At 55.4% G+C, this 107259-nt stretch overlaps 3 protein-coding genes across 5 annotated transcripts; 1 reads left to right on the top strand and 2 right to left on the bottom strand.

Moving 5' to 3' along the window:
• Positions 1-14353: 14353 nt before the first annotated feature.
• On the bottom strand, positions 14354-26432 carry TMEM39B (transmembrane protein 39B). Of its 2 annotated transcripts, none has more exons than XM_071576873.1 (9): positions 26355-26432; positions 24278-24465; positions 20965-21184; positions 20600-20683; positions 19824-19978; positions 17811-18147; positions 16558-16745; positions 16075-16195; positions 14354-14732 (listed from the first exon to the last, which is right to left on the bottom strand). In XM_071576873.1, exons 2-9 carry the CDS (start codon positions 24403-24405, stop codon positions 14496-14498), a joined length of 1470 nt encoding a protein of 489 aa, XP_071432974.1. In that variant the 5' UTR covers positions 24406-24465; positions 26355-26432; the 3' UTR covers positions 14354-14495. The 2 variants fall into 2 exon arrangements, with proteins under 2 accessions (XP_071432974.1, XP_071432975.1); XM_071576874.1 differs by lacking the exon at positions 26355-26432 and adding an exon at positions 25462-25696.
• A 2052-nt stretch (positions 26433-28484) lies between these two features.
• On the bottom strand, positions 28485-52856 carry KHDRBS1 (KH RNA binding domain containing, signal transduction associated 1). Of its 2 annotated transcripts, none has more exons than XM_071576692.1 (11): positions 52479-52856; positions 45454-45581; positions 44039-44155; positions 42118-42264; positions 40490-40626; positions 39495-39714; positions 37295-37362; positions 36999-37057; positions 31626-33981; positions 31011-31075; positions 28485-29518 (listed from the first exon to the last, which is right to left on the bottom strand). In XM_071576692.1, the coding sequence occupies exons 1-9, from the start codon at positions 52741-52743 to the stop codon at positions 33884-33886; spliced, it is 1239 nt and encodes a 412-aa protein (XP_071432793.1). In that variant the 5' UTR covers positions 52744-52856; the 3' UTR covers positions 28485-29518; positions 31011-31075; positions 31626-33883. The 2 variants fall into 2 exon arrangements, with proteins under 2 accessions (XP_071432793.1, XP_071432794.1); XM_071576693.1 differs by having other exon boundaries at positions 33783-33981.
• Positions 52857-54860: 2004 nt separating this feature from the next.
• PTP4A2 (protein tyrosine phosphatase 4A2) lies at positions 54861-87266 on the top strand. The gene is made up of 6 exons (XM_071576764.1): positions 54861-55005; positions 68859-69564; positions 71874-71966; positions 78734-78864; positions 82926-83000; positions 85044-87266. Exons 2-6 carry the CDS (start codon positions 69469-69471, stop codon positions 85150-85152), a joined length of 504 nt encoding a protein of 167 aa, XP_071432865.1. The 5' UTR covers positions 54861-55005; positions 68859-69468; the 3' UTR covers positions 85153-87266.
• The last annotated feature ends 19993 nt before the right edge of the window (positions 87267-107259 follow it).

Below are 107259 nucleotides of genomic sequence, written 5' to 3'. Positions count from 1 at the left end.
CAGGCTCCTCCATCCCCCGGGGCAGGAGCAGGAGCGGGGCAGGGGATGCTCCGGTTCCATCGCGGGCTCCGCTGGCTTGGGCTGCCCGGGAAGGGCCGCTCAGACAGACAGACGGACAGATTACGGTCTGTCTGCTCCTCTGGCAGATGGACAGGCAGACAAATCTCTGCTGCTCCTGCCTGCGGGGCCGGGGGACGCCGGATCTTTGCGGATGTTGTTTTCCACTTTCCAGACCTACTTAAACTGCGGCTGATTATTAATTTATTGGGTGTTAAGCGCCGGGAGGCTGCGGGGCAGAGCCGGGAGCTCCGCGGGGCTGGAGGAGGACAGGAGGGACCAGCCCAGCCCCCTGTCCTGCCCCTGCCACCCCCCACATCCCCCCAGCCCTTAACGAAGAATTAAGGCAATTATTTATTCGTGTCCCCAAATCATCTGCTGGAGGATTTTAAGAGTTAGGGGGACCCAGGAGGGCAACAACAGCGCTGGGAATGAAGCAGAGGGATTTCCATATTGATTCATAAATAGCAAAGGAATTAACTAATTAGATCTCTCCAGAGAGAGAATTCCAGCAGGGAGAGTGTTTGGCTGGGCTGGGTGGTCGTGGCTTCTGCCACCACAGCAGTGACAGCTCGGGAACATCCCTGGGGAACATCCCTGGGGAACAGCCCTTGGGAACAGCCCTGGGGAACATCCCTGGGGAACAGCCCTTGGGAACAGCCCTTGGGAACAGCCCTGGGGAACAGCCCTTGGGAACAGCCCTTGGGAACAGCCCTGGGGAACAGCCCTTGGGAACATCCCTGGGGAACATCCCTGGGGAACAGCCCTTGGGAACAGCCCTGGGGAACATCCCTGGGGAACAGCCTTTGGGAACAGCCCTGGGGAACAGCCCTGGGGAACAGCCCTTGGGAACAGCCCTTGGGAACATCCCTGGGGAACATCCCTGGGGAACAGCCCTTGGGAACAGCCCTGGGGAACAGCCCTTGGGAACATCCCTGGGGAACATCCCTGGGGAACAGCCCTTGGGAAAGGCCTTTGGGAATGGCCTTTGGCTACACCAGGAGCTGCACTGAGGGTCTGGGGGCTGCCTGTGCTGTCACATCCACCAGCCCTGCCTGTTGTTTGGTTTTCCCAGGACGTGGGCACTGCCTGGTCCCCAGGATGATGCACATTCCAGGAGGATCCAGAGGATGGAGGGACTGGGGGGTTGCAGGTGCCCAGCAAGGCTGAGCTTCCTCGGCTGCAGGAGGAAAATCTGCTGAGCTCCATGGCAGGAGATTCCTGAGGGGGACAAGGAAGAGCTGGGAATGTCCATCCTCTTCCTAAGCAGAAGTTGGGAAGTGTCAAACCTGCCTGTGGAGTCACTGACAAGTGACCCTCTGACATCAGGACCAGGAAGAACCTTCCTGGAGCCCAGCAAGGGTCTCCAGGGACTTTACCAGGGCTCTCCCTGTCACCACAACCAGTGTCCCCAAATCCCTCCTGCCCTGGGAAAGGCTCCAGCCCGGGAGGCTGCAGAGAGGCACTGACTTCCCATAGAAACACATGAAAGGGCCTGTTCTTGTATCTGCCAGAGCCCCGTCAGTTTGGGCTGTGAAGATCCCATGGCAACCAGAGCCTTCTGCCGCTGCACTTGCTATTTCTGGGCTTGCTTTTCCCTCCAGAAACATCCTCCTGCATCCCACCCTGCAGGGTCAGCCCTGCTCTCCCACCCCTGGGCCTTTCCCACCCCATCCCTGCTGGGGGAGAGGTTGAGTGTTGGGAGTTGAGGAGGGAAGGGAGAGCAGCCTCCTCCATACCTTGGAGACCACCTGCCCTTCTTCTGAGCCTTGGGCTGGAATATTTGCCATCAAAGCCAAGCCCCAGCCTTGCTCTGCCCCAGGGTGACGATGGGGATGGTGGTGGGGGGTGAGGGGTCCCAGATGCCTCTCCACAGACAGTTTATGGGGAGTTTTGGCACAGTGGGGATCAACCCCCTACAGGGAATCCCCACCCCACCTTTCCCAGCCTGTTGATGCCTCCTGGCTCCTCCTGGAAGGGCAGGAACTCACCACAAAGCCCTGGCTCAGGAATCCCACTCATCCCACGCACCTTATCGGCCCTATCCCGGCCTCGGGGCTGGTAAAGGTCTCACTGACCCCGGGCAGGGCAGGTGGGGGGCACTGCAGGGGCAGGGGGGGCACTGCAGGGGCAGGGGGCCACTGCAGGGGCAGGGCAGGTGGGGGGCACTGCAGGGGCAGGGGGGGCACTGCAGGGGCAGGGCAGGTGGGGGGCACTGCAGGGGCAGGGGGCCACTGCAGGGGCAGGGCAGGTGGGGGGCACTGCAGGGGCAGGGGGGGCACTGCAGGGGCAGGTGGGGGGCATTGCAGGGGCAGGGCAGGTGGGGGGCACTACAGGGGCAGGTGGGGGGCACTGCAGGGGCAGGTGGGGGGCATTGCAGGGGCAGGGCAGGTGGGGGGCACTACAGGGGCAGGTGGGGGGCATTGCAGGGGCAGGTGGGGGGCACTTCAGGGGCAGGTGGGGGGCATTGCAGGGGCAGGGCAGGTGGGGGGCATTGCAGGGGCAGAGCAGCTGCCAGGGCTGTGCAGGGAGAAAATGGGATGCGGGATCCAGGTGGATGCAGCGGTGGGAGGACAGAGGGTGGCACCACACCGGGCGCTGTTCCCTGGCCTGGGCAGGGTCCCCCTGCCAGGGCTGAGCTGGGGAAGGTTTCAGAGCCTCCTTCCTCCTGAAAAGGGAAGTTTATAAAGGAAACAAAAGCGATGCTCAGTCCAAGAGGAGCTTTTCCCACCCCGTTTCCTGCGGAGGTGCGACGGGAACGTCCCCGCACGCCACGGCGGGGGCGGCCGGGTGGGAGGGGAGTTTGGGGCAGTGCTCACTGAGCCAGGATTCCTTCCCAATATCCCACCCATCCCTGCCCTCTGGCCGTGGGAAGTCATTCCCTGTGTCCTGTCCCTCCATGCCTTGTCCCCAGTCCCTCTCCAGCCCTCCTGGAGCCCCTTCAGGCACTGACTGGAAAGGACTCTCAGGTCTCCCTGGAGCCTTCTCTGCTCCAGATGACCACCCCAGCTCCCCCAGCCTGGCTCCAGAGCAGAGGGATCCAGCCCTGGAGCACCTCCATGGCATCCCCTGAACTCCTCCAGCAGCTCCACATCCTTCTGCTCTTGGGCCCAGAGCTGGAGTCAGCTCTGCAGGTGAAGCCTCACCTGAGCAGGAGAATCCCCCCCTCCCTCCCTGCTGCCCACGCTGTGGAGATGCTGATCCCAAACCATCCCTTGGCTCAGGGACACAACCTCCCACCACCCCCAGCGCCGTGACCCCTTTTGCCCGAGCCCCCGGGGCCGGTGGCATCGAGCCGACCCCGGCCCGGCCCCGGGGCAGGGAATTGGGGCTGGGATGCTCCGGGGCCGCGGTCCCTCCCCCGGGAGCAGCCGCATCTATGGGCCTCTTTCTCCCGGCAAGTCAATGTGGCTTTTTGTTGCGCTGCCGGGGTTGATGCCGCCGAGCGGGGACAGACAATACGTCGCATTGTTCCCTTTCAGCAACATCTGACGGGCCCAGGCGCAGAGAAGAGGCCAGTGTGTGCCCGGGCTGGGGGAAGGGACGGGACGGACGGACAGGCAGCAGGAAGGACGCGGGGACACCCAGGCCGGGGCTGGAGGGCGATGTGGGACATCACAGATCTTCTGGGAGGGATCTGAGAGATCGTTTAGATGAGGGGTGTTAGTTCTGGAACTCAAACAGCCTGGAAAACCAGCTCTGAGGGCCACGAACTTCCCACCCCACTCATCCTAATGGAATATTAGTTATAAAGCCTCAGTAGGAACCTCAGTGTGTCGATACTGTTCACCTTCCCATCACTGATCCCTCTCCCTGAATTCCTGGCTTCAAAAATATAAATTTTTTTAGGTTTTTCACTTGCTGCAGCCATACTTAGAATCAAAGCAGTTCATTAGTCTGGACTTTCAGGAGGGACTGAGTGACATCACTTTGTGCAGCTGGGGGTACCTCTCATTCCTGTAAATCCAGGGAAATCCTCTCCCTGAAACCCCGGGCAGGTGGGAAGGGGCAGGGGCTGGGCGGGGCTGGGCATTGAGGGGGGTCCCGGGAGCAGAGCTTGGAGGGGGAATCACGACAGTGCCAGGACTGTCTGCAACTTTCCAGCAGAAATCCCCTCCTTCCCTTCTCCCGGGCTGTCCCTGGCCGGGATTGCTTCACTGCCAGGCGCAGAATTCCCCTCTGCCTCAGAGCACAACCGAAAGTGTCCCCCGGGCCATCGCAGCCCCAGCTCAGGGACCCCGGGGTGGGCTCCGGGGGCTGCTCCGTGTCCCACCTGCTGCTGGGGAGTTTGGGGAGCACTTTGCTTTCCAGGAGTCCCAGCCCAGCCTTTCCAGCGCACACCCTCCCAGGAGATGGTGGGATGCGCTGGGAAGGGGCGCGTGGGGGTTTTGTCCCCCCTGGTGGCAGATGCCACTCTCTGACCCCCTCCCAGACCTCTCGCACAGCTCTCAGGGCCGGGGGAGGGCGGTGTGTCCCCGCTGGGCCGTCCCCATCGCGCTGCAAAGGGGGGTCTGCAGCCCCCCCACCCCACCGGCCCCGGGGGAGGTCCCGGGGAGGGGACGGCGGCCGGTTTGGGGGACTGGGGGGGCGGGGTGGCCCCGTTTGGTGGCAGCGGTGCCCTCCCCGCCCCCACGGCTCGCTGGGATGCAGCGGAGGATGCAGCTCGCCCAGACGTGCATGGCCGTAGCCATGGCAACGGCTGCGCGGGGCGGGATGCGGGGGCATGCGGGGGGATGCGGGGGATGTGAGGGATGCGGGGGATGCGGGGGATGCGGGGGATGCGGGGGGATGCGGGGGATGCGGGGGATGCGGGGGATGCGGGGGATTTGAGGGATGCGGGGGATGTGGGGGATGTGAGGGATGTGAGGGATGCGGGGGATGCGGGGGATGCGGGGGATGTGAGGGATGCGGGGGATGCGGGGGATGCGGGGGATGCGGGGGATGTGAGGGATGTGGGGGATGCGGGGGATGCGGGGGATGCGGGGGATGTGAGGGATGTGGGGGATGCGGGGGATGCGGGGGATGCGGGGGATGCGGGGGATGTGAGGGATGTGAGGGATGTGGGGGATGCGGGGGATGCGGGGGATGCGGGGGATGCGGGGGATGTGAGGGATGCGGGGGATGTGAGGGATGCGGGGGATATGAGGGATGCGGGGGATGTGAGGGATGCGGGGGATGCGGGGAGATGCGGGAGATGCCATCGCTGCCATCGCTGCCATCGCTGCCATCGCACCCAGCTCTGGCTTCTCCCAGGGCTCGGTTCGCCCCACGTCTGGATTCACCCAGGTCTGGGTTGGCCTCACATCTGTATTCACTGCACATCTGGCTCCTCCCAGGTCTGGGTTCACTCCGTATTTGGGTTCAGAGCGGTCTGAGTTCATCCCACATCTGGATTCGCCCCACATCTGGTTTCTCCCGGGTCGGGCTTCTCCCCACACCCCAATTCACCCCTGTCTGAGTTCACCCAGGACTTGTTCCCCCCACCCGCGGCTTCCCCCACTGTGGGTACCCCCACTGCCAGCAGCGATGCTCAGGGACACAGGGAGCGGTGCCAGGGCGGGGGTGCAGCCCTCGGGCAGTGCCCGGGCAGGGCGTGGATGGAGCGATCTCCGCGTTATCGGCGCTGGGCCATAAACCCGCCGCTGTTTGCTTTGGTGCGGCCGCGCTTTGTCTCCGCATTAACTTTTAACCGCGCCGGCTTTTCCTCTCCGCTGCTCCCTCTCACCCCACCGGGCTCGGGGTGCGGGATCCCAGCGCCTGGCAGTGCCCTGGGGGGTTGATCCCGCTGCCCGAGCCTGCCCGGGGCAGGGTGGGCACCGCTCCGGCCGCATCCCGCTCCTTCCCAGCGCTCGGTTCCTCCGCAGGGGAGTGACTGGTGGGGACACAAGGGATGTCGCAGCTCTGGGCAGCTGCAGCTCGATGCCACGATGCCTGTGGTGCCCACCTGCCCACCCCAGCGCCCGCCGCAGCCCCCTCGCCGCCAGCCCGGCCGGGTTTGGCAGCAAAGCAGCTCAGCTGGAGAAAAGCCTCGGGCGCTGGAGTGACCCACTAACCTTCTTCTTCTTAAAAATGCATGAAATGCAGGCGGGACTCGCACATGCAGCGGGCGGGGGCGCGGGGGGGGGCACGGTTTGGCACCGGGCCTGGCACGGCGTGGGGGAACCTCGGGGAGCCCCCCCGGGGGTACCCGCTGCACTCCCTGCCCAGATTTGGGGCTGTTTGATGCCCGGTGCATCCCCAGCCCTGGGAGGGGAGGGGCGGCCCGGGCAGGGATCGCGGGAGGTGCTCGGGCACCATCGGGCATCATCGGGCACCATCTGTGCCGGTGTCACCAGGAGGGGGGAACGCCGTGGCGGAGCAAAGTCCACCTGGAATGTCACCCCGCTGTGCCAGGAGCCAGCTGCCACTGCCAGGGCTCGCTCCAGGCTCCCGCTGGAGGCCAAGGACATCCCAAAGATTCCTCCCCGCTCCGCCCGTGCCACGGCGCTGTCCCACTGCGGGCACCGGGCAGGTGGCACCGTCCCGCGGGCACAGGCTCACCCCGGCACTGCCACCACAGCCCTGACCTCGTTTCTCTGCAGCTCCTCCACGCCTTTAATACCCCCGGAGCAGATGGCAGCGAGCAGGGGGGGCTGGGGATGGCGGGGGGCGGCTCTGCCCACCGCGGGCACACAGACCCCGCACCCCGAGCACCCCCCGGCCCCGCGGGAGCCCCCGTGCCCTGTCACCGTGCCCTGTCACCGCAGCGGGGCCGGTGACACGGGGGGACACGTCCCCGCCGCCCTGCAAGGGGTTAACGGCGCCTGTCGCATGCGGCTGATTTAATTTCGGGCTCCTTTGCACGGCTGAGCGCGGCTGCGACACCTCCGTGAAGACACGGCACTATTTTTAGCTGCTCTGGGCCTGAGCTGAGCGGCCCCCGGGCAGCCCCGGGGCACTGTCTGACCCCAGAGCCCCGCACAGGGGGCACAGGCACCCCTGGCCGTCGGCGGGAGCGGCAGAGGATTGGCAGGATTAAGGGTTTGCCTTTGTTTTTGTGTCACAATCCTGCTGGAGGAAGAAGAAACAACCCCCAGGATCCAACAGCAGCCCGAGCCGCGGTGCCGTTTGTGGATGAGGATCCCGTGGAGCTGCTCCATCCCTGCTCAGCTGCACAGCCTGGAGAGGGGCTCCTTCCCTGCCTGCATCCCTGTTTCCCATCCCCTCCCCTCCTCCCAGCCCTGCTCCAGTCGCTGGGAGCTTCCCTGCCTCGCTGCTGCCCACGTGGCTCCCTCACCCCAGACAGCTCGTTCCGCCTCAGAAGGAGGGAGGAAATCACAACAGGGAGTTTTTCCAGGGCCTTTGGAAATCCCTGCGGCCTCCCCGGGCTCTCGGCCCTGACTCACAGGGCAGGGAAGGCGAGGAAGAGTGTGGTCAAACACAGGAAGCTTCACATGCTCCTTCCAGTGCTGCCCATGGCTGAGCCCCTGCTGCCACCCCGGGGCACTGGGATGGTGTGCCCGGTCCTGCCCTGGGCCCTGCACACACAGCCAGGCACATCCCTGACCCTGCACACACAGACACACAGACAGACACACAGACACAGATACACACACAGAGTCACATCCCTGGCCCTGCACACGCAGACAAACACACAGACAGACACACAGACACAGATACACACACAGAGTCACATCTCTGTCCCTGCACACGCAGACACACAGACACTGTCACATCCCTGTCCCTGCACACACAGACACACAGACACAGATACACACACAGAGTCACATCCCTGTCCCTGCACACACAGACACACAGACACAGATACACACACAGAGTCACATCCCTGGCCCTGCACACAGACAAACACACAGACAGACAGACACAGATACACACACAGAGTCACATCCCTGGCCCTGCACACGCAGACACACACACGGAGTCACACACACACACAGACAGACACACAGACAGACACACAGATAGACACAGACACAGACACACACACACACAGAGACACTGTCACATCCCTGGCCCTGCACACAGACAGACACACAGACACAGATACACACACAGAGTCACATCTCTGTCCCTGCACACACAGAGACACAGACACAGTCACACACAGACACTGTCACACACAGACTGTCACACACAGTCACACACACACACACACAGACACACACACACACACACACACACACACAGACACTGTCACACACACAGACACTGTCACACACAGACACAGTCACACACAGTCACACACACACACAGACACTGTCACACACAGTCACACACAGACACTGTCACACACACACACAGACACTGTCACACACAGTCACACACACACACAGACACTGTCACACACAGACACTGTCACACACACAGACACTGTCACACACAGACACTGTCACACACACACACAGACACTGTCACACACACACACAGACACTGTCACACCACTGTCCCTGCACACCCACATTCACCTCCACACGTGCCCCCCCAGCTGGGCCCTTCGCACCCCAGTGCCAACCAGGTGGCAGAGCAATCAGTCTCTCTGCTGCTCCGACTAATTAACATAAATTGACACTGACTAATTAACCGTCCCGCCTCATTAGAGCCCGGATGCCACATCCCTGGGAACAGCAGGCAGCCGGGCCCTGGCTGTTGATGCATCGATGTCCCACCCCGCTCTGGGCACTGCCCACCCCTGATCCCACACCGGGAGTGTCCCCATCCCTGTCCCCTTCCCACAGCCCTTGTGAGGCTGCCAGCAGCGATAATGAGATTGGTTCCTAATCCACTTATTCCTGGCTGGAGCAGAGGACTGGCAGCCTCCTTCCCACACCCGGGGGGCACGGACCCCCCCGGGAACAGAGGGGAAAGCCCTGGTGGTCTCAGCTGTGGGGCAGGGGCTGAAACACATGGAGAGACCACGGAGGGCTGAACCCTCAAGGGAAGGTGGCCCCAGCAGCAGCAGCGTGGCCTTGGGGAGCAGCAGGATGAGCAAACCTTGCATCAGCCGGGAAGGGAGATAAGGAGCCCTTCCCAGCGCTCCCTGGGAGGGGCAGGGATGGCGGCTGCTCTAAGGAGAGGGGTGCAGGGCTGGGTCACCCCAACACGGCGACACCCAGCGCTGCAGGAGGAAGGAAAAGGACATTTTTCACTTCCCTGTTTGCTCAGGGCTGCCTGGGAAGCGGCGGCCCCGCGCAGGCCCCATCCTGCCGCTGCCTGCGGGCCCCGGGGCTGAGTCACCGCACGTCCGACCGGTTTGGGGGAACCCTCGGGCTCAGCGTGGGAATGTCCTGCCCTCGGCGGTGGCAGCAGGAGCAGCACCACGGGCCGGCCCAGCCCTGCCCAGCTGCCTGCGGGACCCTCAGCCCCCCAAACCTGAGCGGGGGGGTTTGCACGGGGGGTGTCGGTGCTCCCGGAAAGCTCCCGGTGCTCCTGGAGAGCTCCCGGTGCTCTTGGAGAGCTCCCGCTCCTCCCCAGTGCCCTGCGTGCCGTCCCTGCCGCCCTGAGTGAGGGATTATAAACTGGGTCAGTGGTAGATCCCCAAAAGTGATTGGAATCGGGGAATTGCCGCTCCCCGGGGGGAGCCCCGCGCTGGGATTCGCTCCGTTCGATGTCCCTGTCGCTGAGCTGGAAGGAAAGGGCTGGTGGAACAGGGACCCCCTGCAGACCCTCCGACAGCAGCACTGGGAGCAGATCCCACATGGATCCCGGGGAAAGGAGCCACAGGGAGGGCACAGGGGCTTGGGGACAGTGCCCCGAGGCCGGGTCACCCTGTCCGGGGAGGGCGGATGGCGCTGGGAGAGCTGGGGCCGCTCCGCAGGGGGAGGCAGCGCCGTCGGGCAGGAAACGGCACTGCCAGGGGAGAGGGGCAGGAAGGCGGACACGGCCCCGGGGCCCGCGAGGAGCGGCGGGAAGGCGGGACCGGCCAGGAGCTGTCCCGGGGCACGGGTGGGCTGTGGGGGCAGCGGCGGGACCGAAACGCGGCGGGTTCCGGGAGCGCCCCCGGAGCTGCCACCGCCTCTCGTCCCCCGAGGGGTTGCAGGTCCCGGAGTGTCCCATGGGTGGGATATCCAAAAATCAGGGTACAGGACCCCCTTTTGGTGGCAACAGAGGCGGTGCTGCCACTCACGGGGCTCCTGGCTGGGGTCTGACCGAGGATCCAGGACCCCCCAGGGGTGGGTCTGGGGGGCTTTGTGTTCTTTTGGAGCTCCGTGAGGGTTTGGGGGCCTCAGCCCACACAGTGCCCATGATGGGGACAGGGCAGAGCCCGACACCCACCGGGGAGATGGGCGACATTCCCAGCTCCTGGGGGATGCCCCAACACCCTCCAAGGTCTCCGTTCACCACCTTTGAGTCTTCAACCATCTCCAGCCCAGCTCACCGGGAATATTCAGCTCCAGCCCAGGGCGATGCTGCAGGAGGGGCTGTGCCCTTGCAGTGCCCACATGCCGGGGGTGTCTCATCCCAGTGTGTCCCAGTGTGTCCCAGTGTCTCCCAGTGCAGGGCGGGGGCGCGGGGAGCTGCCGGCTCAGCGGCGGAGCAGGGGATGGAGCTGTTAAATATTCATCGCGGCTGTTGGAGCTGCTGGGTAAGATGGCAGCGGAGCGGGGACGGCGGGAGGGTCCATCTGGCCCCCGCACTTGGAATTCCATCTGCTCCCCGCGGGAGCCGCTCCCGCCTCTGCCCCCCTGCTCTGGGGCAGTGAGTTGGGCGGTCTCAGGGGGTGGGAGAGGGCGGGTGGGCAGCTCAGGGTCCGACCCACCCACCCCGTGTTTGCTCCGGCTCGTGGGTTCCCATCATGGACTTGTTTGGATGAGAAAATGAGGGCATGTGTGTAATTGCTAATGAAGATGCGCATATGCTAATTTAGGGCTCCCAAATATGGCAGGACAGGGCCTCGTGGGCCTTGTTCTGTCCCGGTTTTGGCCAGGTGAGCCCTGGGCAAGGTCAGGCAGTGGTGGCCAGCTCGGCTCAGCTCAGCTCAGCTCGGCTCAGCTAAACTCAGCTCAGCATCTCCTGGATTTGGGTGCCCCGTGGAGGCCCCACAGCTCTGGGTATAGAGGAGAGCAGGGCCTGGGGGGCTGCTCAGGGGTCCCCAGCCCCGGGGGAACAGGGATGGCAGTGGGATGGGCATTGGAAGCAACTCCCACCACCCCTCTTGATGTTTTCCCCCTCTCGATCTCACTCAGAACCTGCCACAGTGTGAGGTGACGATGAGCAAACAAATCCTTAATTAGCCACTTTGGGGATTTGGCTTTATTAATGTCAAAAATATTTATTAAGGAAGAATTAAAGCCACCAGTCCCTTTGTAGAGGATGGCACAGCCCAGGAGGGATCACCTTTGGTTGGTTGGGATGCTCCTGTCCCAACCTCCCCAGTCCCAATTCCCACCCCGGCAGCTGCTGGATGTTGGATTTGGCAACGAACCAGCCAATCATCGGCTGGGATTTCTGGGGGGATGGGGAGATGCTGGGGGTGTCTGTCACGTCCTCGGGGAGGGGATGGGCTGCAGGACCCCCAGAAATCCAGGACTGTCCGTGCTCCATCCCTGCCGAGCTGGGCTGGGACCAGCCGGGAACTGACTGACTGCAGGTCCCAGGAACAGGGTCGGGGTGGGAGACGTGGCCTCCTAGGAATGTTGGGAAGGGCTTTGCGGGGAAAACAGCCACTTCCCATCAGCTGCATCCGCTGGGAAGTGCTGGGAAGCGGGGAGGGGATTCCCGGCGGGCAGCAGGAGGCCGAAGCTCATCCCCATTGCGGCTCAGCCACCCACGGAGGGCATTTCTGCCTGGATTTTGGCTCCAACACGGCCCTGATCCTGGGGTCCCAAACCTGGGGCACCCCGGGGTGTGACCCCAGCAGACACGGGGCCCCCTGTCCCTCCTGGCTCGGGGACCCTGTGGCGATGCCAGGCCTGGCGGGGGCACACTCGGGAGGAATTAGCAGTAATTGCCTGCACTTTGATGTCCGTCACCTCCTCCCGAGGGAACCTCGGTACATCCTCGTTACCTGCGGCAAACCTGCGCCTGGCATCTGGCTGCTAATCCCGGGATTAGCGGGCTGGGGAGGCGGCAGATGGAGGGAGCCCCGGGGTGCTGCCCATGGGCCCGCACGGGTTGGGTTCTCAGGGTCCCCCTGGGACCACCTGGGCGACTGAGACCCCAAAGGGTGCCCTTGGAGAGCCCGGCTGCTCCCAGGGGAATTATCCCCACCCCGGGATGTCCCCTGGGATATCAGCCCGTCCAGGGGCCATGGGAAAGCCCCGCTCAGGGGAAGTGAAACGTGTCGCTGCTCCCGCTGACCGCCCTTTCCAGCTGCAGGAAGAGCCTTTCTGGGAATGCAGCAATCTCCGTGTCCAGCTTCTCCTGGCCCCCAAAACATCCGCAGTGCACTCAGGCTGGGAAAAAGGGAAGGAGAGGAGGAAATGGCTGCACGTTTCCATCCTGTGCCCACCCAAATCCACGTCCTTCATCTCTGGGGTGCTGGTCGGGCGGGGGGAGGAACAGGCGGGCCCGAGGGCGCTGCTCGCGGGGCTGGGTCGGGGGGGTCTCTGCCCATCAATTCCCGGCCAGATCCCCCCATCCTGTGGCCGAGCGCCCCACGGCTGCGTGCTAACCCCAGGGGCCCTGCTCAATGGGAGGAAGGAAATCCTCATCCTCGGGAAAGGCTGGACACGGCCGCTTCCTCCCGCCGTGCTGAGGAGGGGGCCGGGGCAGCGGCACAGCTGCCCGGGGGTCCCGACATGCCATGCCATGCCATGCCATGCCATCCCATGCCATGCCATCCCATCCCTATGGGAACCCCGTCCGGAGCCTGGGCTTGGTCCCGATGGGGTCACACGGGAGTCAGAGACACGCGGGGGGGTTCTCTGTGCCCCCCACGGGGCCTCGCCAGCCCTCGGTGTTGCCGCTGCTCCTTCCTCTCCCTCGCCCTTCGCCCGCTGACGGCAGCGCTCGGAAACGGCGGCGGCTTCGCTCGGGGCGCCCTTTGCCCCTCCGCGTCCCCTCCCTGTCCCCTCCGGGTCCCCTCCGGGTCCCCGCCGTGTCCCCGCTGCCCCTCGGGGCTCTGCCCGGCACAGACTCTCCTTCCACCGCCGGTGCCACGGGCGATGCTGGGCTGGTCCCTGTTCTTGTGCTGCTCCCGATCCCGCTCCAGCTCCCGCTCCCGATTCCCCCCGACCCCGCTCCGGGACTGGATCTCCGCTTCCAGTCGCGATAATTGCCCCGGGGCGGCGGGACTGGACCGGGAGCGAGACTGGGACAGCGACTGAAAGCGCGATCAGAACCGGGATTGGCATCGGGACTGGGATGAGGGTCGGGAGAGGGATTGAGATCTGGAGCGATATTGGGATCGGGATCGGAAGCGGGACCGGGACCGAGGTTGTGAGTGGGATCAGGACCGAGACCGGCACCGGGATCAGCATCGGGACCAGGATCGGGTTCGGGACCAGGACTGGGATTGGGACCAGGATCGAGATCGGGATCGGGATCGGGATCAGGAGCGCGCTCCGGGCGCCCCCTGGCGGCAGCGGGACCCCTCGAACAAAGGCCGGGCCCGGGACGGCCGGGGGCGACTGCGCCCCTTCCTCCTCCTCCTCCTCCTCCTCCTCCTCCTCCTCCTCCTCCTCCTCTTCCTCCAGTCCGGGGGTCCCACCGGCCCCGCGCAGCCCCGGTGGGCAGGTTGGGCAGTGGGCGGTGAAGGAGGGGGAACACCCGACCCACCGGTAACACGGCAAAGGGGGGCGGCTGGAGCCCCCCTAAATTCCCCCAGTTACCCCCCTGTCCCTCCCTGCTCCCCTCGTGTCCCCCCCTGTCCCTCCCTGCTCCCTCCGTGTCCCTCCCTGCTCCCTCCGTGTCCCTCCCTGCTCCCCCCGTGTCCCTCCCTGCTCCCCTCGTGTCCCCCCCGTCCCTCCCTGCTCCCCCCGTGTCCCCTCCTCACACACAGGACCCCTCACACCCCCCCAGACCTCGGACTGGGGTTTTGCAGCAAATAAACCCCACATTTTAGGGCGCCACCACCCCCTTTCCAACAGCCACAGAACATCAGGGGGCACAGGAGCTCCTTGGGGGTCCCCAAAAGGATGGGATGAGGGCTCAGCCCTCCTAAAGGAACCCAGATGGAACCGTGGGAGTTTTAACACACCTGAATTCCCACCTTCCCACTCCCAATCCATCACTGCACCTCTCAAAGCTCAGCACCATTAACAAACAACACACACACAACCACCACCAGCCCTTCCTGGAGAGCAGGGGCCTCTGGGAGGGATTTAACCAACCAAACAAACACACAAACAACTTGTTGTGAGTAAAAAAATATGTTTTTTCCTTTTAATTACATCAGTTATCAAAGAAAAAAAAAAGCAGTGGTAACAAAAATACAAAGCTCTGAGGGTTCCTTGTTCTTTTGTTTGTTCTGTAATAAGCTGAGCATCAGTGCAATTGTTTTAATTTAACTTCTGCTCTGAGTCCCTGCTGGCAGCATAGGAGTAGGCTTTGCCCAGCACCAGACGGTCACGCAGCAGCTTGAAGAAGGCGTAGTAGTTGCTGAAGAGGATCAGAGCCAGGGAGATGGTCTGGTGCCACTTCTCCGAGGAAATCAGCGAGTAAAGCTGGTAGAAGATGACGGCTCCTTCCAGCAGGATCAGGATGTTGAGGATTCTCAGTGGTTTGCTGAAAAAGAACTGTGGGAGAACATGGGGAGGCACTGGGTAAGAGGCAGAACCTTTGGGATGGGTTTTGGGTGGGATTCCCCTCTGGAGACACATTTACCCATGACTGCCTCTGATTGGAGTCACCCCTCTGGCAGCAGGGCTGAGAGATGCTGCCCTGAACCCAGGGATCCCCCACCCTGGGCACTGATCCCCACCCTGGGCACTGATCCCCACTCTGGGCACTGATCCCCCACCCTGGGCACTGATCCCCACCCTGGGCACTGATCCCCCCACCCTGGGCACTGATCCCCCCACCCTGGGCACTGATCCCCCACCCTGGGCACTGATCCCCACCCTGGGCACTGATCCCCCATCCTGGGCACTGATCCCCCCACCCTGGGCACTGATCACCCCACCCTGAGCACTGATTCCCCACCCTGGGCACTGATCCCCCACCCTGGGCACTGATCCCCCCACTCTGGGCACTGATCCCCACTCTGGGCACTGATCCCCCCACCCTGGGCACTGATCCCCCACCCTGGGCACTGATTCCCACACTCTGGGCACTGATCCCCCACCCTGGGCACTGATCCCCCCACCCTGGGCACTGATCCCCACCCTGGGCACTGATCCCCCATCCTGGGCACTGATCCCCCACCCTGGGCACTGATCCCCCACCCTGGGCACTGATCCCCCCACTCTGGACACTGATCCCCCACCCTGGGCACTGATTCCCCACTCTGGGCACTGATTCCCACTCTGGGCACTGATCCCCACCCTGGGCACTGATCCCCCACTCTGGGCACTGATCCCCACTCTGGGCACTGATCCCCACCCTGGGCACTGATCCCCCCACCCTGGGCACTGATCCCCCCACCCTGAGCACTGATTCCCCACTCTGGGCACTGATCCCCCATCCTGGGCACTGATTCCCCCACTCTGGGCACTGATCCCCACCCTGGGCACTGATCCCCCACTCTGGGCACTGATCCCCACTCTGGGCACTGATCCCCACCCTGGGCACTGATCCCCCCACCCTGGGCACTGATCCCCCCACCCTGAGCACTGATCCCCCACCCTGGGCACTGATCCCCCATCCTGGGCACTGATTCCCCCACTCTGGGCACTGATCCCCCATCCTGGGCACTGATCCCCCACCCTGGGCACTGATCCCCCATCCTGGGCACTGATTCCCCCATCCTGGGCACTGATTCCCCCACTCTGGGCACTGATCCCCCACCCTGGGCACTGATCCCCCACCCTGGGCACTGATCCTGCTTGGAAAGCCACCTCTGGCAGCCCCTGGGACACGAGGCCCACGTCCCTGCCCAGGTGCCATCCCTCCCTTCCCAGGAAGGAGACGGGGCCTTACGTGGAATCGGAAGTGCGAGACGTCGGAGGGCACGGCCACGTTGTAGTGCCCCACGGCCTTGTACACGTTCTTGCTGTGCTTCACCAGCACCCCCTGAGGCCACATGCACTCCTCAGTCCACCTGCAGGAACGCAGAGCCCTCAGTCCTGCCCACACAGGGCACAACCAGGGGCTGCTGCCCTCCCACTGCCAGAGCGGAGCATTCGGGGGCTGCTCCAGGAGGGCAGGTTGGCCCCTCACGGTGTGTCCCCAGGGCAGTGACAAGTGGCAGGTACCTGTGGCCAGGGGCAGCAGGAGCCTTGCCAAGAATCAGCTCTGGTGGCTGAGCTTGGCAGGGGAGACTGCACAGAGTGTCTGTGCTGTTGGAGGTGTCAGCCCACAGCTCCACTCAGTTTTCTCCCTCTATTTTTTCAGGTTGAGCCTCCTGCCCAGGCTCTGCCCACCCCACCAGCTGAGAGAGAACCCCAGGAGAGAATTCCTTACTGGTGCTGCAGCACGTTGGAGCAGAGGGCTGGATCCACCTTCTGCCAGCAGCCCAGGTGTGCTGCAGCCTTGTGGAGCAGGTCACAGTAGCGGGCAGGGAGCAGGTACTGCATCAGGATCACCGAGGTGCTGATGGAAACCAGCAGGAACAGCTCACAGGACCAGCGCTTGTCGTAGTACTGAGTGTTCTGTGGGGGGACAGGGAGGTGTGACACGTTTGGGAATTGTGTGACAACGTGTTTGGACAGCTCCACCTGCCAGAGCCATCAAAGCACAAAGCACTCAGGCAGGTAGAACAAGGGCTCTGTGTGGAGCTGGTAATCCTGCTTGGAAAGGAGCACCCACAGAGGCTGGAGAAGGGACTGGAGCACAAGTGCTGTGGGGAGAGGCTGAGGGAGCTGGGGGTGTTCAGCCTGGAGAAGAGGAGGCTCAGAGGTGACCTCAGCACTGTCTGGAACTGCCTGAAGGGAAGTTCTGGCCAGGTGGGGGTTGGTCTCTTCTCCCAGGCACTCAGCAATAGGACAAGGGGGCACGATGGGCTCAAGCTCTGCCAGGGGAAATTGAAGTTGGAGAGCAGGAAAAAATCCTTCCCAGAGAGAGTGCTCAGGCATTGGAATGGGCTGCCCAGAGAGGGGGTGGATTCCCCATCCCTGGAGGTTTTTCAGCTGAGCTTGGCCGTGGCACTGAGTGCCATGATCTGGTAAAGGGACTGGAGTTGGACCAAGGGTTGGACTTGATGATCTCAGAGGTCTTTTCCAACCCAATCCATTCTGTGATTCTGTGGATGTGGCACTGAGTGAGAATCCACCATGTCTTGATCCAACCCCACTGTGATCACCAGCCCAGGGCACTCAGTGCCCTGGGCTGGTGATCACAGTGGGGTTGGATCAAGGGTTGGACTTGCTGATCTCAGAGGTCTTTTCCAACCCAATCCATTCTGTGATTCTATCATGTAGAGTTCCTGTGCCATCATCACCCAGCACCCACATGGCATGGCTGATTTATAACTCCTGTGCCAGCATCACCCAGTACTGACATAGAATGGTTGATGCAGAACTCCTGTGCCACCATCACCCATCACCAAAAACATGCAGACAGTTCCAGATGCCCCCCATGCCCAGCTGGCAGCAGGTGGGAGCACCAGGGACAGACCCCCTATGAGACACCTTGTCTTGCTGTGCCACCCACCAGGAATGCCACCCTGTCCTGCCTCGAGCTGCCACCACAGGGCAGTGCCACCCGCCCTCGCTCACCTTCACGAACCAGACGGGCACGAAGGCCACGTAGTAGGCACTGAGCATGGAGCTGACCAGCACCTCCTTCATGCGCCAGTTGAAGTCCATCTTGAGGTACTCGACCTCGCTGCGGATGAGGTCGGGCGAGAGGCAGCAGGCGTGGGTGGGCATGGCCTCCAGCCCCTGCGGCTGCCGCGTGTGCTGCTTCCACGTCTCCTTCAGCACCGTCAGGTAGTCCCTGCCCCGGGCCCCCACCTCGCCCGCGTCCCTGGGCCCGATGGTGGCCACCTGGGCAAACAGCCCGGCCTTCCTGAAGTCACAGTTCAGCTGGAGGAAGGGAATGTACATCCCGAACCTGGGGTGGCACAGAGCAGAAGGGCTGTTAGTCCTGGGGAGCTCCCTCTGCTGCAGCACAGAGGGCTCTGGTCACAGCCCCTTCCTAAAGCCACTGGGAGGGGCCCTGGAGCCCTCTGGTTGTCCCATCCCTGCGAGTGTCCAAGGCCAGGTTGGAGCAACCAGGCACTCAGCAACAGGACAAGGGGGGGCTCAAGCTCTGCCAGGGGAAATTGAAGTTGGAGAGCAGAAAATACTCTTTGCAGAGAGAGTGCTCAGGGATTGGAATGGGCTGCCCAGAGAGGGGGTGGATTCCCCATCCCTGGAGGTGGACATGGCACTGAGTGCCATGATCTGGTAAAGGGACTGGAGTTGGACCAAGGGTTGGACTTGATGATCTCAGAGGTCTCTTCCAACCCAAGTGAGAAGAGCAACAAGGCTGGAGAAGGGACTGGAGTACAAGTGCTGTGGGGAGAGGCTGAGGGAGATGGGGGTGTTCAGCCTGGAGAAGAGGAGGCTCAGAGGTGACCTCAGCACTGTCTGGAACTCCCTGAAGGGAAGTTCTGGCCAGCTGGGGGTTGGTCTCTTCTCCCAGGCACTCAGCAATAGGACAAGGGGGCACGATGGGCTCAAGCTCTGCCAGGGGAAATTGAAGTTGGAGATGAGAAAAAATTTCTTTGCAGAGAGAGTGCTCAGGGATTGGAATGGGCTGCCCAGAGAGGGGGTGGATTCCCCATCCCTGGAGGTTTTTCAGCTGAGCTTGGCCGTGGCACTGAGTGCCATGATCTGGTAAAGGGACTGGAGTTGGACCAAGGGTTGGACTTGATGATCTCAGAGGTCTTTTCCAACCCAATCCATTCTGTGATTCTGTGGATGTGGCACTGAGTGAGAATCCACCATGTCTTGATCCAACCCTACTGTGAGAATCCACCATGTCTTGATCCAACCCCACTGGGAGAATCCACCATGTCTTGATCCAACCCTACTGTGATCACCAGCCCAGGGCACTCTGTGCCCTGGGCTGGTGATCACAGTGGGGTTGGATCAAGGGTTGGACTTGCTGATCTCAGAGCTCTTTTCCAACCCAATCCATTCTATGATTAACCTGGGATAGTGGAAGGTGTCCCTGCCTATGGCAGTCAGAGGGTGAGACTGGATGATCTTTAATGTCCCTTCCACCCCAAACCATTCCATGACTCTGTGATTCTGAATGGCCTTTAGTACCTTTAGGAACTCCTGGAAAGAGCTTCACCACTGAGCTCAAACACAAGCAGAAGCCTCAGATCTTTATGGATGCTTCCCCCTGCATCCATCAGGGAAAAGGGAGCCATTTCCACACATGACTGGAAACAAAACCAGCTGCCTTTTGTCAGTTAACACAAAGCAGGGAGGCTGTTTGATTCCTGCAGGGGCACCCAGGCACCAGGGGAAACCAAAGCCATGAGGGTTTTGAATACTATGGGAAAAGCACACAGCCCTTTCAGAGGACAAAAGGCAATCTAATAATCAGGGCTCACATCAAGCTGAAATGCAGGGAAATGCTGAAGATCTGCCCTGCCAGCAAGGAATGAGACACAGCAAGAGGGGAAGGTGCAGTGTAGACTCTGTGACCAGGTAGTTGAGCTCTTTTGGAGGTTCCATCCCAACCCTCCCTGCAGTGCCCATGAGATGCCCAAGCTGTGGCACAGGGACACTCACGGGTAGCACAGGAACAGGAGGTTGAGGAAGGAGTAGGTTCTGAAGAGGTGGATGATGGACCGGCACAGGCTCCAGCCCGTGCCCGTCAGGACAGCAAAGCGAGTGACCACCAGGAACACGGAGCGTGGCAGGGACACTTTGCCACTCTGGGAAGCCTGTGGGACAGAGGAGAGAGCTGGGCAGAGAGCAGGATCATTCCCTCTTCTACAGGGAGCAAACTCCATCTGTAAATCAACCCCACAGGCATGAAGGAAGCACCAGTGAAAGGCTGAGGGACACCAGGATGGGGAGGCCTTCTGTGGAATGTGGACTCTCCAAAATCTCTGGAATCCGGGCCTCCTTCCTCAGGCTGGAGTGAGGAGAGCTCTCCGAGTTCCTTGTTAAGGTCTGGTAGTTCAGGTGTGACCAGCCCACCCTCCTGGCCCTGCTCACCACAGGATGCTCCCACAGTGAGCAGACACTCACTGGCTCTTCCTTGGGGAGAGATGGAGAGAACAGGAAAAGAGCCAAATAGGAGGAGGGAAGTAGAATCACTATGGTCTAGTTGAGACAGTAATTCAGAGACAACCCCAGAAGGACAAGGGGGTCAGGAAAGGTGGTTTGGGGCTCTCAGTTCTGTTCTTTGCTCTTCCCGTTACAAACCATGCCTGGGATTCTGACTTGGGGGTATCACAGAGCTCTTCAGGAAAGGACAGAGGAGTCTGGAACTGCAGAAGGGACACAAAGCTTTGCAGTTCCCCTGCAAGAAGAGCTGTGGGATGTGCCTGGGGCTTTACCTCCTTCACAACAGCACCGATGAGGCGCCGCGCCAGCACGATGGTCGTCACCGTCAGCACGTTGAAGTCGATGAGGTGAAAGTTCTGTGGGGACAAAACCAAAATGACTCCATTTCCATGAGGCACCACAAACCCACATGCAACAGGGAAGCTCCCAAATCATTCCATTCTCATTGGACTCTCCTCCAAGATCAGAGAATGCCAAGCAGGCAGACAGTGCCCAAAATCTGGCAACATAAGAGTTGCAGGAGCAACTGAAGCATCAGGTGTAGCTTTCATCAAACATACACATATTTATAGATATAAAACTTTATGTCTAGTGATCCAAGGGGCAAACTGAGCATCATCTGCCCTCTGGTGCTTACCAGTGACGTGTGGGAGGGAGGATGGGAGGGTGGGTACCACCACACTGTCTTGTAGATGTTGATGTAGTGGACAAAGAGAGCGACGAGGTGGCAGAAGAAGAGCTGGAGCTCGAACAGGACACTCCTCTCCACAGGCAGCTCTGGGATCTTACAGTGCCTCAGGGGGACCACTGTCTGTGCTGCCAGAGGGGGGCTGGAAAGGCCTGTCCCTGAGCCACTCCTGCCAAGGGAAGCCAAGAGTCAGGAAGGAGCATGGCATTGTCCTCCTGCCCACCCACACAGTGGGCTAGTAGTGACTCAGAAACCCAAGAAAACGAGTGGCTGCCACACACCACAAGTGTCAGCACCCAGAGATGCCCAGGATGGCTCCTGCAGGCAGATGTGAGCAGGAGTTTGCCCAGAGAAAGCAATACCTGGAACCAGGCCAGCTGCAGCACCAGGTCATTTGATATTAAATCCCCTGTGCTGAGTCAGGTTCAAACGCAGGGCTGTGTTGTGCTCCTCGAGGGACAACCAGTGGCTCTCTTAATTAATTGGAAGCTTTTAGACCTCAGGTTGCTATTTACATATCTAAGAGTGCTTGAACATGAAAGACAGAGCAATTACACACAAGCCCTTGTTCATTCTTCACCTTCCATTCACCCGAGGAGGAAAAACGAGTTTAGCCAGAGGTGTGTTCCTGTGTGAGCACAGGATCCAGACAGATCCTTTAATCAGAGGGAATTAAGATACACCAGACACATCTCCCCTGATTTGCAATCTCTAAATAACAACAGGCAAAGGAATCTGGGTGTGGGTTTCAAAGAAACTACAGAGCACAGACTCCCATTGAAAAATCCCAGAATGAAACCACCCAAGTCCCAGATCTGGGGGGAACCAACTGGATCAGGGCCTGGTTTAAAATGGAAGATTGAAAGGCTAAAATAAGGGGGAAATCTTGGGAATCTGAGCTGTGTCTCTGAAATGCCCAGATTCCCAAACTGAAAGAGATTCAGCTTCTCAGCGTTGATAAATTGTGGAATCATGGAATGCTTTGGGTTGGAAGGGACCTTAAAGCTCATCCAGTCCCTCTGCCATGGGCAGGGACACCTCCCACTGTCCCAGGTTGCTCCAGCCTGGCCTTGGACACTCCCAGGGATGGGGCAGCCACAGCTGCTCTGCCCAAGCTGTGCCAGGGCCTGCCCACCCTCAGAGGGAGGAATTCCTTCCCAGTATCCCATCTCTCCCTGCCCTCTGGCAGTGGGCAGCCATTCCCCCTGGTTTTATCACCACATACCCTTGTGAAAAGCCCAGATTCCTTGGAGATGAGCTGGGTGGGGAGCTGTGCATTCCCTACCTGTGATAAGGAGCTGTGTGTGCTCTCCCAGCACTGGGGGGTTGCTCCACCTTTGGCCTTGCAGTGACTTGTCTTGGATCCCTACAAATTCCTGGCCCAGGGCCCTCAGCTGGGGGTGTGTTAAGACAGATTGCACATTTTCTTTGCAGAGTTCATAAGGCACGTCCTGGTGCTTGACTTCTCCTTGCTCCTCCACCTCAGCCACAGAAACCAGCTGGATGTGATCCTGACAAACCCCCTGCAGCCCAAACATCACCTGACCCAGCTGAACTCTGCCCCAAAATGCCTCACTCGACACAGACCTCGGGGCACAGGGAATGCAACAACCTGAATGCCAGAGCTGAGCTTTGGATAAAAACTTATTTCTGTTTTTACTTTTAATTCCATGGTCACTAAAGGGTTTGGACACTCCTGGGGGTCTGTCATGGGGTGGGAAAACTTCAAGAGTCTCAGGGAAATTACAAGAGGCAGAAAAGGAGGACACTGGGGGTTCACAACCTGCTGAGCCACAGGGGAAAAACCAGGGGGTCTGGATCCCTCCCAAGCTCCCCCAGGGCAGAAGTGGCTCTCAGGGAGGGGGTTTGGATCCCTCTGGTCCCTCCAGGGCAGAGGTGGCTCCCAGGGAGGGGGTTTGGATCCCTCTGGTCCCTCCAGGGCAGAGGTGGCTCCCAGGGAGGGGGTTTGGATCCCTCTGGTCCCTCCAGGGCAGAGGTGGCTCCCAGGGAGGGGGTTTGGATCCCTCTGGTCCCTCCAGGGCAGAGGTGGCTCCCAGGGAGGGGGTTTGGATCCCTCTGGTCCCTCCAGGGCAGAGGTGGCTCCCAGGGAGGGGGTTTGAATCCCCCCGAGGGCAGAGCTGGCCCTGGGGGGGCTGTGGGGGCCATAGGGAGGGGTCTGGATCCCCCCCAGGTCAGAGGTGGCTCCAGGGGATGTGGGTGCCACAGTAAGGAGGTTTGGGTGCCCCAGGGAGGGGGTGTGGGTGCCACAGTGAGGGGTCTGGATCCCCCCAGGGTAGCGTTGGCTCCAGGGGATGTCGGTGCCACAGTGAGGGGGGTTGGATCCCCCCCAGGGCAGAGGTGGCCCCGGGGAGGGGTGTGGGTGTCACAGTGAGGGGTGTGGATCCCCCCCAGGGCAGAGGTGGCCCCGGGGAGGGGTTTGGATCCCCCCCAGGGTAGAGGTGGCCCCGGGGAGGGGTGTGGGTGTCACAGTGAGGGGTGTGGATCCCCCCCAGGGCAGAGGTGGCCCCGGGGAGGGGTTTGGATCCCCCCAGGGCGGAGGTGGCCCCGGGGAGGGGTGTGGGTGTCACAGTGAGGGGTCTGGATGCCCCCTCAGGGCAGAGCTGGCCCCGGGGAGGGGTCTGGATCCCCCCAGGACAGAGTTGGCCCCGGGGAGGGGTCTGGATCCCCCCAGGACAGAGTTGGCCCCGGGGAGGGGTCTGGATCCCCCCAGGACAGAGTTGGCCCCGGGGAGGGGTCTGGATCCCCCCCAGGGCAGAGCTGCCCCCGGGGAGGGGTCTGGATCCCCCCAGGACAGAGTTGGCCCCGGGGAGGGGTCTGGATCCCCCCAGGGCAGAGCTGCCCCCGGGGAGGGGTCTGGATGCCCCCCAGGGCAGAGGTGGTCCCGGGGAGGGGTGTGGGTGCCACAGTGAGGGGTCTGGATCCCCCCAGGGCAGAGGTGGCCCCGGGGAGGGGTGTGGGTGTCACAGTGAGGGGTCTGGATGCCCCCTCAGGGCAGAGCTGGCCCCGGGGAGGGGTCTGGATACCCCCCAGGGCAGAGGTGGTCCCGGGGAGGGGTTTGGATCCCCCCAGGGCAGAGCTGCCCCCGGGGAGGGGTCTGGATGCCCCCCAGGGCAGAGGTGGTCCCGGGGAGGGGTGTGGGTTGTCACAGTGAGGGGTTTGGATGCTCCAGGGCAGAGCTGCCCCCGGGGAGGGGTTTGGATCCCCCCAGGGCGGAGCTCCCGGGGCCGGAGCAGGGCCGTACCTGGTGCGGGAGCGCACGCCCGTGACGGAGGAGCCCGCGGCGTGAGCGGCCCCGCCGGCGCTGCCGGGCTCGCACAGGGGGCTGCGGCAGTAGGACGTCCTGCTGGGGCCCCGCCGGCCCCCGGCCATGCCCGGGCCCTGGAGCTGCTCACTGCGGGAGCGGGAGCGGGATCGGCGCCGGCACCACCACTGCAAGCACAGAGATTGATCAGGGATCGCTGCTCACACAGAGCGGTCATTGATCAGGGATCGCTGCTCACTCCTGCGCTCCCATTGCCACGGATCCCAGTCTGGATCCCTCTGGAGCTCACCCAGGGCAGAGGTGGCTCCCAGGAAGGGGGTTTGGATCCTTCCCAAGCCCCCCCAGGGCAGAGGAGGCTCCCGGGGGGTGTGGGGGCTGCAATGAGGGGGTTTGAATCCCTCCCAAGCCCCCCCACTGCTTGCACAGATCAGTCATTGATCACGGATGCTGCTCACACAGATCAGTCATTGATCAGGGATCCCTCCTCTCACAGATGGATCATTGATCAGGGATGCTGCTCACACAGATTGATCATTGATCAGGGATCCCTCCTCACACAGATCAGTCACTGATCAGGAATTCCTGCTCCCTCCTCTGCTCCCACTCCCACTCCCACCCCCTCCCTGGCTCCTGCATTTCCCCAGGCTCTGGATCAGCACCCAGAGCCCTCCAAGCCCCCGGGACAGGCAGCACAGCTCGTTGAGGTGCTGAGAACTCATGGAGAGCCCAAGGCCTGAGGCGTGGGGGCTTCCAGGGAGCTTTTCCTGCCTCTCTCCCAAGCCAAGGCAGTTCCCAGGGAATTTAATCAGCAGAGACACCCAGAGATGCTCAAGAACTCCCCCAAAGGACTCAGGAAATTATTTCCCAGGTCCCCTTTGCCCAATTTTGTGCTGAAATTGGAGATTACAACTCTTTTTTTTCATTTCCCAGGGAATTACAGAGGCTTTTTCCCTTTTGGCTCCTTAAGACTGGGAAAAATAACACATTCTTAGTTGCTGTTCTATGTTTGCACAGCACAGAGGCCCAACTTTAGCCAAATCCAGTGATCTTTGCCTCACTGTAAACACCAACCCCAAGGTTTCCAACCTTCCCTGGATCCTTTTAAACCTCAGGAGAACCTGCCCAACTTTAGAGAAAGCACAAGGTGATCAAACCCCATTTACAAGTGAAATCTGAGCTGGGAGCAAACTCAGGTCAGACCAGTTGCTGAATTGTCCCTTTTCCTGGGGGAAAAGTTGCAGTTTGCACCACTCGGGGCAAAAAGTATTTGCTGAGGGTTTCGAGAGTGTTCTTGGAGGAGTTTCAAAGCTGCTGCTGAGCTCAGGGGTCCTGCAGCAAACCTGTCCTTGTGCTGGCCGGGGGGACACCCGGGAGCTCCTGGGGTGCGTTCTGGGGGTGCAGCAGCTCTGATGGAGCAGGGGAGGCTGAGAGGGGACAGACAGGGGGGTTGGGGTCTATAGAGGGGCAGGAAGGAGCCACGAGGGCTCCAGGGGGCAAAAGTGGGGCTGAAGAAGTACAGGGGGGGCCCAGGGGGTCTGTCAGAGGGGACTGTGGGGGGACAAGTGGGGTCTATGGAAGGGCTGAGGGGGCCGAAAGGGGTTTGGGGGCGCAAGGGGGGGCAATGAGGGGGAAATTCTGGGGTGCCAGTGGGGCTGCTGGAGAACGGGAGGGGGCACTGGGGGAGCAGCGAGAGGGAAACGTGGGGGCACAAGCGGGGGCTGTAGGAGAGCAGAGGGGCCCGGCCGGGACCCTCGGGGGAGCCCGTGGGGGCTCTGCAGCCCCTCCCCGGGGCACCCGCGACCTGCAGGGCGGCACTGCGGGCTCCGAGGGGTCTCCTGAGCGCCCACCGAGCCCGCGGCGGTGACGGCGCTCTGTGGGCTCGGGGCGAGGCCGCGCCGCCCTCAGCACGGCGGGGCGGGGCGGGGCGAGCCGTGGGGCTGTGCCGCGCCCCGCCCGCCGCACGGGCCGCTCCTGCGGCTGCCGGCGGGGCTCCCCCCGCCCGCTCCGCTCCCCGCCCGGCCCGGCCCGGCCCCGCCGCCCTCCCGGGCCCCCTCACCCATCGCCCGCCGCCGCTCCGACCGCGCCGGCCGCAATATGGCGGGCGGGCCGCGACGGCGGCCGGCGGGGGACAATCTCCGCCAGGGCGCGACGCGCTGGCCACGCACAATCCGCATAACCACGCCCCTGACCTACATGGCCACGCCCACTCAACAGGCAACTCAATTTGCATGGCCACGCCTCAAACACGATTTAACCACGCCCATTTTGCATAACAATTATTCAATTTGCATAAACACGCCCCACTAATAGGAGGCCACGCCCATTCTACATAGCCAGGTCCTAATTTGCATAACCACGCCCCCGCTTTGGTCACGCCCCCTCCCACCTGGCGCGCCGCAGGGTCCCAGTGCCCGCCGGTGTCTCTCCCCTCCCAAAGGGGACAGACCCGCACAAAGGCGACAGACACCCCCCCAAAGGGGTCAGACCCCGCACACACTCCTCCCTGTGGCCATGAACGCAGAGAAACAGCCGCTGGAAGCCAAAAGAAATGCATGGCCAGGCCTTTGTTGCACGGAATGGGCATCACATCCCACCCGGAGCTGCACAAGGGTGGCACACACAGGGCACTGCTCGAGGCAGGAGGTCACCAGGCTCTTCACACCAGTTATTTTGGAGCTGTGAGTCACTTTGGTCGGTTTGCAGCAGCTTCATCATCTGCTCGTGGTGTTTTTTCAGTGATTTCCTCAGTTTGTGGGGGTTGGTGCAGATGGAGCACTTGACGATGCTGAGAACCAGCTGGAGGCAAAGGCAACTCTGAAATTAATGACGATTTAATTCCTCAAGGGCTTCGGAAGGGGCTGCCCAGGGAGGTGGTGGAGTCCCCACCCCTGGAGGTGTCCAAAGAACTGGATGTGGCACTCAGTGCTCTGGGCTGGGGACAAGGTGGGCACAGGTTGGATTTGATGGTCTTGGAGGTCCTTCCCAACCCGAACGTGCAAAGCCATCAAATCCCAGGAGCATCCAGACACCTGTGGTTTAACAGAGTCAACTACAAAGGCAGCAGGATGTACCAACAGCAGGTTAAAAACGTTTTTCAGGTCAAAAAAATATCAGCTTTGCAACTGTAACAAGATGCATGAAGCTTTTTGGTCGCATCTAGTTCCAAATTCAGTGGTAAAAGTAACAGTTTCATCAGAAAACACTTTGTATTTCAGTGTTCCAACAGACAGCAGCTGCTCTGGTGGGATCCAAGGGTGTTCTCCAGCACTCCTCAGGAGCTGGCAGGTTCCTATTTCCCAGGGAAGTGTCTTAACTGTGCTCCTTGATCAGCTCTGAAAGCAGCTCCCTGGAGACTCATCCCTCTGGCAAACACTCCCATTCCAACAGATGGAAGGCTCAGCTGAGCAGCAACTGCAAAGGTTTGTGTTCTGTGCTCACAGAGTGGAGCTTCCCGAGGAGAAAGTGAGGAGTAACAACTCCACTGGGATGGGAGTCCCTGGATAACCTGCAGGAATTCCTCCCCCTCGTGGCTGACGAGCAGGGCACGTGTCCAAAGTCTCATCCAACGTGGTACAGGGTTATCAATTAAAGAGGAATTTCCCTCAGCCCTGTTTTCCTCCCCAAAAGCTCCATCTGGGCTCGTTCCCAGGGAAGCCTGTTCTCCTCTGCATCTCCAGCAGACACATCCCAGCTGGTCCCTCCTGCTCTGGGGCCACTGGGAGGGCCCATCCAGGCTGCAGGAATCCCCCTCAGCCCAAGTGAGATCCTTGGGAGAGCAGCAGGAGGGGGTCAGGAAGGGAAAATGCACATTTGAGCTGCTCTTCTTGGCTCTGTTGGTGACAGATGCTCTCATACAAGTTTTAAAACTCTCTCTGTAGCAAAAGAATCATCTGCCCAAAAGAGCTGGACAGGGAATGCAGCTGTGCTCTTAAACCCAGCTTAGCCAAGATGGAATTTTGGAGGGATGTGAAGAGTTAAAGGCTTGAACTGCTGAGCTTTCAGTGAGGCTGAGCTGGACATAAATCACCAGAGGTTGTGGAATCCCCATCCTGGGGGCCTTCCAGGCCAGGCTGGACTGGGCTTGGAGCAATCTGGGATAGTGGGAGGTGTCCCTGCCCCTGGCAGGGGTGGGACTGGATGAGCTTTAAGGTCCCTTCCAACCCAAACCACTCCATGAATCCATCACTCCATAGAACAAAGCTCAAAGCCATTTGCTTTATTTAACAATCCAACTTGAAACCAGGGGTGAGGAATGGGCAGGGGATGAGTCTCCTTCCAGTAAAGGTGCCAGGGATACCTCTGGAATTCCTGCTGGAGTGTTCTCCAAGCTCAGCTCACCCTCCCATGGCTGTCCAAGCCCCACAAAGCATCAGACAGACCTCAGGGAGGGGGTAAAATCTGGGTCTGTGCCAGCTCCAGGCAAGGCCAGGCTGAGTGTTTGTACCCCAGGGCTGGACCAGGGGCTGGAGGGGCTGTGACCACTCAGGGAAAGGGGCAGGGAAGGTGGGAATGCTGAGACATGGAGTGCTGTGCAGCAGGAGGATGTTCCCAGAGCCAAAATCTCCTGACAAGACCAGTTTTGTTGGGAAAAGCTTCCCCAGAGGGGCTGTCCCAGCTGCTGCACATCCCCCTGCACTGAGCCAGGCACAAAAAGGGCTTTATCTGCTCTGTGGCCTTCACCAAAACCCTCCAAATAATAAGATGTGGATCAGCCCTTTGGGAAAACTGGGAGATGAAAGATCCCTGGGAGTGGTGGGGTCACAGGCAGCTCATTCCCCCTCCAGGAGGAGGGGGAAGGTTATTCAGGTTATTTGGGTGACTCAGACTCAAAGGAATCTCCACCCCTCACAATTCCTGCCTCACCCCCAGAATGTCTGGCTAATTAGAGCATCTCTGAGAGACACATCCTCTGCTGCTGCTTATTTTGGGATCTCAAATTAGCTCCTGCAGACTCCAGGCTACAATCTGGCTGTGAGAGGGAGGGAATGTCTGATCCAGGGCATGTTTGCAAAATACTTGCAGCATATACAGCTATTTCAATCTATTAATATTTACAGTCTGCCATAACATCGAGGTCTGTCCCACAAACATGCAACAAAGGCAAGGCAGGAGCTGGATCACCCCAAGGGCAGAGTCACAAGATCCACTTCTACTGGTAACAAACTGCATCATAACAGATGATCTCTATCAGATCTTTCCCACTTGATACAAAAGCTGTGCCTATTAAGAAAGAAATGGGAGAGATTGGTACATGGCCAGAGAAATTGATGTTCCAATTACACTGTAAATGAAGATGAATTTGATAACCAGGCCACAAATCCAGACACGTTATTGTTCCCCCTGGCAGGATCCAATTTCCAAGTGAAAGAATTCAGGGTAATCTCCCTGTTGCAGCATTTCCACTATTACCTCCTCCTTGTTCCTAACACTCCTAAGATAAGAGGAGCTGTTTGGGAGCTTTACAGCTCCATGTAAAATTAGACTCGTGTCCTTTTCTGCCCCATGCCCAGGTTGCCTTTTGAAGCTGTTGGGCTTGTTCAGCACTGCAAGGGTTTATTTCTTGGTTCTTTTATTTATGGAGCCCAGACTTGCAGTGATCTCAGGATCTGAGAGGAGGCTTTGAGCTGTTCCCAGGAGCTTTGGGATGCTGCCTTGGGGGGGATGTGTCCTTGCTGCCTGAGCAGGTCAATGCACTGATGTGTGAGCATCTCCCACCCATTTGAAACCACTTGCAGCCATCTATAAAAGGAATTTATTAGAGGAGCACGGCCTATTTCCCATCCCTGGAATGTTCCAGGCCACACTGGACAGGGCTGGGAGCAACCTGGGATAGTGGAAGGACTCCCTGCCCATGGCAGGGGGTGGAATAAGATGATCTTTAAGGTCCCTTCCAACCCAAACCACTCTGGGATTCCAGGAACTGTGTCCCAGGATCACAGATGGAGATCTCAGACAGAAATCCATAAAACCCAGAGCAGCCAGACCCCATTTGATCCCACTGATGGGGGGCAGAGGGTGTGGAGCTGGCAGGGCCTGGCTGGGCAGCACTGGGTGTGAATCTGCAGCCTGTAATTCCAATGCCTGAGGGGCTCCTGCAGGAATTCCCACCCAGCCACTCCTGCAGCATCAGGTAACAAATCCCAGGGGATTGGCAACCAGATGATCCCAAAGGTCCCAGCCTGGGATTCAGTGAAATCCAACCCCACCCTGGTGCTGAGAGCACTCCCAAATCCCAGCCCCTCAGCCAGGAACCAGCTCGGGGAGGGGAGGGGAGGGGAGGGGAGTGAGGGGAGAGGAGGGGAGAGGAGGGGAGAGGAGAGGAGAGGGAGAGGAGAGGGAGAGGAGAGGGAGAGGAGAGGGAGAGGAGAGGGAGAGGAGAGGGAGAGGAGAGGGAGAGGAGAGGGAGAGGAGAGGGAGAGGAGAGGGAGAGGAGAGGGAGAGGAGAGGGAGAGGAGGGGGAGAGGAGAGATCCCACCACATTTCCCTCTCCCCAAACCCATCGAAACCTCCTTCCCTCTGGATCCTGGTGGGAGAGCTCAACACAGGTACATTCTGGAGCCTCCTCCTCCTCCTCCTCACTGTGCCCTGTGCAAATCCTTGCCATGGATTTGTGTGGATGTGAGGAATGGCTTTCATGTTGCAGCTCAGATGGTGCCACCCCCAGGGAACATTCTGGCAACTCCCAAGGGGTTGTGAAAACACCCAGACTTACCCTGTGGGTGCTGCCCCTGCTGCTCCTCCTGGCCCTGGGGAGTCCCAGCACTGAACTCTCCACTCCTGCAAATCAAAGACACTCGTCAGGCTCCTCAATGGAAGCAAAACCCCCCCAAAAGATAAAAAGAAAAAGAAACAGAGAAAAGTAAAGATTCCTGCATGCAATTACACATGAAGGAAAACATGCAACTTCAGCTGAGCTATGGACAGTTCACAGGGAACAGCAATTCTGGGGGCTGCAAAGTTTACATTTTTAAACAACTGAGCAGAATCTGGGGGGGTTGGCAGTAGCAGAACTAACTCCATTCATTTGCATTTAAATCCTTAGACATTTAAAGCTTTGCCCAATTCCTCTTTGCCCACATTCCACCAGAGAGTGCATTTCTCCCAGGGCACATTATTAAAGTTATCACTAATTTATGCAGAAAACACGTGGGTTGTTTTAAACCGTTTTATTTTAAACTCTTTGCGTTTTTTTTTTTTCTCTCTCTTTTTTTTTTTTTTTTTTTTAACATTAAAATTAAACATCTGAAGACTGGGCTGTATAAAAAAGTTTACATGACAAGTTTATGGAAAAGAGAAATGTGCTGTTAAAATCAGACATTTGGGTTACCTTTTGGGCGAGGCCTTTTATGCTTTACACATCCTGATTCTGCTGCGATAACTTTCCTTTAAAAGGGGGGTATGGGCTGATCTTTTCATCAAGCAACACATTATGCCCTGAAAGCTGACTCCAAACCAGTGTTGAAAATTCGGTTATTTGCACTTTAATAACAATCTACAAATACAACTTTGTGGTTTTGTTCCTTTTTTTTTTTTTTTTTAAGTGTTCCCCTCCTTCATGCGCTCCCTAAAATGGTCCATTTTTCACCCCCGAGCAGTTTGATCCTTCTCTCCCCTCAGGGTTCCAAATCCACTTTGGGGAACACAAACCATTTGTCACGTCTCTTTAAGCAGCATTTGCTTTTAAATATAAATATTCTCTATCTCCACACATCCACACCCTCCCAGAAGGATTTAAGGAGCAGCTTCACCACCGTTTTCCAACAAAAATACATTTTTTTAAGTGGTTTTTCCAAGTAAAAGCTCCCATGAAGTAGGAAGGGCATCATCTTAGCCAAGGGGAGTTCACAAATAGCAATTCCTTCTCCTCCTGGGGGGATTTGCAGCATTCCTTTTGTCACAGCTGCTCAAACCAGGGATTTCAGGCTCCAGCTGGAGTCTGGAATATCCTCTGAGCCACCTGAAACCTGAACCAGGAGCTCAGCAAAGAACCCCAGAACATTTTCCAAGCCACATTTCTGCCCCAGTCCAGCCTCAAACAGTTTTCAACAACTTCCAGGGGGTGAAAAACAAATTTTTCTTGTTTGTTTTTTTTTTTTCCCTTTATTTTTTTTTTAATTTAAGCTCATTCAACTCAAATAGTTTTTTGTGAGAATTCCAAAAACAACAAAAAAAACCCACATTTTTTTTTTTTAGAATCTCTCCAAGTTTTAAAAAGACAATTAACTTTAGCATTGATTTAAACTGATTTAAAAGAAAGAAATAAATCAAAACTCGCTACTTTTAGAGCTCAACCAAAACAAATGACAATTCAATCACATTTACTTTGATTAAAAAAGGACTAAACTTTATTGACAGATCCAGACAGACATTTTGACACGTTTTTGGCTACCTAGTTAGGCAGAATTACACATGTAGCATTTTCTCTTCAGGAACAGAGTGGGAGGACAGTTGTACAAATCCAATTAGGGCTTTATCTTATGTACAAAGTGAAATTTTTGATCATTTTTTTTTGTTTTTATTCTTGTTTTTCAGCTGCAGTGTCCCTTTTTATGCAAAGCTCGTGCTGAGATACACTTGAACAAGTCGATGGGACTGCTGATATTTGACATTTTCTTTGGAAACTTGCACTGGATTATCTGCCCCAAAATGAGAATTTTTACAGAGTTCACACCTACCCATGGAATATTCTTTCTATTATCAAACACTGGGCAATTAAGAGCCATGCTTTGTTTTTTTTTTTTTTTCTTTTTTTTCCCTTTAAACCAAACTAAGAACCCCTTTACACTGGAAAAATCTGCTTCCCAAGCATATCTCAACACTGCACGGGGGCTAGATTTCAAAATCCACACCAGAAAAGTCAATTTTAAACACCTAATTGTTCTTTTAGGTCAATTCTCTTTAGAAAAAATGCTATTTAATTTGTTGGAGGATCCTTTGTATTAAAATTTAAACTTCAAGATTCACCAGCAATCTCCTTTTAAGGAAGGTTTGGCATCTGAAGTTACTTTTTTGTTGTTTTTTTTTTTTTAATGGTGGCAGCTATTACTGTTACATTCTGATTTTAATTCTTAGAAACAGCCCTGAATTTTGAAATGTAGCCTATTTTGGGATTCTGCAACTACAACCTTTATGGGTTCCTTTAAAACAAACTTTAAAAAGTTTTAAACAAAACCTTAATTTCATAACTTCTAAGCAAAGCATTTCACCTTGAAAACTGACACTTTTAACTGTGGTTTGCTCTTGGTTTTTTTTTTGTTTCTGTTTTTTTTTTTTTTTTCCTTACAAAAGGTACAGTTGTTTATCCAAAGAAAGAAAAGCCATCTACACAGTGAAAAAAAAAATAAAAATAAAAATAAAAAGCAGCTTCCTCTAAAATCTATTTAACTCATCTTAAAAGTACTACATACAGAAGCCAAAATGCAGGGTGAGGATGGAGGGGAAGGGGGAGAAAAAGGGCCAGGAAGAAAAACAGTTAGACAATTACTTGTCTGGTGTGGGCAAAGCAAGAGGACTCCTGGGAGATACAAGAATCAGAAACAAGGGGATTGCTCAAAGGGGGCTTTGCTTTCCCCCCGAGGTGGCTCCTCAGTAACGCCCATAGGGATGTTCTCGATACCCTCCCTTGACCTGCCGGGCTGGAGGTGCCTTCAGGGAGGGGCGACTCCCATTCCAGTCATCCTGCCCTGTGGAGAGACAAGGAGGAGTCAGAGTGCACATAAAGGAGGGGAAAAAAAAAGGTTTTGGAGCTGAGGGTTACTAGAAGGGAATGAATTAGTTCTGAAAATAAAGTCAAAAAATGGGCTGCCCAGAGAGGGGGTGGATTCCCCATCCCTGGAGGGTTTGAAACTGAGCTTGGCCGTGGCACTGAGTGCCATGATCTGGTAAAGGGACTGGAGTTGAACCAAGGGTTGGACTTGATGATCTCAGAGGGCTTTTCCAGCCCCATCCATTCTGTGATTCTGTAAATGTGGCATTGAGTGAGAATCCACCATGTCTTGATCCAACCCCACTGTGAGAATCCACCATGTCTTGATCCAACCCCACTGGGAGAATCCACCATGTCTTGATCCAACCCTACTGTGATCACCAGCCCAGGGCACTCTGTGCCCTGGGCTGGTGATCACAGTGGGGTTGGATCAAGGGTTGATGATCTCAGAGGTCTCTTCCAACCCAAGTGAGAAGAGCAACGAGGCTGGAGAAGGGACTGGAGCACAAGTGCTGTGGGGAGAGGCTGAGGGAGCTGGGGGTGTTCAGCCTGGAGAAGAGGAGGCTCAGAGGTGACCTCAGCACTGTCTGGAACTCCCTGAAGGGAAGTTCTGGCCAGCTGGGGGTTGGTCTCTTCTCCCAGGCACTCAGCAATAGGACAAGGGGGCACGATGGGCTCAAGCTCTGCCAGGGGAAATTGAAGTTGGAGAGCAGGAAAAAATTCTTTGCAGAGAGAGTGCTCAGGGACTGGAATGGGCTGCCCAGAGAGGGGGTGGATTCCCCATCCCTGGAGGTTTTTCAGCTGAGCTTGGCCGTGGCACTGAGTGCCATGATCTGGTAAAGGGACTGGAGTTGGACCAAGGGTTGGACTTGCTGATCTCAGAGGGCTTTTCCAACCCAATCCATTCTGTGATTCTGTAGATGTGGCACTGAGTGAGAATCCACCATGTCTTGATCCCACTGTCATCACCAGCCCAGGGCCTCCAGGCTGGCTGAGTGATTTACTTCTCTAATTCTGTTTTCATGAAAGCAGAGACCAAAGGAAATTACTGTGGATAAACAGATTAGCTGTGGCAACTTCATGCCAAGTGTACAAGGAGCACTTTGGCCTCCCCGTCCCTGCCGACTCTGCCGCTCTCCCACCAAGCAGGAGGCACAAAAGGCTCTTTGTGCCTGTGACAAACACAGGCAACAAATCCAGGCATTGAAGGCAGCAAAGAGCCAACGTTCCTGGGAGCAGCTGTCTGCTCCAATGCAGCTTGGGCTGGAAAACAGCCCTGCTCAGGCACCTGAGCCTGAACCTCCCACAGCTGAAACCCGGAGCAGGGAACACGCTGAGGCTGGCACAGGGTGGGAGCTCTGCTTCCTTCCCTCTGGCATGACAGGCACAGGGATTCTCAGGGATTTCTAGTTCCAGGGATCCCAAAAAGCCCCTCCAGCTGGTCATTATACCCTGAGATCAGCTCAGTTGGTTAAAACTTGGTTGTAACAATGCCCAAGGTCAGGGTTCAATCCCCTGTGTGGGCCTTTGACTTAAGAGTTGGACTCGATGGTCCTTTTGGGTCCCTCCCAACTCAGAACAGTCTGGGATTCTGTGAATGGGTTGGGAGGAACCTTAAAGCTTATCCAGTGCCACCCCCTGCCACGGGCAGGGACACTTCAGTTGGTTAAAACTTGGTTGTAACAATGCCCAAGGTCATGGGTTCAATCCCCAGGGTGGGCCACTGACTTGAGAGTTGGACTCGATGATCCTTTTGGGTCCCTCCCAACTCAGACCAGTCTGGGATTCTGTGATTAATCACTGCCTGCATTCACTCAGGTGATGCCCTGGGAAAGGGACTGTTTCCAACCACATGGAATTCCTTGCCTTTAATCTACTGGAATTGGGAATTTATGATGTCATGTGGTCTAGAATATCCCTTTGGTCAGCTGGGGGCCGTTGGTACTGGCTGTGTCCCCTCCCAGTTCCCCCAGTCCCTGGCCAGTGTGGCAGCACAAGGAGCAGGAATGGCCTGGGCTGTGTCTGAGCTCTGCTCAGCCACAACAAAACATCTCTGTATCATCAGCCCTGTGTTCAGCACAAATCCCAAACAGCCCCAGAGCACCCACTGGGAGGGAAATTAACTCTGCCCCAGCCCAAAGCTTGTTCAGAGAGAGCAAAATGCTTCTTGCTCAGTGCCAGATGCAGCTGCCATTCCAAGCCTGGATATAGGAACTGGCTTAAAAAAGAAACAGGCACAGCTGATGGGAGGACTTTTGGAGTGATGGTGCTTGTCTTCCCAAGGGAGCAAGGAATTAATTCCTTGGTTTAGTTCACTTTTCCCATTGAACTGTCTTTATCTCAGCCCAACTGACTCACTTTTACCCTTCCAATTCCCTTCCCCATGCCAGGGGTGGGGAGTGAGGGGGTGGCTGGTGGGGCTTGGGGTGAAGCCACAACAGTTTGGTCCAGCCCAGCCTAAGTCAGTACTTTATATAATTAAAATTAACTAAACTCCATGGCCTCCTTGCAAGTCATACTGTGCAGAATTATTGCAAAGAGAGGTCTTTATGTGACACACAAATCCATTTTCCAAGCAAATGTACAGCACAGTCAGGATCAGGCAGTGGGTTTTTGAGGATAAGGAAGCAGATGGAACCACACCAAATACAGCCCAAGAAGACCAGACTGCAGCAGGAGTGCTGTGGGTGGAAATCCAGACCTCTTAAAATACCTTAAGGCTACAAGGAAATGAAGATACTCCCATAGTTAAAAATCGAATTTTTTTAAAGTATCATCTTTGAGACAATCAAGTTTGATAAGGAGCTAAACCCACAGAATGTCTTGGGTTGTGCAGACCTAGATATACATTTTTTATCATGAAAACTACTCGAGGTCCTCCTCAGTTTTTGTTCAGACCCTGGAGTGACACCAGAAAACTGCTGGTTGACCCCAGGCAATTCCCAACCACGTGCAGCCCCTTCCCTGTGAAAAGAACAATATTCCCAGACATACCATAAGCTTCATAGGTTTCCTGTGCCTCCCCATGTCCATAATCATAGTACTCTGTGTCCCTGGAAGAGCAACGAGGTGGTTACACACACTGAAATCACTGACACAACCTGCACAAACACTGCCCAAAATGCCCAGCACTGTTCCTGTCACTGCCCAGGCACTCCTGCATTCCAGCAGAACTGGGCACCTTCTCTGCAGCTCTGACCCAGAAATGAGTGTTTCCATTCCCTTAACATGGAAAACCAAAGGAATAAAGGCCATGCAATATTTCCTGAGGAGCAGAGAAGCCAACTCACCCTTGGCCCTGGCTGTAGTAGCCCTCATAGCCCTCGTAGCTCTGGTCTGCATAGGAGTCGTCGTAGCCCTGCAATGATCGTGACATAAACGTGTCATTGGAAGGACCAAAGTCATTCCCAGTCAACAGGGGTGGCAGGACTGAATCCAGGAGCTTCCAGAGGAGCCTGGAAACCCTTCCCTGCCACAGGGAAGTGGCTCAGCCATGACAGGCATAGCTGAGACCTGCAGTGTGCTGTGTTTTGGGAGGAATGAATCATACTAATATTTATAATTCATGGCCAAGGCTGCAGCTCTCTGAGGGACAAACCCCCATGCCAGGAGACCTGGAACTGTGCTATGAGGAAAAGGCTCTTCCCCCAGAGGGTGGTGGGCACTGACCAGGCTCCCCAGGGCAGTGGGCACAGCCCCAAGGCTGCCAGAGCTCCAGGAGGGTTTGGATGATCCTCTGGGGCACAGGGAGGGATTGTTGGGGTGTCTGTGCAGGGCACAGGATGGGATTGTTGGGGTGTCTGTGCAGGGTCAGGGTGGGATTGTTGGGGTGTCTGTGCAGGGTCAGGGTGGGATTGTTGGGGTGTCTGTGCAGGGCACAGGATGGGATTGTTGGGGTGTCTGTGCAGGGTCAGGGTGGGATTGTTGGGGTGTCTGTGCAGGGCACAGGATGGGATTGTTGGGGTGTCTCTGCAGGGTCAGGGTGGGATTGTTGGGGTGTCTGTGCAGGGTCAGGGTGGGATTGTTGGGGTGTCTGTGCAGGGCACAGGATGGGATTGTTGGGGTGTCTCTGCAGGGTCAGGGTGGGATTGTTGGGGTGTCTGTGCAGGGTCAGGGTGGGATTGTTGGGGTGTCTGTGCAGGGCCAGGGTGGGATTGTTGGGGTGTCTGTGCAGGGTCAGGGTGGGATTGTTGGGGTGTCTGTGCAGGGTCAGGGTGGGATTGTTGGGGTGTCTGTGCAGGGCACAGGATGGGATTGTTGGGGTGTCTGTGCAGGGCACAGGATGGGATTGTTGGGGTGTCTGTGCAGGGTCAGGGTGGGATTGTTGGGGTGTCTGTGCAGGGCCAGAGGTTGGACTGGATGGTCCTTGGGGGTCCCTTCCAGCTCAGGATGTTCTGTGAGTCTGTGTTATCTAAACCACAGATCTCCAGGCAGACAAACTCCAACCTCTGAACTTATGATTGGCTTCAGTGAAAATACATTTTACTGAGAAGAGAAAGTATCAATAATTGTGATGATTCCCCAAAATGCTGTCATGCATCAAAGCCAGCTGTCTTCCCTTTGGAACACCAAGAGCCAAGATAAGCTTGGCAGGAGGGGGATGCTGAGTTATATGACTGGAAACATCACCCTGTTCCTTCACAGATTTACTTTAAAAATTTTAGTGGATGGGAGAAGCCTTGGGTGCTCCTTTCTTAAAGAATTCTCTTAAAAACAGAATGTTGTGTGAACCACAACAATCTTTGATGTAATTTTTCATACCATGCACTGACAGTCATGGGAAACTTTAGTTCTTGGGGGCACATTTATAAAAAACAACCATTACTCTGGATTGAGGACACTTCAGTTCCCTTCTTTGAGGATTCAAGAGGCAGAGAAGGTCATGCAGGAACATCCCAGTGCTCAGTGGGGATCCCAGTAGTTATTGGTGATCCCAGCCCCATTCCAGTGCTCACTGGGGATCCCAGCCCCGTCCTAGTGCTCACTGGTGATCCCAGTCCCACCCCAGTGCTCACTGGGCATCCCAGCCCTGTCCCAGTGCTCACTGGGGATCCCAGTGCTCACTGGGGATCCCAGTCCCACCCCAGTGCTCACTGGGCATCCCAGCCCCGTCCCGGTGCTCACTGGGCATCCCAGTCCCACCCCAGTGCTCACTGGGGATCCCAGTCCCGTCCCAGCGCCCACTGGGGATCCCAGCCCCGTCCCAGTGCCCAATGGTGATCCCAATCCCACCCCAGTGCTCACTGGGCATCCCAGCCCCATTCCAGTGCTCACTGGGCATCCCAGCCCCGTCCCAGTGCTCACTGGGCATCCCAGCCCCGTCCCAGTGCTCACTGGGCATCCCAGCCCCACCCCAGTGCCCACTGGTGATCCCAGGCCCACCCCAGTGCCCATAGGTGGTCACTTCCCCACGGCAACCCCACATCAGTCACACTGAGCATCCCCCCCACACTCAGCTGGAACCCACCCCCCAGACAGGCAATTCCTTACGTATTCCTCGTAGGCTTCTGGCGCCGGGGGCGGAGGGAGGGGTATCCTCTGGATGCCAGCTGCCCGTGCCCGGGGGGCAGGAGCCCCCCTGACTGCCGGGGGCGGGGGCACCCCCCGGGCGATGGTGGCCCCCCGGGCAATGGCCCCCCGCACTGGGGCCCCTCGCACCAGGGCCCCCCGAGGAGGAGGAGGAGGAGGGGGAGGCCCAACCCCACGGCCCCTGCAAGGAGAGGAACAGGGTGTGAGCAGCTCCTGTGGTGCCTCTCCCAGCCCAGCAGCTCCTGAGCTCCCAACTGAGCCCTGAATTCCTCATCAGCACGAGAATTAAGGGTGTTGCCTGGCAGGAGTTACAAATCCTCCCCTGGGATGAGAATTCTGCTGCACTGGATGCACAGGCAAAGAAATAAATGTGGTCCAGGACTTTGGGCAGGGGATTTCTCAGAGTTCACTGACCTGGGCTGACCTCCAGACCCGTAAGAATCAGTGATGAGATGAGGAGGGACACGTTGGGGCTGAACAGGCAGAAGGACAGACACTACCCCATGAGACAGGGAGTGCAGCAAGAACTGTAGTAACAGTTTTATTGCCAATTTACCCCAAAGCCTTGATGGCACTGACAGAATGATGCCATCCTGGAGCTCACAAACGGTGCCAGTTTGAACTGAGAATGCTTGTTCTGCTGAAGGCTGCACAACATCTGCTTACTCTTGGGTTTCACAGGCCCATTTTTGAAAGGTAACTTTATAAAACTGTTGATTGCAGGCATGGAAAATAACACAGAAGGCACCCACTGTGTGGGATTACACCTCCAAACATGCAGAACATCAGATGCCAGAGTGCTCCAGGCGAGCCTGCAACACAAGGCTGGAAAGCCTTGGCCACAATCCAAGGTCAAGCCCCACAGCTGATTGCAAGAACAAGCAGTTTAACCTCCTCTGACAGGACAACTCTGAGCAAAATGCAGCATTGCCAGGTCTGTGCTTTGGGAGAGATACCTTGGAACGGGGGGAGGTGGTGGTGGAGCCGCTCCCCTTCCCCTCCCGGGGACTCCCCGGCCACGGTTTGGCTCTGGAACTCCGTTCAGGTAGGACAGCTCCAGGAATTGCTCCTGGCAGATATCATCCATCATGTCCTAAAAAGGGGAGAGTCAGACCCAGAGAACAGCCAACCAGCCACTCTGTGCTCCAGGATACCCCAGGCTGGAATAAAAATAACTGGAGAGTCCTCAAGTCTGCTGGTTGCATTTCCTGGGATTCGCTAAAGGGGCTAAAGAGGCAGCGATGGTCACCCAGCCCCATCCCAGTGGTCACTGGGGATCCCAGAACTCTCCCAGTGGTCACTGGTGATCCCAGAATGCTCCCAAAGCTCACTGGTGATCCCAGAATGCTCCCAGTGCTCACTGGGGATCCCAGAACGCTCCCAATGGTCACTGGGGATTCCACAACTCTCCCAGTGGTCACTGGGGATTCCACAACTCTCCCAGTGGTCATTGGGGATCCCAGAACTCTCCCAGTGCTCACTGGGGATCCCAGAACACTCCCAGTGCTCACTGGGGATCCCAGAACACTCCCAGTGCTCACTGGGGATCCCACAACGCTCCCAGTGCTCACTGGGGATCCCACAACGCTCCCAGTGCTCACTGGGGATCCCACAACGCTCCCAGTGCTCACTGGGGATCCCACAACTCTCCCAGTGCTCACTGGGGATCCCACAACTCTCCCAGTGCTCACTGGGGATCCCACAACGCTCCCAGTGCTCACTGGGGATCCCACAACGCTCCCAGTGCTCACTGGGGATTCCAGAACACTCCCAGTGGTCACTGGTGATCCCACAACTCTCCCAGTGCTCACTGGGGATCCCACAACTCTCCCAGTGCTCACTGGTGGTCACTTCTCCACAGCAATCTTATGTCAGTCATGTTGAGCCTCTAACACACATTTAGCTGGAATTAAAAACCAAAGAGCTGTAATTCCTTACATAGTCCTTGTTGGTTTCTGGTGTAGGAGGAGGATCTGAGGGGATCAGGAATGAGCACAGACCCCCAGTGAGCCTTGGAGACCAGGAGACATCCCACCTCTCAGCCTCACACCCAGGGGCTTCCCAATGCCATGGCAACACCACAAAGTGAGGAGTGTCTTCCCAGCCCTGTTGGCTTCCACAGTGACTTCCCTGCCAAGTCTCCCAAGTTTAACACATGGATTGAAGGCAGGGACACAGAAGACACTTTAAGTACACCCCAGGGACTCCTTGAGCACAACCTCTTTCCTTCAAAGACACTTCTCCTCCCAGTCTCTGCTCCTGCCTGTCAGGCTCAGGAAATCACACCCCATCCCTATGCCTGTCCACACTCCCCACCGCTATTGGGTTTCACCTGCCCCTGGTTCTTCAGGAAGCACTTCCAGGCTCACCTGTGGAGCAGTGACAGGACACACTGACCCCTCTGAGACCTGCCAGGTCTCTCAGTTCCACACTGAGCTGGCCAGAAGCACTGCAGGGGTTTTAATTACTTCCCCCCCCCCCAATTTAGTGACCAACACTAAGATTTACACTGTGCCAATCCCACCCACCCTGAGCCACATTCCCCAACTCCTTCCCAAACAGAAGAGTGTCAGAATGTACATACAGGAACCAGGAATTTCTTGACCTCCTCCATGGCATGAGCCATCAGGGCATAGGCCTCACAGGGGGGCCCAAACACCTCGATGAAGACATGCAGGTCCATGTTGAGATGGGCATATTTGGGGTCCCCTCCCTTGCGCAGCTCCTCCTCCTGCAAAGCACAGCAGAGGGACAAGGTGAGGGACACACAGAGGAGCTGCTTTGCTTTGCCCTGTTTGCTGAGCCTTGGCAGTTCAGGGAAGAGATTGAGGGGCTGGAGCGGGGCCAGAGAAGAGCAACGAGGCTGGAGAAGGGACTGGATGTGGCTCTGAGTGTCCTCTGAAACACCTCCAGAGACAGAGAATCCAACATGTCTTGATCCAACCCCACTGTGATCACCAGCCCAGGGCACTCTGTGCCCTGGGCTGGTGATCACAGTAGGGTTGGATCAAGTCGTGGTTGGATCAAGTCATGGTGATCACAGTAGGGTTGGATCAAGGGCTGGATCAAGGGCTGGATCAAGGGCTGGATCAAGGGCTGGATCAAGGGCTGGACTTGGTGATCTCAGAGGTCTCTTCCAACCCAACTGAGAAGAGCAACGAGGCTGGAGAAGGGACTGGAGCACAAGTGCTGTGGGGAGAGGCTGAGGGAGCTGGGGGGGTTCAGCCTGGAGAAGAGGAGGCTCAGAGGTGACCTCAGCACTGTCTGGAACTGCCTGAAGGGAAGTTCTGGCCAGCTGGGGGTTGGTCTCTTCTCCCAGGCACTCAGCAATAGGACAAGGGGGCACGATGGGCTCAAGCTCTGCCAGGGGAAATTGAAGTTGGAGAGCAGAAAGAAATTCTTTGCAGAGAGAGTGCTCAGGGATTGGAATGGGCTGCCCAGAGAGGGGGTGGATTCCCCATCCCTGGAGGGTTTTCAGCTGAGCTTGGCCGTGGCACTGAGTGCCATGATCTGGTGAAGGGACTGGAGTTGGACCAAGGGTTGGACTTGCTGATCTCAGAGGTCTTTTCCAACCCAATCCATTCTGTGATTCTATGAATGTCTGGAGCAGCACCTGGACACAGGTCATGCACACAGAGAGTGGTTTGGAACAGGGTGTTACACAATCCACACCTTCCACCTTTTCCCAGCTGCCTCCTCAGGCCATTTATCTTTGTTAATGGCAATATTTTTAATTGATCCCAGCCAATTTTTGACCCCAGCAGTGGATTTTTTACCCTCTATCCAATGTTCTTCCTCTCTGCCAAGGTGCTCTTTACCATCTCCCAAAGCTCTAATGCCTCAAACAAGATTCTCTAGCTCTGCTCTCAGAGCTCTCTGCTCTTCAGACTGTTATTCAGTCATTTAAGAAGCCACAAACAAGCTGGAAGTGTAAAAGCTTTTCAGGCTGCTTGAGTAAAACCTGAATTAAGTTACAGCTCTGTTGACTCTCAGCTCAGTTTTGGGAATAAGCAGGAAGGATAAAAAACATTCTTTTCATTTTTTCCCTGTTATAAAAACACCTCCTGGCACTTTGTGATTCACTAAAGATTACCAGGAACAAACTGCTCCAACATCTTCAATGAGCCAAGAGAATTCAAGGACTTCAGAGAGAACAGCCAGAAACAGGATTGCATTTATTTTTATGGAGGGGAAACAGATTCCTTTAGAGAATGACTCTTGTGGGAGCAGCTGGGATTAATTCTGATTTTATAAACCTTGTATTTCATCTTTCACATAACCCACCTCTGCAAGCAGAGGTAGAGAGTGGTTTAAAACAGGATGTGGTTTAAAAGTCCTGCTCACAAAGGAAACAAACCTCACACTTCAGCCCCAACCCAAGTGCTCCCAGTAATGCACAGAACAATTCTCTGGGGTTAGAATGGTTTAATCTTTCATAAAATGCTCTGAGAGCCACTGATTGTCACAGCAATGAGAAAGAAATTCTGTGTGTTCTCAAGCCTTACCTTGGCTTTGTCTCTCATTGAGCCTTTCCCCAGCACAGAAATCTTTGCTCCAGTTTCTTCCTGAAGTCTCTTAATGGTGTTGCCTTGAGGTCCCAAAATCTTCCCAACAAAGTTGAACTGGAAATTAATTAAAAAAAAAGAAATAAATTAGCTGCAGAGTCCAGGAGTTTTAACAAAAGCTTTTCTGAATGTCCTGTTGGCTGACCAAAAAAAAAAAATCAGTCACTCCATTTGCTCCTCACACCAAAAAATAGACCAAAAAATTTCAGTTTCAGAACATTCTTCTCATGAAAAAAATGCTCCAGCAGAAATTAACCCTCAATTAACTGCCCCAAAGTGTTTAATTTGACATCTCCTCTGCAGCAGTTTGAGAGTCTTAATGAGTTAAATGAGTTTTTAACTGCAAAACACAAAGTGTTTTACAAGGAATTGTCTAATCCAGCAACAAAATACCCCAGTTGTGCATCACCTTTTTGATTTATCCTGAGACATTCTAGAAATGCAACACATCAGAAACAAGACCCTGCAAACCTGCACAGAAAAACCCCCCAGTGAGGGTGGAGCTCTGAATTAGCTCCTTCTGAGCCTCTGACAGGCAGAAAATCCACAAAATCAGCAAATTCCAGAGATCCAGGAGCTCCTTCTGAGCCTCTGACAGCCAGAACATCCCCAGAAACAGCAAATCCTGGAGATCCAGGAGCTCCTTCTGAGCCTCTGACAGCCAGAACATCCCCAGAAACAGCAAATCCTGGAGATCCAGGAGCTCCTTCTGAGCCTCTGACAGCCAGAAAATCCACAAAATCAGCAAATCCTGGAGATCCAGGAGCTCCTTCTGAGCCTCTGACAGCCAGAACATCCCCAGAAAGAAGCAAGTCCTGGAGATCCAGGAGCTCCTTCTGAGCCTCTGACAGGCAGAACATCCCCAGAAACAGCAAATCCTGGAGATCCAGGAGCTCCTTCTGAGCCTCTGACAGGCAGAACATCCCCAGAAAGAAGCAAGTCCTGGAGATCCAGGAGCTCCTTCTGAGCTTCTGACAGCCAGAAAATCCACAAAAATCAGCAAATCCTGGAGCTCCAGGAGCTCCTTCTGAGCCTCTGACAGGCAGAACATCCACAAAAATCAGCAAATCCCAGAGATCCAGGAGCTCCTGCTGAGCCTCTGACAGGCAAAAAATCCACAAAATCAGCAAATTCCAGAGATCCAGGAGCTCCTTTTGAGCCTCTGACAGCCAGAAAATCCAAAAAATCAGCAAATCCTGGAGATCCAGGAGCTCCTTCTGAGCCTCTGACGGCCAGAAAATCCACAGAAACAGCAAATCCTGGAGCTCCAGGAGCTCCTTCTGAGCCTCTGACAGGCAGAAAATCCCCAAAATCAGCAAATTCCAGAGATCCAGGAGCTCCTTCCTACCCCTCACCTTGGGGTACTGTTTGACAGGGATCAGAACTCGCTCCTTCAGCTTCATATTCTTGTGGGAAAATAAATCCAGGTAATTTTCTTCCTCCTCCTTCTTTGTTGTCTCACCCTTCTGGATTTTTTCGATTTCTGAAGAAGATAAAAATAAATAGGGATGTTTTTTTTTTTTATTCCTTGTTGCTCAGCCAAGCAGCAGCTCAGAGGTGCAGGTGTGGTGGGACACCCTCATGGAGCAGCACTTGGAATGTGGGACATGGAACATGGACAGGCCCCTCTTCAGTGTTGGGCTTTTCCTCCCTCCACCCCCTGCAATTCCAGAGGCCAAAAATGGGATAATTGGGCAAAAATAACGAAGGCCTAGAAATAATTGAACAATTAAAAGGAGGAAACTCAAGGGCAGTTTTGGGTGTGCCCCACACAGATCCCTGAATTCCCAGAGAAACCAGCCCAAATCCCACTGAAATTCCATATATTCCCTACAGTGGAGCAGAAATCAGCAAATGAGGAGAGTTTTGATCACTCAAACCAAGGTGTTCTAAAGCCCTGATTTAATTAGTGGGGTCCACACGTGACCTGATCAACTTCATTCCTAATAATGAACAGCAGCACAGGGAGGGCACGGGGAGGGCACGGGGTGGGCACGGGGTGGGCACGGGGAGGGCACGGGGTGGGCACGGGGTGGGCACGGGGAGGGCACGGGGAGGGCACGGGGAGGGCACGGGGAGGGCACGGGGTGGGCACGGGGAGGGCACGGGGTGGGCACGGGGAGGGCACGGGGAGGGCACGGGGTGGGCACGGGGAGGGCACGGGGTGGGCACGGGGAGGGCACGGGGAGGGCACGGGGTGGGCACGGGGTGGGCACGGGGAGGGCACGGGGAGGGCACGGGGTGGGCACGGGGTGGGCACGGGGTGGGCACGGGGTGGGCACGGGGAGGGCACGGGGTGGGCACGGGGAGGGCACGGGGTGGGCACGGGGAGGGCACGGGGTGGGCACGGGGTGGGCACGGGGTGGGCACGGGGTGGGCACGGGGAGGGCACGGGGTGGGCACGGGGAGGGCACGGGGTGGGCACGGGGTGGGCACGGGGTGGGCACGGGGTGGGCACGGGGAGGGCACGGGGAGGGCACGGGGAGGGCGGGTTGGGGGAGCTCTCACGGGGCATTCCATGGCATGAACTCACCTTTCTAATAATAATAATAATAATAATAATAATAATAATAATAATAATAATAATAATAATAATAATAATAATAATAATAATAATAATAATAATAATAATAAATTGGGTTTTTAAACCCTCAGTTTAATAATAATAATAATAATTATAACAACAATAATAAAAATGAAAATAATAATCAGTAATTGGGTTTTTAAACCCTTGGTTTAATAATAATAATAATAATCATCATCATCATCATCAATAATTGGTTTTTAAACCCTCAGTTCAATAATAATAAAAAAATAATAAAAATAAATAATAATAAAAATTAATAATAACAACAACAAAACAACAATAATAATAATCAGTAATTGGGTTTTTAAACCCTCAGTTTAATAATAATAATAATAATAATAATAATAATAATAATAATAATAATAATAATAATAATAATAAATTGGTTTTTAAACCCTCAGTTTAATAATAATAAAAATAATAAAAATAAATAATAATAAAAAATAATAACAACAACAACAAAACAACAACAATAATAATAATCAGTAATTGGGTTTTTAAACCCTCAGTTTAATAATAATAATAATAATAATAACAACAACAACAATAATAAAAATAATAATAATTAATTCGGGTTTTAAACCGTCAGTTAAATAATAATAATAATGATAATAATAATAATAACAACAACAATAATAACAACAAAACAACAACAATAATAATAATAATATTCAGTAATTGGGTTTTTAAACCCTCAGTTTAATAATAATAATAATGAATAATATAATAATATAATATCATCATCATCATCATCATCATCAGTAACTGGGTTTCAAACCCTCACTTTGAGCCATGAAAAGGAGCATCAGAAGTTCTCAATTCAGGCAATGGAAACTGCACATTTTTGTGTGTCAAAAATCAGATTTTCATTTTCAATTCTCTGTCGTGAATTGGTTTTGAAAAGCCCCTGAAGGGTCTGAGTGAGGGGAAGGAATTCTGGAGTCCCAATGATCTGCTGGATCTGCTGGAATTCTGGAGCCTGGGGGGGTCTGGGACACATCCCAATGATCTGCTGGATCTGCTGGAATTCTGGAGCTTGGGGGGGTCTGGGACACATCCCAATGATCTGCTGGAATTCTGGAGCCTGGGGGGATCTGGGACACATCCCAATGATCTGCTGGAATTCTGGAGTGTGGGGGGGTCTGGGACACATCCCAGTGATCTGCTGGAATTCTGGAGTGTGGGGGGATCTGGGACACATCCCAATGATCTGCTGGAATTCTGGAGTGTGGGGGGATCTGGGACACATCCCAATGATCTGCTGGAAGGAATTCTGGAGTGTGGGGGGATCTGGGACACATCCCAGTGATCTGCTGGAATTCTGGAGCCTGGGGGGGATCTGGGACACATCCCAATGATCTGCTGGAATTCTGGAGCCTGGGGGGGATCTGGGACACATCCCAATGATCTGCTGGAATTCTGGAGCCTGGGGGGGTCTGGGACACATCCCAATGATCTGCTGGAATTCTGGAGTGTGGGGGGATCTGGGACACATCCCAGTGATCTGCTGGAATTCTGGAGCGTGGGGGGATCTGGGACACATCCCAATGATCTGCTGGAATTCTGGAGCTTGGGGGGGGTCTGGGACACATCCCAGTGATCTGCTGGAATTCTGGAGTGTGGGGGGATCTGGGACACATCCCAGTGATCTGCTGGAATTCTGGAGTTTGGGGGGATCTGGGACACATCCCAGTGATCTGCTGGAATTCTGGAGTGTGGGGGGATCTGGGACACATCCCAATGATCTGCTGGAATTCTGGAGTGTGGGGGGATCTGGGACACATCCCAATGATCTGCTGGAATTCTGGAGCTTGGGGGGGGATCTGGGACACATCCCAATGATCTGCTGGAATTAGGTCATTAAGGGAGGCCAATTAGGAACTGGTACAAACACCTTCTCCAGCTCTGCCTGGAAATTAAACTCTCCCTGGGGGATGGCAGGACAAGCCCCACATGGAGGAGACTCAGGAGCCTCTTCCAGGCAGGAATTCCAGAGTTTGTCCTCACTTTTATTCCCAATTCTCTCCCCATCCCAGTGAGATTTTCTCACTTTTATCCCAAATTTTCTCACTTTTATTCCCAATTCTCTCCCCATCCCAGTTGGATTTTCCCACTTTTATCCCCCAATTTCTCACTTTTATCCCCAATTTTCCCACTTTTATCCCCAATTCTTTCCCAGTGGGATTTTCCCATTTTATCCCCAGTTCTCTCCCAGTGGGATTTTCTCTTTTATCCCCAATTCTCTTCTCGCTTTTATCCCTAATTCTTTTCCCCATCCCAGTGGGATTTTCTCTTTTATCCCAAATTCTCTCACTTTTATTCCCATTTTCCCCCCTGGAATTCTTTCTCTTTCTCCCCATTTTCCCCCCTGGAATTCTTTCTCTTTCTCCCCATTTTCCCCCCTGGAATTCTTTCTCTTTCTCCCCATTTTCCCCCCTGGAATTCTTTCTCTTTCTCCCCATTTTCCCCCCTGGAATTCTTTCTCTTTCTCCCCATTTTCCCCCCTGGAATTCTTTCTCTTTCTCCCCATTTTCCCCCCTGGAATTCTTTCTCTTTCTCCTCATTTCCCCGCCCTGGAATTCTTTCTCTCCCCATTTCCCCTGGAATTCTTTCCCCCTTTTCCCCCTGGAATTTTTTCTTTCCCTCCCCATTTTTCCCCCTGGAATTCTTTCTCTTCCCATTTTTCCCTGGAATTCTTTCTTTCTCTCACCATTTTTCCCCTGGAATTCTTTCTCAGGACTTTCCCTGGAATTCTTTCTCTCCCCATTTCCCCTGGAATTCTTTTCCTCATGTTTTAAATGAATGAAACAACCCCCCCTCCCCATCAATCCTTGTCCCACCCCTTCTCTTTATGTGGGAATCCCCAAATTCCTTGGATTTCCCTTGCCTGGGAGGCACCACCCTGGAGCATCAGCTGCCTCCAGGCTTTCATTAATCCCAGCCATTAAACCGATGGAAAATGGGATTCTGAAAGGGATTTATTCAGCCCAGGGTGTCGAGCTCCCCGTGCCCCTCCCTGGCTGTTGGCACAGTGGGAAAACAGCAATTCCCGGGAATTATTCCCACATTAAAGGAGCCAACAAACCCTCCACACCAATCCCCCATCCCCAAACCTTGAAGAAATAAAATGGATTTGGAATCAGGATGAGAAACAGGCAGAGAGTCAAGTGTGGGGCTGAACCTGAGCTGGGGGCAGCCCTGGGGTGGCGCCATTCCCATGGGAATATCCGGGGAATGGGAATATCCCGGGCCATGGGAATATCCCAGGGAATGGGAATAACCTGGGCCATGGGAATCTCCTGGGCCATGGGAATATCCCGGGCAATGGGAACAACCCGGGCCATGGGAATAACCTGGGCAGTGGGAATATCCCAGGGAATGGGAATATCCCAGGGAATGGGAATATCCCGGGCAGTGGGAATATCCCGGGCAGTGGGAACATCCCGGGCAGTGGGAACACCCCGGGCAGTGGGAACACCCCGGGCAGTGGGAACATCCCGGGCAGTGGGAACACCCCGGGCAGTGGGAACACCCAGGGCAGTGGGAACACCCCGGGCAGTGGGAACACCCCGGGCAGTGGGAACATCCCGGGCAGTGGGAACATCCCGGGCAGTGGGAACACCCCGGGCAGTGGGAACACCCCGGGCAGTGGGAGCCGGCGGGATCGGCCGCAGGGAGGGAGGGAGGGGAAGGCTCGGGCTGGGCACAGAACAAAGGGCGGTGCCAGGGCCGGCCCTGGGCAGGGGCTGCGGGAACGGGAAGGGATTCCAGAGGGAACCCCCGGGAGGGCAAACCCCGAGCCGGGAACCCCCCGGGGGGCAAAGGGGGCCCCGAGTCCGGCTGGGACTGAGCCCGGCCCAGCCTCGGCAGCTGGGGCTGATCTTGGGGGTCTCCCCGGGAATTTGGGGAGTTGTGGGAGAGGGTTGGGATTTATATGGGAATTTGGGGAGTTCTATGGGAATCTGGGGAACTCTACGGGAATTTGGGGAGTTCTAGGGGAGCTTTGGGATTTATATGGGAATTTGGGGAACTCTACGGGAATTTGGGGCATTCTACGGGAATTTGGGGAGTTCTAGAAGAGGTTTAGGATTTATATGGGAATTTTGGGATTTATAAGGTGAATTTGGGGCTTTCTATAAGAATTCTGGGCTTTCTAGAAGAATTTTGGGATTTAAGTGAGACTTTCAGGATTTATGTGAGAATTTGGGGATCTCTACGAGAATTTCGGGGATCTCTACGGGAATTTCGGGATCTCTACGGGAATTTCGGGATCTCTACGGGAATTTCGGGATCTCCGTGGGAATTTCGGGGATCTCCGTGGGAATTTCGGGGATCTCCGTGAGAATTTCGGGGATCTCCGTGGGAATTTCGGGGATCTCCGTGGGAATTTCGGGGATCTCCGTGGGAATTTCAGGATCTCCGTGGGAATTTCGGGGATCTCTACGGGAATTTCGGGATCTCCGTGGGAATTTCGGGGATCTCCGTGGGAATTTCGGGGATCTCCGTGAGAATTTCGGGGATCTCCGTGGGAATTTCGGGATCTCCGTGGGAATTTCGGGATCTCCGTGAGAATTTCGGGGTCTCCGTGGGAATTTCGGGGATCTCCGTGGGAATTTCGGGGATCTCCGTGAGAATTTCGGGGTCTCCGTGGGAATTTCGGGGATCTCTGTGGGAATTTCAGGGATCTCTGTGGGAATTTCAGGGATCTCTGTGGGAATTTCAGGATCTCTGTGGGAATTTCAGGATCTCTATGAGAATTTCAGGATCTCTATGGGAATTTCAGGGATCTCTGTGGGAATTTCAGGATCTCTGTGGGAATTTCGGGGATCTCCGTGGGAATTTCAGGGATCTCCGTGAGAATTTCGGGGATCTCTGTGGGAATTTCAGGATCTCTGCCAATTCCATCACTCCCATCCCGATGCTTTGGCTGTCCCAGTTCACCCCAAGCCCTCTCAGTGTCTCCTGCTCTGCCTCTGAGGAGCTGCCCCAAAAACTGGGGCAGGAGTGCCCTGAACTGTCCCAGGGGATGTTCCACCCATGGAGTGGCACATTCCCAGCGTTTAAACCCCCTGGAAGGGCCAAGCCCAGCTCGGGGTGATCAGTGACCACCCCTGGCCATCCCTCCCTCTCCTTCTCCTCACAATTAGCATCCTAATTAGCACACTGAGCATTATTAGGGTATTTTATTTCAACCACTGGACATTCTTTGCTCAGCCCAGGGGGGTTTCTTTGCAATTCTCGCTCTGCCCGGCTGGGGCTGCACCCCCCGAGGGGGGATTAGTGACGAAATACAATTAATGAGACATAAAATAATACAACGTATCACGCACTATAAGCCCCAACACACGAACCTTCCCGGGCTGAGCTTCGCTCGTGCCCAACGAAACCGACACTAAACAGGAGAAATGCCTCATTTTATCCACATTTAACCCCTGCCGGTCACACCTCGCACCGGAGCCGGAATGGCCGAGGGAGGGTCCGGCTGACCCGGAACCTCCCGGGGCTCTGCCCGGGGCACCCCGGGGGGCTCGGCCCGGGGGGAACCCTCGGGGGGCTCCGCCCGGGGCGAACCCTCGGGGGGCTCCGCCCGGGGGAACCCTCGGGGGGCTCCGCCCGGGGGGAACCCTCGGGGGGCTCTGCCCGGGGGGAACCCTCGGGGGGCTCCGCCCTGAAATCCTTCGGGGGGCTCTGCCTTTGAATCCTCCCGAGCTCTGCCCTATAACCTCCCTGTGCGCCCTGGGGCTCTGCCCGTGCCCCCCGTGCCCCCCCCGTGCCCTGCCCGTGCCCCGGTACCTGCGGTGAGGAGCTGCATGGCGTGTGTGAAGGACGGGTCCAGGCTGTCCTTCTCAGCCATCAGCTCGGGCAGGTACTTGTTCTCGGGCTCCATCTTGTCTCCGGAGCTCCCCGAGGCGGCCCCGCCGGTTCCGGGCCCCGCCTGCGCCCCGCTGGTGGCCCCCCGGGCCCCTCCGCCGCGGAGCTGGCGGCGTGGCGGCGGGGCGCGGCCGCCGGGGCCCTGCCCGCGGGACAGGCGGCCCGCGGGGTCGTCGCGGCGCTGCATGAGGCGGGGACAAGGTGGGGACAATGCGGGGACGAGGCGGGGACAGGCCCGGGACAGACCCGGGAGGGACCGGAGCGGCCGCACCGCCCGCGCCGCGCCGGGGCCGGAAGTGCCGCGCCGGAAGCTCCGCCCCCTCGGGGTGTGATGGGCGGGGCTTCTGTGGGGCCTGCGCATGCGCAGAGCGCACACAGCGCAGCACGTGGAACGTACAAATTGGGGGAGCCCATGGAAGGATCGGGATGGGGAAAGTCATGGCAGGGGTGGGATGGGGAGCGGGAACGTCATGGCAGGGGTGGGATGGGGAGTGGGAAACGTCATGGCAGGGGTGGAACTGGAACCATGATGGCAGGGGTGGGATGGGGAGTGGGAAACGTCATGGGAGGGTTGGAATGGGGAGTGGGAATGTCATGGCAGGGGTGGGATTGGGATTGGGAAAGTCATGGCAGGGGTGGGATGGGGAGCGGGAACGTCATGGGAGGGGTGGGATGGGGATGGGGATTGGGAATGTCATGGCAGGGCTGGGATGGGGAAAATCATGGCAGGGTTGGGATTGGGATTGGGAAAGTCATGGCAGGGGTGGGATGGGGAGCGGGAAACGTCATGGCAGGAGTGGAACCGGAACCATCATGGCAGGGTTGGGATTGGGATTGGAACAATCATGGCAGGGTTGGGATGGGGATTGGAACAATCACGTCAGTTCTGTTGACCCTGCAGAGCTGGAGACAGAGAGGGATTTAACCCTGGAGGTGTAGGATGAACTTTAAGAAATAAATCAGAAACTCTGTCAAGATCAGGGGCCTGAAGGTGTAACTTGTTTAGTTAAAAGGAAATACAGAACAGCTGCAGAGATCAGAGCAGCCCATTGGAGTTGAGCCCAGTCCCAGATCCAGGTACCGGCCCAGACCCAGATCCATCCTCTGATCCAGATACATCCTCAGATCCAGATCCATGCCCAGGTCCCAGTTCAAGTCCAGATTCTTATCTCCATCCCAGATCCAGGTCCAGATCCAGGTCCTGGCCCAGATCCAGGTCCAGATTCATATCCCCATCCTAGATCCAGATCCAGATTCCCATCCCAGATCCAGGTCCAGGTCCTGGCCCAGATCCAGGTCCAGATTCATATCCCCATCCTAGATCCAGATCCAGATTCCCATCCCAGATCCAGGTCCAGGTCCAGGCCCAGATCCATCCCCAGATCCAGATCCATCCCTAGGTCCAGATCCAGGTCCCCATCCCAGCTCCAGATCCCCGTCGCAGATCCAGATCCATCCCAGATCCAGACCCAGGTCCCCATCCCCATCCCCAGGTCCCCATCGCAGCTCCAGGTTCCCATCGCAGCTCCAGGTCCCCATCCCAGCTCCAGGTCCCCATCCCAGCTCCGTTCCCGTTCCCGTTCCCGTTCCCGGTGGGCGCCCCGGCCGGGCCGAACCACTGCCCGTTGCGGGGGGCGCTGTGTGAGTCGGGCTGTACCACCGCGGCCTCGCGCCGGGGGGCGCTGCCGGCGTGGAACGTTCCGCGTGCACGTGGGGCCGCTGGGCCAGTCCAAGTGCGCGGCAGCGGCGGGGGGGGCGGGCCGTACCAAGGCGGGCCCGGGGGCGCTCAGTGGCCGCTCAGGGCAGGAGGGGCGGAGCAAACCGCCCCCGGGCCGTACCAATACCCGAGCGGGGGCGGGGGGGAAACGGGCTGTACCACGGGGTACAACAGAAGGGGGGGCACCTCCTACTATACCAGGTTATCAAGGTGTTATCCCGCCTGGGTTTGACAGTGGCAGCGCTGGGGCACACACAGCCCCCAGGGCAGCCTGGGCCACCCTCACAGTGAGGAATTCCTTCCCAATACCTAACCCAGTTTTTTTCTCTCTCTGTTACTCCTTGTCCTATCACCGACAAGAGCCCCGTTCGCGGGCACTGTGACGTCTCCACGCGCCCCTTCCCCACTCGGAGCTCTCCAGCCATACCCCGTAACCCCCTCACACCCCCCCATCGCGCCGCCAATGGTCGCGCCCAGCGCTCTGCCCCAGGGCGGGGGGGTGCGGGCGGGCCGTACCATGCCGGGCCCCGCGGGGGGGGGTAGGGGGGGGTGCTGGGAGGGGGGCGGGCCGTACCACGGCGGCGCGGGCGGCGGGGGGGGCGCGGCCTGTGCGCTCGGAGCCGTGAGGCGGCGCGCGGGCTCTCGGTGTCTCCGGCCGGACCGGGCCCAGCGCAGCCCCTGCCCCGACCCCAGCCCCGACCCCGGCACTCCCCGGCCCGCTCAATGCCCAGGGTGAGCGCCCGACGGCGGGGCTTCGAGCAGGGGGGGAAAGCTGGGAGCGTTCCGGGAGAACAGGGTGGTGGTTCCTGGTGGTTCCTGGTGGTGGTTGCTCGGGAGGGTTGAGGGGTGTGGGGGGGTGTTCGCTGCTCTGGTAAAGCCTCCTGAGGTTCCTGCGGGTGCTTTGGGGGCTTGTTTTGTGCTCTGAAGGGTCGGGTTTTTGCAGGGGGGTGTTTCTTGGGAGTCCACGAGGCTCTGTGTGGGCTGAGGGGCTGGTTTGGGAGTCAGAAGATTCTGCGTCGGTTGAGGGGCTGTTTGGGGGGTTCAGGGGGCTCTGTGTGGGTTGAGGGGCTGTTTGGGGGGTTCAGGGGGCTCTCTGTGGGTTGAGGGGCTGTTTGGGGGGTTCAGGGGGCTCTGTGTGGGTTGAGGGGCTGTTTGGGGGGTTCAGGGGGCTCTGTGTGGGTTGAGGGGCTGTTTGGGGGGTTCAGGGGGCTCTGTGTGGGTTGAGGGGCTGTTTGGGGGGTTCAGGGGGCTCTCTGTGAGTTGAGGGGCTGTTTTGGGGGCGGTTTGGGGGGTTCAGGGGGCTCTCTGTGGGTTGAGGGGCTGTTTGGGGGGTTCAGGGGGCTCTCTGTGGGTTGAGGGGCTGTTTGGGGGCGGTTTGGGGGGTTCAGGGGTCTCTCTGTGGGTTGAGGGGCTGTTTTGGGGGCGGTTTGGGGGGTTCAGGGGGCTCTCTGTGGGTTGAGGGGCTGTTTGGGGGGTTCAAGAAGTTCTGTGTGGGCTGAGTGGCTGTTTTGGGGGGTGTTGGGGTTCCTGTTGCTTTCTCTGGGTTCAGGGGCTGTTTTGGGGGTTCAGGAGGTTCTCTCTGGACTGAGGGGGTTGTTTTGGGGGGGTTTAGGGTGTCCAGGAGGCTCTTTCTGGGCTGAGGGGCCAGTTTTGGGGGGGTTTTGGGGCTCTATGAGGGCCTGTTTGGGCAAGTCTGGGGAGTCCTTCCTGCCCTGGAGGAAATTCTCCATCTGTGGGGCTTGTTTGGGGGATCCTCCCAGGCCTTGGGGGCTCCCTGGGTGTGAGGAGGAGGTTGGGGGGCTTCTCGTTGCCTGTGGGGTCTCTGTCCTGCTTTGGGGCTGGTTTGGGGGTGCCTGTGGGGACCCCCAAGGCTGGTTGGGGACGGTGGCTCTGACTCGCCAGGGTTGGGGTGTCCCCTCTGCCCACGGGGCTGGTTTGGGGGTGCCTGTGGGGACCCCCAAGGCTGGTTGGGGACGGTGGCTCTGACTTGCCAGGGTTGGGGTGTCCCCTCTTCCCACGGGGCTGGTTTGGGGGTGCCTGTGGGGACCCCCAAGGCTGGTTGGGGACGGTGGCTCTGACTCGCCAGGGTTGGGGTGTCCCCTCTGCCCACGGGGCTGGTTTGGGGATGCCTGTGGGGACCCCCAAGGCTGGTTGGGGACGGTGGCTCTGACTCGCCAGGGTTGGGGTGTCCCCTCTGCCCACGGGGCTGGTTTGGGGGTGCCTGTGGGGACCCCCAAGGCTGGTTGGGGACGGTGGCTCTGACTCGCCAGGGTTGGGGTGTCCCCTCTGCCCACGGGGCTGGTTTGGGGGGGACTCACAACTCCCACCCCCAGCTCCGTGTGGGTCCCCCCTCAGCTGGGACAGGGGGACCCCCGGGGGGGTTTAGGGGAGGCAGGACAAGCCCCCCTTGGGGGAGGGTGTTTTTTGGGGGGTGTTTCCTGCAGGTTGAACCAGTGGGAGGACAAGCAGAGGTGCAGAGGGGTCGGGGGGGTGTGGAGGGGGGTGTTGTACCTGATTTGGGGGGCACTTGGAGGGTATTTTGTGGGTGGAGGAAGAATTTGAGATAAAACTAGAGAGTTGTTCTTTTTTGGGAGAGGGGGATCCTTCCTCGTGTGAAAGCTGGAGATGGTCTGTGAAAGGAGGAGGATTTTTGAGAGGAAGAGCTGGGAGAAACTGGGGGGATGTTTCTCAGGCTGGAGGGGGCAGCAGGAAGGGAAGGGTGTCCAGGATGTGGTTGGTTTTCCTGGGGTTTGACAAGGGGGGCAGGGCTGAGAAGGCCGGGCCGGTTTGTCGGGATGAAGGGCTGCCCTGTGGGATTTGGGGCTGGAAAAGGGGGAATTCTGCCAGTGCAGAGGAATCCTGGCAGTGCTGTGGCCCAGGGCACTGACTGAGAGTGACCTGCAGGAAGGTCTGAGTCAGGGAGGGGTGGAATTTTTGGGAATGTCTGGCAGTGGGTGAGGAACTGAGAGCTGAGCTTTGGGATCTGGAGCACAGGTGAGGCTGTGGCTGGGACAGGGAAGGGGCTGGAAGGGGCTGGTGGTTCTGGGTGTGGTGAGTCAAGGTCTGTGTGCTCTCCCGGGGCAGCCTCTGCTCGCTGGTTTCAGGAGGAGGAGGAGGAGGAGGAAGGCAGAGTTGGCTTTTAAAGGCTCCTGTGTAAGTGGAAACTTGCCTCAAAACTCCCCAAACGAACCAGTCAGGCTCTGACTCAGAACTGCAGTTAGTGCTTAAAGGAGGAAAAAAAGAGAAACCCACCGCTAGCAGCAGCCAGAAAACTCTCTGCTTGTGACTCAACGTGTAGAAATACTTGGATTTAATCAGCTCAGCTGTTGGAAAGGTCTGTCAGAGTTAAGGCAGGACTGGGGATGCACAGCCAGGAACTGACACAGGGCTGGTTGTGATGTCCTTGTGTACATCTCATAAACCTCAGGGGGGACTCCAGGTTTAGTTCCCTGCAGAGATCCCTCCCTCTCTTCCCCACAGGAGTGGTTCCTGTCTCAGGGCAGGGCTGGGCTGAGCTCTCAGGGCTTCCCTGGCTCCTGCCTGGACTTTGCCCCCTGGAATGCCGTGGCAGTGCCCTGTGCTGGGGCCTGGCACGGAGGGCTGGGAGATCCCTGGGCCCCGGGAAGGCTCCCGGGAAGGCTCCCGGGAAGGCTCCTGGAAGGCCCCTGGGAAGGCTCCTGGAAGGCTCCTGGGAAGGTTCCTGGGAAGGTTCCTGGGAAGGTTCCTGGGAAGGCTCCCGGGAAGGCTCCTGGAAGGCCCCTGGGAAGGCTCCTGGAAGGCTCCTGGGAAGGCTCCTGGGAAGGCTCCTGGAAGGCTCCTGGGAAGGCTCCTGGGAAGGCTCCTGGAAGGTTCCTGGGAAGGTTCCTGGGAAGGTTCCTGGGAAGGTTCCTGGGAAGGTTCCTGGGAAGGCTCCTGGGAAGGCTCCCTGGGAAGGCTCCCTGGGAAGGCTCCCTGGGAAGGCTCCCTGGGAAGGCTCCCTGGGAAGGCTCCCTGGGAAGGCTCCCTGGGAAGGCTCCCTGGGAAGGCTCCCTGGGAAGGCTCCCTGGGAAGGCTCCCTGGGAAGGCTCCCTGGGAAGGCTCCCTGGGAAGGCTCCCTGGGAAGGCTCCCTGGGAAGGCTCCCTGGGAAGGCTCCCTGGGAAGGCTCCCTGGGAAGGCTCCCTGGGAAGGCTCCCTGGGAAGGCTCCCTGGGAAGGCTCCCTGGGAAGGCTCCCTGGGAAGGCTCCCTGGGAAGGCTCCCTGGGAAGGCTCCCTGGGAAGGCTCCCTGGGAAGGCTCCCTGGGAAGGATCCCTGGGAAGGATCCCTGGGAAGGATCCCTGGGAAGGTTCCTGCTTTAGGAGGATGATCCACAGCTGGACATGGAGCTCCTGAGATGGTGCAGGGCCAGCAAGGGACTTTGTACAAAAGCAGGGAGGGACAGGACACTTGGAATGGCTTCCCAGTGCCAGAGGGCAGGGCTGGGTGGGATATTGGGAAGGAATTCCTGGCTGGGAGGGTGGGCAGGCCCTGGCCCAGCAAAGCTGTGGCTGCCCCATCCCTGGGAGTGTCCCAGGCCAGGCTGGAGCACCCTGGGCCAGTGGGAGGTGTCCCTGCCCATGGCAGGGGGTGGAACTGGGTGAACTTTCAGTTCCCTTCCCACCCAGACCGTTCTGGGATTGTCACTGGTGTGTGGGTTGTGTATTTTGACAACATTTCTGGGGGGAGGCACGTCAGGGATGGGCTGTTGTTGAAGCAGCACAGGAGGAGCTCAGTGGAGTTTGGTGTCTTGGATGAGCTGGGCAGGGGGAGATTTAAACCAGCTCGGTGGGAATGTTGGGAATAGCCCTGAAGGCTCCAGGGTCTGGGCTGGCAGTTGCTCTGCTGGGGGCAGGTGAGTGCAGAGCTGCCCCTCTGGGGGCATCACAGGAGGATCAAACACCTCTGTAGGGGCTGTTGGTTTTGCCATCATCTCATGGCTCATTTGGCTGATTCCGAGGGAATAAATGAGTCTTAAACCTCTGGATCCTTTCCCAGTTGGAACACTCGAGGCTCCAGATTTCTGGCTGGGTTCAGGTCAGGGCTGGGGGCACTTTGGTTGCCCTGGTGTGTCTCTGTGTGTGCTGAGCAGTGAAGTTCTCCTTGGTCTCTGACTCTGAAAGTCGAGCTCTGCCCCAGAGAATGGACTGTGGGCTTGAACAATTGGGGCTTTGTGGCCATGCAGTGACATCCATCAGGCAGCTCCAGGCTCAGCTGTCACCCCAGGGACAGGGGCAGGGACACAGGGATGGGACAGGGACACAGGGATGGGACAGGGACACAGGGATGGGACAGGGACACAGGGACGGGACAGGGACGCAGGGGCAGGGACAGGGGCAGGGAGACAGGGGCAGGGAGACAGGGGCAGGGAGACAGGGGCAGGGACAGGGGCCAGCTCCCCACTGGGGACTTTGCCAGCAGAGGTTGTGGCAGACTCAAATAAGTGAGATGAGTAAGATGCAAATAATTCAACTCTGCAACTTCTGTGTGATCTGAAGCTGCTTTTAAGTCCTGCTTGGCTTGTTAATGGGGTTCTGGTGGTGCTTTTGATATTTCATCTTAAAGTGTGAGAATATTTGGCTGTTGTGTTTTCAGAAACCAGCAGTGGGTCCAGCTTGGCCAACTCCAGTGGGTTGTCAGTGTCACATATTCATGAAGTGTTGTCTGCAGTAATTTCTGATTTCACTTAAATATAATTCTGTGACTTAAGCAGGACAGTAGCTTAAATTTCTTGTTTTGCAGCAGGGCCTTTGGATTTTGACTTCAATCATTTTTGGTAACTTCAATTACTTTTGATGACTTGAATTATTTTTGGTAACTTCAGTCACTTTTAATGACTTCAGTCACTTTTGGTGACTTCACTTTTGGTGATTTCAGTCACTTTTAATGACTTCAGTCACTTTTAATTACTTCAGTCACTTTTGGTAACTTCAATCACTTTTAGTTACTTCAATTACTTTTGGTAACTTGAATTATTTTTGGTGACTTCAATTATTTTTGGTGACTTCAATTATTTTTGGTGACTTCAATTATTTTTGGTGACTTCAGTCACTTTTAATGACTTCAATCACTTTTGGTGACTTCAATCACTTTTGGTGACTTCAATCACTTTTGGTGACTTCAATCACTTTTGGTGACTTCAGTCACTTTTGGTGACTTCAATCACTTTTGGTGACTTCAGTCACTTTTGGTGACTTCAGTCACTTTTGGTGACTTCAGTCACTTTTGGTGACTTCAATCACTTTTGGTGACTTCAATCACTTTTGGTGACTTCAGTCACTTTTGGTAACTTGAATTATTTTTGGTGACTTCAGTCACTTTTGGTGACTTCAGTCACTTTTGGTGACTTCAATCACTTTTGGTGACTTCAATCACTTTTGGTGACTTGAATTATTTTTGGTAACTTCAGTCACTTTTGGTAACTTCAGTCACTTTTAGAAACTAAACTTTTCGGGCATGGAATGCAAATAACATTCAAATAGTCCCTTTGAAGGGCTTTTAAAACCTCCAGTGGTGGGTGGGGAGTGTGTCCAACCCCCTGTGTCAGAAATCAGCGTTTTAACACGGAAAGCAGGTTCTGTTCCCCACAGGGCACAGGCACAAAGGCTCTCAGTCCTTTCTGGAGAGCTCGGGCAGTGGCCGGTCCCTTCCCACGTCTCCAGGGTGATGAGCTGTGGCTGAAGAGCTGTGACCTCACCCCCATTTGGGGCTCCAGCCGAACTTTCCCTGCGCACGCTCAGCCCGAGCTCTGCTGCGGGGCCGTTCCCACACTCAGCACCTCGCTCGGTTCTCACCCTTTCCTGGCGTGGTGCTTTTAAGTGACTCGAGACTTCTTTAATCTGGATTTTTTTTTGTTTGTTCTTGCTCGGGCAGATCGGTATCTGCCGTGGGGTTTGCAGAGTGCCTGGGTTAGTGTGAAAGGAAACGGGTGAGTCACCCCAGGAGTTGTCAGCAGGGAGGGAAGGAGGGAGGGAGGGAGCCCGGAGGCAGCTCTGCCCCTTCCCTCCCTCTGACCGCGGGGGTGGACAGGGTGGAACAGCGAAATGTTTGACCTCACCCCTCTCCAGGCACGTGTCACTCTGAGCCAACTTCCTCCAGAGAGTGTCCAGGGATTCCAGCCAAGAATCTTCACTGCCAGAGGTTCTTTTCTCTCTCTGCTGGGAGAGGATAGCTTAGAAAAGATGGTTCTTTGCTGCTTCTTCTATCAGAAAAAAAATCCTTTGCAGAGAGAGTGCTCAGGGATTGGAATGGGCTGCCCAGAGAGGGGGTGGATTCCCCATCCCTGGAGGGTTTGAAACTGAGCTTGGCCGTGGCACTGAGTGCCATGATCTGGTAAAGGGACTGGAGTTGGACCTGATGATCTTGGAGGGCTTTTCCAACCCAATCCATTCTGTGATTCTGTGGATGTGGCACTGAGTGAGAATCCACCATGTCTTGATCCAACCCCACTGAGTGAGAATCCACCATGTCTTGATCCAACCCCACTGGGAGAATCAACCATGTCTTGATCCAACCCCACTGGGAGAATCAACCATGTCTTGATCCAACCCCACTGGGAGAACCCACCAGGTCTTGATCCAACCCCACTGGGAGAATCCACCATGTCTTGATCCAACCCCACTGGGAGAATCCACCATGTCTTGATCCAACCCCACTGGGAGAATCCACCATGTCTTGATCCAACCCCACTGGGAGAATCCACCATGTCTTGATCCAACCCTACTGTGATCACCAGCCCAGGGCACTCAGTGCCCTGGGCTGGTGATCACAGTGGGGTTGGATCAAGGGTTGATGATCTCAGAGGTCTTTTCCAACCCAACTGAGAAGAGCAACGAGGCTGGAGAAGGAACTGGAGCACAAGTGCTGTGGGGAGAGGCTGAGGGAGCTGGGGGTGTTCAGCCTGGAGAAGAGGAGGCTCAGAGGTGACCTCAGCACTGTCTGGAACTGCCTGAAGGGAAGTTCTGGCCAGCTGGGGGTTGGTCTCTTCTCCCAGGCACTCAGCAATAGGACAAGGGGGCACGATGGGCTCAAGCTCTGCCAGGGGAAATTGAAGTTGGAGATGAGAAAAAAATTCTTTGCAGAGAGAGTGCTCAGGGATTGGAATGGGCTGCCCAGAGAGGGGGTGGATTCCCCATCCCTGGAGGTTTTTCAGCTGAGCTTGGCCGTGGCACTGAGTGCCATGATCTGGTAAAGGGACTGGAGTTGGACCAAGGGTTGGACTTGATGATCTGGGAGGTCTTTTCCAACCCAATCCATTCTGTGATTCTGTGGATGTGGCACTGAGTGAGAATCTACCATGTCTTGATCCAACCCCACTGGGAGAATCCACCATGTCTTGATCCAACCCCACTGGGAGAATCCACCATGTCTTGATCCAACCATGTCTTGACCCAACCCTACTGTGATCACCAGCCCAGGGCACAGAGTGCCCTGGGCTGGTGATCACAGTGGGGTTGGATCAAGGGTTGGACTTGCTGATCTCAGAGGTCTTTTCCAACCCAATCCAGTCTATGATTATGATTTATGATTCTTTAGGCAGTGTTTCCACTGTTTTAAAGGTTTTGGAGGTCTTTGAGTTCTTTGAAAACCCCTCATTCTCCAGGTGAAATGGGGAGATTTATCAGTGAAAGGTCTGTGTATTCTTTCACTCTGGAAACCTCTCATGCTCCAGGTGAAATGGGGAGTTTGGGCAGGGTCAGGTCCCTGAATCTTTGGCTCTGAAAACCCCTCATGCTCCAGATGTAATGGGATGTTTGGGCAGTGTCAAGTCTGTGAATATTTGACTCTGAAAATCCCTTGAGCTCCAGATGTAATGGGGAGTTTGGGCAGTGTCAGGTCTGTGAACCTTTGACTCTGAAAACCTCTCATGCTCCAGGTGAAATTGGATGTTTGGGCAGTGTCAGGTCTTTGAGTTCTTTGAAAACCCCTCGAGCTCCAGGTGAAATGGGGAGTTTGGGCAGTGTCAGGTCTGTGAGTTCTTTGAAAACACTTTGGGCTCCTGGTGAAATGGGGAGTTGTGGCAGGGTGAGGATGGAGTGTTGCTCAGTGGGGCACTGAAACCCGATGTGGACAGAGTGTCAGGAAAGGCCTGGCTGGGGCACAGCAGTGCCAGGGTGGCATTTTTCATGGCACCCACTTATGGTGCTGATTTCACGTGCAAGGCACAAGAATGAGGTTTTATGGAAGAGGGAACAGAGACAAATCCAGCAGCTCCTGGATTGTTAGTGCTGAGGGTGGGTTCCCACTGCCAGGAACAGCATTCCTGGAGAGTCCTGGCCTGCAGAGCCCCAGAGGAATCCTCCAAGTGACACATTAGCAGCCTGTGCTGTGCATCCTGTGCCGGGGGGTTTGCAAAGGGCAGCCCAGTGACCTTTGCAGGGGGATCCGTGTTCTGCAAGCCCTGGAAGCTGCAGCTGTTCCGAGCTGTTTCCCTCTCCCTGCGGTTTGGAGGGAGAGGGTGGGACTGGGAATTCCTCCTGGAGTCATTCCTTGTTTTCCCTTAGTCCCTGGGCTGGTGTGGGCTCAGCACAGAGCAGGGAGTGGAGTCTCTAATTCAGGACAGCCCCAAACAGGAGATGAATATTGAGGGTGTTTTGGCTTTTTGCTCAGAGCAATCCCACGTGAAGCTTCTCTCAAGTTAGGACCTCATGTCACTGCTCTCTCCTAATTAGTTATTACCCCAATTAATTTATGCTGGTTAACAGGACTGCCCCTTGCTTGTGCTTCCAGCATATTCCTGCACCTCCTTGGGATTTTGAGACATTCTGGGATTGGCCTCGGGTCAGGCTCTGGTGGTGTGAGGGGAGCTCTGGGTGTGTTCAGTTAGAACTTTAATTAACCCTCCAATTAGTGTGTCGGTGGGTGCAGAGTGTCCCACCTGCTTGTGCAGATAAACACCTTGATTGGTGCCCATTCCCTGAGAAGCAGGAGCTGCTCCCAGGCAGATCAGGGATGTCCATGGCTTGGCTGTCTGTGCTGTCTCTGCTTTCCCTCCTCCCCTGCTTCCTGTTCCTGTGGAGTGCTGGATGTTCCCCCTCCCTTTCCAGGCCAGCCACATAAAACACGGTGTAACTTTCTGGTTTCCCTCCATGTCCTGTCTCACTTTCTGAGCATAAAAAGTTGGAGGTTAATTGGCTGAAAAAATGACTCCTTGTTTTCTGCTCTCCACAGTCCTGGTTTATTGTCCCTCGGTTCCCTTGGGGCTGTGAGGTGCAAATTTCCTTGATAACACAGGGAAATGTGGAACTATTTACTTGGGGAGATCAGAAGTTTTGGACAGTGGGATTTTCCCTGGTTTTTATTTTCTGGATTGGGGACCTGGTTTTCCTTTTTCAACTTCAGCAGTCACAGGAGGAAGGGATTATATCAGTACCCAAACCTTCAAAATTAGACTTGTGTGCTGCACAAACTTCTTGTCCTTCTGGAAATAACTTTTCAGGTTTAAACACAGTGCTTTGCACTTTTAATCACCCCTCAGCAATTAGCTAATTAAATGCTGCAGGAGTGTTCCTGGGGGATGGAGCCATTCCTGTTCTGGGCCAAGGGCAGCCCCAGCAGATGCCAGAGCAGAGCTGGAGGTGGTGACTTTCCTGCCATATTTAACCCTTGGAATGTGGCATTTCTTGGCAAACTGTTTGTACAACAGCCCTTGAAAATAACTGGGTTGGGATTCCCTCTGATTTGCTGCAGGGAGGGAGGGAGAAGTGAATCCAGAATGACCTGGTCTGGTACAATCCCAGTGCAAAAATAGCACAGGATGAGGCTCTGCCAACCCAGGTCTTGGTGCTGAGAAGGAAAATGTTTAAGGATTTGTTGAAATGTGACTGAACAGCTGCTCCCCTCAGTCCCTGGGAGTGCTGGGAGCCTCTGGATCCGTGTTCTGATCTCCTCTGCCAAGATATTTGTATTTAAATCACCTTTTTGGGTCCTCAGAGACCAATCTGGAGGCCATTCTGTAACCCAGGGCTGGACTCTGTGTTCAAGTGGGGGTGAAACGGGGCAATATTTGCCTGGAAAAAGACTTTTCTTGCATCAAAAATTGGCTTTTCTTGCATCAAAAATTGGCTTTTCTTGCATCAAAAATTGGCTTTTCTTGCATCAAAAATTGGCTTTTCTTGCATCAAAAATTGGCTTTTCTTGCATCAAAAATTGGCTTTTCTTGCATCAAAAATTGACTTTTCTTGCATCAAGTTCTGCAGGTGTATTGTGTGTTCTAAAGGAGCTGAAACAGGGCAATATTTGCCTGAAAAATTGACTTTTCTTGCATCAAGTTTTACAGGTGTAGTGTCTGTTCTAAAGGAGTTGAAACAGGGCAATACTTGCCTGAAAAAAGACTCTTTTTGCATCAAGTTCTGCAGGTGTATTGTGTGTTCTAAAGGAGCTGAAACAGGGCAATACTTGCCTGAAAAATTGACTTTTCTTGCATCAAAAATTGACTTTTCTTGCATCAAAAATTGACTTTTCTTGGCTCAAGTTTTACAGGTGTAGTGTCTGTTCTAAAGGAGCTGAAATGGGGCAATACTTGCCTGAAAAATTGACTCTCTTTGCATCAAGTTTTGCAGGTGTAGTGGATGTTCAAATGGGGGTGAAACGGGGCAATATTTGCCTGGAAAATTGACTTTTCTTGCATCAAAAATTGACTTTTCTTGCATCAAAAATTGACTTTTCTTGCATCCAGTTCTGCAGGTGTATTGTGTGTTCTAAAGGAGCTGAAACAGGGCAATATTTGCCTGGAAAATTGACTTTTCTTGGCTCAGGTTTTGCAGGTGTTGGACCCCAGTGGAGGCTGTGGCTGTTCCTGGTCCCTCCTGGTCCATCCCAACAAACCCTCTGAGCTACAAATGAGAGACTTGTGACAAATGTGCAGGAACTGGCAGGAGTGAGGGCCTGAGTCTGATGTGTTCAGGTGGGACTGTCCCATCTAACCCTGCAGGGATAAAACATCCCAGGATTCCTTTTGGGAATTGGCGTTTCAGTCCCTCAGAGCCAGAGCTGAGGTCTGGGGAGGTGACTGGGAACATCTTTGTTCTTGCCTCTGGCAACCCAATTAATACAATTTTTGGCACTGAAAGCTGCACTTTGAGGAGATAATTGCTGTTCTTTGGGTGATTTCTGACTCGATGTCAGTGAGAAGGGTAATTTCCCAGCAGTTAATTTGCCTGGCTTGGATTGAGGGTCTCATTAAGACGTGGAACACTCCACAGTTTGGGGTGGGAACTCCAGGGGGGTTTTTCCCTCACTGTCCCCCCCTGAATGTGCCACGTTGACCTTTCCACTCAAGTTGCAGCTCTGTGACTTCTGCCTGAGAGTTTGGGGTTTATTCAACTGATTTAAACCTTTTTCCCTTAAAGTGTCAGCAGTGATTCTTTGGCTTCTTTATTTTTAAATGCAATGCAAAGCCACATTGCTAATTTAGTGTTTCATCCTTAAATGAGCTGAGCTGCTTTGGGATAACTCCCATTTTCCTTCCATGCTTCAAATGTTCCATCTTTTATTGCCACTGCCCAAACATCTGTATTTCAAATCCTCTGCCTTTGTTGTGTCTTAACACCCTGCTCTGTAAACAGAGATAAGACTGAGAATAACTCAAAATTATTACAGTTATAACTAAAGTAATTGAGAATAACTAAAAGTTATTGCTGCTAAATGACCATGTGGTCGTTCCTTTGAGTGGTTCCTGCAGGATGTTTTTCCTCACTGCTCTTGGGAGTGTTGGTGAAATTTACCTGCCAGCAAAAGCTTAAATAGGTGAAAAATTGATTATACTTTTATAATCTTATTTATTAAACTCACATTTCTGCTCGTCCTGCTGAATCTGCTCAGAAAATAAAGCCACACCAACACTTTTTGTTACATATTTGGGCTCAAGCCAGGCAGGTGGGACTGCACCTACAGACACTTGGGAGGGAACACAGAAAGGTTTCCTTGTTCTCACTTCCAGTGGCAGGAAAAATAACTCAATGTTGGGGCTCACAGCAGAGGCTGAGGGAGCTGGGGGTGTTCAGCCTGGAGAAGAGGAGGCTCAGAGGTGACCTCAGCACTGTCTGGAACTGCCTGAAGGGAAGTTCTGGCCAGGTGGGGGTTGGTCTCTTCTCCCAGGCACTCAGCAATAGGACAAGGGGGGCTCAAGCTCTGCCAGGGGGGGTTTAGGTTGGATATCAGGAAGAAATTCTTTGCAGAGAGAGAGTGCTCAGGGATTGGAATGATCTGGTAAAGGGACTGGAGTTGGACCAAGGGTTGGACTTGATGATCTGGGAGGTCTTTCCAACCCAACCCATTCTGTGATTCTGTGGATGTGGCACTGCGTGAGAATCCACCATGTCTTGATCCAACCCTGCTGTGATCACCAGCCCAGGGCACAGAGTGCCAGAGTGATCACAGTGGGGTTGGATCAAGGGTTGGACTTGCTGATCTCAGAGGTCTCTTCCAACCCAACTGAGAAGAGCAACGAGGCTGGAGAAGGGACTGGAGCACAAGTGCTGTGGGGAGAGGCTGAGGGAGCTGGGGGTGTTCAGCCTGGAGAAGAGGAGGCTCAGAGGTGACCTCAGCACTGTCTGGAACTGCCTGAAGGGAAGTTCTGGCCAGGTGGGGGTTGGTCTCTTCTCCCAGGCACTCAGCAACAGGACAAGGGGGCACGATGGGCTCAAGCTCTGCCAGGGGAAATTGAAGTTGGAGAGCAGGAAAAAATTCTTTGCAGAGAGAGTGCTCAGGCATTGGAATGGGCTGCCCAGAGAGGGGGTGGATTCCCCATCCCTGGAGGTTTTTCAGCTGAGCTTGGCCGTGGCACTGAGTGCCATGATCTGGTAAAGGGACTGGAGTTGGCCCAAGGGTTGGACTTGATGATCTGGGAGGTCTTTTCCAACCCCATCCATTCTGTGATTCTGTGGATGTGGCACTGAGTGAGAATCCACCATGTCTTGATCCAACCTCACTGTGAGAATCAACCATGTCTTGATCCAACCATGTCTTGATCCAACCCCACTGGGAGAATCAACCATGTCTTGATCCAGCCCCACTGGGAGAATCAACCATGTCTTGATCCAACCGTGTCTTGATCCAACCCTACTGTGATCACCAGCCCAGGGCACTCTGTGCCCTGGGCTGGTGATCACAGTGGGGTTGGATCAAGTGGGGGTGATCACAGTGGGGTTGGATCAAGCTGGGGTGATCACAGTGGGGTTGGATCAAGCTGGGGTGATCACGGTGGGGTTGGATCAAGTGGGGGTGATCACAGTGGGGTTGGATCAAGTGGGGGTGATCACAGTGGGGTTGGATCAAGTCGGGGTGATCACAGTGGGGTTGGATCAAGTCGGGGTGATCACAGTGGGGTTGGATCAAGTCGGGGTGATCACAGTGGGGTTGGATCAAGTCGGGGTGATCACAGTGGGGTTGGATCAAGGGTTGGACTTGCTGATCTCGGAGGTCTTTTCCCACCCACTCCATTCTGTGATTCTGTGTTTGTTTCCCCCGTGCCTGGTGGTTTAACTGGAGTGTCTGGGGCTGGTCAGTGTTTGTTGTTGCTGACAATGGACACTCCCAACCCTCTCCCTGCTCTTTCCCTCCCTCCTCCAGGTGTCCCGAGGGAGGATCCGGCGCACCTTTATGGCGATTCTGAGCGTCAGGGCAGAGTTCTGCCAGGCCCAGCACAGTGTCCTGGCCCACAAGTGAGCTCAGGGCAGGGTGTCCCCTTTGCCACTTTGTCCCCAAGCCCTGAGGACACACAGTGGACTCCCCAAATATATGGGATATCTCCTGCCCATTGGGAGCATATTCCTCTTTTTACTGACTCTGGCCAAGCTGAGCATCCAGAAAACAAAGTGGAGAGAAGAAAACCTGCCTGCCCTTTCCTGCCTCACCAGTGCCTCGATGTAGAACAGGCTGCCTGGGCCTGCCTCTAGTGGGAATCTGTGGAGTCTGAAGGAAACCACCTGCAGCAGCTGAGGCCCAAGTGGAATTCCAGTGGATTCTGAAGCCAACCTGCTTTTCCAGAAGTGAAATCTCCAAGGAACAAACCCATCAAAGCAAGCTCTGATCAATCCCAGGCATATTAGTGGTCTTTTTGATGTTTTCTGCTGTGAACCGTTTCCAAGGTCATTGATTTTTTTTTTTTAAATTCTATTTTTGCCCCTGATTTGTTTGTTTGTTTGTTTTTTTGGGCCCTTTACACCTTTTCTTTGCCATTATGAACCGTCCAGCCCCCGTGGAAATCACTTATGAGAACATGAGATTCCTGATCACTCACAACCCAACCAATGCAACCCTCGGCAAGTTCATCGAGGTAAGGAGCCAAACCAGTGTCCCTTTCTCCTCAGGCTTCCTCTGCAGGGGCAGAACAGTCACTCTCCACACCTCTTGCTCAGTGCTCTGGTTGTGCAGTGCTTGAAACTTGGGGTGTTTTTATCTTTATTGTGTTTTTCTGGTTCTCCTGACAGGGAGGGGAGAACCCACTGACTTGTTCAAGAGGCTTCCAGTTTGGAATGCAAACACTCCTTATCATCAAGGATGGGCAGGGAAAATGGGTTCACACTGAAAGAGGGGAGATTTAGGTTAAATGAACAGGAAATTCATCCCTGGGAGGGATGGCACAGGTTGCCCAGAGAAGCTGTGGCTGTTCCATCCCTGGAAGGCTGGACAGCACTTGGAGCAACCTGGGATAGTGGAAGATGTCCCTGCCCAGGGCAGGGGGTGGAACTGGGTGGGTTTAAGTTCCCTCCCAACCCAAACCATTCTGGGATCTGTCCTTGCCCTGGTGTCTGCAGGACTGTGTGTGCTGTAGTTCTAAATGCAATTTTTCACTAAATAATGCAGTGCTTTTCTGCATCGACCTTTTGCTCACCTGCTGCTTCTAAAGAAGTTGTTACCAGAGCTGTGAGTGGCTGCTGAGCTTCCTCCTCCCTCAGAGGACAAAGGGCAATTCTGAGACTGATGTTTCAGTGACAGGGGATGTTGTCAGACAGTCCCAGGATTGTCAGAGATCTCAGGAGCTGGAATTTATCCCTGGAAAAAGGGGCACCAGCCTGGGGGGAGCTGTGGGAAGAGTCACATCCAGGGGGTGCTGGGCTGACACTCTGGGATCTGGCAACATTCCCTTTGCTGAGCAGTGGCAGATGGAGCAGCAGAGATGGAGTAGCACAGTGTGTTTCACAGTCTGCTTTGCTCCAAACCTGCTGTGCCTTTGTGCCCTTCTGTCCTGTATCAAGAGGATTTTTATCTGCTCTGTGCAGGTTTTTTTCATTCCAGGGAGCTCCTGTCATCTCACTCTGATGTCTGACAGACTCCCATCACTTACAGTGTGCTCTTCACCATCAGTCTGCTCAGATATTGTGGTTAATTTATTCTGAAAGCCACATTTTTTTTTTAAATTTTTTTCCCTTATTACTGTGGCTTGTCTTCCTTTTTCAGGAGTTTTGCCTCTGGAATAGATTTTATTGCTAATTGTAAGGTATAATTCAGTCCAAACACGAGAGGAAATTCTGCTTGTTGTGTGAACCTTCAGAGTGAACTGGAACAGCTTTTGTTTGATCTTCTGATTATTTCTCTGGCACAACATGCTACTTATAGTGCATTACCAGGAAGCTGGAATATGGTGGGGTGTGTGTTCTGTTCCTCCCTGCCTCCAAATGTCAACACTGGCTGGAGCAAACAGTCCCTGACTTCTATTTAAAGAGAAGAAGAAGCTGCCTGGAGAATATGAGCAGCTATTTTAATTCTGCTCTTACATATGCAAGTTACTTCCACCTGGGCATTTCCTGAGAGAGGGAAAACTCAGAGAGGTGTTTCCTGCCTTTCCTGTGTGCTGGTTTAAAGGTGAACCAGCAGGGGAAATGAACTCACCACGAGAGAGATTATAAGTCAGAGCTAAAATTTAATAATAATATTACAAGAATGTTATGGGTTCACAAATAACAACACTGACACACAAAAGGGAAATTGCTTTCAACTCACAAAACCCCAGCAATATAACCCAGTGTCCTGGGGCACAAACCCAAGGGGGTTTGTTTGCCCTTGTGCTGAGACCCCTGTGGCTCCCCCAAGTCCAGAGCAAAAGGAAATGAAAAACCTGTTGGTGCAGGTGAGGGCTGTGGTCTGGCTGAGAGTGGTGATCTCCTCCTGTCGAGGTCCTGCTGCTCCTCTGGATCCAACAAGAGGTTCCTGAGGGCTTCCCCACCACTTCTGTACCCTCAGGGAGCACCCAGTCCCTCCCCCTGTGCGGGGACTCACACAGTGGGTGATTAACTCTGGGAGCCAGGGAGTGTTGAACTGTTGATGGCCCATTGGCAGCTCCGCCCCCTCAGGCTGGGTGTGAAGGTGCCAATGGCTCCCTGGGCAGCTGCTGCCAATGGCCCATTGTCCTTGGGGAGTGAATAGAGGGGGTAGAATCCACAGCTTTGATCACCCCCACACAGGGTTAGCTGGTCCCTCCTGCTGAACTAGGACATCCTGTCACTTGTAACTTGTCCTAACACAGGCCTTAAACCCCCTTGTCCCTTGTTCCTTCCTGTGTGTAAAATGTCCTGTTCTGTCCCTGATGAGGGAGGTTTGAGTCCATCACTCTGTCCATGCTCACACTTTTCCTTTCTCTTAAAGGAGCTGAAGAGATATGGAGTGACCACCTTGGTGCGAGTCTGTGATGCCACTTATGATCAAGCTCCTATTGAGAAGGAAGGAGTCCAGGTTCTAGTGAGTTGCCTTTAAAACTGTCTAAAAAATTGTGAATTTCCATGTCTGGAAGTGGTGGGGATCTCCTTTCCTGCCTGTGGCTGTGTCAGCTTGGCCAAAAGGAATGAGCCCTTCAATGGTTAAAGGTGGAGAAACTCACTGTGTTTTGTGAAAGGTGCTTGGTGGTTAATTACTGTTGTCTTTAGTTAATTACTGTTGTCTTTAATTAATTACTGTTGTCTTTAGTTGATTCCTGTTGTCTTTAGTTAATTACTATTGTCTTTAGTTGGGGTAGAAATGCCTCTTTCTGGGTTTGCTGAGGTATTTTGATTGCCTTTTAGTGACTAATTTGATACCAATCCAGTGTCCAGCCTTGTGGGTGATACAGTTTGGTTGGTCCTTATCAGTTCTTGGCTCTGTTGTTGGTTTCCTCAGGATTGGGATAAAACTCCCTTTTCTTGCTCTTATTAAAAGTGCCACTCTTTGAGCCTGGAGCTGACACAGAACTCTGTGGATTGGCTGTAGCAGGAGAGGAATCATGGAATGCTTTGGGTTGGAGAGGAACTGAAAGCTCATCCATGTCCAAACCATGGGCAGGAACAGCTCCCACTATCCCAGGATGCTCCAACCTGTCCTTGAACACCCCCAGGGCTGGGGCAGCCACAGCTTCTCTGCCCAACCTGTGCCAGGGCCTGCCCACCCTCCCAGCCCAGAATTCCTTCCCAATATCCCATCTATCCCAGCCCAGAATTCCTTCCCAATATCCCATCTATCCCAGCCCAGAATTCCTTCCCAATATCCCATCTCTCCCTGCCCAGAATTCCTTCCCAATATCCCATCTCTCCCTGCCCAGAATTCCTTCCCAATATCCCCTCTATCCCAGCCCAGAATTCCTTCCCAATATCCCCTCTATCCCTGCCCACCCTCCCAGCCCAGAATTCCTTCCCAATATCCCATCTCTCCCAGCCCAGAATTCCTTCCCAATATCCCCTCTATCCCTGCCCTCCTCACCCCTGAATGGCTCCCCAGCTGCTGGTGCTTCCCAGCTGAGCAGGTGGAATTGCTTCCCAGTCTCTCCCAGCTGCCCTTGTGCCCTGATGTGGGACTCTGGGCTGGTGCTGGTGTTTCAGGGGAGGTGTTTCTAGGAGGTGTGTGCTCACCCTGAGCTTGCAGGCAGTGTTTTTCCAGGCAATCCTTCCCAATTCTTCGAGTGTGTCTGATACAATCAGTTTATTTTACTGCAGTGACTAATGCTCTGTTGCCAGGACAGAAACTGCACCTTTGTGCTGCAGGTCCTCACCTTTCCATTGCCTCTTGCTTTTTATGGCTCTGACAGAGGAAAGCTGCACTTTTCCATTAGCAGGAAAACTTGCACCCTCTTCTATCTGTGCAAACTCCTCATCCAGGCCAGTCAGGTTTCTTGGCTCAGCCCCAACCAGCCTCTCCTCCAGTTCCAGCAGCCACCTGGGCCTCAGGGCTGCTGCAAAAATCCCTCTGTGCTCTGGAACAGCATTTTCCTCCCTCCAAGCAGGCCTGCAGTTGGACACCACAGTGTTCTCAGTGCTCTGAAACTCCTCAGGTTGCCAGAGGCTGGAAAAGGATTAAACCTGAGGTGTAGAATCCCTCTGAGCCCTGATTTAAGCTGGGGCTTAACAGAGTGTTCCTGTGCCAGAGGGGAGAGCTGAGCTCATCCTGGGAGCTGTGGGGCAGCACTGCAGGTGTCCATCCCAACCCTGGGCAGGGAACTCCCACTTTCTCCAGGCCATGGGCAGGGAATTCCCACATTCTTTCTCCAGGCCGTGGGCAGGGAATTTCTCCAGGCCCTGGGCAGGGATTTCCCACTTTCTCCAGGCCCTGGGCAGGGATTTCCCACTTTCTCCAGGCCCTGGGCAGGGATTTCCCACTTTCTCCAGGCCCTGGGCAGGGATTTCCCACTTTCTCCAGGCCCTGGGCAGGGATTTCCCACTTTCTCCAGGCCCTGGGCAGGGAATTGCCACTTTCTCCAGGCCCTGGGCAGGGAATTGCCACTTTCTCCAGGCCATGGGCAGGGAATTGCCACTTTCTCCAGGCCATGGGCAGGGAATTTCTCCAGGCCATGGGCAGGGAATTGCCACTTTCTCCAGGCCATGGGCAGGGAATTTCTCCAGGCCATGGGCAGGGAATTGCCACTTTCTCCAGGCCATGGGCAGGGAATTTCTCCAGGCCATGGGCAGGGATTTCCCACTTTCTCCAGGCCATGGGCAGGCTCTGGAGCAGCTGCAGGAGCCAGAGCTCTGTGCTCTGCTCTGGATGGAGCCTGAGCTTCCAAAACAGTTGGGGGCTTTTGGTTCTCAAGAACTTCTGCAGCCTCAGTGTTGGTTGTGTTTGAGCTGAGAGCAGATTTCAGAGGAAGCTTTGCTGCAAACCTGGCAATGGTGTTTCCTGCAGCCCTGCTCTGCTGTGCTGCCCTTCCCCTGCAGCAGCACATGCCAGAATGCCCTGTCTGAACACGTTTGCCTCAGCCTAACAAGCCTAAAGATACCAGTGCTTGGTGTTCCACTGCTCCAGGAGGGAGATAAATCCACCAGGCATCTGCTCAGGGTGACAGAAAGCAGGAGGTGACAGGGGAGGTCCGTGCTAATGTCATCTCTGATCCTGATCACCCCAGCCAGGAGGTTGGCTGAGTAATTCCCTCTATTGCTGCAGTGTTTGGCTGTTTGAGATAAGCTTAACAACTCCCTGCCTTGGCCACCTCCTGCAGAGCTTCCCCTCCCCACCAATTCCTGCCTTTTTCCAGAGCAGAGTCCTGTGGCTGTTCAGAAATGGGATTGAATTACCTCTGGCTGAGAAAATAACACGGTGCTATTTAAAGCCAATATTTGCTTGCAAAAATAACATTAAATTTAAAACACAGCCTGGGAGAGATTAGTGACTGTTTTAACACCATTGAGGTCAAAAGCACAGTAAAACCCCCTGAAAATGGGAGCAGTTTTGGCCAAGCTGGACTGTGGTACTGGATCAAATATTGCAGGGTGAGGAGAATGTGGCAGCTCCAGAGCTCCTTGGCAGATGGCACAGTGGGAAAACAGGGAATGAGCTGTTTGTTCCCTGGTTGAAGTGGTACTGCTGCAGGCACCTGTTTATCAGCAGAGATTAAATCCAGGAGGTGGGGATGGATTTAATTGGGCAGTTCTGGGTTGTGTTCATTGTCAGCTCTTGTAGCAGAAATGTTCCATCAGGAAAACTGGTTGGGTTTTGCTGGGAGTGTTTTTGCAATGCTTGGAAACCAGAGAGAGGATCTGGTGGGTTTGTTCATCCTACAGATCCAAGACATTTCATTGTTCTCCTCCTCTCAGTCCTTCATTTGCTGAGTCAGACTTTCCTCAGGCTCTGCCCCTGGAACAGCCACCACCCAAATCCTGCAGGAGTTTTGGAGATGGGAATCCTGGAATCATAGAATGGATTGGGTTGGAAAAGAGCTCTGAGATCAGCAAGTCCAACCCTTGATCCAACCCCACTGTGATCACCAGCCCAGGGCACTCTGTGCCCTGGGCTGGTGATCACAGTAGGGTTGGATCAAGACAGACATGGTGGATTCTCCCAGTGGGGTTGGATCAAGACAGACATGGTGGATTCTCCCAGTGGGGTTGGATCAAGACAGACATGGTGGATTCTCCCAGTGGGGTTGGATCAAGACAGACATGGTGGATTCTCCCAGTGGGGTTGGATCAAGACATGGTGGATTCTCCCAGTGGGGTTGGATCAAGACATGGTGGATTCTCCCAGTGGGGTTGGATCAAGACAGACATGGTGGATTCTCCCAGTGGGGTTGGATCAAGACAGACATGGTGGATTCTCCCAGTGGGGTTGGATCAAGACAGACATGGTGGATTCTCCCAGTGGGGTTGGATCAAGACATGGTGGATTCTCCCAGTGGGGTTGGATCAAGACATGGTGGATTCTCCCAGTGGGGTTGGATCAAGACATGGTGGATTCTCCCAGTGGGGTTGGATCAAGACATGGTGGATTCTCACTCAGTGCCACATCCACAGAATCATAGAATGGATTGGGTTGGAAAAGACCTCTGAGATCATCAAGTCCAACCCTTGGTCCAACTCCAGTCCCTTTACCAGATCATGGCACTCAGTGCCACGGCCAAGCTCAGCTGAAAAACCTCCAGGGATGGGGAATCCACCCCCTCTCTGGGCAGCCCATTCCAATCCCTGAGCACTCTCTCTGGGAAGGATTTTTTCCTGCTCTCCAACTTCAATTTCCCCTGGCAGAGATTGAGCCCATCGTGCCCCCTTGTCCTATTGCTGAGTGCCTGGGGGAATCCTTTGGCCCTGGGGAGAATCCTTTGCTTGGGAATCCTTTGGCCCTGGGGGGGAATCCTTTGGCCCTGGGGGGGGAATCCTTTGGCCCTGGGGGGGGAATCCTTTGGCCCTGGGGGGGGAATCCTTTGGCCCTGGGGGGGGAATCCTTTGGCCCTGGGGGGGGAATCCTTTGGCCCTGGGGGGGGAATCCTTTGGCCCTGGGGGGGAATCCTTTGGCCCTGGGGGGGAATCCTTTGCCATATGGGAATCCTTGGGCCCTGGGGGGGAATCCTTGGGCCCTGGGCGGAATCCTTTGCCATATGGGAATCCTTTGCCCTGGGGGGGAATCCTTTGGCCATGGGAGAATCCTTTGGCCCTGGGGGAGAATCCTTTGCCATATGGGAATCCTTTGCCCTGGGGGGAATCCTTTGCCCTGGGGGGAATCCTTTGGCCATGGGGGGGAATCCTTTGCCTGGGAATCCTTTGCTTGGGAATCCTTTGCCCTGGGGGTGAATCCTTTGCTTGGGAATCCTTTGCCCTGGGACTCTGGGGTGGAAGTGGAAGTTTCCACACTGGTGGCTGTGGCCTCATCCTGCACAGCTCTGGGAACTGGGGATTCCAGTGGTTTTCCAGGGGTTTTGGAGTGTCACCTCTAAGTTCTGTCAGAGCTTCTGGGCCACCTGAGCCCCTGCTGGGACAGACCCAGAGCTGCTGAGCTGAGGAGGGGAAATAAAGAATCCAACCCCTTTCCTGCCTCTCCTCCTTCCCCCTGCTGCAGTGGGAGCTGTTTTTGTGCAATCTCATCCTGGTTATTAATGACTGTTTTTGTGTGGGGCTTAGCAATTGGTTTTCTGTCCTGTCTGACAGGAATTCTGCTGGCAGGACTCATAATCAGGAAAAGAAAAAACCCTGCAAACTTCAATTACTTCTGCAGGGCCAGGATTATTCTTGTTGCTCATTCTGGGCAGTGTTTTATCAGAGTTTTTTCTGTGCCATTCCTGAGGGGTGATGCTCTGTGGGGAAGTGGCAGTTGGGATTAATTCAGGCCAGCCCAGGAATTGTGTGGGCTAAAGAAAGGTATTAAACTCCTGTATTGGGTGTGAAGGAAAGGATTTAATTTAAATTAAATTTAAACACTGAACTGACAAGGGAATCTTGTTCTCTGCAAGGCAGTTTCAGGAGCAGCATCTCTTGCTGGGACAGTGGGGGACACACTCCTAAAATAACACAGATTGAGTGGAAAATCCCATAAAAGCCTTTTATTAGAAAGAACAAGTTTTATTTCATGATCTTATTTCTGTAGCCTTTTATTTTGCTGTGTTGTCCCAGATATTTTTGATTTTCCAGGTACTTTAGAAAAAAAGGATTTCTCTGCACTCTTCAGACTGGGTGTATCTTTCTGGATTAACCACCTATAAAGTTATTTCAGGGACTTAAAGCTTTTTGGGTTTGTAGTTCTTTTCCTTTCCACCTTTCAGCACATTTCTGAGGTGCTCTTGGGCTGTGTTTGCTGCTCAGGAAGTGTTGGGGCAGCAATAAGTGCATTTCAAAGTGAAAAGTCTGGTGGTTTTTACCTTCAGCTCTGCTTGTTCAGTGTCCTACGTGGTGCTTTTGGACCTCAGGGGATATTATTTCATCAGAACCTGTTCTGGAGGTGCCACATGAAAGGCTGGTGAGGGGATTGCTCCTTCCAGAGCATCTCCTTGCATTTGGAAAGCTGGTTGGGTAATTCACAACTCTGGCTGTGAGTTTCTCAGGTAAAATACCTCACAATCATCTAAAGAAAAGTGCTAAATAACTCCTATTTTCCCCTGATGTCCAGGAGTGCTTTTTCCCTGTGATTAAAGCACCTTGGGCTGGGAGGGAAGGCACAACTTCCAGCAGAGTTTTGTGGGCTCAGGAAGATGGGAAGTTGCTGCCATGGCATTTTAATTCCAGCCAGGTTGGGGATATAAACGTGGCCTGGGGAGGTCAGGGCTGGCTCCCCTTCAGCAGCAGAAATGGAAATGCTGCTTAGGTGGGACTTTGCCACTTCTTTTTGCTTGGGAATGTGTTTTTTTCAGCCTGAAAACCCCCAGGGAATGGTTAAATATCCATCAGGGTTGTTGTGGATTGTTGGGAGCAGCTTCTCCTCCACAGGGCCTGAGGTACAAACAGAATTTTAAACACAAGCACAGGCAAAAAACTCCACAGAGTTCTCATCTTTCACGTGTTTATTTGAAATGCCTATTGATTTTTACATATTTTTAATAAAATGGGGTCTCAGAGACAGCTGTTTTTCTACAAATTCCACACAGCAAAGGAGTTACTGAAGAGCTTTATTGAAAAATGCAATTAACTGGTTGTTAAACATTTAATGTTGATCATGGCATTGACTTGTGAACTCGTGTGTGACCCAAAACCCCCCTCAGAGCCCATTTCCCACCGAGCCGTTCCTGCCCCGGGGCTGGGGGCGGCTTTGGGTGCCTGGAGCTGATGGAATTCTCTCCCTGGAAGGACTGGCCGTTCGACGATGGAGCCCCACCCCCGAGTGAGATCGTGGACGACTGGCTGAACCTTTTGCGAAGCAAGTTTCGGGAGGAGCCGGGTTGCTGCGTGGCCGTGCACTGCGTGGCAGGGCTGGGCAGGTGGGTCTGGCTGGGGGCAGCTCGGGGGGGAGGGAGGGCAGGGCTGGGCAGGTGGGTACGGCTGGGGGGCAGCTCGGGGGGGAGGGAGGGCAGGGCTGGGCAGGTGGGTACGGCTGGGGGCAGCTCGGGGGGGAGGGAGGGCAGGGCTGGGCAGGTGGGTACGGCTGGGGGGCAGCTCGGGGGGGAGGGAGGGCAGGGCTGGGCAGGTGGGTACGGCTGGGGGGCAGCTCGGGGGGGAGGGAGGGCAGGGCTGGGCAGGTGGGTCCGGCTGGGGGGCAGCTCGGGAGGGAGGGAGGGCAGGGCTGGGCAGGTGGGTCCGGCTGGGGGCAGCTCAGGGGGGAGCGAGGGCAGGGCTGGGCAGGGCTGGGCAGGTGGGTCCGGCTGGGGGCAGCTCAGGGGGGAGCGAGGGCAGGGCTGGGCAGGGCTGGGCAGGTGGGTCCGGCTGGGGGCAGCTCAGGGGGGAGCGAGGGCAGGGCTGGGCAGGGCTGGGCAGGTGGGTACGGCTGGGGGGCAGCTCAGGGGGGAGGGAGGGCAGGGCTGGGCAGGTGGGTATGGCTGGGGGAGCTCAGGGGGGAGGGAGGGCAGGGCTGGGCAGGTGGGTACGGCTGGGGGCAGCTCGGGGGGGAGGGAGGGCAGGGCTGGGCAGGTGGGTCCGGCTGGGGGGCAGCTCGGGGGGGAGGGAGGGCAGGGCTGGGCAGGTGGGTCCGGCTGGGGGGCAGCTCGGGGGGGAGGGAGGGCAGGGCTGGGCAGGTGGGTCCGGCTGGGGGCAGCTCAGGGGGGAGGGAGGGCAGGGCTGGGCAGGTGGGTACGGCTGGGGGGCAGCTCGGGGGGGAGGGAGGGCAGGGCTGGGCAGGTGGGTCCGGTTGGGGGGCAGCTCGGGGGGGAGGGAGGGCAGGGCTGGGCAGGTGGGTACGGCTGGGGGGCAGCTCGGGGGGGAGGGAGGGCAGGGCTGGGCAGGGCTGGGCAGGTGGGTCCGGCTGGGGGGCAGCTCGGGGGGGAGGGAGGGCAGGGCTGGGCAGGTGGGTACGGCTGGGGGGCAGCTCGGGGGGGAGGGAGGGCAGGGCTGGGCAGGGCTGGGCAGGTGGGTCCGGTTGGGGGGCAGCTCGGGGGGGAGGGAGGGCAGGGCTGGGCAGGGCTGGGCAGGTGGGTACGGCTGGGGGGCAGCTCGGGGGGGGAGGGAGGGCAGGGAGAGGGGCTCAGGAATTCCGGCTCTCCTGTTTGCTCCTGGATTAACACTTTGAACCAACAGCATCAAATTGTGTCACTGGAGCAAGAGAGAGACTTTTTGCATCAAGGGAGAGACTTTGGAGGCAGGGAGAGACTTTTTGCATCAAAAGAGAGACTTTTTGGAGGAAGAGGGAGAGACTTTTTGGAGGGAGAGGGAGAGATTTTTTGGAGGGAGAGGGAGAGACTTTTTGGAGGGAGAGGGAGAGACTTTTTGGAGGGAGAGGGAGAGACTTTTTGGAGGGAGAGGGAGAGACTTTTTGGAGGGAGAGGGAGAGACTTTTTGGAGGGAGAGGGAGAGACTTTTTGGAGGGAGAGGGAGAGACTTTTTGGAGGGAGAGGGAGAGACTTTTTGGAGGGAGAGGGAGAGACTTTTTGGAGGGAGAGGGAGAGACTTTTTGGAGGGAGAGGGAGAGACTTTTTGGAGGGAGAGGGAGAGACTTTTTGGAGGGAGAGGGAGAGACTTTTTGGAGGGAGAGGGAGAGACTTTTTGGAGGGAGAGGGAGAGACTTTTTGGAGGGAGAGGGAGAGACTTTTTGGAGGGAGAGGGAGAGACTTGTTGGAGGAAGAGGGAGAAACTTTTTGCACCAGGGGAGAGACTTTTTGCAGCCTAAAAATTTCCAGTAATTTCATAACTGATGAAGGATGAGAGGAAAAGCCTTGGAGAGGTTGTTCAAACCCCTTCTGTCAATTATGAATGACATGAGGAGTTAGAAACATTAATTTAAAAATAGTAAAAGCTCTTGTTCTTTTTGACACAGGCAATGTACACACAGCACAGTTTTTAAGGCTTTTTTGTTTAATTTCCTCCTGTTCTCAACTGGTAAACTATCAAGCAAGTGGTAATAAAGAAAAGGCACTGAGAAGAACAACTTTAATTACTTTCCTGCTCTCCAGTGGCTTCACTTCAGTTTGGAGGAGTCAGCCTTGTATTTCTTTGCTCACTTGCAGATGTTTCTCCCCTCCCACTGAAAACACAACTCCCCACTTTGGGAAGAAGCTTCAAGAACTTTTCAAGATAAAACAAGGAAAAGCTGATTCAGGAGGGCTGAATGTTGCATTTTTATTCCCCAGTGCAGTCTCTGGATGTTGTGTTTATCCTACATGAACTTAATTGTTTGTGTTCTTCCAGGAGTGTTAATATTTAAGGCTGGCAGTGAGTGGGTGAGAAAGAATAAAGGAATCAAGCAGGCACAGGGTTGGAGTGCAGCAAGTCCTGAAATTTCCACCTCTAGAGGAGGAGAGAGATGGGAAGGAAAGAGCTGGAGGGAGAAATGGGCAGTGTTTGAAGACACAGGAGCCAAACCCCCGAGGCAATTAACATTTGTTTGTCCATTTCTGCTCTATTTTTATCCAAGGAACATCTCCAGGAGTGTGGCCACGTGGAGCTCAAGTGGTTTTTACCCTCCTGTTCTTGCATAAGAGCAGGCAGAGGGTGCTGTGTGTGCCACAGACACAGCTCAGCTCCAGGAGGAGCTTTTCCTGCTGCTCTGGGGCTGCAGAGGGAGAAGCAGGAGCTGCTCACACTTTGTCTCTGCCTGTGGTGGGGATTGAGCTCCAGCTGTGGGGACAGACAATTTTGTTTTGTTCAAGTGACCTTTGAAGTGGTTTCCTTTGGCAAGTGAACAGTTGTGTTTGTGCAGGTGACAGTGGGAGTTGTTTCTCCTGGATTATGTTGCTTTTTAGCCATAAATACAAGTTGTTCAATTCCCTGACTCCCCTCCTTGAGGTGCCTCTTGTGCCTTTTGGGGTGAGCACCAATCCAGCAGAAAGTCAATCAGTGTGGGCTGGGACTTCTGCCTGTTCTTCACACTTCAGAGTGTGGATTCCAAAGCAGAAAGTTGTGTTGTTGTCCCTGGGATGCCCAGTTGCTTTACAGACCCTGAGATCAGCTCAGCTGGGTAAAACTTGGTTGTAACAATACCAAGGTCAGGGGTTCAATCCCCTGTGTGGGCCATTGACTGAAGAGTTGGACTTGAGGGTCATTGTGGGTCCAGCTCAGAACAGTCTGGGATTCTGTGAATGGGTTGGGTTGGGAGGAACCTTAAAGCTCATCCAGTGCCACCCCCTGCCATGGACAGGGACACCTCAGTTGGTTAAAACTTGGTTGTAACAATGCCCAAGGTCATGGGTTCAATCCCCTGTGTGGGCCTTTGACTTAAGTTGGACTCGATGATCCTTGTGGGTCCCTCCCAACTCAGAACAGTCTGGGATTCTCTGATTCTTAACTGTTCAGTCTGTGAACCTTAAGGCTCATCCAGTGCCACCCCTTGCTGTGGGCAGGGACACCTCATTTGGTTAAAACTTGGTTGTAACAATGCCCAAGGTCATGGGTTCAATCCCCTGTGTGGGCCTTTGACTTAAGTTGGGCTCGATGGTCCTTTTGGTCCCTCCCAGCTCAGCACAGTCTGGGGTTCTGATGCTGTGATAGAATGCATTTAAAAAGTACAAATCTCTCTCTATAAATTCTTCTGCTCAGAGCTCCCCAGATCTGTCTCACACACAGCCAAACCTGAGTGTCAGATGCAGGCAGGAGTTCCAGAGTAGAAAATGAGGTTATGGTGAAATAAGAAAGCATAAAAATGTAGAATTATCGTTTCACGCCCCAACCACTAAAGAGCTGCTATTGATTTTTATTTCCTTTGGTGTGTGCTGGGAGCAGAACTGTCTCCTAAAAGACATTTTACATTAGGCACTCAGCAGGCAAATGTCTTTCTGTAGGTAATGCTTAAAGAGGAAATGCTTCAGCTGTTTGTTTTTAGATTAATTTGATGAGTTTTGAAGGATTCAATATCTTGTTTCTCTAGATCTTCCTTAAATATTGATTTCTCCTTCAGGGCTCCTGTTCTGGTTGCACTTGCTCTCCTTGAATGTGGAATGAAGTATGAGGATGCAGTTCAGTTCATAAGGCAGTAAGTTAAACTCCTCCATTCTCCAGAAATCCTTCACTTTGCCTTGTGTGTGACCAGCCTGAGCCTTCAGCACAGCTTGTTAGGTTTGTGATTTGGGCTTTAGTACATAAAACACACTAAAAATGTATATATATCATGATATAATGGGCTTGGCTTGGCTGTGAATGCTGAGCCTCCTGCCCTCCCCTCTCTTTGAGGATTAACAGATGATCCCTCCTTTAACAATCTGGGTTTATGTATTAAACCATTGACCAAAGGCTCGAGGGTTTTGTGAGGGAAAAAAAGTCTTGGCTGGGACATTAAAAGTTCCTTCTAATCAATAAAAATGAAAATAAAGTCCTAGTGAGGTTGGGCCACCAAGTGGGTGAAGTGCAGCACTCCCAGGGCTGTCCTGGGTGAGTGGGACCCACCCAGAAATGTCTGGAAAATCCTCCTGGGGAAGGAGGAGGCTGCAGAGCTCTGGCTCAGCGATACCATCAGCTCTTGAAATGGAGCTCAGCAGGTGAGATTTGTGTTGAATGAGCTTCCCCCAAAAGCAATTTATCCTTTTATGGCTTCCCAGGGTCTCCAGTTATCTTTGTATTGCTGTCAACAGATTTTTCTGAATTTTCCCTTTTTTAAATTCCTTTTGTCTCTTCCTGGGCACGGTGCCTTTGATTCCAAGGAGCTTTTTTCCTGAGAACCTCTTATCTCTTTGTAGCTGAATGTCAGGGTCTCACTTAGCTAATCAGGAGCACCTGCAGGGGAGGGTGACCTTGATGCTGTTCCACAGCTACTGCAGGGGATGGAAGGAAACTCTTCCAACTCCCAGAAAACGGGCTGGGATTCCCTGGATTTTATTTTAACATTGGCATTGCCTGTGCTGGCCTGGTTTGTCCTTCCTGACAGCAATGAGGGACACAAATCCAGGCCAAAATGCTGCTCTGTGGATGCAGAAAATCACAGAATCACAGAATGGATTGGGTTGGAAAAGCCCTCTGAGATCATCAGGTCCACTCCAGTCCCTTTACCAGATCATGGCACTCAGTGCCACGGCCAAGCTCAGCTGAAAAACCTCCAGGGATGGGGAATCCACCCCCTCTCTGGGCAGCCCATTCCAATCCCTGAGCAATCCTGGGAAGGATTTTTTCCTGCTCTCCAACTTCAATTTCCCCTGGCAGAGCTTGAGCCCATCGTGCCCCCTTGTCCTATTGCTGAGTGCCTGGGAGAAGAGACCAACCCCCACCTGGCCAGAACTTCCCTTCAGGTAGTTCCAGACAGTGCTGAGGTCACCTCTGAGCCTCCTCTTCTCCAGGCTGAACACCCCCAGCTCCCTCAGCCTCTCCCCACAGCACTTGTGCTCCAGTCCCTTCTCCAGCCTCGTTGCTCTTCTCAGTTGGGTTGGAAGAGACCTCTGAGATCAGCAAGTCCAACCACGACTTGATCCAACCATGACTTGATCCAACCCTACTGTGATCACCAGCCCAGGGCACAGAGTGCCCTGGGCTGGTGATCACAGTGGGGTTGGATCAAGAAATGTTGGATTTTCTGTCCCTGCTCACAGTGGGGTTGGATCAAGACATGTTGGATTCTGTCCCTGCTCACAGTGGGGTTGGATCAAGACATGTTGGATTCTCTGTCCCTGATCAGAGCAGGGTTGGATCAAGACATGTTGGATTCTCTGTCCCTGGAGGTGTTCCAGAGGACACTCAGAGCCACATCCAGTCCCTTCTCCAGCCTCGTTGCTCTTCTCTGGCCCCGCTCCAGCCCCTCAATCTCTTTCCTCAACTGAGGGGCCCAGAACTGAACACAACACTCAAGGTGTGGCCTCCCCAAGGCAGAGTCCAGGGGAAGGGTCACTGCCCTGGGCCTGCTGGCCACGCTATTCCTGATCCAGGCCAGGATCCCATTGGCCTTCTTGGCCACCTGGGCACACTGTTGTCTCCTGTTGATCTTCCTGTATCAATTAGTCCCCTCCAGGTCCCACAACGAGGATTAATCTGTCTGAGGTGGCTGAAGCAGCACTTTTTGCACTGATCTGAACCTCCCTTCTCTGTGTTTTAGGAAAAGGAGGGGAGCTTTCAATTCCAAACAGCTGCTTTACCTGGAGAAGTACCGGCCCAAGATGCGCCTGCGCTGCAAAGACGCCAACGGGCACTGCTGTGTCCAGTAAACAGATCCCACCTGGCAGGAGTGCCCATGGCTGTTTGCTGGACTCTTGGCACCTGGAAATGTGAATCTGGAAATAAACTACATCATCAAATTAGTGGTGGAGTCACTGCTCCTCAACCTCTGTCCCTAAGGGTGATGATTGAAAAAAAAACCAAATGGTTTTAAAAAATAATAATTAAAAAAACCAACCCCTAATCAGTTAAGAGAAACATTTCAGTGAAGGATTGTTTTCTCCTTAAGCTGCAGTTTGAACATGTGCAAGGAGAAAATCACTTTCTGAACCTTCTGTATTTTTAACTTTTTAAGAAAAGAAATAAAGTAAACTTTATGTCTAAGGAAAACCAGCAGAGCATTGGCTTGTGCAGAAACTATTTTCTTGATTTGAGGGAAGTGACCCCCAGTCAGGGCCTGAGACATGAATTCCTCTTTTTAAACTCTTTTAAATGGAGTTGCCTTTTGTTTTTTAACCTTGCTGGGACCTGGCAGAGACACGAGGAGGAGCCTTTGTTGCTGTCTGGGAACAGTCTGACAGCCTTAAGCCCAGTTTGGGCACATCCTGGAGATGGGTGATGTCTGTGTGGAGTTGAGGGGTGAGAAACCTCCTGGAGGGCTTTACCAGAACTCTCACTGCCTGAGACCTTTGGGGAATCTGCTAAAGACCTTTCCTGAGTGGTGAGAGGTGTGTGAGTGTGTGTGATGTTCTGTGTGTGTGTGTGACTTTCTGTGTGTGTGTCAGTCTGATTTTTCCAAAGAATTAGGCTGAAATGTTAATTACCTTTCTGTTGCTGGACAGAAAATCTATCCTGGCAGAAGACTGATGTTCCAGAGTGTCCTGGGTGAGCGAGGGGCAGTTCAGACAAGGACTTAAAATTAATTTATCTGTCACAAGGAAGATGAAAAGGCTTTTTGCTGCTGTCCAGACTCTGCCTTGCTGAGCACAGGAGATGAGGATCTGGGGGAGGGTCTCATTTGTGTGAGGTGAAGATGAGTCAATGCCTGGGGTGTGGATTTCCCAGGCCTGCCCTCCTGTACAGTTCAGTTTAACCACTGATTGCCTTGTTATTTTTTATTATTAGGTTCTTTTGGAGGGAGACCCTCTGGTTCCACCCCAATGCCTGTCATTGTTCCCCACAGGCAGAGCAGCAGCCACCTGGTTTTTGGAGTGTGCTCTGGCACCACCTTCTTTAATGGGGCCATTTGGTGCTGCCAGGGACTAACCAAGTTATTTTAGAGACTCTCAGAAGCAGTTTTGGCCAGGCTGCTTCTACCAAACACGTGTTGTTGGAGTGCCCTGCCCCTGGAGTGGCCTCTGTCCATAATTCCAGCCATGGAAGGCCTTTGGATACTGGGCTGCTTTGCTGTGGGGCACCAGAGGCTGTTGCTGGTCTGTACCTGCCCCAGGTGGGGCCTCATTCCCACCTCTCTGATACCTCAAGAACTGCCTGCCCAGCATTTCTCCCTGTTCCAAACTCCTGCTTTTAGTCTGCAGCTTAACTCTGCACAAACACAGGGAACAGACTTCCAGAATTCCAGTCCTGGGAGAGGTTTATACATTTAAGCAAAGCTGTAGGTACTTGCCAGGCCCCTCAGGTGAGATCCACGGGGCAGACCCCACACTGGGAGTGTCCCTGCCCCACACTGGCACTGTCCCTGCCCCACACTGGGAGTGTCCCTGCCCCACACTGGGAGTGTCCCTGCCCCACACTGGGACTGTCCCTGCCCCACACTGGGTGTGGTCTGAGCTCCTTCCTCCCTGGACCATGTGGAACATCTCTGAGTTCTTCAGTAGACAGAGGAGACACAGAAGTGTTTGTGATGTGCTTGGGAAGGACGTGTCTGGTGGTGTCTGAGTCCTGGTGGAAGGGAGATGGTGCTGAAATGACCTAATTCTGGCCTTTACCTTCCCCTCACAAACCACAAGCCTGATGTTCTAACTGTTCCTGCAAGTGAAAAGTGATGTTTTTAGTGAAATGAAATACTGGCAATTTGGTTAAAGCTGATTTGAGAGATGATGGAAGTCAGAGGGGAGGGGGGACGGTGTTGAGCTGGATTAAAACCCAGACCCCACATCCTTCTGAAAAACAATAAAACCAATTTTACATGCTCTGTGTATAACTTTGCATTCTTCCCCTCAGTTTTACTCTTGATTAATAATGTACTAATTATCACATCCTATGACTCTGCAGCCCCAACTGAGGGAAGATTGTGGGCAGTGCAGATTGTCCCCAGAGCAGGGGATGGATGTCCCTGTGCCTGTGTCCCGTGGGCACAACTCCTGGCTCAGCACCTGAACGTAGTGCAATAAAGTTCTTGCAGTAAAACACCTTCCCTCTGGCTCCTGATGAATTTATTGCAGCTCCTTAATGATCTTTAATTCTGTTAAATGATCTTTAATCTGCAGGCCCAAGTCTGGCCGTGCCCCTGGTGTTGCTGATCCCTGGCTTGGAACTGGTGGTGGGAAGAGCAGTTTCCTCCTGCAGAGGGGCTGGAGCTGCAGCAGGAACAGTTCCCTGCCTTTCAAATGATCTGATTAAAAAGTATAAACTTACCTCTCAACAAACCAAACTCTGAACTTTCCCAAGAACTGTCAGAGCTCTGGTGCCAAACTCTCTGGACAAGACCCGACCCTGAGCCTTGGCAGCACCTGAATGGGGAGATTGTTTTGGGGCAACAATGGGGGATTTGGGGAGTTCTGGAGCCCAGGCCCTTCCCCTTCCTTAGCACTGCTCTGTGTGGTTTATTTAAACATGAGCTGCTGTTTTCTGGGTTTCACAGATAATGATCCAATCAGCTTTGCTGCCATCAAAGAAAAAAGTTTTTTGCAAATGGGTGTCGTGTTTCTAATAATTTATCAGATTTTTCTCACTGCTTGGACTAATTTTTAGTCCCTGTTGGCTGTGAGATAATAAACCCCTTGGACTGGGAGACTGGGAAGTTCCTGCTCCATTTTGTGTGGGGTTTTTGGGGTGTTTGGGTGTTTTTTAGCACCACACTCTTGTTTGTTTTTTCACAGTTTCTACCTCTTTGTTACTGTGCACAAAAGTGAAATGTCTTGCTAATTAAAGGCTACTCAGTGTAAAAAATACCATGGACTTAATTGGAGCTGAGATTCCTCTGTGATACGAGTCACTTGTTCCTCTTGTTAAGGATTTTCACTAAAATCCAGGCAGCTTCAGCTGCTGATGCTTTAATTGGAGATAACACTTAATCACATGCATATTTATATCACTCAAAATGCTACTTTTGGAGCAATTAAGGGATGGATGATAAGCAGAGTGGAGTGACTGTGCATGGGGAAGGAAGCTGCAGGATCAGGGCTGGCACTTGATACAATCCTGGGATGGTTTGGGTTGGGAGGGACCTTAAAGCTCATCCCATTCCAGCCCTGCCATGGGCAGGGACAACTCCCACTGTCCCAGGTTGTTCCAGCCTGGCCTTGGGCACTCCCAGGGATGGGGCAGCCCCAGCTGCTCTGCCCAAGCTGTGCCAGGGCCTGCCCACCCTCACTGTGTGTTTTTAAGCAAAAAATGGTAAATAATTTATTGAAGTTGGTCTTAACAAACTCAGTGTCAGCCCCTGCAGGTCTCCTGGAGCACAGCCCAGCAACGTGGGGAGTTCCTCCTGTGGGAAGTGGTTGCTGTGTGTCCTGGAGGTGCAGGTGAGGATAAGAGATGGTCCCTGTGAGGGTGGAAGGACTGGGGAGTCCTGCCTGGAACTGGATTGGTGCCTGATGGAACCCAAGGGGGTGTAACAGGGAATGTTTGCACAGGTGGAGCTGGAGCCCCTTTCACTTCAGGCTCTCTGAGGGTGATGCAGACATGGATACCTCCATAGTCCTACCTCAAGTTTTCCTGCAAAACCCAAACTCTTTGGTCTGGAGCCCCATCTCAGGCCCTTCCCTTGTTTTTCCTGCTGGTTTCATGAAGTGCTGTAAGTGAAATCCTAATTCTCCTTCATGCCACATGTTTGATCTGGATCCTGCTGCTGCTGCTGACTTGGGGACATCCCAAAGGAAACTGGGGGTGTCTGTCCTGGTCTCCAGCCAGGACAGAGCTCCCCTTCCTGGGCTTTTGCCCTTTTCTGGAGAGTGGAGCAGCTCCTTGTGCCAGGGCTGTGGTTGGCACGAGGGAGCTGAGCCCCTGAGCTCTTTGTGGGGTGTGACCAGCAAGGACCTGGAACCAGCTGTGGGTGGGATGTGGAGGTGCCAGAGCAGCTGGTTTGTTGTGGCAGTGACTGGAGAGATGCTGGAGGGGAGTTGGGATCTCAGGGGGTCTGTCTGTGCCCTCTCCTACAGGGCTGAGAGATGGAGATGGAGACCAGCAAGGGACAGGAGGAGCCAAAGCTGGAGGAAAATCCCTGATCCCAGTCTGTGCATGGATTAGAAGAGCTGAAAAGGGGCAGAGCAGCAGGTAAGGAATCACTTCTCTGTGCAAAAATGGGAAACCAAAAGCAGTAATAACATGAGTCCTTCAGGGCTGCACAAAGAGGGAGGGAATGTGGTGCCAGGATGTGGGAGACACTGTGGAGGGAGGGAATGTGGTGCCAGGATGTGGGAGACACTATGGAGGGAGGGAATGTGGTGCCAGGATGTGGGACACTCTGTGGAGGGAGGGAATGTGGTGCCAGGATGTGGAACACTCTCTTGGAGAGAGGGAATGTGGTGCCAGGATGTGGAACACTCTGGAGGGAGGGAATGTGGTGCCAGGATATGGGACACTCTCTTGGAGAGAGGGAATGTGGTGCCAGGATGTGGGACACTCTCTTGGAGAGAGGGAATGTGGTGCCAGGATGTGGAACACTCTGTGGAGGGAGGGAATGTGGTGCCAGGATGTGGGACTCTCTTGGAGAGAGGGAATGTGGTGCCAGGATGTGGGAGACACTATGGAGGGAGGGAATGTGGTGCCAGGGTGTGGGACACTATGGAGGGAAGGAATGTGGTGCCAGGCTGTGGGACACTATGGAGAGAGGGAATCTGCTCCCAGGACTTGGGCCCCCTCCGTGGTTCCTGAGGCTGCCCTGTGGCACAGCAGGGCTGGATGGTGATGGCTGGGAGTCCTTTCCTGGAAGGATTCTCTGCCTGGCATTGCCCTGAGGGGAAGGCACATGCAGGAGCCCAAGGATGGGATGGTGTGGGAGGCTCCTGCTCCCAGCAGGGCTGGGCTTCCCAACCTCTGGAGGGTTTGCAGGGAATGTGGGGCAGCACAGTGTGAACCCCTGGCTGCAATACCATTCCTTGGGGTGCCTTTGGCAGGGCTGTGGGGGGGGGACTCGTGACCTTCCTGGGCTGCTGCTCTGGAGCTGTTCCCTTGTCCTTGTTGCTCTCCAGAGGGATCATTGGCTTGCTGGGTGGCACTGGCTGAGCTGGTGATTCCAACTGACTGGGCTGGGTGCTTTGGGTCCCTTTGGTGCAGAGGATTCCAGGTGCAGGCACAGCCTCTGGTGCTGCTGTGATTTATTGTCATTGCAATTCCCAGCAGTGAAAGGGACAGGGACGTTCTGGAGTGGAATATAAATGGCTTTGGCTGTGGAACCAGGAGGTTTCCTGAGCAGCAACACCCAGCAGGCTGAGAGGGGCTGGGGGAGATGTGAACATAGCACAGGGTGTTGATACCCAATCCTGGCTGCTGCCCTTGAGCTGGGAGGGCAGGCAGAGCCTCCTGCCCTTTGGAGAGCTGGGATGGGATCGATGTGTTCCTGGAGAGCATTCCAGGGCATCCCTGGGAGGGGAGGGGAGGGGAGGGAAGGGGAGGGGAGGGGAGGGGAGGGGAGGGGAGAGGAGGGGAGGGAAGGGGAGAGGAGGGGAGGGAAGGGGAAGGGAGGGGAGGGAAGGGGAGAGGAGGGGATGGAAGGGGAAGGGAGGGGAGGGAAGGGGAGAGGAGGGGAGAGGAGGGGAGGGAAGGGGAGAGGAGGGGAGGGAAGGGGAGGGGAGGGGAGGGAAGGGGAGAGGAGGGGAGAGGAGGGGAGGGAAGGGGAGGGGAGGGAAGGGGAGGGGAGGGAAGGGGAGAGGAGGGGAGAGGAGGGGAGGGAAGGGGAGAGGAGCATCTGCTTTGCTGGAGGATCTTTGACCAGACCTGACAATGGGACTGTGGTTTTTTTGTGCGTGTTGCTTGCGGGCAGTGAATGAGTCAGAGGTTTCCTGCCATCAGAAGAGGCACAGGGAGAGATAAAATGCAGATTGGATGGACTCCCTGGGGATGGAGGGGCTGCTGGGACCTTGGAGGGGGCAGCTGGGGTGTGTTGTACCCAGGGGACCTGTGGTGTGACCCCGTGCTGGGGTGCAGGGTGTGAGCCATGGATTTCTTCCCTTCTCTCCTCCCTACACGCTGAAAACAAGATCACAGAATCCTTAAGGTTGGAAAAGACCTCAAAGAACATCCAGTTCAACCTTTGACTCATCATCTAGACCTTGTCCCACTGAGTGCCACATGTGGTCCTGTCTTTGACACCTCCAGGGGTGGTGATTCCACCACCTCCATCAGCCCATTCCAAGGCCCCCTTTCCATGGAGAAGTTGGAGAGTAACAAAATATTGTCAGGCTATCAGGGGAAAATCTGGAGGAAGAGCTGCATCCTGCACAACTTAATGATAATTCCAACCTTCCCAGCTGTTCCTTCAGCTCCTGCCTTGCTGGTGCTGCTGGGAGCTGTGGGACAGGGCCCTGGTGTTACACACAGGATAATTCATATTCATGGTACCTTTGCAGCTGGGACTCAAAGTCTGGCTGATTTTGCCATGGAGTGGGGCAAGAAAAAAAAAAAGAAAAGATTCTATTAAAAAAACCCAGAAATGTTGTCAAGGAAACTGCGAGTGAGGCACAGAGAGAAGTGTCCCCACAGCAGAGCTGTGTGGGCTCAGGGAGGGCTCCACTCGTGGAGAGGAGACAGCAGCTCTCAGAGCTGAGCTGATTGCTGGGGGACTCCAGCCCAATCTGCTGGAGTTGTCTTTGTACCTCCCCTAACGAGGCAGCCTCTCCTACAGCTCAGCCTGCAATTTGAAGTAGGAGGGGTCAGGAAGGTGACAGAAATCACAGCAGCCCTTGCTTTGGGAAGTGGGATCCTTCCTGCAAGGATAATTACTTAGAGCAAGACAAATGCTCTGCGTTCCAGTTAACTCCTCTCCAGCCCTGAATCCATTACAGAACGCCTCGGGTTTGACATTTGCGTCGTCGTCCTTAATGATGACAGTGAATTTAAACACCGCAGGAGGGCTGGGAAGAGCTGCCAAGGACTGGGATGCTCCTGCTGGGACTGGGGTGAGGCTGCTGGAGCTGCTGCTCCCAGGAGGAGTGAGGGAGCAGCGAGGGAGCAGCGAGGGAGTCGAGTGTTCCTCCCGCCCCCCGTGGTGACACCAGGTGTGCTGTGCTTGTCTCCTGGTTACCAGGCAGTGCCCCTGTCCCAGGTGGATCCTGCAAAGGTAGTTTGTCACATGGCTCTGCTGTTGGTGTGCTGAGCTGAATCCAAACTTTGCACTTATTCCAGGGAGGAATCAAAACAGGGCTGCCAAAGGGCAGCGGAATTAAACTGTTTGCATGAGCTTGGGGGTGGCTTTGAATGAACTGCCAGGGCTCTGCTGGGCACTGCCCTGCTGGCCCTGCCACCCCTGAGGGTCCTGCCTTGCTGCCCTGGGCTGGGTGAGCTGCAGGGAACCTCCATGTCCAGCTGCTGGGAATTCTGCCCCTGGATGCTGCAAAAAGAGCTTCCTTTTCTAAGCTGGAGAGCAGAAAAAAACTCTTTGCAGAGAGAGTGCTCAGGGATTGGAATGGGCTGCCCAGAGAGGGGGTGGATTCCCCATCCCTGGAGGTTTTTCAGCTGAGCTTGGCCGTGGCACTGAGTGCCATGATCTGGTAAAGGGACTGGAGTTGGACCAAGGGTTGAACTTGATGATCTCGGAGGTCTTTTCCAACCCAATCCATTCTGTGATTCCTCTTGGCTCAGTCTGCAAAACCCTCTCAGTTGGCTCCTCTCAGTTGGGTTCCAGCATATTGAGGGGCTGGAGCGGGGCCAGAGAAGAGCAATGAGGCTGGAGAAGGGACTGGATGTGGCTCTGAGTGTCCTCTGAAACACCTCCAGGGACAGAGAATCCAACATGTCTTGATCCAACCCCACTGTGATCACCAGCCCAGGGCACAGAGTGCCCTGGGCTGGTGATCACAGTAGGGTTGGATCAAGTCGTGGTTGGATCAAGTCGTGGTTGGATCAAGTCATGGTGATCACAGTGGGGTTGGATCAAGGGTTGATGATCTCTGAGGTCTCTTCCAACCCAACCGAGAAGAGCAACGAGGCTGGAGAAGGGACTGGAGCACAAGTGCTGTGGGGAGAGGCTGAGGGAGCTGGGGGTGTTCAGCCTGGAGAAGAGGAGGCTCAGAGGTGACCTCAGCACTGTCTGGAACTGCCCGAAGGGAAGTTCTGACCAGGTGGGGGTTGGTCTCTTCTCCCAGGCACTCAGCAATAGGACAAGGGGGCACGATGGGCTCAAGCTCTGCCAGGGGAAATTGAAGTTGGAGATGAGAAAAAAATTCTTTGCAGAGAGAGTGCTCAGGGATTGGAATGGGCTGCCCAGAGAGGGGGTGGATTCCCCATCCCTGGAGGTTTTGAAACTGAGCTTGGCCGTGGCACTGAGTGCCATGATCTGGTAAAGGGACTGGAGTTGGACCAAGGGTTGGACTTGATGATCTTGGAGGGCTTTTCCAACCCAATCCATTCTGTGATTCTGTGGATGTGGCACTGAGTGAGAATCCACCATGTCTTGATCCAACCCCACTGGGAGAATCCACCATGTCTTGATCCAACCCCACTGTGATCACCAGCCCAGGGCACTCTGTGCCCTGGGCTGGTGATCACAGTGGGGTTGGATCAAGGGTTGGACTTGATGATCTCAGAGGTCTTTTCCAACCCAATCCATTCTGTGATTCTTGTGATTCTGGGCTTGTCCTTCCTGAGCAAAGCAGCTCCAGGCCAGGGCTGGGGGCTGGAATGTCTCTCTTCCAGCTCCCATTTGTGTCTGGCTTCTCTGCACACTCTGTTATTCCACCTGTTTGCTGCTAATGGGAGTTTGGGATGGAGCAGCTGCTGAGGTGGCTCACAAGGGGTGGATCAAACCAGCAGGTGCCATTTTTCACTGGGCTTATCTCAGGGAACAAGCTGGGCCTGCACTAAAGTGGCTGCTCCCTCCTTTAGCAGAGGACAAAGCTGCCATTATGCAGGGGCAGGGGAAAGTGAAGCCCCAGGAGATGTGCTGAGGGAGTGTGAGATATCCCTGCTCCGACATTAATGCTGGAACTCCAGGTCAGAGGCTGCCCAGAGCTGGAGCTGAGGCAGAGGGGCCTCCAGGAGGGACAATGGCTGATTGCTTTATCTCCTGGATCCCTGTATCAATTATCCCTGGCGTCCACCAGCCTGGCATGGGAATAGATCCTGCTCTTTAGGGGAGGTTTGGCATCTCCTCTTTGCTGGGCAGAGACGTGGAGTGGCCTGGGAGGGGAAAAACCAGTCTGCAATTTTTGATGATGGGAATAAATGTGACCTCTCAGGGCTCAGTCTCCTATTGGAAATGCAGTAACACAGACAGGAATTGCTGTTGGAGTCAGGCTGGGAGGGCTCTGAGTGCAGCCACAGGGCTTGATGCAGCAGGAGCCTCTTCCTAATGGATGGAGCTCTCAGTGCTCCAGAACTCCGAGAGCTGATCGATACAGGGCTCAGATGGAGCAGCATTAAATCTGTACCTTCTCAGGACCTCCCAGGAGAAGGGGAAGAAATGTATTTGCAGCCTCATAAAGTGATTTCATGGCTGGAGCCTGGCAGGACACGGAGCTCTGACTCCTGCCTGCTGAATCCCGTCACATTCCTGCTGAATCCCATCCCATCCCATCTCTGCTGAATCCCATCCCATCCCTGCTGAATCCCATTCCATCCCATCCCATCCCATCCCATCCCATCCCATCCCATCCCATCCCATCCCTGCTGAATCCCATCCCTGCTGAATCCAATCCCATTCCATCCCATCCCTGCTCAATCCCATCCCATCCCTGCTGAATCCCATCCCATTTTATCCCTGCTGAATCCAATCCCATCCCATCCCATCCCATCCCTGCTGAATCCCATTCCATCCCATCCCATCCCATCCCTTGCTGAATCCCATCCCTGCTGAATTCCGTCCTGTTCCTGCTCAATCCCATCCCCTCCCTGCTGAATCCCATCCCTGCTGAATCCAATCCCATCCCATCCCCTCCCTGCTGAATCCCATCCCTGCTGAATCCAATCCCATCCCATCCCTGCTCAATCCCATCCCATCCCTGCATTCCTGTCACTGTGCTGTGTCTCCACACTCCATAAAACTTGCATTATCTCGACTCTCCCTCGTGTTTGCTGTGGAGCTGAGGCAGCAAAGGGATGGGAATGTTTCCTGCTCTCCTGGAGTCCGGCCAGAAGAGGGTCATTAAACACCAGGGGTGTTGATTTAATGCGTTTTGCATTTGCTGTGAGGCAAAGGAAGGAGTTCAGGTGGAGGCCTGGGCAGAACTCAGGAGGGAGATGATCCTTGTCCCCAGCCCTGCTCCCTGTCCCCTCCCTGTCCCCAGCCCTGCTCCCTGTCCCCTCCCTGCTCTCAGCTCTTCTCCCGGTCCCTTCCCTGTTTCCAGCTCTGCTCCCTGTCCCCTCCCTGCTCTCAGCTCTGCTCCCTGTCCCTTCCCTGTTTCCAGCTCTTCTCCCTGTCCCCTCCCTGTCCCCAGCTCTTCTCCCTGTCCCCTCCCTGCTCTCAGCTCTTCTCCCTGTCCCCTCCCTGGTCCCAGCTCTGCTCCCTGTCCCCGGCTCTGCTCCCTGTCCCCGGCTCTGCTCCCTGTCCCCAGCTCTGCTCCCTGTCCCCAGCTCTGCTCCCTATCCCCAGCTCTTCTCCCTGTCCCCTCCCTGGTCCCAGCTCTGCTCCCTGTCCCCTCCCTGTCCCCAGCCCTGCTCCCTGTCCCCTCCCTGGTCCCAGCTCTGCTCCCTGTCCCCTCCCTGTCCCCAGCTCTGCTCCCTGTCCCCAGCTCTGCTCCCTGTCCCCAGCTCTGCTCCCTGTCCCCAGCTCTGCTCCCTGTCCCCTCCCTGTCCCCAGTTCTGCAGAGATGTTGCTCAACTCCCCGGGGGTGAAACCTGAGGGTTTGATGACTCTCCCCCTGCTTTTCCAGGAAGGGCTCTTTGCCCAGCCAGGGCTCTTGGGCTGCAGGGAAATGGGATTTTCAGGCTCACGTGTGTTTCTAGGAACGGGTTGATCAGCTCACGGTGGGGCTGCAGCTCTCCAGATTCCCTGTTCCTGCTTCCTGACTGACTCTCAAACCCTGTTCAAGCCTCTGGAGTGTTTCTGGAGTCACATCCTTGTCCTTCAGAGCACTCACAGGAATGTGTCAGCCCGAAAGCGTGAGGGGAACAAATTCTGAAGAGCTTTTGATGTGAGGAGGAAAAAGGGGGAATTGTCCTGCGTGGGAAGGGTCCTTGGCACTGCTACAGAGCTTGGAAAAAAGAAATCTGCCGTTTGTTGAGCGTTTCCTACCCAGTTTTCTCACATTCCTCTGACTGACTCATAAACCTGCTGCTCTGCATTTCTGGGATTCAGCCTCGGGGCCTCATTCATGGATGTCTTGGAGCTTCCCAGTCCCTGCTGGAACACGTGGAGTTGCTCAGCAGAAACCCCTCTGCTCCCACTGGGATTGATCCGGGGGCCCTGGTCTGTGGGGGAGCCTTTTCCCTTGGAAACAGCTGATTGCTGCTTAATTAACAACAGTTAACATGGTTCTGGAGGGCTGGGGGATGCCCGGTGAGTTTTGATCCAGGAGCTGCTCGCTGTGGTTCATCCCAGGGCTCTGGTGGGCTGTTCCTGCTGCCCCACGAGGTGTGTGCCCATAATCCCTCTCACTGGCACAAAGCACCCTTTGAAAGCTGCCCTGGATAATCCATGAACAAGAGGAGCAGCTTCGGCAGGGTCAGAAACAAATCCGTGACATTTTCCGTCAGGAGGGAGACAACAAAATCCAATCCAAGGTTTTATTCAATAGAGAAACTGATAATAAAGCTCCTTTCCTCGGAACGGGCTGTTGCCATGGCAACAACGGGCGGGCTGTGCCAGGATGGAGCGATGGAGGGGTGGGAAGTGGCACCAATGGAGGGGAAGTGGCACCGATGGGGGGGAAGTGGCACCGATGGAGGGGTGGGAAGTGGCACCAATGGAGGGGTGGGAAGTGGCACCGATGGGGGGGAAGTGGCACCAATGGGGGGGAAGTGGCACCGAGGGGTGGGAAGTGGCACCGATGGGGGGGAAGTGGCACCAATGGGGGGGGGGGGAAGTGGCACCGGTGGGGGGGAAGTGGCACCGAGGGGTGGGAAGTGGCACCGATGGGGGGAAGTGGCACCGATGGGGGGGAAGTGGCACCGATGGAGGGGAAGTGACACCGATGGAGGGGAAGTGGCACCGATGGGGGGGAAGTGGCACCGATGGAGGGGTGGGAAGTGGCACCAATGGGGGGGAAGTGGCACCAATGGGGGGGAAGTGGCACCGATGGGGGAGTGGGAAGTGGCACCGAGGGGTGGGAAGTGGCACCGATGGGGGGGAAGTGGCACCAATGGGGGAGTGGGAAGTGGCACCGAGGGGTGGGAAGTGGCACCGATGGGGGGGAAGTGGCACCGAGGGGTGGGAAGTGGCACCGATGGGGGGGAAGTGGCACCAATGGGGGGGAAGTGGCACCGATGGAGGGGTGGGAAGTGGCACCGAGGGGTGGGAAGTGGCACCGATGGGGGGGAAGTGGCACCGAGGGGTGGGAAGTGGCACCGATGGGGGGGAAGTGGCACCAATGGGGGGGAAGTGGCACCGATGGAGGGGTGGGAAGTGGCACCGAGGGGTGGGAAGTGACACCAATGGAGGGGTGGGAAGTGGCACCAATGGAGGGGTGGGAAGTGGCACCGATGGAGGGGTGGGAAGTGGCACCGATGGAGGGGTGGGAAGTGGCACCGATGGGGGGGAAGTGGCACCGAGGGGTGGGAAGTGGCACCGATGGAGGGGTGGGAAGTGGCACCGAGGGGTGGGAAGTGGCACCAATGGGGGAGTGGGAAGTGGCACCGATGGGGGGGGAAGTGGCACCAATGGGGGAGTGGGAAGTGGCACCGATGGGAGGGAAGTGGCACCGAGGGGTGGGAAGTGGCACCAAGGGGTGGGAAGTGGCACCAATGGGGGGGAAGTGGCACCGATGGGGGGAACTGCTGCCCTTGGGGCATGTGGGGAGGGTGCAGGGCTGGGCAGGGGAGGTTTGGGATTGGAGCAGCCCAAGTGCAGATGAGGTTCAGGGAGGGAAATCTGGAGACCTGACAGTGGCAGAGCAGCTCTGGCCATGGCAGGGGCTCTGACTGTGCCTGTGCCACCCTGAGAGGAGGGGACAGACCCCTGTGCCACCCTGAGAGGAGGGAACAGACCCCTGTGCCACCCTGAGAGGAGGGGACAGACCCCTGTGCCACCCTGAGAGGGGGGGACAGACCCCTGTGCCACCCTGAGAGGGGGGGACAGACCCCTGTGCCCTGCACGGCTCAGCTGCCCCTGCCCTGGGCAGCACCTGTGGGTCGGGGGCTGTGGGTCTGTCCAGCTGAGGGACCCCTGAGAGCAGAGTGAGGGGTTAATCCCCCTCTCCATCCAGGGAAGAGGAGGGTCCTGCCCTTCATCCACCCCACGATGTGTTGCTGATGTTTAGATGTTTTTATTTGGTTTTTTTTGTTTTTTTCACTCCCAGGAGGAGCTTTGAGGTCAAACCCAGCACTTTAAAGTCTTACCCCGTGAAGAAGAGCAGCCATCCCAGTGCAGGTGGCTGGGAGGACTGGGAGCCGGTCTGGGTGTGGGTTCAGTGCCCTCCTGAGGCACTGCCACTCTCTGGGCTGGCAGGGCAGTGCCACTGGTGGCACCGTGACCGAGTGAACCACTCAGTGAGGGCCAGACTTGCCTTGTACAGCAGGGAAAGTGTTTAGGAACAGCTTTTTTCCCCAGGAATGGCTGTCAGGAAGCAGCAGGAGAGGGAAAGGTGCCAGCCTGGATCTGCCTGCCCTGCCCTGGGCACTGCAGGGACAGAGCCAGGCCTGGAGGCTCCCTGAGAGGGAGGGCAGCTTTTCCCTGGCTCTCATTTTTGCCACCTTTTTTCATGTTGAAACCTCCTGGTTTCTGCTCCAGGCTGGAATTGCAGAGCTGGGAGAGCTGAAGGTCCTGTCTGTGCCTGTCCTTGTCCATGTCCTCACCCTGCAGGACCAGGTTGGTGGGGACATGGGATGGAAAATAAACCCTGGAATTGGAGCAGGTCGAATTCCTTCCTTGCAGGAGGAAACTGCAGCTCCCCTGGGGGCACTTTGGTGAGTGTGGCAGCTGCTCCTGGTCATTATTTCATAGCCTGAGGGCCCTGTGTGACAGCCCTCACCCCTGTCCCTCTGTCACCTGCCTCGGGGAGGGAACCTTTGTCCTCCCAGGCTTTGGGGAGGGAACCTTTGTCCTCCCAGGCTTTGGGGAAGGCACTTGTGGGGCAGTTGGGGCTCCTGCAGAGGCAGAGCTGTCCCTGAGCCAGAGTCAGGAGGAGAGCAGATGGTGACCTGGTTTTGCCAGTGCAGGAATGAGGTTGGAAAGGCTCTGTTGAAGTGAGGACACGGGACAGGCACTGCTGGGCCTGGGATAAACAAGGATTCATTCCAGCCAGCCCAGGACCTGCCTGTTCCCTTGCTCAGGGTGAGGAGGGAATGGTTCAAAATGGGAATTCATCACTTTGAAGCCTGGAAATTTTGTTTTATATCTTTAAAAGATGCCTGGGACAGGATGGGAAGAGTTTCTCCATCATGTGTCTGATCCCCAGCTGCTCCCACCAAGAACTCCAGGAGAAGTGACCCTTCCCCAGCCAGACCCCTGGGAAAGATTTGTCCAAACCAGGAAAGATGAGGATATTTTCCTTTCCCCCTTAGTTTTCCTGTGTGCAGTTCACTCCTGCAAGCTGATTCCCTGTTATGCACATCCAACATATGTTTCTTCTCGGGGTGTTGCTGATTTCTTGGCCTCAGGAGCTTTTTCTGGCAGTTTGGCCACGTTTGGCTCGTGTTGAGTGAACAAGTGTTGGAGCTTTGTGAGGGGTTTGGGTGGGAATTGGGGTCAGGGCTGGATCCCTGCTCAGGTTCAGCTCCTGCCTCAGAGAGAGCTTCATCCCTGGCAGGTTTTGCTGGAGCAGAAGGTGCCTGAGGCAGGGCTGGATGCCCCTGGCAGGAGAATCCCAAAGTCACCTGAGATGTGGAGCTGGGAGGTGCTGGATGAGTTTCCCTGGCAGGAGAATCCCAAAGTCACCTGAGATGTGGAGCTGGGAGGTGTTGGATGAGTTTCCCTGGCAGGAGAATCCCAAAGTCACCTGAGATGTGGAGCTGGGAGGTGCTGGATGAGTTTCCCTGGCAGGGATTTGCTGATTTTGAAGCATTTTGGGTACTTTGTCCCTTGCAGTGGCACACAAGGCTGTCACTCCCCAACAGGGAGTATGAAATAGTGGAGAAAGGTTTTTTGGGGATTTTTTTCAGGTTGCCCAGAGAATTTGTGGACTCTCAATCCCTGGGGGTGTTCCAGGCCAGGTTGGATGGGCCTTGGAACAACCTGGGATAGTGGGAGGTGTCCCTGCCCATGGCAGGGGTGGAACTGGATGGTCTTTAAGGTCCTTTCCAACCCAAACCATTCCAGAAGTCTATGCCAGGAATTCTGTCCCCAGAGAATGATCCTGATCCCACATAAGCAGAGGGGCAGAAGGGCTTGTGGTCCAACAGCTGGGGAACCCCTGGCACAGCCCCCAGGAAATGCCAGCTCTGCTGGAACCAACCTGGCCAGGGCATGGATGTCCCTGTTTGTCACCTGGCCAGGGATTTGGGAGGTGCTGATGGGAGGAAGGGAGAGTTTCCAGGTCTGGGGAAACAACACCACAGCTGGAATGGTCTGATGGAAAGTGGGGACGTGCAGGGAGACTCTGGGAGAGGCTGAGGAGGGTTCTGGGAATCAGGGCAAGGGATGCAGGAGGCAGATGAGTCACTGGGAGATTAGGGAAATCTCAGCAGGATTATTACAAGGGAAAATCCTGCAGATGTTGGATGTCAGCAGCTCGAGGAGTCACCTTGAGAGGGGAACTTTCCAGGGCACTGACCTTGGCAAGAAGAGCCTTGGTTTGATGGGGATTTGGGTGCAGAACTGTGGCTTGTTCTGGCTTTAGGGATCCATCCCTGTGTAAAGGAGATCCAGACCCCTGTGCAGGCAGCAGGGCAGGGCAGGTGGCACAGGGCACAGGTCAGGGGTGGCCTCTGGATGGGACACAGGGATCCTTGGGCTCCACTCAAACGCTGCTCTCAGCCTGCCAGGTGGAATTGCCCAGAGGGATTCCCCTCTCCAGCAGCACCAGCAGCGATGGAAGTGCCACCCTGGGGAGAACTGAGTGTTCCTGGCTCTGCTCCAGGGCACGTGGCACTGTCACCTCCTGTGTGCCAGGGGCAAACACCCCGTGGCTGTGCCCACCCTGAGCAGGATCCCTTTCCAGGGAGTCGGACCCCCGAGGGTGGGCTGGAGCAGGGGGGGTTGGCATGGGAAAGGTGGCTCAGAGAGCCCAGGTTTGTTATCCTGGTAGGGCTCCCCCGTGCCTGGCAATCTGCCTGCCAGTGCCATCCAGCCTGAGATCCTTCTGGATGAAATATTAACTCCCAGAGCATGGAATGTTTCTCAATCAGGCAGCAGAGTTTGGGCACAGCCGTGCCAGGCATCGCTCCGGGCTGTGTGACAGTGGGGAAACACTCCCAGATTCCTGGCCCTGCTCCCACCTGGCCCTGGGCAGGTGACCTTCATTTCCTTTGCAGCCCCAGCTCTGTCATTCCCCGGGGAGCAGAGCCCAGGCCTGGAGTGCAGTGCTCGGGCTCACTATAAATAGATTAGCCCTTAATCCTAAAAAGATAAAGCGGCGCTGCCACTCAGGCAGATGAAGTGATGCTGGGGGGAGTCCTGCAGGCTGTGGAGGGAGGGGAGGAGCATTCCCTGCCCCACTGCTGGGCTGTCCCAGGGCTGTCCTGTCCCACTGCTCTCCTGCCCCACTGCTGGGCTGTCCTGCCCCACTGCTGGACTCTCCTGCCTCACTATGGGGCTGTCCTGCCCCACTGCTGGGCTGACCTGCCCCACTGCTCTCCTGCCCCACTGCTGGGCTGTCCTGCCCCACTGCTGGGCTGTCCTGTCCCACTGCTGGGCTGACCTGCCCCACTGCTGTCCTGTCCTGCCCCACTGCAGTCCTGCCCCACTGCTGGGCTGTCCTGCCCCACTGCTGGACTCTCCTGCCTCACTATGGGGCTGTCCTGCCCCACTGCTGGGCTGTCCTGTCCCACTGCTGGGCTGACCTGCCCCACTGCTCTCCTGCCCCACTGCTGGGCTGTCCTGTCCCACTGCTGGGCTGTCCTGTCCCACTGCTGGACTCTCCTGCCTCACTATGGGGCTGTCCTGCCCCACTGCAGTCCTGCCCCACTGCTGGGCTGACCTGCCCCACTGCAGTCCTGCCCCACTGCTGGGCTGTCCTGCTCCAGGGCTGTCCTGCCCCAGGGTTCTCCTGCCCCACTGCTGTCCTGTCCTGCCCCACTGCAGTCCTGCCCCACTGCTGGGCTGACCTGCCCCACTGCTGTCCTGCCCCACTGCTGGGCTGACCTGCCCCACTGCTGTCCTGCCCCACTGCTGGACTGTCCTGCCCCACTGCTGCCCTGCCCCAGGGCTGTCCTGCCCCTCTGCTAGGCTGTCCTGCCCCACTGCAGTTCTGCCCCAGGGCTGTCCTGTCCCACTGCTGGGCTGTTCTGCCCCACTGCTCTCCTGCCCCACTGCAGTCCTGCCCCACGGAGCCTTCTCTCCTTCCCCACAGCACCCACACTGTGGATTTTAGGTGGAATTGGGGAAGTGGCACTCCCAGATGGCACAGCTCCTGTCCCCAGCCGTGGGGGACGTGGCTCTGCTGTCCCCTGAGCTCAGGAATTGTGATGCCCAGGAATTGTGGCTGTCCTGCCCTGGAAAGGTGTGGAAGGATTTGTGTCCAGGCAGACAAAAGGCAGAGGCTGCAGCTGCCTCCAAACTGCTGCACCACGAGAGCAGCGTGACTTCAGCAACCTGAGGATGTGGCAGAGTGATGATTTCTCTTTGATTCCTCCCTTTCCTCACGTGCCTTTTCCCCCAGCTGGGCGTGCTGTGCTGCCTTTGAAGGCAGACTCAGTTAATTGTGGCTCGGCCCCTTCGTTAGGCACGTTCTGCTGGGGCTGGGGCTGGGGCAGGGGATGGTTCAGGAGGCAGGAATTGCAATAATGGCACACACACAGCGTGGTTTGCCAGGTGATGGGCTGAATCCTCCTCTGTTTGCAGCAAGGGCAGGTAGGAAATAACCCCCTTGTGCAACACGAGGTCATTTTGTGCCTCTAATGAGACAGCAGCAATGAGGTGTTGAGGGGCTTGTCTGCACGTTGTGTTTTGGGGCTGATTTCAGGCAGAACATGCTTTTCCTCTGTTATCCACATCGATGGGAGCAGGAGAGAGGCTTGGGGGAGGCAAGGAGTCATTTTTAAGTGGATGCTGAGCTCAAACATGTGAGGTGAGGGCACCCTGTCCCTGTGCTCCCACTCCAGGGATGCTCCTGCATCCCTCCTGTTCCTGGAAGGGCTGAGGCTGCTGGGGCTGGTGGAAAGTGCTCAGAGGAAGAAGAGGCATCCTCTGAGGAAGCCTTGGAGTCTGTCCATCAGTGTGAAAAAAGTTGAATGAAAGGGTCAAGCTGTGCCAGGGCTGGTGAGGAGAAGGTGATGTGGGTGAGGATGGTGGGGAATGTGCTGCTGTACCCAGGAGCTGGATGCAGTTCCCTGTTCCTGCTTCCCTGTGCTTGGACAGGCAGGGGAGTCCCTGGATGTGGCTGCTGTGCTGGGAACAGGCTGTGCTGAACCACCCCAGACCCACTGCTGTGTTTCCTCTGGGAAATCAGCTCATTCCATGTGTGCCTTCAACTCCCCTGGAGCTCCAGCTCCTCCTTGGGGAGGGTGAGGCAAAGCTGTGTCTGTGCCACATCCCCTCCCTGGGAGCTGGAAAGGATGGATCCCTCCTGGAATGCCAGCCAGATCCCTCCTGGAATGCCAGCCAGATCCCTTCTGGAATGCCAGCTGGGATCCCTCCTGGAATGCCAGCTGGGATCCCTCCTGGAATGCCAGCCAGATCCCTCCTGGAATGCCAGCCAGATCCCTTCTGGAATGCCAGCCAGATCCCTCCTGGAATGCCAGCTGGGATCCCTCCTGGAATGCCAGCCAGATCCCTCCTGGAATGCCAGCTGGGATCCCTCCTGGAATGCCAGCCAGATCCCTTCTGGAATGCCAGCTGGGATCCCTCCTGGAATGCCAGCCAGATCCCTCCTGGAATGCCAGCCAGATCCCTTCTGGAATGCCAGCTGGGATCCCTCCTGGAATGCCAGCCAGATCCCTCCTGGAATGCCAGCTGGGATCCCTCCTGGAATGCCAGCCAGATCCCTCCTGGAATGCCAGCTGGGATCCCTCCTGGAATGCCAGCCAGATCCCTTCTGGAATGCCAGCTGGGATCCCTCCTGGAATGCCAGCTGGGATCCCTTCTGAAATGCCAGCCAGATCCCTCCTGGAATGCCAGCTGGGATCCCTTCTGGAATGCCAGCCAGATCCCTCCTGGAATGCCAGCCAGATCCCTTCTGGAATGCCAGCTGGGATCCCTCCTGGAATGCCAGCCAGATCCCTCATGGAATGCCAGCCAGATCCCTCCTGGAATGCCAGCTGGGATCTGCAGGGGGGGCACAGCCCTGCACAGGGGATGGGGCTCAGCTCAAACAACTCCAGGAGGGCGTTTCCTACGTGTGAGGTTTCCCCCTGGTCTTAGAGGGGCTGGAAAATGTCTCCTGGCAGCTTGTTAAGAGCATTTCACTTCCCAGGGTTTGTTTCTGCTCTGGGAAATGTGAAACATGTGCCCCAGCCTGCAAGAAGGCCACTTCTTAAAGGTTAGAAGTAAATAACAGAGATTAATAGCAATAACAGTTTTGGTGTCGTGTTGCAAACACAGGCCTTGAGTAAATCTGAAGGTTATCAAATAAATAATAATGATAATCTTGTGCATTTCTACTCCTTTGGCTTTGCAAGCTGGTTTTGAAAGGGTTTCTCAGCAGGCTTTGCCCTGTGGATGCAGAGAAGGGGCTGGAACCTCCCTGAGGCCGTGGGGAGTATTTGGGGCAGCCAAAGGGGTACCTGGAAGTCCTTGGGGAAGTGATGGGAGCAGAGGAGGAGACCAGTGGTCTCTGTCATTCCCAGGAATGTGATGTGGTTAATGCCTGGGTGGGGTTTTTGGTGGCTGTGGAGCCTGAGGAGGTGCTGATGGGAGTTTGCAGCATTTGAAGGCAAAACTTTGTCCCTCAGGGCCTAATCCTGGTCCTGATCCCAAGCTCTGGCTCAAAGATCAGTTTATTGCTGTGATTGTGTTTGGGGCAGTGAAGGAGTTTCAGCACCAGCTGGGGAAAGGAAGGGAATGTCTCCTGAGCTACTGGGAAGGGCTCAAACCTTATTTTTGGTGTTTCCAAGCAGGCAGAGATGCTGCCTCAGGTCCTGCTGCTCCCTCAGCAGTGGGAGCACATTTTTGGCTGTGGCCAGCCTGGAGTCCCAGCTCAGCTGCAGCAGCACAGGATGAGCTCCAGCACCTCCTTCAGAGGGGTTTGTACAGTTAGTGTTGGTTTGGCACTCCAGGGGGAAATCATATTCCCAAGCCCTTTGCAAGGAGCACACAGGACTGATGTGGTGTTCCCTCCAGGACTGATGGGGTGTTCCCTCCAGGACTGATGGGGTGTTCCCTCCAGGGCTGATGGGGTGTTCCCTCCAGGACTGATGGGGTGTTCCCTCCAGGGCTGATGGGGTGTTCCCTCCTCCTGCTTCTCCAGGCTGGGTCCTTCTCCAGGCTCAGCCCTGGGCTTGGGTCTTTGCTCAGGGTGGGCTTTGCACAACCCCAGGAATCCCATGGAAGGCTTGGAGCCCATCCCAGGTACTGATGGAAGGGATTGGGATGTTTTCTGGTCACTCAGCTTTTTGCAGCAGCTGAAGAGTCACTCTTGAGTGTTTCCCCAGGAGGGCAGGAAAATCCTCTGCATTAACCAGGTGAGCCCAGCCCTGCTGCAAAGGCACCTTCTGTACCCACTGGAGAACAGCAGATTGGTGAGAGAAGGGGTTTAAATTTTAATTACACCTGGCACGGGCTCAGGGGGAGGGTTTGGGCTTTAAATAGAGGGTTTTTCAGTGATGGGTTTAGTGCAGAGGCTCCAGCTCGAGGTGGATTTGCTGACTGGTGCAATGTGACACAGCCCTGAAGGTTTTAACTCTGTCACTGAGCACAAAGCACTTTCCTGGCCCTTCTCCCACCTGGAACTGGTTTGTGTTCAAATCTTGCTGTGGATAGGAAAGGAAAAAAAAGATATTCCCAGCACTGGGCACTGTGTTCAATCCTCGTGGGGTTTCAGAGAATCCCAGAATGGTTTGGGTTGGAAGGGACCTTAAAACTCATTTTGTCCCACCCCCTTCCACGGGCAGGGACCTTCCACTTTTCCAGGTTGCTCCAGCCTGGCCTTGGACACTCCCAGGGATGGGCAGAGCTGCCTCCAAATCCTGGGAGTCCCTAAGGGGAATGTGCCCACCAGCACTTGGGACCGGTGGTCCTGAGCCACCCGCCCTGGGAATGGCAGCAGTTTGCTGCCCTCTAGTGAGGGCTGGCAGCGGGACCCTCTGGGGTGCCCAGGGCACCCACACCCCCCTCTGGGCACCCACACCTACCTCTGGGGACCCACACCTCCCTCTGGGGACCCACACCTCCCTCTGGGGTGCCCCCCAGCACCCACACCTCCCTTTGGGCACCCACACCATCCTCTGGGGACCCCAGGGCACCCACAACCCCCCTTTGGGCACCCACACCCCCTTCCGGGGTGCCCCCCAGCACCCACACCCCCCCTTTAGGCACCCATACCCCCCTCTGGGGTCCCCCCAGCACCCACACCCCCCTTTGGGCATCCATACCCCCCTCTGGGGTCCTCACAGCACCCACACCCCCCTTT

This window comes from Pithys albifrons, chromosome 24 (genome assembly GCF_047495875.1).
Source record: "Pithys albifrons albifrons isolate INPA30051 chromosome 24, PitAlb_v1, whole genome shotgun sequence".
NCBI lineage: Eukaryota > Metazoa > Chordata > Aves > Passeriformes > Thamnophilidae > Pithys > Pithys albifrons.
This window is presented reverse-complemented; position numbering and strand designations above follow the sequence as displayed.

What these genes read in the sequence shown, in the direction of transcription:
- PTP4A2 (XM_071576764.1), top strand. Translation starts at nt 69,469, where the DNA reads ATGAACCGTCCAGCCCCCGTGGAAATCACTTATGAGAACATGAGATTC. An exon ending in CCCTCGGCAAGTTCATCGAG is followed by an intron (nt 69,565 to 71,873) that starts GTAAGGAGCCAA and finishes TTTCTCTTAAAG; the next exon opens with GAGCTGAAGAGATATGGAGT. An exon ending in TGCGTGGCAGGGCTGGGCAG is followed by an intron (nt 78,865 to 82,925) that starts GTGGGTCTGGCT and finishes TTTCTCCTTCAG; the next exon opens with GGCTCCTGTTCTGGTTGCAC.
- TMEM39B (XM_071576873.1), bottom strand. Translation starts at nt 24,405, where the DNA reads ATGGCCGGGGGCCGGCGGGGCCCCAGCAGGACGTCCTACTGCCGCAGC. An exon ending in GGCGTGCGCTCCCGCACCAG is followed by an intron (nt 21,185 to 24,277) that starts GTACGGCCCTGC and finishes TTCCCTTGGCAG; the next exon opens with GAGTGGCTCAGGGACAGGCC. An exon ending in TGCCCGTCTGGTTCGTGAAG is followed by an intron (nt 16,746 to 17,810) that starts GTGAGCGAGGGC and finishes GTCCCCCCACAG; the next exon opens with AACACTCAGTACTACGACAA.
- KHDRBS1 (XM_071576692.1), bottom strand. Translation starts at nt 52,743, where the DNA reads ATGCAGCGCCGCGACGACCCCGCGGGCCGCCTGTCCCGCGGGCAGGGC. An exon ending in CAGAAGCCTACGAGGAATAC is followed by an intron (nt 37,363 to 39,494) that starts GTAAGGAATTGC and finishes CGATCATTGCAG; the next exon opens with GGCTACGACGACTCCTATGC. An exon ending in GGAAACCTATGAAGCTTATG is followed by an intron (nt 33,982 to 36,998) that starts GTATGTCTGGGA and finishes GTCTCTCCACAG; the next exon opens with GGCAGGATGACTGGAATGGG.